The following is a 144,179-nucleotide window of genomic DNA, read 5'->3' as shown; positions in this document are numbered from 1 at the left end:
GAGGTATACAGATCTTTTATATCAAAGGTGACAAGTAAGGCCTCCTTGGGAATTTGTCCCAGATTTTGAATGAGGTCAAGAAAAGCACCTGTGTCCAATATAAAAGATTTTGCACATCTGATAAGTGGTGTTAGAATTTTCTCTAGGTATTTAGAGATAGGCGAGAAAATGGACTCAGTGGAAGCTACGATCGGTCTTCCGGGTGGATTCTCAAGGTTTTTATGAATTTTGGGGAGTATGTAAAAGACAGGGATAATTGGATGTTTTTTTGTTAGGTACTCACAGGTTTTTTTTATCAAGAACCCCTCTGTTGATGTATTTCATTAGTACCTCCTCAATTTGAATCTGAATTTCATTGGTGGGGTCTCCCTGTAGCGGTTGATATGTAGATGTGTCACCAAGTTGACGATATATTTCATTTTGGTACATGGATTTATCGAGGACCACCACTGCTCCCCCCTTGTCTGCTAGTTTGATAATTATGTCCTTATTATCTTGTAAATTTTTTAATGCTTGTTGATCTAATGAGGACATATTTCGAGGGAAGTGAACCCTACCTTTATTGATGTCATCCCTGAGATTCTGGAATGTACCATCAATGAAGGAAATAAATGTCTCTAGAGCATGTGAGCCAATAGGGGGCCTATAATGGCTCTTGTTCCTAAGGCCTAGGCTATCTGAGGATATAATTGGACTAGGTAAGGTGGACACAGACTCAAGATTACTCACATTCTCGGAGAAATGTAGTTTCAATCTTAGAGATCTATAAAATCGCTGTAAATCCATGTCCAAGTTAAATGTGTTGTATTTATAACTTGGACAGAAGGAAAGACCCTTCTGTAATAAATGGTGTTCCGCTATACTCAGACTTTTAGATGACAAATTAATTACAAGTGGGCTATTACCTGTGAATGAGTCACTCGATTGTAGTCTATGTTTCTCCGTGGGTCTTTTTCCTCTGCGGGTCCTCTTCTTCTGTTGAATCAACGTCTCTGTCCTAAAAAACTATTTCCAGGAGCTTGTCTCTCGTATTCTGATCCAGAAGTGGAAACATCGGTTGATGACCTGTAGTTGGAACGTGGAAAAGAGTTTATAGAATTGGAGGATTCCCGCCATTTATATACCCTGTTGAGATCGTAGTCCTCCGTGTCCCTGGCAAATTTGTTTCTTTCCTTCTGTCCAAGTTATAAATACAACACATTTAACTTGGACATGGATTTAAAGCGAATGTGAGTAATCTCGAGTCTGTGTCCACCTTACCAAGTCCAATTATATCCTCAGATAGCCTAGGCCTTAGGAACAAGAGCCATTATAGGCCCCCTATTGGCTCACATGCTCTAGAGACATTTATTTCCTTCATTGATGGTACATTCCAGAATCTCAGGGATGACATCAATAAAGGTAGGGTTCACTTCCCTCGAAATATGTCCTCATTAGATCAACAAGCATTAAAAAATTTACAAGATAATTAGGACATAATTATCAAACCAGCAGACAAGGGGGGAGCAGTGGTGGTCCTCGATAAATCCATGTACCAAAATGAAATATATCGTCAACTTGGTGACACATCTACATATCAACCGCTACAGGGAGACCCCACCAATGAAATTCAGATTCAAATTGAGGAGGTACTAATGAAATACATCAACAGAGGGGTTCTTGATAAAAAAACCTGTGAGTACCTAACAAAAAAACATCCAATTATCCCTGTCTTTTAAGTACTCCCCAAAATTCATAAAAACCTTGAGAATCCACCCGGAAGACCGATCGTAGCTTCCACTGAGTCCATTTTCTCGCCTATCTCTAAATACCTAGAGAAAATTCTAACACCACTTATCAGATGTGCAAAATCTTTTATATTGGACACAGGTGCTTTTCTTGACCTCATTCAAAATCTGGGACAAATTCCCAAGGACGCCTTACTTGTCACCTTTGATATAAAAGATCTGTATACCTCAATACCACACATAGAGGGTCTGAGATCCATGCGTAGACTATTGGAACTATCTGACTTTAACCCTGAACAAGTGAACCTCTGCTGTGACCTTCTCTGGATTGTACTTACAAAGAATTATTTTTTGTTTGAAGATACTTTCTATCTCCAAATCAAGGGCACAGCTATGGGGTCAAACACTGCACCCCCTATGCAAACTGCTATGTAGCGCATTATGAAGAAGACATCATCTATTTAGATGACCTCTTCCGCACACATGCTTTGGTATGGAAGAGATATATTGATGATGTCTTCTGTATTTGGGGTGGCACTTTAGACACATTGAACTGTTTCTTTTCTCGGCTGTGTTCCTCCTGGCCGGGTTTAGATTTTACGATATCACATAGTCATCATAAAATAAATTTTCTTGATACTAGAGTTGAGCGAAATGGGTCGAAAAAATTCAAAAGTCGCCGACTTTTGGCAAAGTCGGGTTTCATGAAACGAAACCCGACCCTAGGATGAGGTCGGCCACGAGGTCGGCGACTTACGCGCCAAAGTCGCGTTTCAAAAGTTTGTTTTGCGCTCTTTTTCAGCCAATCAGGATCCACGGACACTGTGGGCAACGTGATGACATAGGCACGGGTCACCACCATCTTTCAGAAGGGCATGCAAGTGATTGGCTTGCTTTGGTGGGTGTCACAGGGGGTATAAAAGGGCGTGCACGCCGACCGCCATCTTACTTCTGCCGATCTTAGTATAGGGAGAGGTTGCTGCTGATTCTGTAGGGAGAGCGTTAGGCAGGGAAGAAGACAAAAAAACTGCTTCTGCTGCTAGCGATTTGGCCTGCACAACACACAAGTCACTGTGTGTGCAGTGCAAGGGGAGGCTATATTGTGGTGTATCAGTGGTGTTGGTTGTTGGGCTGCCTTCTAAGGCTTCCTGACACGCTGGCATTGCTGTTTACCCACTGCTCCGCAAACTGCTTTTTTAAAAGCAATCCAATCTCCCTTATCCTCTCGTCACTTTGGTCACAGGCAGCTGTGCCATCGAGCGTGTCACATAGCGCTCAGATATCAGTGGGCCGCACACAATCCACAAGTGTCCACTGTCCACAAGTGTACGCAGAGATTCAAAATCTCCATTATCCTCTCGTCACTTTGGTCACAGGCAGCTGTGCCATCGAGCGTGTCACATAGCGCTCAGATATCAGTGGGCCGCACACAATCCACAAGTGTCCACTGTCCACAAGTGTATGCAGAGATTCAAAATCTCCATTATCCTCTCGTCACTTTGGTCACAGGCAGCTGTGCCATCGAGCGTGTCACATAGCGCTCAGATATCAGTGGGCCGCACACAATCCACAAGTGTCCACTGTCCACAAGTGTACGCAGAGATTCAAAATCTCCATTATCCTCTCGTCACTTTGGTCACAGGCAGCTGTGCCATCGAGCGTGTCACATAGCGCTCAGATATCAGTGGGGCGCACACAATCCACAAGTGTCCAAAAGTGTACGCAGAGATTCAAAATCTCCATTATCCTCTCGTCACTTTGGTCACAGGCAGCTGTGCCATCGAGCGTGTCACATAGCGCTCAGATATCAGTGGGCCGCACACAATCCACAAGTGTCCAGTGTCCAAAAGTGTACGCAGAGATTCAAAATCTCCATTATCCTCTCGTCACTTTGGTCACAGGCAGCTGTGCCATCGAGCGTGTCACATAGCGCTCAGATATCAGTGGGCCGCACACAATCCACAAGTGTCCAGTGTCCAAAAGTGTACGCAGAGATTCAAAATCTCCATTATCCTCTCGTCACTTTGGTCACAGGCAGCTGTGCCATCGAGCGTGTCACATAGCGCTCAGATATCAGTGGGCCGCACACAATCCACAAGTGTCCACTGTCCACAAGTGTACGCAGAGATTCAAAATCTCCATTATCCTCTCGTCACTTTGGTCACAGGCAGCTGTGCCATCGAGCGTGTCACATAGCGCTCAGATATCAGTGGGCCGCACACAATCCACAAGTGTCCACTGTCCACAAGTGTACGCAGAGATTCAAAATCTCCATTATCCTCTCGTCACTTTGGTCACAGGCAGCTGTGCCATCGAGCGTGTCACATAGCGCTCAGATATCAGTGGGCCGCACACAATCCACAAGTGTCCACTGTCCACAAGTGTACGCAGAGATTCAAAATCTCCATTATCCTCTCGTCACTTTGGTCACAGGCAGCTGTGCCATCGAGCGTGTCACATAGCGCTCAGATATCAGTGGGCCGCACACAATCCACAAGTGTCCACTGTCCACAAGTGTATGCAGAGATTCAAAATCTCCATTATCCTCTCGTCACTTTGGTCATAGGCAGCTGTGCCATCGAGCGTGTCACATAGCGCTCAGATATCAGTGGGCCCCACACAATCCACAAGTGTCCACTGTCCAAAAGTGTACGCAGAGATTCAAAATCTCCATTATCCTCTCGTCACTTTGGTCACAGGCAGCTGTGCCATCGAGCGTGTCACATAGCGCTCAGATATCAGTGGGCCGCACACAATCCACAAGTGTCCACTGTCCACAAGTGTACGCAGAGAATCAAAATCTCCATTATCCTCTCGTCACTTTGGTCACAGGCAGCTGTGCCATCGAGCGTGTCACATAGCGCTCAGATATCAGTGGGCCGCACACAATCCACAAGTGTCCACTGTCCACAAGTGTACGCAGAGATTCAAAATCTCCATTATCCTCTCGTCACTTTGGTCACAGGCAGCTGTGCCATCGAGCGTGTCACATAGCGCTCAGATATCAGTGGGCCGCACACAATCCACAAGTGTCCACTGTCCACAAGTGTACGCAGAGATTCAAAATCTCCATTATCCTCTCGTCACTTTGGTCACAGGCAGCTGTGCCATCGAGCGTGTCACATAGCGCTCAGATATCAGTGGGCCGCACACAATCCACAAGTGTCCACTGTCCACAAGTGTACGCAGAGATTCAAAATCTCCATTATCCTCTCGTCACTTTGGTCACAGGCAGCTGTGCCATCGAGCGTGTCACATAGCACTCAGATATCAGTGGGCCGCACACAATCCACAGGTGTCCAGTGTCCAAAAGTGTACGCAGAGATTCAAAATCTCCATTATCCTCTCGTCACTTTGGTCACAGGCAGCTGTGCCATCGAGCGTGTCACATAGCGCTCAGATATCAGTGGGCCGCACACAATCCACAAGTGTCCAGTGTCCAAAAGTGTACGCAGAGATTCAAAATCTCCATTATCCTCTCGTCACTTTGGTCACAGGCAGCTGTGCCATCGAGCGTGTCACATAGCGCTCAGATATCAGTGGGCCGCACACAATCCACAAGTGTCCAGTGTCCAAAAGTGTACGCAGAGATTCAAAATCTCCATTATCCTCTCGTCACTTTGGTCACAGGCAGCTGTGCCATCGAGCGTGTCACATAGCGCTCAGATATCAGTGGGCCGCACACAATCCACAAGTGTCCAGTGTCCAAAAGTGTACGCAGAGATTCAAAATCTCCATTATCCTCTCGTCACTTTGGTCACAGGCAGCTGTGCCATCGAGCGTGTCACATAGCGCTCAGATATCAGTGGGCCGCACACAATCCACAAGTGTCCACTGTCCACAAGTGTACGCAGAGATTCAAAATCTCCATTATCCTCTCGTCACTTTGGTCACAGGCAGCTGTGCCATCGAGCGTGTCACATAGCGCTCAGATATCAGTGGGCCGCACACAATCCACAAGTGTCCAGTGTCCAAAAGTGTAAGCAGAGATTCAAAATCTCCATTATCCTCTCGTCACTTTGGTCACAGGCAGCTGTGCCATCGAGCGTGTCACATAGCGCTCAGATATCTGTGGGCCGCACACAATCCACAAGTGTCCACTGTCCACAAGTGTGTGCAGAAATTCTAAAACTCCCCTGTCCTATAGACACCTTGTACCTTGTTTTACATTACTATATAGTTTGTTGGATTTTGTCTACATTTCTACCAAAAATGAGGAAGGCTGGTGGAAGAGGCCGTGGAATTGGGCGGGGGTTGGCAGCTGGTAATGATGGTGTTGGTGGTGGATCTGATGGTAGTGGCAAGAGGAAAATAGGACCAAATGCAGGAGGTGCTGACCCTGCGTCATCGTCTGTCTACATAAGGCCTCGAACGCTTAGTTTTCTAGGAGTTGGCAAACCGCTTTTAAAGGCAGAGCATCAGGAAAAAGTTTTGTCTTACATTGCTGACTCAGCCTCCAGCTCTATCGCCTCCTCTTCTTCAGTTGTAAAAAGTAAAAGCACTGAGTCGTCATTGGAGGCTGATGTTCATGAACCACACCTTTCCTTGTGTCCTTCACCCCAACCAAGATTGAAGGATGACGCAGGCCATACTACTGATTACTCCATGGAGCTGTTTTCACATACCATGCCTGGATTATCAAGTGAAATGGTGAATTACCCAGGCCAAGATGAATCTGACATGGAGTGCACTGATGCACAGCCGCTGATGGATGATTCTGCTGGTACATTCACTCAGAGCACTACATTGTCCTCGCAGTGTACAGAGCCAGATTTTGACCCTGATGAGACTCAGGTGCCCCTTCCCGCACACTATACCACCATACACGGTGACACAGAGAAAGGTGCACATGACATAGAAGAGGAGGTGATGGATGACCCAGTTGTTGACCCAGATTGGCATCCATTGGGGGAAGAGGGTGCTGCTTCCAATAGCTCAGATGAGGAGCATCCACAGCAGACATCGACATCGCAACAGCTGTTATCTGGCAGGCCCGGAGCACTCCAAAGACAGGTTCCAAACATCAAAAGAGTTGCTGGACAGCTTGTCCAGAGGGTCAAAAGATCACAGCGTGCTAGGCCGCAAAATGTCTGCCAAAGTAGGAAGAGTGCAGTGTGGCAGTTTTTTGAACAAAATCCTCATGATCAGGCCAAGGTTATCTGTAAGAAGTGCGCAAAGACCTTTAGCCGAGGGAAAAATCTGAAAAATTTGAATACCAGTTGCATGCTTAGACATTTAACCAGCATGCACTTGCAAGCGTGGACACAACACCAAACCTCAAGTGCCACATGTGCAACTGATCACAACGAAGGTAGTCAGCAACGCTACATTGTTTCCCCCACTGTAAGCACACCGGTTAGCACAGCAGCAAATGTTGAGGTGTCGTTGCAAGGCCACAGCAGTCAGGGAATCCCACTGTTATATCAACGAAAGACTGATTCTAGGCCATCAGAAAGAACACCAACTCCATCACCATCATCAACCCTCTCTCAGTCCGCCCTGTCCACCGCTACTTCCACCATATGCAGCTCTCAAGTCCAGCTCACCCTCCCAGACACTATGAGTAGGTCAAGAAAGTACTCAGTCTCTCATCCGCGTACACTGGGTTTGAACGCCCACATTGCCAAACTAATCTCGTTTGAGATGATGCCCTTTCAGTTGGTGGAAAGCACAGCTTTCCGCGAACTCATGGCCTATGCAGTACCACGCTATGACCTACCCAGTCGCCACTTCTTCTCTCGCAAAGCCATCCCAGCCCTCCACCATCATGTGAAAGACCGCATTGTCCATGCACTCAAGCAGTCAGTGAGCGGAAAGGTGCACCTCACAACTGATGCATGGTCCAGTCGGCATGGCCAGGGCCGTTACGTGTCCATCACTGCGCACTGGGTTAATGTGGTGGATGCAGGGTCCACAGGGGACAGCGGTGGTGGGACAGTGCTGCCTAGCCCACGGTATAGGAAACAGTTGGCTGTAGGCGTTCGACCCTCCTCCTCCTCCTCCAGAAGCGACAGCTCGTCCACAGAGCGCAGTCGTACGAGCACTCCATCTGCAGCTGCCACTGTTGCACACGATGTGTCCCCCTATCGAGCAGCTAGTGGAAAGCGTCAGCAGGCTGTGTTGCAGATGATGTGTTTGGGCGACAGACACACCGCCGAGGTGCTGGCCGAGTACTTGAAGCGACAAACTGAGTCATGGCTGGGCAATGTACATCTTGAGGCAGGCAAGGTAGTTAGTGATAACGGCCGTAATTTTGTGGCAGCCATAGCCCTTTCAAAACTCAGCCACATACCTTGCTTGGCTCACACCTTGAACCTGGTGGTGCAGTGCTTCCTCAAAAATTATCCGGAGTTAACAGCCCTGCTCCAGAAGGTGCGAAGACTGTGCGCGCACATCCGCCGGTCGCCTGTACACTCCGTTCGTATGCAGAAGCTGCAGCGATTGCTCCACCTTCCCAACCACCGCCTCATTATCGACATTGCAACAAGGTGGAACTCCACCCTGCACATGGTGGAGCGGCTGTGCGAGCAGAGGCAGGCCATAATGCATTTGTGGGAGGATACACGGCCAGGCACTTTGAGAGCAGACATGGAGTTGACAGGCGTGCAGTGGTCGAAGCTGAAAGACCTTTGTAAAGTCCTTCAGTGTTTTGAGAAATGCACACGGCTGGTAAGCGCAGACGTCGCCATCCTAAGCATGAGCATCCCACTTATGCGTCTGCTCATGCAAACTTTGACGCACCTTAAGGAGCAGGCGTCTGCAGCCAATGTTGATGAGGAGGAAGAGGAGGAGGGAATCCTTGATGACATTCAGCCATTGTCTGCTCAGGGACCTCTCCTGGACGAGGTGGAGGAAGAAGAGGAGGAGGAGGAGGATGATGGGGATGATTACTTAGGGGAGGAGGATGCATCTCGTGGGGCAAGTGAAAATGTTGGCGTGGCAAGGTCTGGTACAGGGTTTGTGCGTGACTGGAGGGATGTGGATTTGCCAGAAAGTGCTCCTCCACCCAGCACGCGCAGCGCATCATTGACACCGGGAACATTGGCCCACATGTCAGATTATGCCTTGCGGATCCTAAAAAGGGACCCCCGCATTGCCAAAATGATGAACGATGACGACTACTGGTTGGCCAGCATCCTGGATCCACGCTATAAAGGCAAATTACAAAACATCATGCCACAGGAGAACCTTGACCTAATATTGGCTAATAAACAAGCAACTCTGGTAAATCGGTTGCTTGAGGCATTCCCAGCACACAGCAGCGGTGATGGTTCTCACACGAGCCGTACGGGCCGGGGGCAGCTTGGCAGAGGTGTTCGTGGTGCACACAGCAGAAGTGGCGTTGGAGACAGGGGTTTCATGACAATGTTGTGGACTGATTTTTCAAATACCGCTCACACAACTGGTAATACTGCATCGATGGAAAGTGACAGGAGACAGCAGTTGTCAACTATGGTTACAAACTACTTTTCCTCCCATATCGATGTTCTCCCACACAGGTCATTCCCCTTTGACTATTGGGCCGCTAAACTGGACACCTGGCCTGAATTGGCCCAATATGCCTTACAGGAGCTCGCTTGCCCAGCTGCAAGTGTGCTATCGGAAAGAGTCTTCAGTGCAGCTGGATCAATCCTGACAGAAAAAAAGGACCCATCTGTCAACCCAAAATGTGGATGATCTAACCTTCATTAAAATGAACCACGCATGGGTTTCCAAGGATTTTGTCCCACCTTCCCCTGATGACACATAGGGTGACAGAAAAATGGCTTGCTTTGGTCCACCTCTTCCTGGTACTTCACCTATTTCGCCTTTTGCATCAGTTGAATGTCCAACATCAACATATGCCACTTTCTAAAACTCCCTAACTGTGCTGCCTCCCCCCCCATGGCCGGGGTCACCACCTAGCGCACGACACCGTGCGAGTGCCGTTGCCCTGGACAGGTGGGTAGGCCGACTCTTGGGCGCGGGCACTGGCACAGGGTCCCTCATAGTGCAATCAAGTGTCTCTGACGGTGGTGGTGCACACCCGCCGTCAGACACACCGCTGTACTATGAGGGGCCCAGTGCCAGTACCGACGCCCACGAGTGGGCCCCCCTTGCTTGGCCAGGGCCCCAGCATTTGCAATCTTTACCTCTCCCTGCTCCTCCGCTGTGTAATCTGGGCCGTCAAATCCATACTGTGCCTGACACCTTCTGAGCCTGCCTCCTGATGTATAGACATATATTTTGAATGTGTACGCTATCCATACATGTTATCCGGGGATACGTTACCCCTTCTAAACTTTGTGCAATTACGTGCAATCCATACTGGGCCTAACACCGTCTGAGCCTGCCTCATGCTGTATAGACATATATTTTGAATGTGTACGCTATCCATACATGTTATCCGGGGATACGGTACCCCTTCTAACCTTTGTGCAATGACGTGCAATCCATACTGGGCCTAACACCGTCTGAGCCTGCCTCATGCTGTATAGACATATATTTTGAATGTGTACGCTATCCATACATGTTATCCGGAGATACGGTACCCCTTCTAACCTTTGTGCAATGATGTGCAATCCATACTGGGCCTAACACCGTCTGAGCCTGCCTCATGCTGTATAGACATATATTTTGAATGTGTACGCTATCCATACATGTTATCCGGGGATACGGTACCCCTTCTAACCTTTGTGCAATGACGTGCAATCCATACTGGGCCTAACACCGTCTGAGCCTGCCTCATGCTGTATAGACATATATTTTGAATGTGTACGCTATCCATACATGTTATCCGGGGATACGGTACCCCTTCTAACCTTTGTGCAATGACGTGCAATCCATACTGGGCCTAACACCGTCTGAGCCTGCCTCATGCTGTATAGACATATATTTTGAATGTGTACGCTATCCATACATGTTATCCGGGGATACGGTACCCCTTCTAACCTTTGTGCAATGACGTGCAATCCATACTGGGCCTAACACCGTCTGAGCCTGCCTCATGCTGTATAGACATATATTTTGAATGTGTACGCTATCCATACATGTTATCCGGGGATACGGTACCCCTTCTAACCTTTGTGCAATGACGTGCAATCCATACTGGGCCTAACACCGTCTGAGCCTGCCTCATGCTGTATAGACATATATTTTGAATGTGTACGCTATCCATACATGTTATCCAGGGATACGGTACCCTTTCTAACCTTTGTGCAATGACGTGCAATCCATACTGGGCCTAACACCGTCTGAGCCTGCCTCATGCTGTATAGACATATATTTTGAATGTGTACGCTATCCATACATGTTATCCGGGGATACGGTACCCCTTCTAACCTTTGTGCAATGACGTGCAATCCATACTGGGCCTAACACCGTCTGAGCCTGCCTCATGCTGTATAGACATATATTTTGAATGTGTACGCTATCCATACATGTTATCCGGGGATACGGTACCCCTTCTAACCTTTGTGCAATGACGTGCAATCCATACTGGGCCTAACACCGTCTGAGCCTGCCTCATGCTGTATAGACATATATTTTGAATGTGTACGCTATCCATACATGTTATCCGTGGATACGGTACCCCTTCTAACCTTTGTGCAATGACGTGCAATCCATACTGGGCCTAACACCGTCTGAGCCTGCCTCATGCTGTATAGACATATATTTTGAATGTGTACGCTATCCATACATGTTATCCTGGGATACGGTACCCCTTCTAACCTTTGTGCAATGACGTGCAATCCATACTGGGCCTAACACCGTCTGAGCCTGCCTCATGCTGTATAGACATATATTTTGAATGTGTACGCTATCCATACATGTTATCCGGGGATACGGTACCCCTTCTAACCTTTGTGCAATGACGTGCAATCCATACTGGGCCTAACACCGTCTGAGCCTGCCTCATGCTGTATAGACATATATTTTGAATGTGTACGCTATCCATACATGTTATCCGGGGATACGGTACCCTTTCTAACCTTTGTGCAATGACGTGCAATCCATACTGGGTCTAACACCGTCTGAGCCTGCCTCATGCTGTATAGACATATATTTTGAATGTGTACGCTATCCATACATGTTATCCGGGGATACGGTACCCCTTCTAACCTTTGTGCAATGACGTGCAATCCATACTGGGCCTAACACCGTCTGAGCCTGCCTCATGCTGTATAGACATATATTTTGAATGTGTACGCTATCCATACATGTTATCCGGGGATACGGTACCCTTTCTAACCTTTGTGCAATGACGTGCAATCCATACTGGGCCTAACACCGTCTGAGCCTGCCTCATGCTGTATAGACATATATTTTGAATGTGTACGCTATCCATACATGTTATCCAGGGATACGGTACCCTTTCTAACCTTTGTGCAATGACGTGCAATCCATACTGGGCCTAACACCGTCTGAGCCTGCCTCATGCTGTATAGGCATATATTTTGAATGTGTACGCTATCCATACATGTTATCCGGGGATACGGTACCCCTTCTAACCTTTGTGCAATGACGTGCAATCCATACTGGGCCTAACACCGTCTGAGCCTGCCTCATGCTGTATAGACATATATTTTGAATGTGTACGCTATCCATACATGTTATCCAGGGATACGGTACCCCTTCTAACCTTTGTGCAATGACGTGCAATCCATACTGGGCCTAACACCGTCTGAGCCTGCCTCATGCTGTATAGACATATATTTTGAATGTGTACGCTATCCATACATGTTATCCGGGGATACGGTACCCCTTCTAACCTTTGTGCAATGACGTGCAATCCATACTGGGCCTAACACCGTCTGAGCCTGCCTCATGCTGTATAGACATATATTTTGAATGTGTACGCTATCCATACATGTTATCCGGGGATACGGTACCCCTTCTAACCTTTGTGTAATGACGTGCAATCCATACTGGGCCTAACACCGTCTGAGCCTGCCTCATGCTGTATAGACATATATTTTGAATGTGTACGCTATCCATACATGTTATCCGGGGATACGGTACCCCTTCTAACCTTTGTGCAATGACTTGCAATCCATACTGGGCCTAACACCGTCTGAGCCTGCCTCATGCTGTATAGACATATATTTTGAATGTGTACGCTATCCATACATGTTATCCAGGGATACGGTACCCTTTCTAACCTTTGTGCAATGACGTGCAATCCATACTGGGCCTAACACCGTCTGAGCCTGCCTCATGCTGTATAGACATATATTTTGAATGTGTACGCTATCCATACATGTTATCCAGGGATACGGTACCCTTTCTAACCTTTGTGCAATGACGTGCAATCCATACTGGGCCTAACACGGTCTGAGCCTGCCTCATGCTGTATAGACATATATTTTGAATGTGTACGCTATCCATACATGTTATCCGGGGATACGGTACCCCTTCTAACCTTTGTGCAATGACGTGCAATCCATACTGGGCCTAACACCGTCTGAGCCTGCCTCATGCTGTATAGACATATATTTTGAATGTGTACGCTATCCATGCATGTTATCCGGGGATACGGTACCCTTTCTAACCTTTGTGCAATGACGTGCAATCCATACTGGGCCTAACACCGTCTGAGCCTGCCTCATGCTGTATAGACATATATTTTGAATGTGTACGCTATCCATACATGTTATCCGGGGATACGGTACCCCTTCTAACCTTTGTGCAATGACGTGCAATCCATACTGGGCCTAACACCGTCTGAGCCTGCCTCATGCTGTATAGACATATATTTTGAATGTGTACGCTATCCATACATGTTATCCGGGGATACGGTACCCCTTCTAACCTTTGTGCAATGACGTGCAATCCATACTGGGCCTAACACAGTCTGAGCCTGCCTCATGCTGTATAGACATATATTTTGAATGTGTACGCTATCCATACATGTTATCCGTGGATACGGTACCCCTTCTAACCTTTGTGCAATGACGTGCAATCCATACTGGGCCTAACACCGTCTGAGCCTGCCTCATGCTGTATAGACATATATTTTGAATATGTACGCTATCCATACATGTTATCCAGGGATACGGTACCCTTTCTAACCTTTGTGCAATCACGTGCAATCCATACTGGGCGTGAGAACGGCTGGCGAGCTGTTAAGCAAGCTACAGCACCTGTCTAGACAAGTACAGGGATTCCCTAGCGAGGAGACTTATTTGATTGTTTTCTATGTTGGGACAGCAATTTTTGGGGAGCACTATACTCTGGAGAATGATAGATGGGGCCCACCATACACTGGAACATTCCAAAGGTGGACATCAGACACTGGAGCAGCATTTACAGGGCCCATTATACACTAGAGCATTAGAAATGGGGCCCATTATGTTTGGAGCATTATTTGGGCCCATAAGACAGTGGAGCTTCATCCATGGGGACCAACATATACTGTAGCATTATGTGGAGCTCATCATATATTGTTTCAAACATTATATGGGACCAATGATTTTGTATGGAGAAATAGATGGGCCTCGTCATGAGATGTAAAAAGTGAGGTATTTTTCATTGTACTATACCGCTATTTCTCTGCCGTATCGGAGCATGATGAGTTGTGGTATGTGTTAAAGGGGCGCTCTTTCGCCCAGGGCACATGAAAACCTGCAGCCAGCCCTCCCCCCCCACAAATTTAGCCAAATAACCCCCATTTTTCAGTGCGTAACTTGTATTATGAAGTTAATTAAGGTTGACAAGCTTAAGTAAGAAGAATTGATGCTTTTGGCATTCAAATGGGCACTGTAGGTGTGTTTCCTGTCCTCCTCTCACTGCCGACTTTTATTCCCCATTGACTTACATTGGGTTTCGTGTTTCGGGACGACCCCGACTTTTCCCTATAATCGGACGATCTTGCTCGACCCGACTTTTGGAAAAGTCGGGTTTCACGAAACGAAACGCGACCCTAAAAAAGCAAAAGTCGCTCAACTCTACTTGATACCATGGTCATCAAAGACGAGAATGGTATCCTTTCAACGGATTTGTATGTTAAACCCATGTATCGTAATAGTTTACTCCATTATGAGAGCTTTCATCCAACAAAAATGAAAAACGCTATTCCCAAATCCCAAATGAAAAGGGTTCAGAGAATAGTATCCAATCGGGACATTCGGGAGCCACGAATGGAGGAGATGGGCTTAAAGTTTATGGAGAGGGGGTACCCCAAAGAATTAATGGTGTTCTCTGAGGCTCCACCTAAACCAAAAATGGAAAATCGTATCCCTTTTGTCCATGACTATCATTCCTTAGCATATCGCCTCCATAACAATATACGTAAACATTGGCACATTCTAAGTGCGGCCTATCCTAATATCAAGGAATTCAAGGAACCATTTCTTCCCTGTTTTAGGCGTCCACGAAATATACGAGACCACCTAGTTACAGCTGATATTGGCTCCGCAGGTCCTCCTAAAAAACAACGGTTCTTGATGAATCCAAAATCAGGTACCTTCCCCTGCCTACAGTGCACCCAGTGCAATAATGTACTCAAATGTAATCATTTTTTCCATCCCTATACGGGTAAAAGGTATGAAATCAAGGATTTTTACACCTGCAACACATCTTTTGTGGTGTATTTGATAAAATGTCCATGTGGACTCCCAGGGGTGGATTAAGGGTAGCCAGGGCCCGGGGCAGTTCAGACTCTGTGGGCCCCCCTCGTCACGTGACGGGGGTCACGAATCGTAGAGCCACACTCTACATAGAGAATAATGGGGCCTCCAGCACCGACCTCCACCCGCAGAGCCGCACTCCACATAGAGAATAATGGAGCCTCCAGCACCGACCTCCACCTGCAGAGCCCCACTCCACATAGAGAATAATGGAGCCTCCAGCACCGACCTCCACCCGCAGAGCCGCACTCCACATAGAGAATAATGGAGCCTCCAGATCCGACCTCCACATAGAGAATAATGGAGCCTCCAGCACCTACCTCATCTTTCATCGTTTTTAAGAAATTTTAAGAAATCTCAAGATGGAAGAGGCCAGGAGCCATTTGGTGAGCTGCATTTCTTGCTACATGTTCACAGATTTACCAGTGGAAAAGCCAAACTTCACATGCCACAAATGCAAGCTTGTGTCCCTGTTGGAGGAAAAGTTGCAAAATCTCGAAGAGAGGTTAGCTACGTTGAAGATCATTAAGGAAGGTGAAGAGTTCTTGGACAGAGCAGAATTATCTCTACATGTTACAGAAAGAGAAGAAATTCGAAGTACACCTGAAGAAACAGAGGAATGGAGACATGTGACCCAGAGAAGCAGGAGGATCAGGAGGCAGTCAGCACCCATACTGCTCAGAAACCAGTACCAGGCTCTCACGCAGGAAAACGATGAAGAAATACATCAGGATAAGACTTTGCCAACAAACAGCAACCTTGTACGCCTTCAGAGTCCTCCTGGATGGAGAAAGAAAAATGTTGTGAAGAAGAAACGGAGAGTGGTGGTCATGGGGGATTCCCTGCTGAGAGGAACAGAGGCCGCTATCTGCAGACCGGATATAACTACAAGAGAAATGTGCTGTCTTCCAGGTGCAAAAATTAAAGATGTGTCTGACAGGATATCAGGACTCTTCAGACCTACAGATGACTACCCATTCCTGCTACTACATGTGGGGACAAATGACACCACAAGAAACGACCTGGAAATCATCTGCAGAGACTTTGAAGACTTAGGCAAGAAAGTGAAAGAACTGGGAGCGCAGGTGGTCTTCTCTTCCATCCTCCCAGTGGATGGCCATGGAACAAGGAGGTGGAATAAGATTCTGCAGGTGAACAACTGGCTACGTCGATGGTGCCGTCAGCAAGGATTTGGATTTCTGGATCACGGAGTGAACTACTTATACGATGGACTACTTGCTAGAGATGGGGTGCACCTTACGAAGACTGGAAAGCATGTATTTGGAAGTCGCCTTGCTACACTTGTATGGAGAGCTTTAAACTAGAACAACATGGGAAGGGAAGCAAAAGACCAGAAAAAGCCATACACCTGACAAATGCTATTGAGAACTCTGCTATTAGAAGTGGAAAGGAAGAACAAAGACGAAAGAATCTAATTAATAAAAATATTGGAGAAAGAGAAACCAATCACAAACTAAAATGTTTCTATACTAATGCACAAAGCATGGGCAACAAACAAGGAGAATTGGAACTACTAACACAGGAACAGAAATATGATGTAATTGGAATCACTGAAACTTGGTGGGACAATACACATGATTGGAATACAAGACTAGAAGGATACAACTTATTTGCAAGAAACAGACTTGATAAACGAGGAGGGGGTGTCGCATTGTATGTTCGAAATGCGTATATCTGCACAGAGATTGAAGCTTCAGAGACTGGGAGTTCTGTGGAAACTGTTTGGGTAAGAATACAAGGACAGAACAATGGAAAGGACACCATTGTAGGCATTTACTACAGGCCGCCTGTGCAAGCCGAATATATAGATGAACTCTTTATGCATCAGATGGCCAAGTTCTCCAAAAAATATGACATAGTTGTCATGGGAGATTTCAACTATCCAGACATTTGTTGGGAATCTCTCTCAGGCAAAACTAACAGGTCAAGGAAATTCTTATCCTCTCTTGCTGACAACTTTATCTTCCAAAAGGTAAGGGAGAAAACAAGGGGAATTGCTACCTTGGATCTAATCCTTATAAACAGGGAGGAAATGGTTGAGGAGGTAAAAGTGGCTGGGACCCTAGGAGGTAGCGACCATGCTATTTTAGAATTTTGGATTACTAGAGGTGGAAGACCTGTGAAGACTCAGACGTCAAGGTTAGATTTCAGAAAGGCAGATTTTAAGGGATTCAGAAAGAGAATTGGAGGGATCCAATGGCTGGATATCCTTAAAGACAAAAATGTCCAGGAAGGATGGGAAATCTTGAAAAATGAAATTCTCAAAGCACAGTTGTTAACAATTCCGAAAAGAGGGAAGAATAGGAAGCATTTAAGGAAACCAGGATGGATGAACACAGAACTTAAGCACATGCTAAAAAGGAAGAAAAAAATGTTTATAAAATGGAAAGAGGGAGGCATATCTAAAGAAGAATATAATGCTGTCTGCAGAACCTGCAGGGCACAAATCAGATTATCTAAAGCTGAAAATGAACTGAGGCTTGCAAGAGATGTCAAAAGCAATAATAAAGGATTTTGGGGATATGTCAAAAGTAAAAGAAAAGTCAAAGATGCTATAGGATTTTTACAGGATGAAAATGATGAAATGGTAAGACAGGATGTTGAGAAGGCTGAACTTTTAAATTCCTATTTTGCATCTGTTTTCTCTCAGAAAGGAAATGCAACATCAACTGTTATTCACTGTCCTATTAAGGGAATAGAAGAATCCAGGATATCTATAAACAGAAAGATAGTGAGGAAACACTTAGCTAACCTAAATGAATTCAAGTCTCCAGGTCCAGATGAATTACACCCCAGAGTACTGAAGGAGATAGCAGAAGAAATTTTTGAACCCCTCTCCATAATCTTTGAAAATTCTTGGAGAACAGGAGAAGTGCCAGAAGACTGGAGAAGAGCAAATGTTGTTCCTATCTTCAAAAAGGGGAAGAAGGTGGACCCAGGCAACTATAGGCCGGTGAGTCTGACTTCTATACCAGGAAAGATCTTTGAACAAATTATTAAACAACATGTATGTCAATACCTGGATAAGAATGAAGTGATTAAACAGAGTCAGCATGGGTTTCTAACTAATAAGTCATGTCAGACTAACTTAATTTCCTTCTATGACGGTATCACTGATTGGGTGGATCAAGGAAATGCTGTAGATATAGTATATCTTGACTTCAGCAAAGCATTTGACAAAGTCTCTCATACAATCCTTATTGAAAAAATGACTAAGTATGGAATGGACAAGGCAACTGTTAGGTGGATTCATAACTGGCTTAGTGATCGGACCCAAAGAGTGGTCGTAAATGGCTGTACATCCAGTTGGAAGAATGTCTCAAGTGGGGTACCACAGGGCTCTGTCCTGTGCCCTGTATTGTTCAACATCTTTATCAACGATTTAGATGAAGGAATTGAGGGTAAACTGATTAAATTTGCTGATGACACAAAGCTAGGAGGGATAGCTAATACTAGAGAAGAGAGAGAGAGGATTCAAAAAGATTTAAATAAACTGGAGAAGTGGGCAGCAACTAACAGAATGGTTTTTAACAGGGAGAAATGCAAAGTACTACATCTGGGCAATAAAAATGAAAAAAGCATATATAGAATGGGAGGACTAGGGCTAAGTGACAGCACATGTGAAAAAGACTTGGGTATACTAATAGATCACAGACTGAATATGAGTCAACAGTGTGATGCAGCAGCAAAAAAGGCAAATGCAATTCTTGGATGTATTAACAGAAGCATACAGTCTAGATCACGTGAAGTCATTATTTCCCTCTACTCCTCTTTGGTCAGACCTCATCTGGAATATTGTGTCCAGTTTTGGGCACCACATTTTAAAAAAGACATCAACAAACTGGAGCAAGTTCAGAAAAGAGCGACCAGAATGGTGACCGGTCTGCAAACCCTGTCTTATGAGGAAAGGTTGCAGGATTTGGGAATGTTTAGTTTGCAAACGAGAAGACTGAGAGGAGACTTAATAGCTGTCTACAAATATCTAAAGGGCTGTCACATTGTAGAAGGATCAACTTTATTCTCATTTGCACAAGGAAAGACTAGAAGCAATGGGATGAAACTGAATGGGAAGAGACACAGATTAGATATTAGAAAAAACTTTTTGACAGTTAGAGTGATCAATGAGTGGAACAGGCTGCCACGAGAAGTGGTGAGTTCTCCTTCAATGGAAGTCTTCAAACAGAGGCTGGACAGACATCTGACTGGGATGATTTAGCGAATCCTGCTTTGAGCAGGGGGTTGGACCAGATGGCCCAGGAGGTCCCTTCCAACTCTACGATTCTATGATTCTATGATTCCACCCGCAGAGCCACACTCCACATAGAGAATAATGGAGCCTCCAGCACCGACCTCCACCCGCAGAGCCACACTCCACATAGAGAATAATGGGGCCTCCAGCACCGACCTCCACCCGCAGAGCCGCACTCCACATAGAGAATAATGGAGCCTCCAGCACCGACCTCCACCTGCAGAGCCCCACTCCACATAGAGAATAATGGAGCCTCCAGCACCGACCTCCACCTGCAGAGCCCCACTCCACATAGAGAATAATGGAGCCTCCAGCACCGACCTCCACCCGCAGAGCCGCACTCCACATAGAGAATAATGGAGCCTCCAGATCCGACCTCCACATAGAGAATAATGGAGCCTCCAGCACCGACCTCCACCCGCAGAGCCGCACTCCACATAGAGAATAATGGGGCCTCCAGCACCGACCTCCACCCGCAGAGCCACACTCCACATAGAGAATAATGGAGCCTCCGGCACCGACCTCCACCCGCAGAGCCGCACTCCACATAGAGAATAATGGAGCCTCCAGATCCGACCTCCACATAGAGAATAATGGAGCCTCCTGATCCGACCTCCACATAGAGAATAATGGGGCCTCCAGCACCGACCTCCACCCGCAGAGCCACACTCCACATAGAGAATGGAGCCTCCAGCACCGACCTCCACCCGCAGAGCCGCACTCCACATAGAGAATAATGGGGCCTCCAGCACCGACCTCCACCCGCAGAGCCGCACTCCACATAGAGAATAATGGGGCCTCCAGCACCGACCTCCACCCGCAGAGCCGCACTCCACATAGAGAATAATGGGGCCTTCAGCACCGACCTCCTCCCGCAGAGCCGCACTCCACATAGAGAATAATGGAGCCTCCAGCACCGACCTCCACCCGCAGAGCCGCACACCACATAGAGAATAATGGAGCCTCCAGCACCGACCTCCACCCGCAGAGCCGCACTCCACATAGAGAATAATGGAGCCTCCAGCACTGACCTCCACCCGCAGAGCCGCACTCCACATAGAGAATAATGGAGCCTCCAGCACCGACCTCCACCCGCACTCCACATAGAGAATAATGGAGCCTCCAGCACCGACCTCCACCCGCAGAGCCGCACTCCACATAGAGAATAATGGAGCCTCCAGCACCGACCTCCACCCGCAGAGCCGCACTCCACATAGAGAATAATGGGGCCTCCAGCACCGACCTCCACCCGCAGAGCCGCACTCCACATAGAGAATAATGGGGCCTCCAGCACCGACCTCCACCCGCAGAGCCGCACTCCACATAGAGAATAATGGGACCTCCAGCACCGACCTCCACCCGCAGAGCCGCACTCCACATAGAGAATAATGGAGCCTCCAGCACTGACCTCCACCCGCAGAGCCGCACTCCACATAGAGAATAATGGAGCCTCCAGCACCGACCTCCACCCGCACTCCACATAGAGAATAATGGAGCCTCCAGCACCGACCTCCACCCGCAGAGCAGCACTCCACATAGAGAATAATGGAGCCTCCAGCACCGACCTCCACCCGCAGAGCCGCACTCCACATAGAGAATAATGGGGCCTCCAGCACCGACCTCCACCCGCAGAGCCGCACTCCACATAGAGAATAATGGGGCCTCCAGCACCGACCTCCACCCGCAGAGCCGCACTCCACATAGAGAATAATGGGACCTCCAGCACCGACCTCCACCCGCAGAGCCGCACTCCACATAGAGAATAATGGAGCCTCCAGCACCGACCTCCACCCGCAGAGCCGCACTCCACATAGAGAATAATGGAGCCTCCAGCACCGACCTCCACATAGAGAATAATGGAGCCTCCAGCACCGACCTCCACCCGCAGAGCCGCACTCCACATACATGGCTGCTCTCAGTGCTCTGTGCTGTGCGCACAGGACCTGTGATGAGGTCACAGGAGGGGAGGAGACAGGGGTCACATGATCGGGGGCCCTGACACCTTACCTCCTGTGAGCTCATCACAAGCCTTTGCACGCTACCAGCAGCATCGGCGTTCAGGCTACTTGTAGATGCTGCTGGTAGCAGAGCACATAATGCCGCCCCCACGGTCACTCGCTTTTAGGTGGGGAGAAGATGGAGTGCCATTGCAGCAGCCAGCAGGAATGTGGTGGGGGCCCCCTTAGAAGCTCTTGTGGTGGGGGCCCCGGGGCTGAAGCCCCGCCTGCCCTGCCTATAATCCGGCCCTGCGCGGTGGCGGATTATAATGGGGCAATTTACTGGCCTGGGCTGTGGGCCCCTTAACCCCACTGGGCCCAGGGCAACTGCCCAAATTGACCTCATTATAATCCGCCACTGTGGACTCCTATATGTGGGAGAAACCACACAACCCATAAAAGACAGGATTTCAAAGCACAAATCTACGATCAGGTGTAAAAATCTACTTCTTCCAATCCCATTACATTTTGTTACAGCGGGTGATAACATTGCCCAACTGAAATTTCAAATATTAGAGCAGGTACAGATACCACGCAGGGGAGGTAACCGTATTAATCTATTAAAAAGGAGAGAAGCATATTGGATTCATGAATTGAATTCATTGGCACCGAAGGGGCTAAATAAAGAATACGACTTGCAATCTTTTTTGACATCTTAAATATACTACTATTTACAGAATGGTTCTCCTGATGTGTCTCTTTCTCTCTCTATTTAATTGTCTCAGTGGTTTTTCAACATGCTTACCCATTTATATGCTATATTTTATGATAAGACTACTATTCTTATATAACTGACAATCTTAATCTCTATTTCAGAATGCCCGGAATTGAATGTTATGAAATACTATCTGTGAGCACGGACCAACACTGGGCACGTCACCCTATGCACTGCCTATCGCATATATGTCCGGTATATAGTGCTACACGTACCGAGCACCTTAGCGCTGTGATCATGATAACAATTCACCATGACTGACAGTGATGTTTCACGCCCCCCTCTCCTCCCATGCCCTTCCTGGCTGTGGAACGCAACATGGCGCCGATGACCCGCACGCTAGGGCACTTCCGCCCCCGTACTTCCGGTCGGCGGTATCAGCCTCCATGTATGTGGAACGCAGTGTGACACTGGTGAGCCGCACGCTAAGGGCACTTCCGCCCCTGAACTTCCTGAAGGGATGATAGCCTCTAGATATAAATATGGCACCAGCAATAAACGGGCGCACTTCATGCAGCACCGATGACCAGCGGTGGAAATCACGTCCATATGCCCTCACATCGCTCAAATCTTCTACCGGTAAGGCACAGAAGTCCTTAATCAGTAAAGTGCTCACTTATTCCCTCTTTAGGGTATCGCCACTAATCTTGAGCCTCTCTTAATTCACAGATAACCAGTCCATTATACCTAGTCACAGTTATCTGCGGTATGTAAAATGACTATATCACTACGGGCTCACTGGGATCCCAGGGGGATAATCAATTCAATGACTAAACAGCTACACCGTTCCTTTATAGTACAGATGTCCCTATTAAACATATACATTCAGTACAGTATATTGGTACGTGCTCTGTTATTTTGGTGTACTTCAGTGCAAATATGATTCCTATTTCTAATTATCCTGCTTGTTTGCTGTAATATTTGTATGGTGTGCAGCAAAAAACGCCATTTAAAACACTATTGTACCCAGCAATATTATGTTGTATATATTTTTGTTTATTTTTGTAACTTCTTTGTTTCAGTACAATGACAAAGGTCATTATTGACCGAACGTTTACTGTATGTACTGCACTTATTAAATATTCATTGTCACTTGCATCTCCACGTGTGTGTGCCAAGTTAATTTGCACTTGGACTCATTGCTGGCCACCTTAGAAGTCTCCAGTGCTTTCTCTCAGACCATTTTCTAGTGCTGTTTGAAGTGTGTTTTGGGTCATTGTCCTGCTGGAAGACCCATGACCTCTGAGGGAGACCCAGCTTTCTCACACTGGGCGCTACATTATGCTGCAAAATTTGTTGGTAGTCTTCAGACTTCATAATGCCATTCACACGGTCAAGCAGTCCAGTGCCAGAGGCAGCAAAGCAACCCCAAAACATCAGGGAACCTCCGCCATGTTTGACTGTAGGGACCGTGTTCTTTTCTTTGAATGCCTCTTTTTTTCTCCTGTAAACTCTATGTTGATGCCTTTGCCCAAAAAGCTCTACTTTTGTCTCATCTGACCAGAGAACATTCTTCCAAAACGTTTTAGGCTTTTTCAGGTAAGTTTTGGCAAACTCCAGCCTGGCTTTTTTATGTCTCGGGGTAAGAAGTGGGGTCTTCCTTGGTCTCCTACCATACAGTCCCTTTTCATTCAGATGCCGACGGATAGTACGGGTTGGCACTGTTGTACCCTCAGTCTGCAGGGCAGCTTGAACTTGTTTGGATGTTAGTCAAGGTTCTTTATCCAACATTCGCACAATCTTGCGTTGAAATCTCTTGTCAATTTTTCTTTTCCGTCCACATCTAGGGAGGTTAGCCACAGTGCCATGGGCTTTAAACTTCTTGATGACACTGCGCACGGTAGACACAGGAACATTCAGATGGACTTGTAGCCTTGAGATTGCTCATGCTTCCTCACAATTTGGTTTCTCAAGTCCTCAGACAGTTCTTTGGTCTTCTTTCTTTTCTCCATGCTCAATGTGGTACACACAAGGACACAGGACAGAGGTTGAGTCAACTTTAATCCATGTCAACTGGCTACAAGTGTGATTTAGTTATTGCCAACACCTGTTTGGTGCCACAGGTAAGTTACAGGTGCTGTTAATTACACAAATTAGAGAAGCATCACATGATTTTTCAAAGAGTGCCAATACTTTTGTCCACCCTCTTTTTTATGTTTGGTGTGGAATTATATCCAATTTGGCTTTAGGACAATTCTTTTTGTGTTTTTTCATTTAAGACAAATTAAATGAAGATAATACCAAATAATTTGTGTTTGCAATCATTTTCAGGAAGAAACTGAGTATTATCTGACAGAATTGCAGGGGTGTCAATACTTTTGGCCACAACTGTACATACATACTACATACAACATGCTACAGACATACAACATACATACATACTACATACAACATACATACATTCATACAATACATACATACTGCATACAATACATTCATACAATACATACATAGACATACAGTATATATAACATAGAGTACATACTCACCAATACTTGTCACATTGTTCCCCGAAGCCAGTGTCATCTAAGGAAAAATCTGAAAATAACAAACAAGCCATATACTCCCTGATCCGCAGAAATCCACGCGTGTCCCACGTCGATCTCCCGTGGAGAGCAGCAGCATCAGCTGATGCGACCGCTCTCTAGGGGCTCAAGGAATCCAGTGTTGGGAGGTATGTATCCTTCCGCACTGTATTCCTCCGCCACTGTAAAAAAATAGTCCCTAGTCTCACTTTTGGCATTGCTGTGTGAAAAAGTTCCCACACAGCATTTGCCATAATGTGAGACCAGGGACTATTTTTTTACAGTGGCTGAGGAATACAGTGCAGAAGGATACCTACCTCCTGACACTGGATTCCTGAGCCCTGTAGAGAGCGGTCGCATCAGCTGATGCTGCTGCTCTCCACGGGAGATCGGCGTGGGACACTCACTCGTGGATTTCTGCCGATCAGGGAGTATTTGGTGGTTTGTTATTTTCATATTTTTCCTTAGATGACACTGGCTTCGGGGATCAAAGTGACAAGTATTGGTGAGTATGTACTCTGTGTTATATGTACTGTATGTCTATATGTATGTATTGTATGAATGTATTGTATGCAGTATGTATGTTGTATGTCTGTAGAATGTTGTATGTATGTATGTAGTATATATGTATGTTGTATGAATGTAGCATACAGTGGGGCAAAAAAGTATTTAGTCAGTCAGCAATAGTGCAAGTTCCACCACTTAAAAAGATGAGAGGCGTCTGTAATTTACATCATAGGTAGACCTCAACTATGGGAGACAAACTGAGAAAAAAAAATCCAGAAAATCACATTGTCTGTTTTTTTTCATTTTATTTGCATATTATGGTGGAAAATAAGTATTTTGTCAGAAACAAAATTTCATCTCAATACTTTGTGATATATCCTTTGTTGGCAATGACAGAGGTCAAGCGTTTTCTGTAAGTCTTCACAAGGTTGCCACACACTGTTGTTGGTATGTTGGCCCATTCCTCCATGCAGATCTCCTCTAGAGCAGTGATGTTTTTGGCTTTTCACTTGGCAACACGGACTTTCAACTCCCTCCAAAGGTTTTCTATAGGGTTGAGATCTGGAGACTGGCTAGGCCACTCCAGGACCTTGAAATGCTTCTTACGAAGCCACTCCTTCGTTGCCCTGGCGGTGTGCTTTGGATCATTGTCATGTTGAAAGACCCAGCCACGTTTCATCATCAATGCCCTTGCTAATGGAAGGAGGTTTGCACTCAAAATCTCACGATACATGGCCCCATTCATTCTTTCATGTACCCGGATCAGTCGTCCTGGCCCCTTTGCAGAGAAACAGCCCCAAAGCATGATGTTTCCACCACCATGCTTTACAGTAGGTATGGTGTTTGATGGATGCAACTCAGTATTCTTTTTCCTCCAAACACGACAAGTTGTGTTTCTACCAAACAGTTCCAGTTTGGTTTCATCAGACCATAGGACATTCTCCCAAAACTCCTCTGGATCATCCAAATGCTCTCTAGCAAACTTCAGACGGGCCCGGACATGTACAGGCTTAAGCAGTGGGACACGTCTGGCACTGCAGGATCTGAGTCCATGATGGCGTAGTGTGTTACTTATGGTAGGCCTTGTTACATTGGTCCCAGCTCTCTGCAGTTCATTCACTAGGTCCCCCCGCGTGGTTCTGGGATTTTTGCTCACCGTTCTTGTGATCATTCTGGGATTTTGCGTGGAGCACCAGATCGAGGGAGATTATCAGTGGTCTTGTATGTCTTCCATTTTCTAATTATTGCTCCCACAGTTGATTTCTTCACTCCAAGCTGGTTGGCTATTGCAGATTCAGTCTTCCCAGCCTGGTGCAAGGCTACAATTTTGTTTCTGGTGTCCTTTGACAGCTCTTTGGTCTTCACCATAGTGGAGTTTGGAGTCAGACTGTTTGAGGGTGTGCACAGGTGTCTTTTTATACTGATAACAAGTTTAAACAGGTGCCATTACTACAGGTAATGAGTGGAGGAAAGAGGAGACTCTTAAAGAAGAAGTTACAGGTCTGTGAGAGCCAGAAATCTTGATTGCTTGTTTCTGACCAAATACTTATTTTCCACCATAATATGCAAATAAAAGGAAAAAAAAACAGACAATGTAATTTTCTGGATTTTTTTTTCTCAGTTTGTCTCCCATAGTTGAGGTCTACCTATGATGTAAATTACAGACGCCTCTCATCTTTTTAAGTGGTGGAACTTGCACTATTGCTGACTGACTAAATACTTTTTTGCCCCACTGTATATGTAGCATGTATGTAGTATATATGTATGTTGTATGAATGTAGTATATATGTAGTATGTATGTAGTATGTATGTACTATGTATGTATGTTGTATGTAGTATGTATGTTGTATGAATGTAGTATGTATGTTGTATGTAGTATATATGTAGTATGTAGTATATATGTATGTTATATGAATATAGTATATATGTAGCATGTATGTAGTATGTATGTACTATGTATGTATGTTGTATGTAGTATGTAAGTTGTATGAATGTAGTATATATGAAGCATGTATGTAGTATGTAGTATGTATGTATGTTGTATGAATGTAGTATGTATGTATGTTGTATATATGTATGTTGTATGAATGTAGTATATATTTAGCATGTATGTAGTATATATGTATGTTGTATGAATGTAGTATATAGGAAGCATGTATGTAGTATGTAGTATGTATGTATGTTGTATGTAGTATATATGTAGTATGTAGTATATATGTATGTTGTATGAATGTAGTATATATGAAGCATGTATGTAGTATGTAGTATGTATGTATGTTGTATGAATGTAGTATGTATGTATGTTGTATATATGTATGTTGTATGAATGTAGTATATATGTAGCATGTATGTTGTATGTAGTATATATGTATGTTGTATGAATGTAGTATATATGAAGCATGTATGTAGTATGTAGTATGTATGTATGTAGTATATATGTAGTATGTAGTATATACGTATGTTGTATGAATGTAGTATATATGTAGCATGTATGTAGTATGTAGTATATATGTATGTTGTATGTATGTAGCATGTATGTATGTATGTTGTATGAATGTTGTATATATGTAGTATGTAGTATGTATATATGTAGTATGTATGTAGTATGTATGTAGTATATATGTATGTTGTATGAATGTAGTATATATGTAGCATGTATGTAGTATGTATGTATGCTGTATGAATGTAGTATATATGTAGTATGTACGTAGTATGTATGTAGTATGTTTTTTTTCTTTTACATTCAACACATTAGCCGGATGATGGGACTACTACTGTCCCATCATTGGCTAATGTGTCAATCACTGTCATTGTAGCAGGCATCGCCCGATGGGACTTGTAGTCCCATCGGACAATGCCTGCACACACATAAGACCCCCGGCAGGCCCGTACAGACCACCGACAGCCAGCACAGGCCCCCGGCAGGCCGGCACAGGCCCCCAAGAGGCCCATACAGACCACCGGCAGCCGCACAGGCCCCCGACAGGCCGGCACAGGCCCCCGAGAGGCCCGTACAGCCCACCGAGAGGCCCGTAAAGACCCCGACTGCACACACAGACACGCACAGTGTCTGCCCACGCACCGCCCACACTCTTCCCCCCTCCCGGACAGGCTGTACAAGGCAACAAAGGGGTTTTTTCAATTCTGATATTTCTGTCCCATTGACTTGAAAGGGATTTCCGGGATCGGAATCGGCGATACCCGATACTTTTTTTAGATCGGCGGATCCATTCCGATCCGATATTTTTCAGTATCGGGTGGTATCGCTCAACACTAGTAATAATACAAGGAGAGAACAACGGAAAGGACACCATTGTAAGCATTTACTACAGGCTGCCTGTGCAAGCTGAAGATATAGATGAACTCTATGCATCAAAAGGCCAAGTTCTCCAAAAAATATGGCATAGTGGTCATGGGAGATTTCAACTATTTGTTGGGAATCTCAGGCAAAAGTAATGGATCCAGCAAATTCGTTTATTCTCTTGATGGCAACTTTATAATCCAAAAGGTAGAAGAGAGAACAAGGGCATCCACTAACTTGGATCTAATCCTCATAAACAGGGAGGAAATAGTTGAGGAGGTAAGAGTGGCTGGTATCCTTGGAGGCAGTGACGAATCAAACTTCAAGGTTGGATTTCAGAAAGGCATATTTTAAGTGACTCAGAAAAAGGATAGGAGGGATACAATGGCTGGATGTAATTAAGGACAGATATGTCCAGAAAGGGTGGGACATTTTGAAAAATTAGATTCTCAAAGCACAATCGTTAACAATTCCAAAAAGAGGGAAGAATACGAAGCATTTAAGGAAACCAGGATGGATGAACACAGAACTTAAACACAAGCTAAAAGGAAGAAAGAAATGTTCATCAAATTGAAAGAGGGAGGCATATCTAAGGAAGAATATAATGCTGTCTGCAGAACATGCAGGGCACGAATCAGATTATCTAAAGCTGATAACGAATTAAGGCTTGCAAGAGATGACAGAAGCAAATATTGTCCCTATCTTCAAAAAGGGGATGAAGGAATTTAATTTTTCTTCTATGACAAAATCACTGACTGGGTGGATCAGGGATACACAGTAGATATAGTATATCTTATCTTCAGCAAAGCATTTAACAAAGTATCTCACACAATCCTTATTGAAAAAATGACCAACTATGGAATGGACAAGGCAACTGATAGGTGAATTCATAACTGGCTTAATGATCAGACACAAAGAGTGGTCATAAATGGCTGCACATCCAGTTATAAGAATGCCTCAAGTGGGGTACCACAGGGTTCTGTCCTGGACCCTGTGTTGTTGAACATCATTACCAATGATTTAGATGAAAAAATTAAGGTTACATAAGCATACAGTCTAGATCACGTGAACTAATTATCCCCCTCTACTCCTCCTTTCACATTAGTTTGGATGTGCCAGTCAGTTTTTTTTGTCTCTCTACTCCTCCTCGGTCAGACCTCATCTAGGATACTGTGTCCAGTTCTGGACACCAAATTTTAAAAAAGACATGAACAAACTGGTGCAAGTACAGAGAAGAGCAACCAGGATGGTTACCAGTTTGCAAACAATGTCCTATGTGGATTGATTAGGCTACTTTCACATTTCTGGTTTTTATCATCTGCCACGATGCGGCAAAATTTTGTAAAACCGGATCCGGCACCGGTTGTCACCAGATCCGTTTTTTTTACCATAGACTTTCATTATTGCCGCATTGCACCGGATAGGCATGCATCGTGTCTGGCTTTTGCCGGATATGGCAAAAATTGCCTGTCCGGCGACTGCAAAAACCGTTCCCTGCAATGTTTTTTTGGAGCGCCGGACCGTTTTTTACAACAGCGCATGCCCGGAAGATGTGAATATTAACCCTAGAAGAGCATGCCCGGAAGATGTGAATAAAGAATCAATCTCTCTCTCTCACCCCCGCTCTCTCTCTCACCCCCGGATCCACGGTTTCTCATGCGATGTCGCTTTAAATGTCGGCTGCACCGTATCCGGTGACAAATGATGATCCGGTGTCTACGGCTGCTGCCGGATCCGGTTTCACAACTTTTCGCCGCAGCACGCCGGATGAGAAAAAGCGGAAATGTGAAAGTAGCCTAAGAGGATTTGGGAATGTTTATCTTGCAAAAGAATGACAGGAGACTTAATAGCTGTCTACAAATATCTGAAGGGCTGTCACATTGTAGAGGGTTCTTCCTTATTCTCATTTGCACAAAGAAATACTGGAAGCAATAAAGCTGAGTGGAAGAAGATACAGATTAGATATTAGAAAAAACTTTTTGACCGTGAGTGTGATCAAGGAGTGGAACAGGCTGCCACAAGAGGTGGTGAGTTCTCCTTCAATGGAAGTCTTCAAACAGAGGCTGGAAAGACATCTGTCTGAGATGGTTTAGTGAATCCTGCATTGAGCATGGGGTTGAAACAGAAGATCCTGTAGGTCCCTTCCAACTCTACCTTTCCATGTTTCTATGTTTCTAGATTGTCTCATATTTATCGGCTATTGGTGATATTTCCTTTTCGGACACAAACCGTAAGTGGATTAAGAGAAGGAGCATGAAGACTGGGAAGCCTTTCAAACCTGGAGTATAATAGTAAATTGAATCAGTTACTTATTTAGGCTCATCTAGCTACAATGTTATTTAACTGTAAAACTCTTTGAAAAAAATCATTTCTCATTAAATTTGGTTCTGCTACATCTGTATTGAATGTAATTACTTGTAAGATTTGTAACCAAATTACAATCGCACTAAATTCACCCCCCGCACTCCCCAGTATTAATACAAAACCCAGTGTCGTATCACCCTAATTTTATCACTTATTTTTTACCTAGATGCCGACATTCTGATCCCCTGTAGCTTTTTGACCCACATCTTCTCATTAAAATTCAGCTTTGGAATTACCTGCCTTCATGCCAAAAAAAAAAGAGAGAAAATAATCATAAGCGGAAGGCGGAAGCATTTCTATAATTAAAAATGAATTTACAAAGTAAATGATTTGAGGAGTCTAAAATGAATAATTTACTTTATCTTAAATGTGCGCTTTTCTAATTGGACTGCATACATGGACAGGTTATTTTAAAATTAATTATCACATGAATTAGATAAAATATCCAAATTAAGCAGTTCATTAACACGTAGAGGAACCCTAATAGGAGAAATGCAATTTAGACATTTTTCATAAATAATTGCAGAAAGATGTGTCTGATATATTTATAGTTTAGTATTAATGGCTTTTGCCATTAGAAGAGTATGTGTACATAGCTCCATGTTCTGTCGCCTTGGGCTACCTAAGGAGATCCTTACTGATCAAGAGACTCCTTTTATGCCCAAGGTGGTTTCCAAGGATGGAAGGGACTTGGACATGTTACTGCCCTACTTGATGTTTGCCATTCGTGAGGTACCGCAGTCTTCCACGGGATTTTCACCTTTTGAGCTACTGTATGGCAGGCATCCTAGGGGCCTGTTGGACGCAGCTAAAGAGGTGTGGGAGCAGGAAGCTACGTCACATAAGAGTATAATAGAGCATGTGGCCAGTTTCGAGGACCGGTTCGCAGCAGTCATGCCCATAGTAAAAGAGAATTTGGTGGATGCTCAGGCAGCTCAGAGCTGGACGTATTAATATTATTCATTTTTATAGCGCCATTTATTCCATGGCGGTTACAAGTGAAAAAGGGGCATACAAAGACAAGCACAATAAACATGAGCAATACAAGGCACACACAAGCACAAAAGGAGAGAGGATCCTGCCCGCGAGGACTCACAGTCTAGAGGGGATGGGTGAGGATTCACTAGGAAAGGGTAGAGCTGGTCATACAGTGGTTCAGTAGACTGAGTATCACTGCAGGTTGTAGGCTTTCTGGAAGAGGTCTTCAGGTTCTTTTTGAAGTATTGTGTGGTAGGCAAAAGTCTAATATTTTGGGGTAGAGAGTTACAGAGTATGGGGTAAGCACAGGTGAAGTCTTGTATGCGGTTGTGGGAAGAAGAGTGAAGAGGTGAGTAGAGAAGGATATCTTGAGAGGATCGAAGGTTGCGTGTAGGTAAATACAGGGAGGGCATGTCACAGATGTATGGAGGAGACAGGTTGTGGATGGCTTTCTATGTCATAGTTAGTGTTTTGAACTGGAGCCTCTGAACAATAGGAAGCCAGTGAAGGGCTTGCCAGAGAGGAGAGGCTGGGGAATAATGGGGAGACAGGTGGATTAGTCGGGCAGCAGAGTTTAGGAAAGATTGGAGTGGCTCAAGAGTGCTAGAGGGGAGGCCAGAGAGTGGGAGGTTGCAATAGTCAAGGCAGGAGATGATAAGGGCGTGCACTAGGGTTTTCGTAGTTTCTTGGTCAAGGAATGTACGATCCGAGTCGGCAGGAGGAGGCAAGGGCTTGGATATGTGGCTTGAAAGAGAGGGTAGAGTTGAGGATCACCCTGAGGCACCGAGCATGTGTAGGGAAGGTGACCTGATGGACGGACGGACCTGTCAGAATAGAGAAGGGAAGGTTTGCACAGTTTAGACAGGTGTCAGTTACTACAGTGGGGAAACAGCTGAGAAAGTGTAGTGGACGTGCAGTACCTTGCATTGACCATTAGAGGGCAGGGAGGAGTGTGAGCAAAGGACTTGACATCAGCTTAGGGCTTAGGAAACCGTTGGTCATGGGGGCGGAGTTACAGGGAACCAGGAAAGATATAAATTTGAAGGAGGGTTCCAGAAAGTTCCAGTCCCCAGAGGGAGCTCCAGTGACAGGAGGACTACGACAGTTTGTGCACTGTGAGGAAAACCAAACAAGGAGGACTGAGGAGAGAGAAAGTCAGGGGGGTGGTCCTGACAGGAAGAATCGCAGCATAGACTAGACACCGGGTGTAGGACACCGTATTTGCCACGACGTCTGACCAGTGAAACTACTGTTGGTGTACAGGCCTACGGCAGCCACAGTGACGGAGCTGACAGGAGCATCGAAGAGTGAAAAAGGTACAGGATGTACATATACGTCTTAGGTGAAAAGTACGGTGTGTGAAGCGGCCCTGAACACGGAGGGCCGTGAGGAAGGTACTGTGTCGCATTGTGAGGACCGTCAGTCGGACGGCGAGAGCACGAATAAAACTTGGACCTGTTGCACCCAGAACCTGCCTCAATCTTGTCTCTGTTTTGTCTCTGCGCGGTATACAGAGGGACCACCCCCCAGCTCGGCCCACCGACTCTACACTTGGCGTAGTCGGCAGGATTGCCGCCGCTAATACGTCATCTTCTGCGGCAGGCCTGCCCTAAAGAATGGAGAAAGACTTGGACTACACTGCTTGGATTACAAATACCTGTGGATTACAAATAACCCACCTGTGGATTACAATTTGGGAGCGCTGTGGCGTATCTGCCTCACCAGCAGAAGATCCGGGGAGGTACCAGGACTGGTGCAAGATGTCGGTGATGCTTCAGTGCAGAGGAAAGATTCAGGTGTTTGGTGTAGTTCTCAGTGGACTGGGGCCCCCTCCTACGTACCCCGGGGGCCAGCGCTATGTACCGGGAGGCCGATGCTCCCCCATACTGGACCCTGACAAGTGGGTGGAAAGGCCTGCCAATGCCCCACCCAGCAGAGGGAGTGGCACAGGGAAAAAGTTTGGCTGCGGCTGTCTGGCGCCATTTGAGTGCTGCCCATCGGACGATATGAGACGCTGTGGATGTCGGGGCATCGGGCGCCTGGAGTGGCGGTGGCGCCGGGAGGTCAAGACACGCCAAGAAACGTTCCTTCCAGAGTCACGAGCAGGCAGCAGGACGGTGAGCGGGAAAGCAGAGCCGGTGTGGAACCAGTGGGAGCGGCTACAGAAGTTGACAGCGGAGAGCCTCCCTGTGGAACCGATGAGCCCGGAGGTTAGCCCCACCGGACGGTGGGGTGAAGAGAGGAAACTGTGGAAGGAACCGCGTGATGACATAACGGAGGCCGCGGCGCCGGGGAAGGTGAGAGATCCTCCGGCCCCGACAGTGGCTCCGCAAGCGGCCCCCACCATTCGGCTGCAGCATGCGGCAGCCTGTGTACCCGAGAGACCGATCACAAGAGGTCCGCCCCTCTATGCTGAATTGAGCGGGACCCCCGCTCCGAGTCCTGCACCACCCCGCCCGAAGACACCATGCATGGTGCCGCCGGAGCGGAGCCTGATCCCAGAGGGAGCTGTTGCACTTCCCCTGCCGCTGGTGACCCCAGCTCTAAAATCGGTCACTACCCCGGGCCCGGCTGAAACATCAAGTGCGGCCTACCCGGCGGCCACGGTTATGCCGGTACTGGAACCGGCTGCATCCTATTTGGCTGACCCTGTGACCCAGCCTACCGAGAACACAGCTGTTCCCATCCGCCGTTCGGCTCCAGCAGCTGCTGGGCCTCAGAAACCATCGGCTGCCTCTGCCCTGCTCTCTTCTTCGGTGGAGCCCCGCCCATCGGACTCTAGAGCCTGCGCTGTACCCTCCGTTTGGGTTGCAGAGGTTATTAAGGGGAAGAAGGCACGGGAGCAAGAGATATGGAAACTGCTTCATCAAAAGGGAGAGGCAGGTATGGCGGCTAAGAGATCGAGGGGACGGCTGGTGTACACCAACATTGCAAAAGGTTACAGCTTCATCCGGGATGAGACTGGCCAAAAAGTCTATATAAATGTGACCTCCGTACGTCACGGCCGGGCTCTGCAAGAAGGAGACGTAGTATCTTATTACAAAGAATACTGCCCCCGCGGTTATTATGCGGTGGCTGTGATTGCTGAACCCGAAGGACACGAGCCCCCGTAAAGAGGACTGTTGCGGACACTCCTTACATCCCGGGAGCTCCACGGCCATGGGGCCCGTTGCTGCCGGCCACTAGGAAGTGGTTTGAACTTTCGAAATTTCGTTGCAATGTTCTGCAAATCACAAGGACAGTTTGCGCCCGAGTTAAAAAAAAAAGTTTAATATAGAAGTTTGGGTTTTTTTTCTTTTTGGTATTAAGCCTGGCAAAGCGGGATGTCAATAAGAGGGAGTGTCCTTGTCCAAGGAGGGGGGGGAAGGAGAACATGTGATGTTTTTATTGTTATATGTTGGTTTTAAAAGCAAAAGAAAATGAAAAAAAATCTAAAAAATGGGGTACTTGTGATATTATAAAGTTGTTTTGTTGTATAATATGCACAAGAAAAATGCAACAGGTCTGGGTAAGGGAAGGTCTGTGTGACCAAAGGAAAGTGTGAGATCCGAAAGGGGTCTATGTGTGTAGAAGGTCTGGGAGACCGAGACGCCGACCATGACATGTAACTGAAAGAAAGGTACAAGAGGTGGAAGATGTGAGAAAGACAGCCATCCTAGGTCAGGTCCCCGACACCACGGACACCCCTGAAGGAGAAAGATGGACACCGGCAATGATCTGGTAGGTGTGAGGCCTCGATCATGGCATACCGGACAGTGGAAGGTGACAGAAGGGGAGAGTAGGGGAAGGTATACGCCATAGAGAGAATATGGGTGTACCTAGCCCAATTTGAAAAATGTCATGTGGCATGCGCGCTGGTGAGTAGCAGTAGGTTGCTCAGAGCATGGTGCTCCCAGTATGGTTCGGCCCCCGCGGGTAGTGGGTTTGGCCCAACAACTGGTCCGACAACAGTGTGTAGGTGTAGCTTCAGAACAGCGAAGGCAGGGATTACGATTGTCAAGGACGACAATAGACAAAGGAAGGAGGAGTGTAGGGAAGGTGACCTGATGGACGGACGGACCTGTCAGAATAGAGAAAGGAAGGTTTGCACAGTTTAGACAGGTGTCAGTTACTACAGTGGGGAAACAGCTGAGAAAGTGTAGTGGACGTGCAGTACCTTGCATTGACCATTAGAGGGCAGGGAGGAGTGTGAGCAAAGGACTTGACATCAGCTTAGGGCTTAGGAAACCGTTGGTCATGGGGGGCGGAGTTACAGGGAACCAGGAAAGATATAAATTTGAAGGCGGGTTCCAGAAAGTTCCAGTCCCAAGAGGGAGCTCCAGTGACAGGAGGACTACGACAGTTTGTGCACTGTGAGGAAAACCAAACAAGGGGGACTGAGGAGAGGGAAAGTCAGGGGGGTTGTCCTGACAGGAAGAACCGCAGCATAGACGAGACACTGGGTGTAGGACACCGTATTTGGCACGACGTCTGACCAGTGAAACTACTGTTGGTGTACAGGCCTACGGCAGCCACAGTGACGGAGCTGACAGGAGCGTCGAAGAGTGAAAAAGGTACAGGACGTACATATACGTCTTAGGTGAAAAGTACGGTGTGTGAAGCAGCCCTGAACACGGAGGGCCGTGAGGACGGTACTGTGTTGCATTGTGAGGACCGTCAGTCGGACGGCGAGAGCATGAATAAAACTTGGACCTGTTGCACCCAGAACCTGCCTCCATCTTGTCTCTGTTTTGTCTCTGCGCGGTATACAGAGGGACCACCCCCCAGCTCGGCCCACCGACTCTACACATGCGGGACTGGGGAAAGTCAACAGCCATTGACGTTAATGGATAGGTCTGGTGGAGGGGTAGAGTGAAATGGGGGAAAGATGAATTCTGTTTTGTCCATGTTCAGCTTTAGAAAGCGATCAGAAAAGAAAAATGAAATAGCGGACAGACATTGTGGGATTTTGGTCAGTTAGGAGGTGATGTAAGGTCCAAATAGGTAGATCTGAGTGTCATTGGCATAGAGAGGATACTGCAAACCGTGTGATTCTATGAGCTGTCCCAGGCCGAAGGTGTAGATGGAGAAGAGTAGGGGTTCTAGAACTAAGCTTTGAGGAACACCAACAGACAGGGGGTGAGGTGCAGAGCTGGTGTGGGATAGGGAGACACTGAATGTCCGGTCTGTTAGATATGACGAGATCCAGGATAGGGCCAAATCTGTGATGCCAAGAGATGAGAGAATCTGTAACAAGAAGGAATGTTCTACAATTTCAAAGGCAGAAGACAGGTCCAGGAGGAGGAGGACAGAGTAGTGTCGTTTGTTCTTGGCGGTTAGTAGGTCATTGGTGACTTTAGTTAGGGCGGTTTCAGCTGAGTGATGCAGTCGGAAGCCAGATTGTAACCGATCAAAGAGGGAGCAGGAGGAGAGGTGGGAGGACAGTTCAAGATGGACATGTTGTTCCAGTAGTTTTGAGGCATAAGGGAGAAGTGATATTTGGCGATAGGTAGACACAGAGGAAGGGTCAAGGGAGGGATTTTTGAGGATAGCTGTAATTGAGGCATGTTTGATGGATGAGGGGAAGATACCATTTGTAAGTGAAAGGTTGAAGAGATGTGTTAGGGTTGGGATGAAGACTGTGGCAAGGTTAGGGATGAGGTGGGACGAGAGTGGGTCAAGTGTGCAAGTGGTGAGAAGTGATCTTGACAGAAGGGTGGAGAGCTGATCTTCTGTCATGGTGGAGAAGCTGGTTTTAGAAGAACAGGGCTGAGCAGTTAAGAGGAGGGGCAGTTAGCAGAAAGGCCACAGTACGGTCCTCTAAAGAAAGAGATCGGGTGTTATTCTTAGTACCCACTGCCAGAAGTAAGCTTACAGCCAAGTGGCAAGGGCTGTATGAAGTCCAGGAAAAGGTTGAGTAGGTGAACTACTGAGTATATCAGCCAGGGATAAAAAAAAACCCCGAACAGTTGTTTCATATAAATCTGCTAAAAGCGTGAAAAGACTGGGAGTGTATACTTACACATGCGACTGTGGTCGTATCATCTGGGGACCCTCCGATATCGGCTTGGTTGAAGGCCCAGAGAGAGGTAAAGATAGGCAACATTCTCTCTAAACAGCAGTGACTAGAGGCTCAGAAATTAGTGCAAGAGAATACGGCTGTGTACAGCCTGCCATTCTTTTGCAATCCAACATGACATTGTCGCCAAGCCTCAGGTAAAGTTACGAATGAAAGTGTAACGTGAGCCAGAAGCCTGGAGGCAAGCCATTGCGAGTGAGGTAAGACAAATGCTCCAGCTAGGAGTAATTGAGTCCGAGAGTGAGTGGGCTTGCCCCATTGTACTGATTCTGAAGCTGGACGCATCGTTAGTGTTCTGTAATGATTTCCGGAAATTGAATAAAATGTCGAAATTTGACCTTTATCCAATGTGGACGAGCTAATTTAGTGACTGGGGCAGGCCCAGTACTTTACCATGCTCTTTCTGACCAAGGGTTACTGGCAGGTGCCTCTTACAGAGTTGGCAAAAGAAAAGACCGCCTTTATAGCACCGGAGGGTCTGTATCACTATGTCGTCTTGCCTTTTGGACTACATGGGGCCCCAGCCACATTGCAGAGGCTGATGGACATAGTGTTAGAGCCCCATCAGACGTATGTGTCAGTATACTTAGATGATATCATCATCTTTAGTACTGACTGGCATATCCACTCGTCCCGGGTACAAGTGGTAGTGAATTCGCTCAGTGCCACGGGCTTGACAGCGAATCCAAAAAAATGTGCGATACTAGAGGAATGCTCGAGTCACCAGATGGTTCCTGTCACTGCAAAACTTTAGTTTCACAGTCGAACATCATACAGGGAAGGCACAGGGAAATGCAGATGCCCTGTCATGGGCACCCTGTATGGTGACAAGTGTTCAACCCCACAAGTTTGAACCAAGGGGGGATATGTGAGGTAGTGAGGGGAGTCATATACAAGGGTAGATATGTGTCCCCTCAGGATGCAGACAAAGTCTTATTAAACCCACTGGAGCACCTTGTGTTTATGGCAGAACTCCTGTGAATCTCAAGGCACAATAAAAGGAAGTATGGATTGGGTCCAAGTAGCTGATCCAGTCAGATTGTTAGGAAACCCGGACAAGGGCTTTCATTTTTAGAGGGATTTGCAAGTTTGGTAGTGGGGCGAATCCCTTTCTGGGTTTTGAGAATTGAAGAATAAAGATATCATCTTCTCATCACCTTATGCCTGGATCGTCATTGCTACAGCAGCGCAGGTAATAATATTCATATCTTTTTTTTCTCCAATTGATATTTTGGGTGGAGGAACTTAAGGGTCTTGGGTCTGCTATAAAATATTTGATATGGAATAGAAGAGGAATGGCCTTTAAAACTATAATATCAAGGCACTTGAAGACTTTTTGACATAATTTAAAGGGATCCCACCAGGATCCAGGTAATGTGTCCGTGATCATTTATTCCCCCATGTTTATGGGAGCATCTATGTGCTAGTTCACAAGGGAGATACAGCGGTTAGTCATGAGTCTAAGTAATTTAAAGACATTACAATTCTATTTAAATGCACAGTAGAATGGACATCTAATAGTGTGCGATGATGCAATTTTTGGTATAATATATTTTAAGGCATTGAGATACCTGACTAATGTTAATCTGTTATAGATTTTTAAATGGTAAATGTGTTACTTTGCTTTAAATTTACTCCATGGCTACTTTACATGCTAATCAGAACTCATGGAATCATTTTTGAACATGGCACTTACCCGGTGGCATAAATTATCTTAGACCCATTGTCCCTCGTTTTTCTGTTCCTAAACCTTTCTTGTTTTAACATGTAAATGGATGGATTAATAAAGATTTAGATTTATATTTTTATATCAAATATGTCTCACTCCCTTTTCTTCAAAAAAAACAAATGGGTAGTTTTTTGAAGCATGTGATTTTGTTATACAAATTGTTCAGAGTGGACTAACTTATCTGGGGTTGCTTAAGGACCGTTTTGTGTAATAATAATTTAAAGGGAATCTGTCAGTAGGATCAACTCTGCTAAGCCGTCTATATGGGCATGTAGGTCAAAGGAAGCTGAATAAAAATATGTGATCAAATGTACTGTTCAAGAGAAATACATGTTTTTCTTATATGTAACTAAGCTATTCCAGGTTATGGGCTGGACATAGATCTGCATGAGAATCTGCCTCAAAGGCATAGTTTACAAGAAGGGGGCGTTCATGATCCTACTCACAGATTCCATTATTATTATTATTATTATTATTTATTTTTCCCTTTAAACCAATGGTGGCCGTAACTACAAAGAGAACGAATAGAGCAGCTGCTAGAGGATAGAGTAACAAGGGGCCCAGTATTACTCCGATTCCACTGAAAGCATAACACTTGGTGATGACAAGGTGGGGTAGAAAATTGAATGCTGGCTCATGCAAAATTTTACTATACCGTGCCATGGTTAGTAATATGTGCATTATTCCTTTGCTGTGTCATTACTGGAATATGCTTTTATGCATTACTCCTGTTCTATGAAACATGGGGTGCATCATCCATTCATTTATGCTGTTACATCACAAAGATATTATTCCTGTTGTTAGACTCACCTGGTAAGGTGGATCCATGAAACCTCAGGTCTGGATCGGCTCATGGACCCGGGTGTCGGTGCAACAGGCAGGTAGGCACATGGGAAGCAAAGACTTGGCACACTCATTAATCTTGGGCATTTGACCTACACAGCTTCCAGGTACAATTACTGCCTTTGCACTCATAAAGGGCCACCATCACGGCATTACTGCCCTTACTGCTATATGGGGCCCAGTGAGCAGAAACAAAGAAGGGAGCCCAGACCCCTCTCTTTTGATTCTGCTCACAGAGCCCCCGAGTTATAATAATGAACTGTATGAATTGAAACTGAGAGTGGGGGACAGTAAATGATGATGATTTAAGACTGAGGGTTGGGGTGCTGCAAATGATTATGAATTGAGATTGGGGGGGCAGGGTACAGCAAATGATGATGAATTGAGGGTGGTGGAGAGCATAATTTAAAGAAAGGGGAGTCCTGTTACTGTGCAGTGTGGCACAATATTGTTTTTTTTCCTTCATCTGACATAGTGTAGAAGTGGGGGAAAAAGTGGGGAATGTGCTCTGGAAGCAGTGCTCTACATAACTGTGTGTTATTTTCTGCAGACACGAGTCCTGGCTGGAAGAATTGATGACGGTCTGCACTGGATGAAAAGTGAAGATGAAGGACTTTATTTAGAGACATCACTGGTGAGTCAGTGTGTTACATGTACATTTACACTATACACTGTATACTATATACAAAGCTCGTGTATAATGTCACCAGTGATAACTATATTACCTGTACACTATACACAGTGTTCCTGTGTATAATGTCACTGGTGATCACAGTATTACCTATACGCTGACACTATATACAAAGCTCCTGTGTATAATGTCACTGGTGATCCCTGTATTACTTGTACACTGACACTATATACAGAGCTCCTGTGTATAATGTCACTGGTGATCACTGCATTACCTGTACACTGACACTATATACAGAGCTCCTGTGTATAATGTCACTGGTGATCACTGTATTATCTGTACACTGACAATATATACAAAGCTTTAGAGTATCATGTCACTGCTGATCACTGTATTACCTGTACACTACATACAGAACTCCAGTGTATAATGTCACCAATGACAGCTATATTACCTGCACACTGACACTATGCACTATATACTATGTACAAAGCTCCTGTGTATAATGTCACTGGTGATACCTGTATTACCTGTACAATATATAGAGCTGCTATGTTTGATGTTTATGGTAATCGCTGCATTACCTGTACACTATTTACTAAATACAGAGCTCCTGTGTTTAATGTCACTGGTGAGTAAGTGTGTTACCTGTACAATGACGACGGCAGACGCCGAAACGCGCTTTGGCGAGGGCGCATCCAAAGGACACACTCCACATGCACCAGGTATCTATGTGAGGATTCACTTGCCATTTATTACCTTTATAGCATGTTTACACATTGCATTATTTGAAACATGTTCTCTCCATAAGTGATTTACACAGCTGCGGCTATTTAACCTCTGATATTTTTGGCACAGGCATTTTACTTAATTACCCTTGTCCTCCCTTACATACCAGCACATATTTACCATTCTTTACCGCTTTACCTTTGTAGCATCAAGATATTGCCTATACAAGTAAACTGATTGTCACAGGGTTACCACAACAGAGCAGAGCCAGAAGACCGCAGTGTCTGTTGGCTCCTGCTCCGCCACTGAGAAGAAGCACTTCTCCAGTATACTAAACGTGTTTCTTTCTTTCTGCAGAACAGGGGTTAATCGGCCATGTCGGAAATGCCTGCATTCAACTGTGTCAGTTAGCCACTCCTCTCCCCTATAAAAGCTAGGCTTGTTTACCAGGTCTTTGTCTGAGTTAGCATTTTCTACATAGATCTGGAGTGGGAGAAGCTGGTGTTTGGAGAGCTCGAGGAGTATATTTGTGACTGTTGCTTGGTTTGTATGCTTGGAACATCCTCATCCTTTCCCATCTTACTTTCTTACCCCTCCCTACACATCATGGTGAATACCTCTGTTATATGTGAGTGTATATTTTGTGTGTGTGGAGTTTTCTTTGTCCCCTTGTCTTTGCCTCCCTGTCTGTCAGGTTGGTGTACTGCGGTACACAGTAGTGCCTCTCTTCCTTGGGTGGGGGAAGGGGACAGATGTAGGTTTGTTGTAGGTGATAGGGCAAGGGCTGAGGCCCCGGCATCTTCGCCATCTGAAATATCCCGGGGAACAGGGCGAGCTAGGGAGCCTCCTAGTATGGGCCAGGAATGGTGCCCCCTGGTCCCAGGTCGCTTGTCAGTCAAATCATAACACTGATATTATTGTAAGAGGGGGCCAGGACAGTAGTCGTAGCCGAGGACACCGGGGCTCTGGTGTCCTGACCTCCTCCCACAGAAAAACCATCAACTTCTACCGGCGTACCTGTTTGAGGTGCTGGTCCACCGACAGGGATTCCACTGCGGTACGACCCAGGTCCTGCACTCTTGGTTCCAGTGCTCAGGGTTGAAATAATGGACACAGATACCAGTTCTGATGCCAAATCAAGGATTTTATTTTCTTCTTCAATGGTCCCGGATACATCAGTTACAGTACAGTTCACACAGCATTCCTCCTGCACTTTCCCTTGCTTACTTTCTGTATCCTCACGCACATTCTGGGGTAGTAGTGCCCTTGGCGGTACCGCAGCATCACTCCTGTGGGACCTCAAGATATAGGGGATCCCGTTCATCCGCTTCGCCTCAGACTTACAGGCTTCAGCCCCATTTAAGATCTGCCACATGGTGAATACTCTGCGCCCTGCATGACTTTCTTTTCGTTCCTGCTGCTGTCATAAACTGTAACTTCCCCGGGGGCTCCGTTCTTATACAGCACCAGTCTGACTGTGCTTGTGCTTTTCTGCTTTTCCACAATGTTGCGTAGCTTCTATGGCGTCCTGGGCTTAGAGCCCTTGTGGACTTGTCAGGCGTGCTTACCCTTCTGACTTATTCCTATGACCTACGCTTGCTTAACCCATAGCAGCTCCTTCTACAGTTATCCCTTATGTGAACTACCTGTCAACTGTACCTAACAAGGCCCACTGGTATGCCCCATCTTGTGGCCCCCAACAGAACTACGCTTACCTGGTCTATGGAACTATACACTAACAGTGCCCTCCACTATTGATCCCGAAGGATACACTGGCTTACCCTAATCTAAGCATCAATATACGGCATACAATGCAATATAATACAGTATATTACATCATGGTAACACATAATGTGGCAGTACTAATGAACAGGAGGTAATACACTGTAGTGTAGCCGTACCGAAACATCATAAGATCTGTACATGATTTACTATATATTACTATTAGAACTCCTTAAAGGGGAGGTGGCATTAAAGGGATATTCTGCTCAATCCCTTACATTATCAGGCCTCATCATTGCAATTTTGCAAATAGGCACTTTACTATGTATTTAATGTGTTACATTTATACCTTGCTACTCTTACATAATTTGCAATCTCTTTATTATTGTCCCATGTGGTTTGTACGTTTTCTTCCTGGTTTTTTGTCCCCTAGCCCTACCTAAGTTGTTTGTGTGCATAATATAAATAAAAGCAATTTCTTTCATACAATTTGGACTTTTGTATTCGGTTTTCTTCTCTGTTCTAACTGTTCATTTTGACGATATGTCCTATATCTTGTCCATTGGTACATGTGGCGTTGATGGTATATTGTTCTTAATAAACTGAGTAACATTATTTATGGCTGTTTATTTCATGTGTACTCTGCTTTTGAGGCATTCCATTAACCTAAAACTATACACTGTATACTATATACAGAGCTCCTGTGTATAATGTCACTGATGACCACTGTATTACCTGTACACTATATACAGAGCTCCTGTGTTTAATGTCACTGGTGAGTCATTGTGTTACCTGTACACTGACACTATACACTGTATACTATCTACAGAGCTCCTGCACATGTATCAAGCTCCAGTCGGCAACAACAGTTTTTAAGATAGATCCTCACATCCAGGGATTAGATAACACGAATGTAGCACATGTGCAAAGCTTCAGCTGATAACCACATATAGTACATTCCCAACAGGGTTTCTCTAAACATCTCTGTGGGTTCAGTGATGGGCACAGAAGCAGATCTGTATTCCACAAAAAGGAGCCACGGTTCCTTGGCCTGTTCCTGAAAAAGGTTTCTTTGCAGAGGGAGCCAGATACTTTTTTAACAAAATGTATGTGACACATTCCCTTGAATAAAAATAAATAAAAATATAACTAAAAAGAGTATTGGGTATGTTAAAAAATGTTTAATGGGTTAAAGTAGAGTAGTACCATACCAAAAGAGTCTACCTTGTCATGGTGATAGGCTTCAAAAATATTTTGACCAAGTCAAAAGCTGATGGCTATGTATGTGATCTGGTGTTAGATGGGAACTGTTAATATCTGATTGGAGATGACATGATGCAGGACAGGAGTTTTTCCAAGAGTGGGTGTGGGACTGTGGAATGTTCGAGGCGTAGAGGTGGAGCTCAGGTGAAGCTTGGGCAGAGTTTCAAGGGGGCCATACAAATTTTGCCAATATGGGGCCCTGAAATTCCCGGTGGCAGTCCTGCACTCATAATTGGTACACGCCTATGTGCCTTATTCCAACATATAAAGGGTAAGCCTTCTAAGTAATGAAAAACCAATATAAGTGGACAACTCTATACCAGTGCCTATAGCATTTAGAGAGATGTTTAACCAACACAAAGGATGCAAATATCACATATCCACCCTGGCAATGCAGTTTTATACTAATATTCTATTTCTATTTCATAGTCAGCAATCTAAACTGTGAAGTATTACGAGAAAACGATAGTATCGACTGTTCCATCTCCTGGAGCTGTTGTAATTACCTTGCATGTTCTCCAAGTATAAATAATATTCCAGAGCTCTATAAATGTATAATAATGATGATGGCACCAATTGTAAAGGAATATTGAGATAACTACCGGTCTATTCATATGCTTATCGTATTAACTCCAGAATGTATTGCTGAGAAACAGATCTAGATACCATGTAATTGTCTCCTCGCCACATTCCGTAAAGATAATCCCTACTTTATCCTCAGTCACCGTTGATATTCAATGCCGGGTCTTAATGGTCCGTGACATCGTTTTGCAAGTCAATCAGATCCAACATTAAACAAGTTCTTTTAAAGGCTTGAGCGCGGCGCGATCGATATTGTCCAGAAGAAGATGGTATTGATTGGAATTTGCTCAAACTGCTTGACTCATCACTCCCGGAGAGCCGAGAGAGAATGACGGATCCTATTCCAATCATCGGAATATAAGAACATGGAGATGTAACAGATTCATCTGCTCTGCTCCTCACATTTAGCTTCTGTTGAGTATTTTCCTTGGATGATTTAGTGCATGATCAATATCTATTCTTACCTTCATTAAGGACCATTTAGATTAAGGTGGGCTCCGAAAGGTCTTTGAATCGAAAAGTGTGCGGCATTGTACTTTGCAAAGATTAGCAATGCTTCGACCTGTTTAAAATGTCGTCTTTCTTACAATGCAAACAAGATCTGTTTAATAAAATAGAAACATCGTACATAGCAATAGTAAAAGCACCCACCTTCATATGTCAAAGCATCAGTTTGTGTTTCGGAGATTTTGAAGGCCAGTCTGTGGCCACCTAGTTATTTAACACATTGACCACTGACGTCATTATTTCCCGTGCATTAAGCATAAAAAGTAATTGACTGAAACTAAGAATGCTCCTAGGACGCCAACATTGTTCATATAATACCGTATAATTTTGATTCATTGGGGTACATATATATCGGTAGGCAACGCTGAAAGATTAAACTCAACTACTGATATATAAGTGGGCAGCGGCCAATATGTTAAAACTATACTCAAAAATACGCGTTTGGAATAGCGTGAAGCATTTAGACATCCCCGAAAAAGCAGTGGTAAACAAATACTTCAGCGGACCACCTTCCAAGTGCAGTGTAGGGGTCCTTGCACTCAAAATATTCATTATGGAGCAGGGTAGAGGCACACAATCGTTTTCTCTCCATCTGAGAACAATGGTCTGAGTATGCTAATGAGAGTTTGATTACAGTGTGATCCAATTTTCTCGGATGAGGAGATGATGGGAAAAAAAATTCTCCACCTTCTCCATTCAGGAAGTCCGTGAAAATCAGACCACACTTGGATGTCATTTGAGTACAGGCCAATGTGTTCCACCTACCCCTTGCATTGCCGATTTTGATCCGACACTCAGATCAAAATTGGAAATGTCAATGATTTTCTCCTCGAACCTCTCGGTCCAAGAAAAAAATTGGACATGCACCTGACTTTGTAGAATAACATAAAACCATGGATAGCATTTGTCCAATTTTTATTGTCGTGTGCACAATCCTTAAATTAGGGATCAGCACAACTTTACCGATTAACACAAATTTATGGTTGTGTGCATGAATCTAACATGTCTCTCTCATGGTCAGCGGTGTCCTGTCTCTCTCCTGCAGAGTATTGGTCAGTGGGGTCCTCTCTCTCCTGTAGAGTGTATGCTCTTATGGTCAGCGTGGTGCTCTCACTCTCTCCTGTAGAGTGTAAGCTCTTATGGTCAGCGGGGTCCTCTCTCCTGTAGAGTGTGAGCTCTTGTGGTCATTGAGGTCCTCTCTCTCCTGTAGAGTGTAGTGCTCATATGGTCAGCAGAGTCATGTCTCTCTCCTGTAGAGTGTTGGTCAGCGGGGTCCTCTTTCTCCTGTGGAGTTTAAAGTCTTATGGTCAACGGGGTCCACTCTCTCAAGTAGAGTGTAAGCTCTTATGGTCAGTGGATTCCTCTCTCTCTCTCCTGTAGAGTGCAGTGCTCATATGGTCAGTGGTGTCCTGTCTGTCTCCCCTGTAGAGTGTTGGTCAGTAGGGTCCTCTCTCTCTCCTGTATAGTGGAAGCTCTTATGGTCAGCGGGGTCCTCTCTCTCATGTATAGTGTAAGCTCTCAGTGGGGTCCTCTCTCTCATGTAGAGCGTAAGCTCTTATGGTCATTGGGGTCCTCACTCTCTTTCTCTCCTGTAGAGTGTAAGCTCTTATGGTCAGCTGTGTCCTTTCTCTCTTTCTCTTGCAGAGTGTAAGCACTTGTGCTAATCGAGGTCTTCTCTCTCTCCTGTAGAGTGTAAGCTCTTATGGTCAGTGGCATCCTCTATCTCTCTGCTGTAGAGTGCAGTGCTCATATGGTCAGCGGTAGTGTTGAGCGACTTTTATTTTTTAGGGTCGAGTTTCGTTTCATGAAACCCGACTTTTCCAAAGTCGAGCAAAATCGGCCGACTATAGGGAAAAGTCGGGGTCGTCCCGAAACACGAAACCCAATGTAAGTCAATGGAGAATTAAAGTCGGCAGTGAGAGGAGGACAGGAAACACACCAACAGTGCCCATTTGAATGCCAAAAGCATAAATTCTTGTTACTGAAGCTTGTCAACCTTAATTAACTTCATAATACTAGTTACACACTGAAAAATGGGGGTTATTTGGCTACAGTTGTGGGGGGGGGAGGGCTGGCTCCAGGTTTTCGTGGGCCCAGGGCCAAAGAGCGCCCCTTTAACACATACCACAACTCATCATGCTCCGATACGGCAGAGAAATAGCAGTATAGTACAATGAAAAATACTTCACTTCTTACATCTCATGACTGATATCCATTTTAAATTCTCCAATACCTCCAAAAACGGACAGTATATAACTCCATACAGTATTATGGCCAGCGCTTAGTGCGCTATACAGAGTAATGAGGCCCATATATTTCTCCATACGGAATCATTATTCCCATATAATATTTCAAACCGTATATGATGAGCTCCACATAATGCTACAGTATATGTTGGTCCCAATGGATGAAGCTCCACTGTCTTATGGGCCCAAATAATGCTCCATATATAATGGGCCCCATTTCTACTGCTCTAGTGTATAATGGGCCCTGTAAATGCTGCTCCAGTGTCTGATGTCCACCTTTGGAATGCTCCAGTGTATGGTGGGCCCCATATATAATTCACCAGAGTATAGTGCTCCCCAAAAATTGCTGTCCCAACATTGAAAACAATTACATAAGTCTCCTTGCTAGGGAATCCCTACACTACTCTGAACTCCTTGCCGTCCCCATCTTCCATTTCACTGCACTTGGCTGTTTAGGCCCTCCCACCGGCAGAGACACTTTTGCGTACTATGCGGTGCCCTGTGCCAGTGCCATCGCCCATGAGTATGCCCCCCCACCTGTTCAAGGAACCTGCACTTTCATCTGCACCTTCTTCTTTGTCACCGTGTAAGGTGGTATAGTATGCGGGAAGGGGAACCTGAGTTTCCTCTGGGTCAGATTCTGGCTGTGTAGAGTGCGAGGGGAATGTAGTGGTCTGGGTCAATGTACCAGCAGCATCATTCAGCAGTGGCTGGGCCTCAGTGCACTTGTGGCGTCCCCAAGAGTACGGTTGCCACTGTGGCATTGCCTTCCTCCTAGGGAGTGTGTTGTCAAGCTTGGGAGCAACGAAGGATCTCTCTAGCAGTGAAACCAACACACAACACATTTCCCACTCCAGGCCAGCAGCTAGACCTCTGAAACTGACTGCTGAGGAGCTGCTCTCTGTGGTCGGGAGGAGGTAAGTTAAGGCACTCTGTGCAGGGAAGGGGAAGTGTGTGGACGTGAGAAGGGGAGCTGGAGGATGAGCAGAGTTAAGGCTCACTCCTAGCTGGAGCGCATGGTCCGGATTCCGGTCTCCGAGTTTGTAGGGACACTGACGTTCCTGCAGCAGAAACCGGGGGAAGTAGCAGCTATAAATGCTCTGTACCCAACTAAGGCTCGGAGGCCCCAGCATCGACGTGTGCGAGGCAGAAGGAAAAGGCTACAGCTGTCTGCCATACAAGTAAAGTCTGAGGAACATCTGTTAGACAGGAGGCGTTTCAGTGAACCACGGTCCTGTGAGTGCTTCCCCCACAAGCGCTAGAAAGGAGACGTTCAGGAAGGTACATGTTGGCGGAGTGTTGGAAGGGAGCTTTCCATTCTGGTCCCGGAGGTTGGCAGAGGTCCTGACCCGGAGGACACAGCACGGAGGCAGGCATCTGTGTAACCTGCAGACTGTGAGTAAAGCTTTGGAACTGCACACTCTGGTGTCCTACAGTTATTCCAGCACCGCTACATCTGGGTACCAGCACCTACACCGCCTGTGCCTTTCCCCCATCACTACATCTACACTTCCCTGGGACTCCAGCTCCACCTGTGGGGAGCTTCACCATCTTTGCTGCACAACACCATCAGTCCCAGAGGATCTGCATGCCGCGTCGGCCTAACATCTATGTTGTCGAACACCACAGGTTGCGTCAAACTATCTATATAAACTCTTTACCATTATACCACGCCATTTACATGGGCGCCCAGGGCCACCGTCCGGGTCACCGCTGCTGTGACACATCCCACTGACACTGACCCGGTACCGAGTACCCCACAGCCCTGGGAGGGCGACCCATATGCTGACTGCTGATCGGGCGGCGTTGTTCCCACGAACCTCCAAACAGCATCCCTGAAGGCAAAGTTTTTGGTTTCTGGGGGCAGTATGATTGCAAAGCTGAACCTTAAAGGAATGTCCAAAAGGGCACCACCAGGAGTGGAGCCTGTGGCTTAATTGGACTGCACCCGGGAAACCACTACCATACAAGCTACAGAAAAGATGGACAGATTGCAAGCTTTGTCGATTCTGTGTGTGGTACGGTATGTCCGTTTGTAGTTGTGCTAGCGATTTCTCAGCTTTATTCCGTTAACGACCGAGACTCCGGCATGGCCCCGCGTTACGCGTCAAGCTTACTAGAGGGATACGCGAGGCTGTGGCACATGAGATCGAGCAATAACAGGTCTAGCATTCCAGTACATGTCCGGGGCTGCATGCACGCTACACTGAAAGGAACAGCTTTTGTCGCTTACAGGTGCAGATAACCTGCTGAACTCCGTTAGTGATGGGGATCTGGGATTCAGATTATTCCCCGCGAATGATGGTTTCCCAGTAAGTTCAGGTCAACCGCAATTCCGGAGTTAGGCCTAACCGTCATTCCTGAAAAAATTACGTGTCCAAACCACAGGTGTTGTAGCTTGCTTAACAGCTCGGCAGCCGTTCTCAGGCCCAGTATGGATTCAACAACATTGTAGAAAGTTGATAAAGGGTACAGTTTCACCGGATAACATGTATATATGTAGCCTAGTTTACACATTAAAAATATATGTCTATAGATCTGGAGGCAGACTCAGATGTTCTCAGGCCCAGTATGGATTTGACCAGATTGTACAAAGTTGAGATAGGGTACTTTATCACTGGATAGCAGGTATATATAGCATAGTTTAAACATGTAAAATCTCCGTGTTCTCAGTATGGATTATACAGCAATCTAAAAAGTGGATAAAAGGAAATGCATTTGAGGCGTACACAACTATATACTTTTGGTGTTATTTTTAAATCTTCATATATATTTCTGTCTCAGTAATACAGTCCAGCCTCTCCGCAATAGGAAATGAGATGCATACAATTAGTGACATAAAGGCTATTGATTGCAGAAATCTAGGAATTATTATTCACGGGAAAAACTTCCATCACAATTCTCATAGGCGATGCTGACCCTCAATTAATTTGTGTGTTGAGACAGTGAAAACATTTTTTTGTGAATAAAGTCTTGCTGTATCGCACTTCCGTTGATTCCATCACTGTTACTCATCTCAATCCAATTTTTATCACAGGGAGCGATGTAAACATGGTGCTCACTGGCTATCATGATCTGTCACGTAACTTTGGAGTGCAAAAGACAGAAGCCACAGGCCGTAGGCAATTCTATTTGATTGGCATGAGAGGGCACATTTTGAAATGTGCGCCGGAATGTCACACGTTAGTGAGTAGGAAAACTGTGAAAGCTGATGATAAACCACCACTGCATGTAATTGTGAGTCGACGTCCATAAGAAATGGAAGCCACTGATCATCTGGAGCTAGAGCCCGGCCAGCAGGACAGGGAATAGCTACATCTTAACCATCATCTTTCAGTTTAATCAATTAGTAGTGGCAGTCCCAATGAAGTTTTTTACAGCACAGACTACACAGTGGAGGAGCAGGGAGAGGTAAACAATGCAAATGCTGGGGCCCTGCCCAAGCAAGGGGGGCACACCTGTGGACATCGGTAATGGCACTGAGCCCCTCATAGTACGGCGGTGTGTCTGACGGCGGGTGTGCACCACCACTGTCAGAGACACTTGATTGCACTATGAGGGACCCTATGCTAGTGCCCGTGCCCAAAACTCAGCCTACCCACCTGTCCAGGGCAACGGCACTCGCATGGTTTTGTGCGCTAGGTGGTGACCCCGGCCATGGGGGGGGGCGCCCACTTAGGGAGGTTTACAAAGTGGCATATGTACGTGTGGGTCATTCAGCTGCTGCGAAAGGCGAAATAGGTCAAGTTCACGGAATAGGAGGAGGACCAAAGCAAGCCATTTTTCTGGCAACCTATGTGTCCTCAAGGGAAGGTGGGACAAAATCATTGGAAACCCATGCATGGTTCATTTTAATGAAGGTTAGATCATCCACATTTTGGGTTGACAGACGGGTCCTTTTTTCTGTCAGGATTGATCCAGCTGCACTGAAGACTCTTTCCGATAGCACACTTGCAGCTGGGCAAGCGAGCTACTGTAAGGCATATTGTGCCAATTCAGGCCAGGTGTCCAGTTTAGCGGCCCAATAGTCAAAGGGGAATGACCTGTGTGGGAGAACATCGATATGGGAGGAAAAGTAGTTGTTAACCATAGTTGACAACTGCTGTCTCCTGTCACTTTCCATCGATGCTGTATTAACAGTTGTGTGAGCGGTCCGTGAAAAATCAGTCCACAACATTGTCATGAAACCCCTGTCTCCAACGCCACTTCTGCTGTGTGCACCACGAACACCTCTGCCAAGCTGCCCCCGGCCCATACGGCTCGTGTGAGAACCATCACCGCTGCTGTGTGCTGGGAATGCCTCAACCAACCGGTTAACCAGAGTTGCTTGTTTAGTAGCCAATATTAGGTCAAGGTTCTCCTGTGGCATGATGTTTTGTAATTTGCCTTTATAGCGTGGATCCAGGATGCTGGCCAACCAGTAGTCGTCATCGTTCATCATTTTGGCAATGCGGGGGTCCCTTTTTAGGATCTGCAAGGCATAATCTGACATGTGGGCCAATGTTCCCGGTGTCAATGATGCACTGCAAGTGCTGGGTGGAGGAGCACTTTCTGGCAAATCCACATCCCTCCAGTCACGCACAAACCCTGTACCAGACCTTGCCACGCCAACATTTTCACTTGCCCCACGAGGTGCATCCTCCTCCCCTAAGTAATCATCCCCATCATCATCCTCCTCCACCTCTTCTTCCTCCACCTCATCCAGGAGAGGTCCCTGAGCAGACAATGGCTGAATGTCATCAAGGATTCCCTCCACCTTTTCCTCCTCGTCAACATTGGCTGCAGACGCCTGCTCCTTAAGGTGCGTCAAAGTTTGCATGAGCAGACACATAAGTGGGATGCTCATGCTTTGGATGGAGTCGTCTGCGCTTACCAGCCGTGTGCATTCCTCAAAACACTGAAGGACTTTACAGAGGTCTTTCAGCTTCGACCACTGCACACCTGTCAACTCCATGTCTGCTCTCAAAGTGCCTGGCCGTGTATCCTCCCACAAATGCATTATGGCCTGCCTCTGCTCGCACAGCCGCTCAACCATGTGCAGGGTGGAGTTCCACCTTGTTGCAATGTCGATAATGAGGCGGTGGTTGGGAAGGTGGAGCAATCGCTGCAGCTTCTGCATACGAATGGAGTGTTCAGGCGACTGGCGGATGTGCGCGCACAGTCTTCGCACCTTCTGGAGCTGGGCTGTTAACTCCGGATAATTATTGAGGAAGCACTGCACCACCAGGTTCAAGGTGTGAGCCAAGCAAGGTATGTGGCTGAGTTTTGAAAGGGCTATGGCTGCCACAAAATTACGGCCGTTATCACTAACTACCTTGCCTGCCTCAAGATGTACACTGCCCAGCCATGACTCAGTTTGTCGCTGAAAGTACTCGGCCAGCACCTCGGCGGTGTGTCTGTCGCCCAAACACATCATCTGCAACACAGCCTGCTGACGCTTTCCACTAGCTGCTCGATAGGGGGACACCTCATGTGCAACAGTGGCAGCTGCAGATGGAGTGCTCGTACAACTGCACTCTGTGGACGAGCTTTCGCTTCTGGAGGAGGAGGAGGAGGGTCGAACGCCTACAGCCAACTGTTTCCTATTCCATGGGCTAGGAAGCACTGTCCCACCACCGCTGTCCCCTGTGGACCCTGCATCCACCATATTAACCTAGTGCGCAGTGATGGACACGTAACGGCCATGGCCATGCTGACTGGACCATGCATCAGTTGTGAGGTGCACCTTTCCACTCACTGACTGCTTGAGTGCATGGACAATGCGGTCTTTCACATGATGGTGGAGGGCTGGGATGGCTTTGCGAGAGAAGAAGTGGCGACTGGGTAGGTCATAGCGTGGTACTGCATAGGCCATGAGTTCGTGGAAAGCTGCGCTTTCCACCAACCAATAGGGCATCATCTCTAACGAGATTAGTTTGGCAATGTGGGCGTTCAAACCCAGTGTACGCGGATGAGAGACTGAGTACTTTCTTGACCTACTCATAGTGTCTGGGAGGGTGAGCTGGACTTGAGAGCTGCATATGGTGGAAGTAGCGGTGGACAGGGCGGACTGAGAGAGGGTTGATGATGGTGATGGAGTTGGTGTTCTTTCTGATGGCCTAGATTCAGTCTTTTGTTGATATAACAGTGGGATTCCCTGACTGCTGTGGCCTTGCAATGACACCTCAACATTTGCTGCTGTGCTAACCTGTGGGCTTACAGTGGGGGAAACAATGTAGCGTTGCTGACTACCTTCTTTGTGATCAGTTGCACATGTGGTACTTGAGGTTTGGTGTTGTGTCCACGCTTGCAAGTGCATGCTGGTTAAATGTCTAAGCATGCAACTGGTATTCAAATTTTTCAGATTTTTCCCTCGGCTAAAGGTCTTTGCGCACTTCTTACAGATAACCTTGGCCTGATCATGAGGATTTTGTTCAAAAAAGTGCCACACTGCACTCTTCCTACTTTGGCAGACATTTTGCGGCCTAGCACGCTGTGATATTTTGACCCTCTGGACAAGCTGTCCAGCAACTCTTTTGATTTTTGGAACCTGTCTTTGGAGTGCTCCGGGCCTGCCAGATAACAGCTGTTGCGATGTCGATGTCTGCTGTGGATGCTCCTCCTCCTCATCTGAGCTATTGGAAGCAGCACCCTCTTCCCCCAATGGATGCCAATCTGGGTCAACAACTGGGTCATCCATCACCTCCTCTTCAATGTCATGTGCACCTTCCTCTGTGTCACCGTGTATGGTGGTATAGTGTGCGGGAAGGGGCACCTGAGTCTCATCAGGGTCAGAATCTGGCTCTGTACACTGCAAGGACAATGTAGTGCTCTGAGTGAATGTAACAGCAGAATCATCTATCAGTGGCTGTGCATCAGTGCACTCCATGTCAGATTCATCTTGGCCTGGGTAATTCACCATTTCACTTGATAATCCAGGCATGGTATGTGAAAACAGCTCCATGGAGTAATCAGTAGTATGGCCTGCGTCATCCTTCAATCTTGGTTGGGGTGAAGGACACAAGGAAAGGTGTGGTTCATGAACATAAGCCTCCAATGACGACTCAGTGCTTTTATTTTTTACAACTTCAGAAGGGGAGGCGATAGACCTGGAGGCTGAGTCAGCAATGTAAGAAAAAACTTTTTCCTGAATCTCTGGCTTTAAAAGCGGTTTGCCAACTCCTAGAAAACTAAGCCTTCGAGGCCTTGTGGAGCCAGACGATGACGCAGGCTCAACACCTCCTGCATTCGGTCCTATTTTGCTTTTGCCACTACCATCAGATCCACCACCAACACCATCATTACCAGCTGCCAACCCCTGCCAAATTCCACAGCCTCTTCCACCAGCCTTCCTCATTTTTGGTAGAAATGTAGACAAAATCCAACAAACTATATAGTAATGTAAAACAAGGTACAAAGTGTCTATAGGACAGAGGAGATTTTGAATTTCTGCACACACTTGTGGACACTGGACACTTTTGGATTGTGTGAGGCCCACTGAATATCACAGCGCTATGTGACAGGCTCGATGTCGCAGGTGTGAAAAATGTCACTAGAGGATAACGGAGATTTTGAATTTCTGCACACACTTGTGGACACTGGACACTTTTGGATTGTGTGAGGCCCACTGAATATCACAGCGCTATGTGACAGGCTCGATGTCGCAGGTGTGAAAAATGTCACTAGAGGATAACGGAGATTTTGAATTTCTGCACACACTTGTGGACACTGGACACTTTTGGATTGTGTGAGGCCCACTGAATATCACAGCGCTATGTGACAGGCTCGATGTCGCAGGTGTGAAAAATGTCACTAGAGGATAACGGAGATTTTGAATTTCTGCACACACTTGTGGACACTGGACACTTTTGGATTGTGTGAGGCCCACTGAATATCACAGCGCTATGTGACAGGCTCGATGTCGCAGGTGTGAAAAATGTCACTAGAGGATAACGGAGATTTTGAATTTCTGCACACACTTGTGGACACTGGACACTTTTGGATTGTGTGAGGCCCACTGAATATCACAGCGCTATGTCACAGGCTCGATGTCGCAGGTGTGAAAAATGTCACTAGAGGATAACGGAGATTTTGAATTTCTGCACACACTTGTGGACACTGGACACTTTTGGATTGTGTGAGGCCCACTGAATATCACAGCGCTATGTCACAGGCAGAAATTGGCTAGTGTATGACAAACTACAAGGTGTATATAGAATTGGGCAGAATAGGAATCTCCCTAGAGTGTAGGTCTGTAAGAACGGAACATGTCCTCGACTTATTCTTACAGAGTGACACACATATAGCTTCACTGTGGCCGTGATAACAGCCGTTACACAGTACTGAGAGAGGAGCGTGCATGTACACGGCTGTCCGGTGTCCGTAAAATTGTCAAGCTCGGTGTTTTTTAAGTATACGGACTGACACACGCTGTCTCTCTATAGTTTTGAATGTGATCAAACAGCAAATATATTTAACTGTTTGAAAACTAGACAACACTAGAAGGTGCAGGTCTGTAAGAGCGGAACATGTCCTCGACTTATTCTTACAGAGTGACACACAGATAGCTTCACTGTGGCTGTGATAACAGCCGTTACACGGTACTGTGTGAGGAGTGTGCACCGCTGTATGGTGTGAAAAAATGTACGCTCAGTACCTGACCAGGATAAAAAAAAAATTGGGATTGCTTTTAAAAAAGCAGTTTGCAGAGCAGTGGGTAAACAGCAATGCAGCCGTCAGGAAGCCTTAGATGGCAGCCTAACAACCAACACCGCTGATCCAGCAAAATATAGCCTACACTTGCACTGCACACACAGTGACTGGTGTGTTGTACAGGCAAAATCGCTAGCAGCAGAAGCAGTTTTTGGTGTCTTCTTCCCTGCCTAACGCTCTCCCTACAGAATCAGCAGCAGCTCTCCCTATTCTGAGATCAGCATGAGTAACATGGCGGTCGGCGTGCACGCCCTTTTATACCCCCTGTGACGCCCACCAAAGCAAGCCAATCACTTGCATGCCCTTCTGAAAGATGGTGGTTACCCCTGCCTATGTCATCACGTTGCCCACAGTGTCCGTGGATTCTGATTGGCTGAAAAAGAGCGCAAAACAAACTTTTGAAACGCGACTTTGGCGCTTAAGTCGCCGACCTCGTGGCCGACCTCATCCTAGGGTCGAGTTTCGTTTCATGAAACCCGACTTTGCCAAAAGTCGGCGACTTTTGAAATTTTTTGACCCGTTTCACTCAACTCTAGTCAGCGGTGTCCTGTCTCTCTCCTGTAGAGTGTTGGTGAGCAGGGTCCTCTCTCTCTCCTGTAGAGGGTAAGCTCTTATGGTCAGCAGGGTCCTCGATCTCTTTTGTAGAGTGTAAGCTCTTATGGACAGCAGTGTCCTCTCTCCTGTAGAGTGTAAGCTCTTATGGTCAGTGAGGTTCTCTCTCTCCTGTAAAGTGTAAGCTCTTATGGACAGCGTGGTTCTCTCTCCTGTAGAGTGTAAGCTCTTATGGACAGTGTGGTCCTCTCTCTCCTGTAGAGTGTAAGCTGCTATGATCAGTGGGGTCCTCACTCTCTTTCCTATATATCAGAGTTTAAGCTGTTATGGTCGGCTGTCTCCATTCTCTCTTTCTCCTGTAGAGTGTAAGCGCTTATAGTTTGCGGGGTCCTCTCTCTATCTCTCCTGTAGAGTGTAGAGCTCTTATGGTCAGTGGGGTCCTCTCTCTATCTCTCCTGTCTGTAGAGTGAAAGCTCTTATGGTCAGTTAGGTCATCTCTCTCTCCTGTAGAATGTAAGGTCTTATGGTCAGTGGGGTCCTCTCTCTCTCTACTGTAGAGTGTAAGCTCTTTTGGACAGTGGTGTCCTCTCTCTCTCTCCTGTAGAGAGTAAGCTCTTATGGTAAGTGGGGTCCTCTCTCTCTCTACTGTAGAGTGTAAGCTCTTTTGGACAGTGGTGTCCTCTCTCTCTCCTGTACAGTGTAAGCTCCTATGGTCAGCGGGGTCCTCTCTGTCTCTCCTCTAGAGTGCAATCTCTTATGGTCAGCGGGGTTGTCTCTCCTGTAAAGTGTAAGCTCTTATAGTCATCGGGGTTCTCACTCTCTCTCCTCTCTGCCACATGTATTTTTCCAGCATTTACAAGCTTTCTTTTTTGGTAAAATTCGACAAAGTCAGCAAATTAAAATTTTAAAAAATTTGCTCATTTCCTTCCTTGAGCACAAGTTAACATGGATATGATAAAATGATCATCAAGTCACATGGTGCAATTGGTTGCGCAGGATACCAATTCTTATTTGCCGGTAACCCCCTTGGTTTTATGGTGCTGATCTCCACAAGCGGACACAGCCCATGGACAGGAGGGATTCTGATTCTTGGAGAAAAAAACTTTTTTCATTTACTCTTGCACAATCTTTTCATAATCGTAAAGGAATTTGCGTTTGTGTAATAAAGAAGCTCAGCACAGATGGAACTTCAAAATAGCCTATAGATAGAAAAAAGTACACTTGATGTATAAAAGGAGTGAGAATATTTCAAGATGAAGGACGTCTTTCATAGGATGAAAATGTAGACTAGGAAAAAATGAAGATTTAATGAGACACCAAACTGTATGCGCCATCTGCTGTGTTAGGAATCCGTAATGATGTGCCCCTTCTGCTGTCATCATACACTTCCGTCATAACAGGAACTAAAAATGTTTTTTCCATGTGTCGTTCACTTTTAAGATGTTGGTAAATAAAATCAGGCAATATGTGTATTTATAATTGCCATTAAATCCAAACATAGCAGCATCAGATTTTGCAGAGATGACTCTTTATCTCATTGTCAATGATATAACTTGCTCTTGGTCTCCAGTGCAAAATCTCTGACTGCCCCCCATCTACTGTGTGCCGTTAAAGCTAATCAGTAGAGAAGAGTGAATTTGTTCTACTGATTCCAAATTTCTTTATGAAAACTCAGCAACATAGGGGCATTTTGACCCAGGAAAGGGTGGGAAAACAATATATTTTTGCTCACTTGTCCAACCCCCACAGCTCCCTGCCTGGTCATAAGCTCAGCTTCCTTTGGCTTCTTCATTACTTCCGCAAAGCATGCAAAAACAGAGGTCTGCTTGGCACTGGAAACTTGGGGCAGAGTAAAAATGGATGAAGATAATGTGGCATATGGTGCAGAGTAGAGATCGGCAGCCACATGGATGTCCAGGTCCAGTGGGGTCAACTGAACAGTTACCTGAAGCTGAACTCGGACCCCATTCACTTGAATGGGGGGCCAGAACATCCAGTGTTTGCCATGCTCGATGATGTCACTGCTAGTCACTGATGCTGTACTCGCAGCAACTCATTCACCAGTGGTTCTCAGCCTGGACGGTCGCATCTTGGCACCGTCCAGGCTTAGAACTGTTTATCCTCCAGACATGGATTACGATGTGAGACAGAACAACGGACAGGTGAGGATATGGTTGTTTTTTATTTTTGTTTTATTACAGGAGACGAGGGATTCAATGGAATGGGCATTAGGTGAGTATAACTGTGTTTTGTTATTTTTAAGTAACAAAGTAAAAGTGTGTTCTGTTTTATTTCTAATAAAAGACCTTATTCTGGCTGTGTCTTTATTTACCATACAACTATAAAATTAGTAAATGATAGGTTTCATATAGACCATTTCATTACTAAGCCATAAGCTTGATGTCATCTGACAATACAAAGGTGACATCAACCCCACAAATATGAACCCCACTTACCATGACTACAGGGCAAGTGGGAAGAGCTGGGCAAAGTGCCAGAATTGGCGCATCTAATAGATGTGCCTTTTCGGGGCAGCTACAGGCTGCTATTTTTAGCTGGGGGGTCAATACACATGGCCCCTTACCAACCTGAGAATACCAGCCCCCAGCTGTCTGCTTTAGTTTGGCTGGCTGTCAAAAATGGGGGGGCACAACGCCTTTTTTTTTAAATTATTTATTTAAATAATTAAAAAATATGGCTTGGGCACCCCTCTATTGTTGATAACCAGCCTTGCTGAAGCTGAAAGCTGAGGGTTGCAGCCCTCAGCTGTGACTTATGCCTAGATGGCTATCAAAAATACAGGGAAACTGATGCCATTTTTAAAGAAAAAATTATTTATTTATTAGTGTGGGCGCCATCTGCTTTCACTGTTATTAGCGGCAGCAGGCGTCAGCTAATGGTAGAAGTAGTCTCATCAGCTGACAACAATGACCAGAGGTAAACTTTATACCTTGGATCATAACGGCAAGAAGGAGGGTCCTATCGCGCCTTCTTGTCTTCGGTCTTCTCTGGGATTTTCTGGCAATGACATGATCACTTGCCATACGACACATGGCAAGTGCAGTAAGGTGCAAAAGTTCTAAGCAGGTGTAGAAAACATGCTGCAAATGAAGCTTTCTTTTTGAAATAGAAGTGTTCATAGCTTAATTTTATAATTTAACAAAATGCAAAGTGAATGAACAAAAAGAGAAATGTAAATTGCACGAATATTTAGTGACCACTCTTTGCCTTCAAAATGGCATCAATTCTTCCAGGTACATGCTTTTTTCCCCACAATTCTTCCATGAAGCCAGACTTTTCCAAAAACTAGATTGTTACAGCTGGTTAACGCTGGTTTCTGCCGGTTCTGAGCTGATTGCATTGCTAGACATTTTCCAATTTCACAAGGAAGGAAACATGATGTATGTTTCATCTGTTGCACTATCGTCCACAGCATTGACCATTTCTTGGTGCATCTTCAAAAGAGCTTGAAAAGCATATCTTCAATCCATAGTTTCTTTGAAATCATTGCCAGGGAGATACCTTAATGATGCAGTATAACTGCCTTGTGTCGGTTTGCAGTGCTTAATCTTGCCATGATATATGACCTGTGATATGAAGAAAGAACAAAGTCCTAAAACTGAGGCCCCCTGAGGAAGCGATAACACTTGAATGCAAAACGCGCGTCGGGGAACGTGGCCGAGTTCTTGGCAGGGCAAGTCACTATTATGTGTAATTGTTCCCTGTGTTATTAGTACAATGATTATTTATAAATGACATGCATCCAGAGCATTATAATTATCACTACATTGATGGCACTGTGTCTTTTGTAAAAATGTATGCCCTTTATGCTATCTCATTTTAATTTAAAGGCATATGCACTCAATATAGGGTAAAGAGATATACATATATATCTATATATATTACCTCCTCTTTTTCTTTGTTTGCAATTGCTTTAAACATCCTGACCTTGTCCTCGGCTGTTTTTCACACCCATGGATTTAGTCACATATTATATATGATGTAACCCATGCAATAATTTTCTGTATGCATTTTTTCTTTCCTGTTTTATGCATATGATTTTTGTCTATGTATATGATTTTTCTACTTATTTAATAAACTATTTGTATTTTTTGGCATTTTTTGACTCAGTTTTTTCCTTAATTTTCAAAGTTCTAAAACTGATGGCACCACGCTGGTAGAGCTCTAATCTTAACATCATTGAGTCTGTCTGGGATTACATGAAGACACAAAACTCTTACTGGGTGGTTTCAATTGAGCGATGGAAGTGGGTGCCTGGATCTGGCATGGTGAAGCCTGTCAATTTACTGAAACTGTCTTTCTCCCCACTTCACTATGTGACATGGAGAGCCGCTCGGCTGCATTGTTTTTAACCCCAGCAGTCAAGTTTGTATTGTTACCTGAAGATATGTAATAATTGAAAGTAAAGCAAAATTTTTGAGAGCCTTCTGAATGAAGGGCCTTTATGTTCAGGTGTTGACCCGCACCAGGCGCTGGCAGATTGCTCCGATTCTCTGCACACGTTAAATCATTATATTTCCATTTTCAGTACAAGCTGTGGAATATTTACCTCTCTAGTTCTTTCGCTTTATTGGCAGCCGGTTTGTGTCCTCGCTGCCAAATGCTATAATTACACTGAGAAGTATCTGATTCAAACTTTTAGGCAAAATGCATTTTTATGTTGCACAGTAAGACAGACCGCGAACCACTGCTGCAATATCAGGATGGAAAATTAGGGGGCCTCCATGCAGGAGAAGAAACCATCGATGTGCTACTGGTCTGCACAAATGAAAAACCTCCCCTTCTCTGACGTCACTTCCTCCTCTGCAGGTATTGGCTGACTTTGAATCCTAATTGTATCCTTACTGTTTTGTCTACCCCCTTGTATATTGTCCCTAATAATGGTCAATCTTAGAGGTCAAAGAGGTTATCCCAGCACAAGGTTCTTTCAAAGTATTTTATAAAAATAACAAGTACATCATACTCGTCATACTGCTGTCACTTTCTGGATCCAGTGCAGGTTGCTCCAAGGTCTGTTCTGGCACTGTAACTGATGACATCATTGTCTATCCATCCACGGTACTGAAGGGGCAGCTGATTGGCTGCAACAGTCAGGTGACTTGAAACACCTATCACTTGACATTTTTCTGATGGCACATGGTTCGCATGACTGCTGCAACCTATCACAAGCAGCGGCGGTCCCTTGGCTGGTTCAATGGCGAAGTCAATGAGTTCCCTATGCTGGATTCACAAGAGTGATAACAGGTGAATAAGATTTATTTTTTATTTTTATTTTTTTTTAAATAATCCAATCCACAGGGAGCAAGTAACTTTAGCCCGGACAACAGTGTTAATAATAAATACAAAGCCATTTCATCCCTGGAGCTATGCATCCCGAATCCTCACCGTAGGCCTCCTTTTTTTCACCTGTGAGCAACCCAACAAGCAACCCATATTCCTCACTTGACCAATGATGCTGGTCACAGAGTATATACGACACAAGACTGTTTACGCCAGCGACTGGTTGCAGCGGTCACAAGGGATATGTGGATTGTAATCTATACTGAAATGGGAAACCGAAAATCAACAAAGAGGACTCATTATTATTTTTCTGTGATGTAAAATCTGCAGTGTGGTAGCACATGCTGTATAGCTCAGTCCCATCAATCAGACTCTCTAAGACTGGTTTCACACTTGCGTTTTTTTGCGCTGCATTTTAGCACTAAAAAACGCATGCGCTTTTTTTCCCTATATTTTGCATGGGATGCGCTTATGTGCGCATACACATGCGTTTGTATGCGTTTTTACGCGCATGCGTTTTTTTGTGGTGTGCGCTCGGGCGCACAAAATGCATCCTGTTGCATTTTTTGGGCGTCCGACTTGCCTCAAAAAAACGCATGCGCGCGCAATGCGTTTTTTTTACAGCAAGACACCCATTATAAGTCTATGGGTGCGCATATGTGCGCATTGGCATGCTCATGTATGCGTTTTTTTGCACATGCGTTTTTTTGTTGACCATTGGTTAGGCTAGTTTCACACTTGCTTTTTTTTGCAGCGCGTTTTTCCCGCAAAAAAACGCATTGAAAAAACGCATACAAAAGCATACAACTGCTGCGTTTTTTTCAAGCATTTTTATGAGCATGCATGAAAAAAACGCAGCGTTTTTATGCGTTTGTATGCGTTTTTAGTGCGTTTTTACCGCGTTTGCGTTTTTTTCCAACATAAGGGTGGCCCCTCACACTAACCCAAACCATGACTTTACTAACCCTAACCCTGACCCTAACCCTAACCCTGACCCTAACCCTAACCCTAACCCTGACCCTAACCCTTAACCAAATCATACTTAACCCTAACCCAAACCCTAAACCCTAACTAACCCTAACCCTAACCCTGACCCTAACCCTAACCCTAACCCTGACCCTAACCCTTAACCTGACCCTAACCCTAACCCTAACCCTAACCCTTAACAAAACCCTAACCCTAACCCTAACCCTAACCCTAACCCTGACCCTAACCCTAACCCTAACCCTGACCCTAACCCTAACCCTAACCCTTAACAAAACCATACTTAACCCTGACCCTAACCCTAACCCTGACCCTAACCCTTAACCAAACCATACTTAACCCTAATCCTGACCCTAACCCTGACCCTAACCCTTAACAAAACCTAACCCTAACCCTAACCCTAACCCTGACCCTAACCCTGACCCTAACCCTTAACCAAACCATACTTAACCCTAATCCTGACCCTAACCCTGACCCTAACCCTTAACAAAACCATACTTAACCCTAACCCTGACCCTAACCCTAACCCTGACCCTAACCCTAACCCTAACCCTGACCCTAACCCTAACCCTGACCCTAACCCTTAACCAAACCATACTTAACCCTAATCCTGACCCTAACCCTGACCCTAACCCTTAACCAAACCATACTTAACCCTAACCCTGACCCAAACCCCAACCCTAACCATGACCCTGACCCTAACCCTAAACCCCCTTAACTAACCCTAACTCTAACCCAAACCCCTAAATTCCATGGTTAAAAAAAAAAAACGCATATGCAAAAAAACGCATACATGAGCATGCCAGTGCGCACATATGCGCATCCATAGGCTATAATGGCCATTTTTAGCGCAAAACGTGCGCATATGTGCGCATGCGCTTTTTTGCAGGGCCAAAAAATGCAACATGCTGCGTCTGGAAAATCCAAACGCACACCCCAAAGAAAACCCAGCGCATGAAAATCGCATACATGCGCTTACAAGCGCGCAGGTATGCGCACCCATGTTAAATATAGGGGAAAAAACGCATGCGCAGGTTAGCGTTTTTTTCCAGCGCTAAAAAACGCAAATGTGAAACCAGCCTTAGACAATGGAAATTAGGGGTTTGGGTTAGAGTTAGGGTTAGTTAAGGGGGTTTAGGGTTAGGGTTAGGGTTTGGGTTAGGGTTAGTATGGTTTGGTTAAGAGTTAGGGTTTATGGTTAGTTAGGGTTTAGGGTTAGGGTTAGGGTTTGGGTTAGGGTTAGTAGGGTTTGGTTAAGGGTTAGGGTTAGTATGGTTTGGTTAAGGGTTAGGGTTAGGGTCAGGGTTAGGGTTAGGGTTAGTATGGCTTGGTTAAGGGTTAGGGTTAGGGTTAGTAAAGCCATGGTTTGGGTTAGTGTGAGGGGCCAACTAATGTTGGAAAAAAACACAAACGCTGTAAAAACGCACTAAAAACGCATACAAACGCATAAAAACGCTGCGTTTTTTTCATGCATGCGCATAAAAATGCTTGAAAAATCGCAGCATTTGTATGTGTTTGTTTGCGTTTTTTCCATGCGTTTTTTTGCGGGAAAAACGCGCTGCAAGAAAAAGCAAGTGTGAAAGTAGCCTTATATGCAGGTACCAAAGTAATTTCTGCTATTGTTAAGGCCAGCTAATAAGAATCACTCTACTAAGAGCAATTTCTTCTCACTATCATTATCCATCCAATAACAATAGTAATAACAATAATTTTATTTCCATAGCTCCAGCATATTCTGCAGCACTTTACAAATAAGCAGGGACAAGTACAGACAATAAAGGCAGTACAAAGTAACACATACTGTGGGGAAAAAAGTGTTTAATCAGCCACCAATTGTGCAAGTTCTCCCACTTAAAAAGAAGAGAGAGACCTGTAATTGACATCATAGGTAGACCACAACTATGAGAGCCATAATGAGAAAACAAATCCAGAAAATCACCTTGTCTGATTTGGCAAGATTTATTTTGCAAATTATGGTGGAAAATAAGTATTTGGTCACCTAAAAACATGCAAGATTTCTGACTCTCACAGACCTGTAACTTCTTCTTTAAGAGGCTCCTCTGTCCTCCACTCATTACTTGTAGTAATGGCAGCTGTTTGAACATGTTATCAGTATATGTTGGCAGCGGATTATTCAGGATACTCTCCAAGTGTGTGACAACAGAGCCTCTTTATTCAGGAACAATCAGGAACAATATATGATAAGCCTAATTGATCAGGAATAAACCATTTGTGTGTCTCTATCTGTGCAGCATCTACAGCAGGCTGCTTCTCTCATACACAGACACAGGAAGCAGGAAATACAGTCACATGCACTCCCTGTGCGAGCCTCTGGGAGGTTTTTTTTGTTCTAACTTTAAGCACAGCATACAAATGTAGCAACTAAATACTCATAGACAGGAATGAAGTTGTTGCACCAAAGATATTCCAATAGTATAAAAGACACCTGTCCACAACCTCAAACAGTCACAGTCCAAACTCCACTATGGTGAAGACCAAAGAGCTGTTGAAAGGCACCAGAAACAAAATTGTAGCCCTGCACCAGGCTGGGAAGACTGAATCTGCAATAGGCAAGCAGCTTGGTGAGATGAGATCAATTGTGGGAGCAATAATAAGAAAATGGGAGACATACAAGGCCACTGATAATCTCCTTCCATCCGGGGCTCCACACAAGATCTCACCCCGTGGGGTCAAAATGATCACAAGAAAGGTGAGCAAAAATCCCAGAACCACATGGAGGACCTAGAACTGTTTGGTAGAAACAAAAGTCATAGAATCATAGAATCATAGAATCGTAGAGTTGGAAGGGACCTCCTGGCCATCTGGTCCAACCCCCTGCTCAAAGCAGGATTCGCTAAATCATCCCAGTCAGATGTCTGTCCGGCCTCTGTTTGAAGACGTCCATTGAAGGAGAACTCACCACTTCTCGTGGCAGCCTGTTCCACTCATTGATCACTCTAACTGTCAAAAAGTTTTTTCTAATATCTAATCTGTGTCTCCTCCCATTCAGTTTGATCACATTGCTTCTAGTCTTTCCTGGTGCAAATGAGAATAAAGTTGATCCTTCTACAATGTGACAGCCCTTTAGATATTTGTAGACAGCTATTAAGTCTCCTCTCAGTCTTCTCTTTTGCAAACTAAACATTCCCAAATCCCGCAACCTTTCCTCATAAGACAGGGTTTGCAGACCGGTCACCATTCTGGTCGCTCTTTTCTGAACTTGCTCCAGTTTGTTGATGTCTTTTTTAAAATGTGGTGCCAAAAACTGGACACAATATTCCAGATGAGGTCTGACCAAAGAGGAGTAGAGGGAAATTATGACTTCACGTGATCTAGACTGTATGCTTCTGTTAATACATCCTAGAATTGCATTTGCCTTTTTTGCTGCTGCATCACACTGTTGACTCATATTCAGTCTGTGATCTATTAGTATACCCAAGTCTTTTTCACATGTGCTGTCACGTAGCCCTATTCCTCCCATTCTATACAGTATATGCTTTTTTCATTTTTATTGCCCAGATGTAGTACTTTGCATTTCTCCCTGTTAAAAACCATTCTGTTAGTTGCTGCCCACTTCTCCAGTTTATTTATATCTTTTTGAATCCTCTCTCTCTCTTCTCTAGTATTAGCTATCCCTCCTAGCTTTGTGTCATCAGCAAATTTAATCAGTTTACCCTCAATGCCTTCATCTAAATCATTGATAAAGATGTTGAACAATACAGGGCCCAGGACAGAGCCCTGTGGTACCCCACTTGAGACATTCTTCCAACTGGATGTGCAGCCATTTACAACCACTATTTGGGTCCGATCACTAAGCCAGTTATGAATCCACCTAACAGTTGCCTTGTCCATTCCATACTTAGTCATTTTTTCAATAAGGATTGTATGAGAGACTTTGTCAAATGCTTTGCTGAAGTCAAGATATACTATATCTACAGCATTTCCTTGATCCACCCAATCAGTGATACCGTCATAGAAGGAAATTAAGTTAGTCTGACATGACTTATTAGTTACAAACCCATGCTGACTCTGTTTAATCACTTCATTCTTATCCAGGTATTGACATACATGTTGTTTAATAATTTGTTCAAAGATCTTTCCTGGTATAGAAGTCAGACTCACCGGCCTATAGTTGCCTGGGTCCACCTTCTTCCCCTTTTTGAAGATAGGAACAACATTTGCTCTTCTCCAGTCTTCTGGCACTTCTCCTGTTCTCCAAGAATTTTCAAAGATTATGGAGAGGGGTTCAAAAATTTCTTCTGCTATCTCCTTCAGTACTCTGGGGTGTAATTCATCTGGACCTGGAGACTTGAATTCATTTAGGTTAGCTAAGTGTTTCCTCACTATCTTTCTGTTTATAGATATCCTGGATTCTTCTATTCCCTTAATAGGACAGTGAATAACAGTTGATGTTACATTTCCTTTCTGAGAGAAAACAGATGCAAAATAGGAATTTAAAAGTTCAGCCTTCTCAACATCCTGTCTTACCATTTCATCATTTTCATCCTGTAAAAATCCTATAGCATCTTTGACTTTTCTTTTACTTTTGACATATCCTCAAAATCCTTTATTATTGCTTTTGACATCTCTTGCAAGCCTCAATTCATTTTCAGCTTTAGATAATCTGATTTGTGCCCTGCAGGTTCTGCAGACAGCATTATATTCTTCTTTAGATATGCCTCCCTCTTTCCATTTTATAAACATTTTTTTCTTCCTTTTTAGCATGTGCTTAAGTTCTGTGTTCATCCATCCTGGTTTCCTTAAATGCTTCCTATTCTTCCCTCTTTTCGGAATTGTTAACAACTGTGCTTTGAGAATTTCATTTTTCAAGATTTCCCATCATTCCTGGACATTTTTGTCTTTAAGGATATCCAGCCAATGGATCCCTCCAATTCTCTTTCTGAATCCCTTAAAATCTGCCTTTCTGAAATCTAACCTTGACGTCTGAGTCTTCACAGGTCTTCCTCCTCTAGTTATCCAAAATTCTAAAATAGCATGGTCGCTACCTCCTAGGGTCCCAGCCACTTTTACCTCTTCAACCATTTCCTCCCTGTTTATAAGGATTAGATCCAAGGTAGCAGTTCCCCTTGTTTTCTCCCTTACCTTTTGGAAGATAAAGTTGTCAGCAAGAGAGGATAAGAATTTCCTTGACCTGTTAGTTTTGCCTGAGAGAGATTCCCAACAAATGTCTGGATAGTTGAAATCTCCCATGACAACTATGTCATATTTTTTGGAGAACTTGGCCATTTGATGCATAAAGAGTTCATCCATATCTTCAGCTTGCACAGGCGGCCTGTAGTAAATGCCTACAATGGTGTCCTTTCCATTGTTCTGTCCTTGTATTCTTACCCAAACAGTTTCCACAGAACTCCCAGTCTCTGAAGCTTCAATCTCTGTGCAGATATACGCGTTTCTAACATACAATGCGACACCCCCTCCTCGTTTATCAAGTCTGTTTCTTGCAAATAAGTTGTATCCTTCTAGTCTTGTATTCCAATCATGTGTATCGTCCCACCAAGTTTCAGTGATTCCAATGACATCATATTTCTTTTCCTGTGTTAGTAGTTCCAATTCTCCTTGTTTGTTGCCCATGCTTTGTGCATTAGTATAGAAACATTTTAGTTTGTGATTGGTTTCTCTTTCTCCAATATTTTTATTAATTAGATTCTTTCGTCTTTGTTCTTCCTTTCCACTTCTAATAGCAGAGTTCTCAATAGCATTTGTCAGGTGTATGGCTTTTTCTGGTCTTTTGCTTCCCTTCCCATGTTGTTCTAGTTTAAAGCTCTCCTTACAAGTGTAGCAAGGCGACTTCCAAATACATGCTTTCCAGTCTTCGTAAGGTGCACCCCATCTCTAGCAAGTAGTCCATCGTATAAGTAGTTCACTCCGTGATCCAGAAATCCAAATTGTTGCTGACGGCACCATCGACGTAGCCAGTTGTTCACCTGCAGAATCTTATTCCACCTCCTCGTTCCATGGCCATCCACTGGGAGGATGGAAGAGAAGACCACCTGCGCTCCCAGTTCTTTCACTTTCTTGCCTAAGTCTTCAAAGTCTTCAAAGTCGCTGTGTTTGGAGGAGACAGAATGCTGAGTTGCATCCAAAGAACACCATACCTACTGTGAAGCATGGGAGTGGTAACATCATGCTTTGGGGTTGTTTCTCTGCAAATGGACCAGGACGACTGATCCGTGTACATGAAAGAATGAATGGGGCCATGTGTCGTGAGATTCTAAGTGCAAACCCCCTTCCATCAGCAAGGGCATTGAAGATGAAATGTGGATGGATCTTTCAGCATGATAATGATCCCAAGCTCACTGCCAGGGCAACGACGGAGTGGCTTCGTAAGAAGCATATGAAGGTCCAGGAGTGGCCTAGTCAGTCTCCAGATCTCAACCCCATAGAAAACCTTTGGAGGGATTTGAAAGTCTGCGTTGCCCAGCGACAGGCCCAAAACATCACTGCTCTAGAGGAGATCTGCATGGAGGAATGGGCCAACATACCACCAACAGTGTGTGCCAACCTTGTGAAGACTTACAGAAAACGTTTGACCTCTGTCATTGCCAACAAAGTATACATAACAGAATATTGAGATGAACTTTTGTTAATGACAAAATACTAATTTTCCACCATAATTTGCAAAATAAATCTTGCCAAATCAGACAAGGTGATTATCTGGATTTGTTTTCTCATTTTGACTCTCATAGTTGTGATCTACCTATGATGTCAATTGCAGGCCGCTCTCATCTTTTTAAGTGGGAGAACTTGCGCAATTGGTGGCTGACATGTTATATTGGAGCAGTCCCTTTAATTGCTCTGCCTGTTCATTAAGAATGGGAGTTATGGCTCTGTTATTTGTGGATTTTATGACCCTGTCTGTATGGCACTGCTATTAGTAGCACAAATAGAAGAAAAAATAGGCTAAAAAGCCCTAGCCAGCTCACCAACCACAGCCACAGCGCGGAACCTCGTCTGGACCCAACGATAGTTGATAGTAGACAGAAACATAAGGGGCGTTCCAGCTGATAAAATTTCTTGCTTTACTGAAAAATTAAAATAGTACAGCGGCTTACTCCTCAGGAGTGGATGGATGTGCTATGAGGCGCTGAGACAACAGCTACGCGTTTCGACCCTACATGGGTCTTTATCACAGCTGCAAATTACTAGCATAGTGCAAACCTTATACTTAGTGCTGACCAATGAGAACTGCAATGTAAATCACATGAACAAGCCAAAGGTCCTGTGAGCATTACTACCATGCCTATGTTCCATAGAGACCAATGACGATATCACCTTCTATCACATGTTCTAATAGAAAGGTCCTGTGTGCAAAACTCCACATTCTCTAGGTTTGCATAATAATACCACATAAAAACAAATTAATTGACATATATAAATACTTAAAATATAGCAATAGCCATCAATAGTGATACATGATCTCTGTTCTTTTGTTTAACCCATTTGGATATCTAGACCCCAGACAGAATATCCAAAAAGCCTCTCTTGTAAGAAGGCGTCTTTTTCCATCTGATTTTTGTAGCTGGGGGGCTTTCCCTCTCTGGTTGCGCCTTTACCGCGGGAGCCCACACAAATTTTTTTCAATGAATTAACCCCTTTATTTAACACCTACATGTCCCAAATTTTACACACAAACCCTAATCTAATTATTAGTCAAAGACATATAAAAAAAATAATTGAAATTAAATGATTTACGGTATGTAAGCCAGGTATCATTACATGTCAGGTTTTGGATTGATTTTACAGAAGCCAGCAATTGAATTAGCGGCTATTCTGCTATGTAGAACTCTAGGAAATATAGATATATATACATATATATATGTATATATATATATATGTGTGTGTGTCTCAATGACATGTACATACTGTATATATATATGTATATATACATATATGTATTCTATGTGTATATCTATTCTTTCGTTTGGGTTTTAACCTGTCATTGGGCTCCATTATTTGTCCATTTTGCAAGCCTGCGAGAAACTCTCGGCATATGGATGTCATACAGATGCTTACATGTGCAAAAAACGGAACCACACCTTGCCAACGGATGACATATGGATCACTGTTCAGGGAACATTTCTGCGTATTACGACCATAAAATACGGTCCGTATTTTTATACGTTGGGTCTGACCCCAGCCTTATTGTTCCGTTGTCGCAATATCAGCTATGTTCCCCCAGCCTGTATGGCAGTGAGTTGGTATAACTCCATATTACTGAGCCACATGGTCTCTGTGTGCTGCCATAAAGGCTGTGCTAGCTGGCGATTGTATGCAAATATTTCCCCTAAACTCAATGCTTCCTATTCATGGAGTAAGGACACGGCACATTTTTCTTTCCCTTGGTATAGCTCAGTATGAATTGGGGGCACAACGGAGATCTCAGGCATCTCTATACAAAACTAATACAGCTCCTTACAAAATTCTTAATATGTATTACTGCCTACTAATACCGTGGCGCCGGTCCTGCGGAGGACTGTAACCAGCGGGTGAGCTGCGGCTTCACTACCATTAAAATATAGTAAATAGTTTTACTCGGCGGTGGATGAATGAGCCACAGTGGCATGGAAATAATGTTATTACTCTACTGCTGGGTTCCCAAACCAGAAGAGAAATGCACGGAAAATAGAAAGATGCATCGTAATTGACTTCTCTACAGGACATTAACATAATATTATTGAGAGAATTTCTGATTAACATAAATATAAAAAGTAATAATAAGTTTATCTATCTATATGCAACGGCATGTAAAAGTTTGGGTGCAGGCTGGGACTGGCCCATAGGGTAACAGGGCAATCCCCCGGTGGGCCCCTGGGCAGATCTGGACCACCAACCTCACTGTATGGCAGAACTAGGCATAATTCACTTGATTCACTCTGTACAGAAAAATGCAGTATATCATCATCCATTAACCCAACTATACAGTGTATTATTATATAGAGATAGAGGTAAATTTCTGAACGAGGGTAGTGTAATATTTGTTTGCAGGTGAAAAGTGGCCCCCCAAAGTCAATGTTACAGGTGGGCCCTTGGCACCCCAGTCCGACACTGTTTGGGTGTCCCTACTCAAAATTACAGGTATTGAGAATGTGAACAGTTAAGCAAGATAAAGATGAAATGATCTCTAAAAGGGCTAAAGTTTAAGATGACACATTTCCTTGGTATTTTAGAAAAAAAAAGGAAATTTATTGTCATTTTTAAAAATTACAAAAAGGAAAATGGACCGATGCGATGTGTGCTCAGATAACTTTGACCAAGGTTTCAGACCTTAGGGTTATAGCATGTTCACCATCGTTAGGAAAGGCCAAGTGCTGAAAATTTCCCTGATTTATAAAAACTCAGCCTCCTGTGTCACGGTAAAGCGGAATGCACTTGGATGACATCTGAGTGCAGTCTGATCTTTCACACGCACCTATAGACTTGTAGTATGGGTGCATGTGATACGAATATTGGAGCCACTCACAGCATTCTGCCATTGTTTTATCATGCCGAATCACCTCATGACATTATCACCCATGAGACATTACTGTAAGTTACCTACGCGGCCTTGAGAACGCGACTGCATAAGTCACTCTTGATCATGTCACCGCTCATCATTCTAGCTCTCACCACTAGACCCGGCGGAGCACAGTGTGCGAAGCAGATGTGGCTGCTGCTCCAGACCTTGAAGGGGCTCCGTACACTGGAAGACAGAGACTGGGATCATCGTGGAACCTCCATTTGGACTACGGCAGACTGGTGTAAGGCTTTTTTTCATAAATGAGTGAAAAGGGAACTTGATGAGTTTTTTTTTTAAAATGAAGATTTTTTTTCTGTATGTTTTGTTTTACTTACTGGGTTAGTAATGGGGTGTCTGATAGACACCTCTCCATTACCAACCCATGGGTTTGATGCAAGCTGACATTACACAGCTCACATCAACCCCATAATCCCATTACCCCAATTGCCAAAACACCAGGGCAATTGGAAAGTGCCAAGGCTAAGCGCTAGAATTGGTGCATCTAATAGATGCGTTATTTCTGGGGCATCTGAGGTCTGGACTTATTAGGCTGGGAAGGGGTTAATATCCATGGCCCTACACAACCTATTAATATCAGCCCCCAGCTGTCGTCTTTGCTTTAGCTGTTTATTAAATATAGGAGGGACCTCACATCATTATTTTTGGGTCTCACCATTTTTAATAACCACCAAAGGCTGAACAGACAGCTCGGGGTTTACATTAATAGATCTGTAAGGTCCATGGATATTGGCCACTTCTGAGCATAATATGACCAGCTCACAGCTGTCTGCTTTCCCTTGGCTGGTTATTCAAAATTGGGAGACCCAATGTAATTTTTTTCATTTTTTTATGTATTAGCAAATATAGTAAGCTACACATGCAAGGCACTACTCCACTCAAACACTTGGACCTCTGTCTCCTGTTAAGATTATTTTTTATATTTTTTTATTCTTTGTTATTTTCAGTCATTATCCTATCCAAATTTCTTTGCATGGCAGCCCTCTAGCCCTTACTATGACCATTTTACAACCATTTTACTCCACCAAAATTCGGGTCACCATTGACTTATGTGAGTTTCAGGTTCGGTGTCAAGTTCTGGTACCCGAACCAAACTTTGGACTCAAGTTCGGCGGAACCTGAAGAACTCGAACTTCCATAGGTCCGCTCATCCCTACTGTGCACATGTTCTAGATTTTGTTACTTTATCTAACTGCTTCAGGCTACATTCCCACGAACTGGAATGAGAATCACTTTGGAAGCTGCTTTCAAAACGCTGCCTTGCATTGACCGCAGGTAAATCCGCATGTGTTCACTGAACCATGTGGATTTATCATGTTCAACACATTCTATTGATTACATTTCTGTTATGGAGACAAGTCTCCGCTGGAAAAATTGACATGCTGCAGTCCTAAAAGATACGCCACATGTCAGTTTCCGCGGGTGATCTGCAGGTGCACATAGATGCATAGTGGACATGGGATTTCTAGAAATCCCATACACTATGCTGTAGCAATTCCTGAACATGGGCACATACCCTCAGGGTTCTGAAACTGTGCAGTGGTTAAAAGAAGAAGCATTTGCATTCTTCAGGAAGCCACTCGCAAGTTATAGATTGAACTGTCGAAAAAAGGGAAAAAAAAAGCCAGCTCACCAATACAACGATATGTCCTCCGGAGCCCGGAATATAGTCATTGCCATGGACATCAATTGATTAAGGAGAATATAAAGGAGATCCAGCTCAAGACAAGTTAAAAATTCTATGTTCCCCATGATTAATAGTGTTATATACCCCAGAAACATGTGGGCACTACGTACTGATTGGTATATTTTTTTCGATGTTATCGCTATTTTAATTCATTTCAATAAAGCCTAGAATTTTTTAATCCACCTTGAGCTGGATCTCCTGCATATCCTTAACCTTTGTGGGGATTCACGCTTTTAGGTAGGCACTAGGTGGCACTGGATTTCTTGTGTCAAAACAATGGGACATTTATTTCCATAGGCTGCACAGCACCAAAAATCAAAACCATATCCAGGCAATAAGTAAACAAAATAGACCCTGGCTACTCATACATGGCTGAGCTTGTCCCAGTTCGGTCAAGCAAAATGTTTATTTGTACTGATACTTGCAATTTGGTGGACATGGCATGTGCAGTAGGGTGACCGGATCTCATATGGGGGGGAAAAAATGTCAGAATCTTGTTGGTCTGGACCCCACAAAACGATTCCCCTTTCCAGATATTGAGAGAGCCAAAATTTGAGCTCGATCAAACGACGTTAACCCGTGCCACTCGTCGCTCAAAGTTTGAAAAAATCCAAATTGAGGTATTTTAAGATTTAGGTATTTTGCATAGTCTGTTAGACTATAAAGAATGTGACAACAACATTGCAGAAATAGCCCTGACCAAATTTTCGAACCATTTGTGGTATTTGAATGCAGAGTTGGTGGGATTATCGTTTTTTGATCCCACCATTACAGACAATGAAAAGTTGTTAATGGCTTATAAATTGCTCAGTAGCACAGATGAACCATCAGAGCACGCTAACCTACATGAGTTGATAATTTTACATAGTTATCTAATCTATTCTAGAGCTTTTGTTAAAGTAGTTTTTGAAACGTCAGAATATAATGCTCGGCATTTGCTTACAACTTGCAGGACATATTACTTTTGTTCTTCATCTTTTGTCAGAAGGTCGTTAAAGTCGGTTACTTCCTACCTCTTTTAATTTTTCTTTCCTAACTTTTGGATTTACAACCCTAGCGTGCTCTGATGGTTCATCTGTGCTACTGAGCAATTTATTAGCCATTAACAACTTTTCATTGTCTGTAATGGTGGGATCAAAAAACGATAATCCCACCAACTCTGCATTCAAATACCACAAATGGTTCGAAAATTTGGTCAGGGCTATTTCTGCAATGTTGTTGTCACATTCTTTATAGTCTAACAGACTATGCAAAATACCTAAATCTTAAAATACCTCAATTTGGATTTTTTCAAACTTTGAGCGATGAGCGGCACGGGTTAACGTCGTTTGATCGAGCTCAAATTTTGGCTATCTCAATATCTGGAAAGGGGAATCGTTTTGTGGGGTCCAGACGGACAAAATTCCGACATCGATTTTTTGCGGTCACCCTAATGTGCAGTCTCCTCTCAGAGGGGGATTCTGGTTTGTCTCTCTCTCCAATGCAATCCACTCTGGTCAGCTTCCCCCAGCTGACTCACGAAAGTGAACACCTAGACTGGTTATATGCAGAGCCAGCCAGGTGCACTTAATCAGAGGCTGTAGAGCCATCATTTATCCCTAGCCTACCTGGCTTTGCTACACCATAGGGAAAAAAGATACATGTGGCAGGAAAAAGACCATAGACTTTTAAAGATATAGTAACTTTTAAAAATGTCGTATGTCATAACGCAAGGATAAAAAAAGCCAAAAAAGGCTCCTTATATGAACATCCATATAGATTTCCCAAATTACTAGAAAGAGTTCTCTAAACAGGTTATAAGTAGTGTTGAGCATTCCGATACCGCAAGTATCGGGTATCGGCCGATACTTGCTGTATCGGAATTCCGATACCGACTTCCGATATTTTTTCAATATCGGAATTCGGCATCGGAATCGGAAGTTCAAAGTTGATTGACAGCCTGACGTCATCATGATGCGCGGTGTGTGTGCATCATGATGCGCCGTCATTTCGGGCCTTCCAGGGGGTCTCTGCCGGCCTGCCGGGGGGCTGTGTGGACTGCCCGGGGTCTGTACCGGCCTGCCGGTGGTCTGTGCACCCTGTGGGGGTCTGTACCGGCCTGCCGGGGGGCTGTGCCGGCCTGCCGGTGGTCTGTGCACCCTGTGGGGGTCTGTACCGGCCTGCCGGGGGGCTGTGCCGGCCTGCCGGGGGGCTGTGCTGATGTCCGGGGGTCTGTGCAAGCATCGTCCGATGGGACTACAAGTCCCATCGGGCGATGCCTGCTACCATGACAGTGATTGACACATTAGCCAATGATGGGACAGTAGTAGTCCCATCATCCGGCTAATGTGTTAAATGTTAAAAAAAAAAAAAAAAAAAAATACTACATACATACTACATGCATGCTACATACATACTACATGCTACATACATACTACATGCTACATACATACTACATATATACTACATACATACTACATACATGCTACATACTGCATGCTACATACATGCTACATACTGCATGCTACATACATACTACATGCATGCTACATACATACTACATGCATGCTACATGCATGCTACATACATACATGCTACATACATACCACATACATACTACATGCTACATACATACTACATATATACTACATGCATGCTACATACATACTACATACATACTACATGCATGCTACATGCATGCTACATACATACTACATGCTACATACATACCACATACATACTACATGCTACATACTACATATATACTACATGCATGCTACATACATACTACATGCTACATACATACCACATACATACCACATACATACTACATACATGCTACATGCTACATACATACTACATACATACTACATATATACTACATGCATGCTACATATATACTACATGCATGCTACATACATACTGCATGCTACATGCATGCTACATATATACTACATACATACTACATACATGCTACATACATGCTACATACTGCATGCTACATACATACTACATACATACTACATACATACTACATGCATGCTACATGCATGCTACATACATACTGCATGCTACATACCACATACATACTACATGCTACATACATACTACATATATACTACATGCATGCTACATACATACTACATGCTACATACATACTACATGCTACATATATACTACATATATACTACATACATACTACATGCTACATACATGCTACATACATACCACATACATACTACATGCTACATACATACTACATATATACTACATACATGCTACATACATACTACATACATACTACATGCATGCTACATGCATGCTACATACATACTACATGCTACATACATACCACATACATACTACATGCTACATACTACATATATACTACATGCATGCTACATACATACTACATGCTACATACATACCACATACATACCACATACATACTACATACATGCTACATGCTACATACATACTACATACATACTACATATATACTACATGCATGCTACATATATACTACATGCATGCTACATACATACTGCATGCTACATGCATGCTACATATATACTACATACATACTACATACATGCTACATACATGCTACATACTGCATGCTACATACATACTACATACATACTACATACATACTACATACATACTACATGCATGCTACATGCATGCTACATACATACTGCATGCTACATACCACATACATACTACATGCTACATACATACTACATATATACTACATGCATGCTACATACATACTACATGCTACATACATACTACATGCTACATATATACTACATATATACTACATGCATGCTACATACATACTACATGCATGCTACATGCATGCTACATGCATGCTACATACATACTACATGCATGCTACATGCATGCTACATACATACTACATGCTACATACATACTACATACATACTACATGCATGCTACATGCATGCTACATACATACTACATGCATGCTACATGCATGCTACATACATACTACATGCTACATACATACTACATATATACTACATGCATGCTACATACATACTACATACATGCATGCTACATACATACTACATGCTACATACATACCACATACATGCTACATACATACTACATATATACTACATGCATGCTACATACATACTGCATGCTACATGCATGCTACATACATACTGCATGCTACATGCATGCTACATACATACTACATACATGCTACATGCATGCTACATACATACTACATACATGCTACATACATGCTACATACATGCTACATACTGCATGCTACATACTGCATGCTACATACTGCATGCTACATACTGCATGCTACATACATGCTACATGCATGCTACATGCATGCTACATGCTACATACATACTACATATATACTACATGCATGCTACATACATACTACATATATACTACATGCATGCTACATACATACTACATGCTACATACATACCACATACATGCTACATACATACTACATATATACTACATGCATGCTACATACATACTGCATGCTACATGCATGCTACATACATACTGCATGCTACATGCATGCTACATACATACTACATACATACTACATGCTACATACATACCACATATATACTACATACATACAGTACATATAACATAGAGTAACATACTTACCAATACTTGTCACATTGTTCCCCGAAGCCATTGTCTTTTCCGGAATAAATATTAACATAACAAACCACAAAAATACTCACCCACGATCCGAAGCAGTCCACGAGTGTGTCCCACGACGATCTTGGGTAGAGAACTGCAGCATCAGATGATGCTGCCGTTCTCTACAGGCTGCAGGAATCCAATGACGGAAGGTAGGTATCCTTCCGCACTGTATTCCTCCGCCACTTAAAAAAAAAAAAGTCCCTAGTCTCACTTTATGCCATTGCTGCGTGGGAAATTCCCACACAGCAATGGCATAAAGTGAGACTAGGGACTTTTTTTTAGTATTGGTAAGTATGTTACTCTATGTTATATGTACTGTATGTCTATGTATGTATTGTATGTATGTAGTATATATGTGGTATGTATGTAGCATGTAGTATGTATGTAGTATGCATGTAGCATGCAGTATGTTTGTAGCATGTATGTAGTATGTATGTGTTATGTATGTGGTATGTATGTAGCATGTAGTATGTATGTAGCATGTAGTATGTATGTAGCATGCATGTAGTATATATGTAGTATGTATGTAGCATGCATGTAGTATATATGTGTTATGTATGTAGCATGTAGTATGTATGTAGCATGCATGTAGTATATATGTAGTATGTATGTAGCATGTAGTATGTATGTAGTATGTATGTAGCATGCATGTAGTATGTATGTGGTATGTATGTAGCATGTAGTATGTATGTAGCATGCATGTAGTATATATGTTATGTATGTAGCATGTAGTATGTATGTAGCATGCATGTAGTATGTATGTAGCATGTAGCATGCATGTAGCATGCATGTAGTATGTATGTAGTATGTATGTAGTATGTATGTGGTATGTATGTAGCATGCATGTAGTATGTATGTAGTATGTATGTAGTATGTATGTAGTATATATGTGGTATGTATGTAGCATGTAGTATGTATGTAGCATGCAGTATGTATGTAGCATGCATGTAGTATATATGTAGTATGTATGTAGTATATATGTAGTATGTATGTTGCATGTAGTATTTATGTAGCATGTAGTATTTATGTAGTATGTATGTAGTATGAATGTAGCATGTATGTAGTATGCATGTTGTATGTATGTAGCATGTATGTAGCATGTAATTTTTTTTTTTTTTTTTTACATTCAACACATTAGCCGGATGATGGGACTACTACTGTCCCATCATTGGCTAATGTGTCAATCACTGTCATGGTAGCAGGCATCGCCCGATGGGACTTGTAGTCCCATCGGACGATGCCTGCACAGACCCCCGAAGCCTGCACAGCCCCCCGGCAGGCCGGCACAGCCCCCCGGCAGGCCGGCACAGCCCCCCGGCAGGCCGGCACTGCCCCCCGGCAGGCCGGCACAGACCACCGGAGCCTGCACAGCCCCCCGAAAGGCCCGTACAGACCCCAGAGAGGCTGTACAAGGCAAAAACAGGGTTTTTCTTATTCCGATACCGGAAGTCCCATAGACTTGAATGGGACTTCCGGTATCGGAATCGGCGATACCGATACTTTTTTTAAAGAGCGGCCGATCCATTCCGATCCGATACTTTGAAGTATCGGACGGTATCGCTCAACTCTAGTTATAAGTTATTTTTTTGCTGAGGATTTTAGAGCAGATCTGTTAAAAAAAAACTCTTTGAAAAGTTTGGTGTGAAAATAGTCTATCAATAATCTTGCCTGGATATTATCAGAAGACATTTATTTAATTGGTTTAATCAGAGATAATTGTTTACATGTTGTTTTTCTTTCTTTTGATCATTGCTTAAAAGCATTTGATTTAATCCACCGGGATTAGAAAACATTGGAAAGTCTAAGGTCGTACAGTAAATCCTTTCACGGACTAATTAAAATCTTTTATTTTTGATACAGCACAAAACATTGCGGAAATACATTTGCCGCAGAAGTGCAAAATCCCTTACTTGAGACCTTTTTGATCCCGACTCCTTATTTTCTGGAACCGGAGCGGCACGGCTACGTATTCACACAGCTTATAAATGTGTCTTTTTTTTATTTAAGATTCTGGAAATCTCTCCAGCATTTCTATTTTGGAGTGTGCACGGTGATTAGACGGGCTTATCTGAACGCACGCTATGTAGAATATGAATACAGGGTAAGCACAGCTGGACAGCCAGGCTTCCCATTTTAGATGCTAGATGATATTTGTTGCTTGCCAGGCTGCAGGTGGGCGTCAGGTGCATTGTGAAATAGATAGATAGCTATGTGCTGGATAATTACTACGCTGGCAAAGAATTTGGATATTTTTTTTATTTATTTTTTTTGCCGGTTTAGAAAAACAGATTACATTCAATAGCCGGGAAGTGTGTCAAAAAATGCTGCCGAGGTAGATTGAAGAGTCCATGCTGCATTTCATTGTATATATCCAGATGCCCAATTAATTAATTTAATAACAAGCCTGACAATTTTTGTAGGCAACATAAATTTTCACAATTGGCTTTAATCACTTTAAATTACGCACTTTCAACGCTATGAATATAAATTGAGACATGGTGATATTGTTTTTTCTGTTTATATTCCGGTACGGGTGTAATATATTTACTCTCTAGGTTGTTAGGCTATGTGCACACGCTGCGGTTTTTGCTGCAGTTCCGCTGCGGTTTTGGCCCTGCGGAACCACAGCAGTTCCGCAGACATGGTACAGTACCATGTAACCCTATGGGTTTTCAAAACCGCAGTGCTCACGCTGCGGTTTTTTCCGAGCGGTTTTGCTGCGGTTTATAAACCGCAGCATGTCAATTGTTTCTGCGGATTCCACTGCGGTTTCACACTTTTAACATAGTAGAGGTGTTAAACCGCAGGGCAAAACCACAGGCCAAACCGAAGGAAAACCGCAGGTCACTTTACCTGCGGTTTTACCTGCGGTTCCACAGGGAAAAACCCGCAGGTGATTCCGCAGTGGGTGCACATAGCCTTAGATGGCTTTTGTATAGTTTCTGGGATTGAAACTGACATTGGGTGGCTTATCCTATAAATAATAAAGATTTCATGCAAACATTTTTTTTCTTTACTCAGATGGATTTAAATGATCCCAATCATTTCAACAGATGTAAAAATGAAAAGTAGAAACGAATGTAAGAACCTTTGAAATATATCTTATACCAGAGAAATACTGTATGCTTCTTTCTCCACTTATGTGTCACCTCTTCACCTTCATCCTGACTCCTAAGCCCATCACTTTCTGTGCAATTGCAACTCGCACTCCTGGCTGCAGCTGTAAAACATCACATGCCCTTGTGATGATGCTGTCTCCCTCAGCAATATAGCGCGTCTTGGTGTCACAATCCATGTTTGGATCTGTGGCAGATCTGGACTCATATATAACCTTTTTTTTCTTTCAAGCCTCTGGCTTAATGTTAGTTTTTGCCCCCGGTGGCCGCCGGTGTTTTTACAACCTTAGTTGCTCAGCTCATAGGGTTTTGCCCCGGTGGCCGCTGGGGTTACTACACATTTAAATTAGCCAGCAGGTGTTACTACCCCCGCCTTCCTATAAAAGGTTGTCAAGTGCTCTGGATCACTGTTGGTGATACTGGTCATTTCCTAACCAACCTTGGAGGAGAGAGGTGCTACTTAGGAGCAGTGCTGTGCAGCTCATCTGAAATCCTTGGTGTTTTAGCTGAAGCTGTGTCCAGGTGCCGTACTCTGTTGCCTCAGGAGCATTGGCAACAGAGAAAGCTTGTGCAGGGACACAGCCTCAGGAGAGTGCAGGAGGTGTCCACGTCCCTGTTCCCTATTGAGAGGCCCACCATTGTAATTGTGTCCCTGGTGTCCCCTTATTTGTCTTGTTGTTTTAGTTACCGACCGGCTGGTCGCGTCACACAAGGCAAGTCACTTCGTGACATTATCACCAACCAACCCATTTTTTCCTGGTGAGCCATGGAGCTAATGCAGACCTTTGCCCAATTTCTGCAGATCCTCACTGAGGAGTGTGGGGTGCTGCGTGGTGTGGGGGAGCAGCAGCTGCAGCAGTGGGAGGGGTACGAGGCCTCAGCTCAGATGCCGGCTCAACCAGAGCCCAAGTTATCTCCCCCAGACAGGAGGCCTGCAAGCTACACTTCAGGCTCTGCCCTCGTTCACTGGGAAGTGTGGAACGGCAGGTGGAATTCATTATAGCCCACCTTGAAGGTGATCTCCTATCCTGGGCCTTCACCCTGCCGGCCGATTCACCATCTCTACGGTCGGTGGACGAGTTTTTTGTGGCTTTGGCGAATATGCCCCCTGTGGTCCTTGCTAGGGAGGAGGACACACAGGTGCAGGTGGACGAGCCCAGGCAGGTGGGAGGAGTTGGTTCCCCAGCGGTGTTGCCTGCGGTTCGTCATGATGCGGGGGCATGTTTTAGCTGTGGGAAGACTGGTCACGTTGTCAGGGTCTGCCCAGCATGCACCAAATCTTCTGTACCATCTAAGAAGCTGCACCCCCCTGGTTGTGTGGAGGGAGGAGACCAGGGTGTGTATATTTCCTCCATTTTGCCATCTCAGTGTACTATGTCAGCAGAAGTGGTGGTTGGTGGGGTACCTGAGGGTATACCGGTGTTTGTGGACAGTGGAGCGGGAGTCAATCTGGTGGATGCTCACTTTTTCCAGACTCATGGCCTGAAGTGTAGGACGCTGGCCAAACCTCTAAGCGTCTGTGGCGCCCCTGAGGCTCAGTCGCCACAGTGGTACTGCACCTTCTCCTAAGGTGTAGTGCCCCACCACCTAGGTAAGTTGGGGAACTCCTTTCCGCACTCCAACGCCTGCATCCCACACACAGGATAGTTCAGCACTGACCACATTGCGGTTCATGCTTAGAGGGTAGCAGAGCACCTTTCGTGATTCCTTGTTTCATAACACGAGATGTGCTGGGAGGTGGGTGGAGTTGAGATCCATATAAAAGAGTGGGAAAGTTTAGAATTACAGTTCAGTCTGTAGGTCAGTCAGTCAGGAGAGTCTGAGGATGGATCCCTGGAAGAGGGATGGAGGAAGGAGTGCTGCAGCTGCCTCAGTGATGTGAGCCAGCTGGCACAGGGAAGGAACAGAAGAAGCAAGATGTAGAACTGCAACCTAAGCTTCCATAAGAGAAAGAAGGAACAGCACGGAAAGTAGGAGTAGGAGAGCAGAGAGGAGTTGTGGGTTGGAAGAGGAACCTTGCCTATAGGTTCTCAGCGCAAGGCCGGGGCCTGGTCCCCGAGGTTGTATGGACACTTATGGTTCTGCAGCAGACACCGGTGGAGTAGTTGGCTGTAAATGCACTACTCCCATCTAAGACTTGGGACACAACAGCAACATGGCTAGAGAGCCGGGATCCAGGAGGTCCCCGATCAGGCTACAGCTGTCTGTCATACAAGTAGAGTTGTTAGGAACATCTGACACAAGGAACTTCAGAGAACCACGGTACTGGAGTTCTTCACACTAAAAGGCGCAATAGAGGAGTCATTCAGGAAAGGCACATGTTGGCGGAGTGTTGGAGAGGAGAATCCTGACTTGCCCGGGAGGTTGATTGAGTCTCTGCCCCGGAGGACACGGCACGGAGGCAAGCAACAGTGTGTACCACGAACTGTGAGTAAAGCTTTGGAACTACAAGCCTTGGTGTCTTCCATTCAATTGTACGCCAACACCGCCAGCACTGCTACATCTGGGTACCAACACTCCTCACACCGCCTGCGCCTATACACTGCCCTGGGGTTACGGCTTCACCTGTGGGGAGCTACACCATCTGTGCTGCAACACACCATTAGCCCCAGGGGATCTGCACGGGGTGTTGGCTGACACCTCGCTTGCCGAACACCACAGGTGGCGTCACAAACTATTCATATAAACTACATTAAACACCACCATTATTTGGGTGCCCAGGGCCACGGACCGGGTCACCACTGCTGTGACACATCCCCCTGACACCGGCCCGGTACCGAGTACCCTGGAGGACGAGATTATCCAGCTAACGCGCTGCCTGTGACTGAGGCGAGAAGTGCTTTGGACATTGAACTTGAACCAGGAGGGGCGTACACCTACGGTACCCGCGACACCGGTACCCGCCGCTGCTGCACTGGATCTTTTCCTGGCAGACCTTGCGGAGCTTGGAGCCGCTGCCATGCCATCGGCAGCGTATACTGTCCCCTCTTTGCTGCTGATACCGGAGGAGTTGTACACAGCCCAGGGAGCTGAAGCGGAGGAAGTGAGGCGCCTGCCCAGATCTGGCGCCGCTGCGCAGGTCCCGCCAGTGACCCCCGCGAAATTGGAGCTGCCATGGGCTCCACCGCCGCTCCCAGTGTCTCACCGGACAGCGCCCGCTACCACCATGCCTGCACCGGAGCAGAGACCGCACCGCCGGGAACTCCCAGTTATATACCCTGGCCTTCTTAATGGTTTGATGGGGAGGAGGAGGAGGACCCTGCTGCTAGGGGTACGGTTGGAGCCGGCATGCCCGATCCGACATCTACAGGACAGAGGGGGGTCTGAATCGTTTTGGGACAGTGATCTTGGGATTCCTTCGCTGCCAAGTCCCCAGGTAGTTGCCTGCCAGCGTCGACAAGTGTATTGCCAACTGTTCAGCAATAAGGTTCGGATATGGCTTTAAAGAAGGCTACTACTTGGATATAACACAAATTTATTATACAATGATTATAAAACACCAAATTAATGGAATGTATGCTAATGATATCGAAATAGAAAATAGTATGATATTGCGTATACTTATATATTCAAATGACAAAGGTTTTGGTACATGTACTTACATCAGAAAGAAGAAAAGAAAAGAATCTTCACTAGGGGCATTTACGTCTGTCCTGAAAATACTGCAGCTGGAGGAGTGGTCAGCGAAGACAGAAATGCGCCCTAGGACCCACACTGTGAAGAGTGTCCTCTCACACAGGTCCACAAGCTCCTGCCTTCAGTGACTGCTTCACCAGCTTTTATATGCTTTAAACAAAAGGTTTACACAATATAATATTGTGTAAACATGAAAATACATAAGTTAGTTGTCTGATGTTCCAATCACATAATAGTGGCCACCTATCATGAATAAATAACATCAAACAAATCTTGTGTCTTCGGACTATTTACTCTTGTCCTGATATTTACATATGATAAGGACAAAGTTTCCAACAACTTCAATATACTTGCACCATTCACTGATCTTAAAATTCAAGTAAGTCAACAGCGTACACAAAGGTTAATCCTTTCCAGTAATCCAGATTAAACATACTGTTTCAACAAGCATTGTCTTTCAGTATACTCAGCACACAGACTGCATTTCAATAGCCATTGCAGGTCTGACCTCATGAACTATGGTACTGGATATGGGGCCTTCTAATGCTGACATTACAGGTTAATTTCAATATGGACTAATCAATATATTACAATATGTAGGCTATAAGATATCCATATATTTATTAGCACCACAATCCACCCTTGGATATCTTATAGCCACACATTATTTATCCAACAACAACAAACCAATGCATGCATAATACAAATTACTCCTGAAAAGTTAACCTAGAGCTAACAACTAACCCACTAGTTACATTAGTTGGACTATAACAAAAAGTGATATTTCCAAAGGAAAACATCCCACCTCTAGGCAATCTTACATGTTCTGCAAATGATGGAGAGATCACTATACTGTTACACGTTATATTTGTCCACCCTCATACTTTTGCACTTTTTATCTGAACTGGAGCCACATATAATAGCCCTCTCCCCATCCCCAGTCTGATTCATCATATTTAAATGTTTACCACAAGTCCACTGACAGCATGGATCAGCAGGCATCATTCTTGGAATCCTTCTGTTAATCATTTCTCCCATTAGACATTTTCTTCAGTACAGTTCACATCTTGGGTCACATCTTCTTGGTCTTTGCCCTTCAAAAATGGCTAGTGTTCCTCACTGAGCCAAGTAAAGCCATAGATTCTGTTTGGTTTTCAGAAATCCACATTTTCCAAAGCTGGCATCTGTCTGAAGATTGCTTGGCTCTTGAAAGCAGTCTCACAAGATGAAAGCATAATGCAACACTTACAGATCAGATTTTGATCTAAAGGGAAACCAGAAAACATTATTATCTGAGATCACATTGACTGCTACTTCAGAAATGACCTGAGCAGATTCTGGACACCCAATTGATTCCAACAAATTTTAGAAATCCACTGGCTGAGCTATTCTAGCTTCTCTCTGTGATATTGACATGTCACTTTACTCAATATTCATGCATTTCTGCTGGGTAAATCTGCTCTATCACATTACCTCCATTCATTGAAATATCAAACATAACTGTTCAAGGTGCAACATACAAACGGATTACAAACCTATTATGTTCCTAATTGAAAATAAAGATTAAAAACATACATAAAACTAAACCACAACTTTTAGCTAAATACTGTCCGATTCATCACAATGGGATGATTACTTATTTAATTGTTTGCAAACAATTATTTTAACCTTTACCTTTGAGCTCATTAGTCTACCCCCATGTCTTATATATAGCTAAATACATTGAATCCGATTCCTCTGAAAAACTGGTTTGTCCAGTCTGAAAGAAAAAACACAGAAAGGTTAAAATACCTACAAGTCAAATACTGCACTTTATCCTTATCCTATCAGATCAAAAACAAACAAACAACCTCACTGGACACTGTCTTAAAAGGATAACACAGGAATGATGACTGGTGACCCATGTAAAATGATCCAGCCCCATAGACAGAACACAGGAATAGTAGCACCTTCTTTTTGGGGTCTACAATATGACAAGTTCTGCTCTTTCCCAGTCTCACTTATCCACCGTTGGGATCTGCATTTCTTGTGACTTTTGTGCAGTTGTAGAAAAGTCGGCTTTTTTACAGGAGTCTGTAAATTCAGTATCGTAGATGGCAGGTTCTTCCTTATTCTCAATACTATCAATATTCTGGTGCAATGAATGGCTCTCTGGTCTGGTATTACAGTAACGTTTAATGTGGCCCATCTTCCCACATTTAAAGCAATACCTAGGCCTGTAAACAGCAGACACATTCTCTGATACTTCATCCTGCTCTTTTGACTTAAGACACCACTCGTTTAATAGTTTTACAAATCTTTCATATGAACTGGTATTCCTTAGAGACACTCTTGTGGCATAATCTACATTACAATGATTTGCCATTGAAAATAGAAAACTAGGATCATTCTGAGACATATCTGGATGATTGCAAACATTTCTGTACAATGCCAAATAATTAGTACAGAACAACATGAGATCATCAGATCGCCTGAATCTGAACATTGCCGGGGCCTTGCCACCCCTAGTATTTCTTCTACTTAATGTAGATTGCAACTCAGATCTATTAGACACACTGCAATCTTCTACCTCATTCTGGTTTTGCTTCCCTGCAGCTGTCTCTACAACCAGGATCTCGCAAATACGATGAGCTTTTAATGGGTTAAGAAGAGGATCCATTTCTTCCATCTCCCCATCAAAATGATCATCCCCCTGTTCTGGGATGGTGACAGTTTCAGAGTCAGTTGACTCCTGTGCATCACCATCCCACTGATCTGGGTTCCTCTCCATCTCTGCTCTAGCCATGGCCAAAGCTTCATTCCTGTTCACCTTCTCCCTCTTCTTTCTGCACTTATACTGTGTTACACATACAGCAGCCTGTCCTGCATCATGCTGAGTTCCAACACATTTGTCCATTAATAACTTATTCTGACCCTGTGCTGCCACCAATGCATTCTGGACCTCACATGGCTGTATTTCCAATTCCTGCACTTTAGTTAACATTCTTTGCTTTTCCTCATGCTGTTTTCTATATGCAGATAGCAGGATCCAGCCACACCTACCAAGAGTACATAATTCTTCCCCTTTTTCTACTTTTACTTTCTGCAAGCATTATGCTACATCAACAGGCTCTGCATCTTGCCCATATTTGTCCCAATGTTCACTTGAACCAACACTGTGCGACCACATAGTCGCCAACATATCATATGGGGTTTGGGTTTCCTCCCACCCTGGAGTCTCTACAGACTCACTTACAGCCTCTTTTTGTTCCATTTCTGACAACTTTCTTTGCATATGGGTGTTTTGCTCATGTATATCTCAGTATACACTGAGTAAAATCCACATACGCCGTCCTAAAGACTCTACATCACCCCTGAGTACTTCAACAACATCAGGGGTTAACTGCATCACCTGCCTTTGCAGAGAAAGCCTCGAGTAACTCACCAACATCGAGGGGCTAACCACATCACCTGCCTTAGCAGGGATCCCCATGAGTAAACCAACAACATCAGGGGTTAACTGCATCACCTGCTTTTGCAGGGAAAGCCTCGAGTAACTCACCAACATCGAGGGATTAACCACATCACCTGCCTTAGCAGGGATCCCTATGAGTAAACCAACAACATCATGGGTTAATTGCATCACCTGCCTTTGCAGGGAAAGCCTCGAGTAACTCACCAACATCGAGGGATTAACCACATCACCTGCCTTAGCAGGGATCCCTATGAGTAAACCAACAACATCATGGGGCTCTGAGCCCTTGAGCTTATTCTCCCAGGGATCTGCCAATCCACAACAACGCATTTCTTGCGCTATAATATTGTATGGAGCCCTGGTCCAGCCAGGGATCTCTGCACAACCATCCTCTTTCTTCTTAAAGAGAGACATTTTGTACGCAATATTACACAATTTTTCTGGACTATCGGAAGTTTAACAAAAAAATTCAATTCTAAGCCTTCTGCGTATCCTGCCGACTACGCCAATTTATGTATTGCCAACTGTCCTGCCTTCAGTGACTGCTTCACCAGCTTTTATATGCTTTAAACAAAAGTTTTACACAATATAATATTGTGTAAACATGAAAATACACAAGTTAGTTGTCTGATGTTCCAATCACATGATAGGTGGCCACTATTATGTGATTGGAACATCAGACAACTAACTTGTGTATTTTCATGTTTACATAATATTATATTGTGTAAACCTTTTGTTTAAAGCATATAAAAGCTGGTGAAGCAGTCACTGAAGGCAGGAGCTTATGGACCTGTGTGAGAGGACGCTCTTCACAGTGTGGGTCCTAGGGCGCATTTCTGTCTTCACTGACCACTTCTCCAGCTGCAGTATTTTCCAGACAGACGTAAATGCCCCTAGTGAAGATTCTTTTCTTTTCTTCTTTCTGATGTAAGTATATGTACCAAAACCTTTTGTAATTTGAATATATAAGTATACGCAATATCATACTATTTTCTATTTCGATATCATTAGCATACATTCCATTAATTTGGTGTTTTATAATCATTGTATAATAAATTTGTATTATATCCAAGTAGTAGCCTTCTTTAAAGCCGTATCCGAACCTTATTGCTGAACAGTTGGCAATACAACAAGATGCAGAAGCCCTAGGAGCTAGACCTCGTACCAGGACAGTGGAACCACCTAGCGAGGAAGAGCAGTTGATGGGTATTGAGATACATCATGGGTTCCATTTGCCACAGCTTCAAGGTCCTTTAGTGAGAAACCAGAATCAGGATGAGGACAGTTCCAGTTCGGCTTCCAGAACCCCGGGAGGGGAACACAAGTAAAGAACTTTCAAATCTCGTTACCCAGGAGGGTTTGTTGCACCAGTTGTGCCTTTTTTGTTGTTATCATGTTTTTCTGGTAACACTTTTGTTGCCCCTTTGATTGGCAACGTTCTTCAATTTTGAACTGAGGAGATCATGGACGCTGTATGATCCAAAACTTTTATTGTAAATAGTTTGCACCTCTTTGGGTGCTCTTTCTTGGTTTTACTTAAGAGACACTTTGGGAAGATAATGTTTTTGCATGGACACTTTTCGAAGATCATGTCTGCCTCAAAGGACACTGCAAGAGATCCCGGCTGGCAGCAGTGTCCAGCATTTACAAGAATAACTGTTGAATGTTTTACTGTAAAGTATTTGATAATGTGTTTTATAAGGGTATTAGTAACTGAGAAATGGCTTTTTTAGAAGAATTAGGAATGTCTGATCTAGAGATGAGTGATGTGAATAAAGAATTGAAAGTAGACTGGTGACGGACCAGGTATTTGCAGTCAGCGTCTTGCGTCTAGAGAAAGAGAGAAAATGAGAAAAAATGTGTCACAGAGAATAGCACTTTGAATTGAGAATTGCACTTAAAATTAAAAATTTTAGAATTTAAGATAGAATTGTTTGTAACGTTCAAGATGAGTACCTCCTATACTAGGAAGATTAGTATAAGAAAAGTTTGTTATGCATTACAAAATTTTTGTATGTTTCTTTGCTGTCTACTTTGTTATCTTGCAGCCCGCGGACATGCTGTGCTTAATGGGGGGGTATGTGGCGCCCCTGATGCTCAGCCGCCACAGAGGTACTGCACCTTCTCCTAAGGTGTAGTGCCCCACCACCTAGGTAAGTTGGGGAACTCCTTTCCGCACTCCAACACCTGCATCCCACACACAGGATAGTTTAGCACTGACCACATTGCGGTTCATGCTTAGGAGGAGACAGGAGAAAGACGTAGAACTGCAACCTAAGCTTCCATAAGAGAGAGAAGGAACAGCGCGGAACGAAGGAGTAGGAGAACAGACAGGAGTTGTGGGTTGGAAGAGGAACCCTGCCTATAGGTTCTCAGCACAAGGCCGGGGCCCGGTCCCCGGGGTTGTATGGACACTTATCGTTCCGCAGCAGACACCGGTGGAGTAGTTGGCTGTAAATGCACTACCCCCATCTAAGACTTGGGACACAACAGCAACACGGATAGAGAGCCAGGATCCAGGAGGTCCCCGATCAGGCTACAGCTGTCTGTCATACAAGTAGAGTTGTTAATAACATCTGACAGGAGGAACTTCAGAGAACCACGGTACTGGAGTTCTTCACACTAAAAGGCGCAATAGAGGAGTCATTCAGGAAAGGCACATGTTGGCAGAGTGTTGGACAGGAGAATCCTGACTTGCCCGGGAGGTTGATTGAGTCTCTGCCCCGGAGGACACGGCATGGAGGCAGGCACCAGTGTGTACCACGAATTGTGAGTAAAGCTTTGGAACTACAAGCCCTGGTGTCTTCCATTCAATTGTGCGCCAACACCGCCAGCACTGCTACATCTGGGTACCAATACTCCTCACACCGCCTGCGCCTATACACTGCCCTGGGGTTATGGCTTCACCTGTGGGGAGCTACACCATCTGGGCTGCAACACACCATCAGCCCCAGGGGATCTGCACGGGGCGTTGGCTGTCACCTCGTTTGCCGAACACCACAGGTGGTGTCACAAACTATTCATATAAACTACATTAAACACCACCATTATTTGGGCGCCCAGGGCCATGAACCAGGTCACCGCTGCTGTGACACATCCCCCTGACACGGCCCGGTACCGAGTACCCCGCTACCCTGGGTGTGAGGGCGACTCACGTCCAGGCCATTGACTCTGTCCCACTGAGCCAGAGGAGGTTGACCCAAGTCGTAGAGAATATACATCTGCGTATAGGAACTCATGTAGAGTCCCTGTCGTGCTATGTCTTGGGGGGAATGCCATCACCTATCGTTTTAGGCCTCCCTTGGTTGGAGAAACACAACCCGGTCATAGATTGGCAGTCTAGAGAAGTGGTCAGCTGGGATCAGTCGTGTGAGGGCTGCTGCCTGGGGGCTACTGTCTCTGCCGTATTTATACAGCCATCCCCTTCCTCTCCTGTGGGGGCAGCATAGGTGCTGCCAGGGAGTAGGGGCAAGTCTCGACCCTCACTATTAGCCAACCCTGAGAGGCGGAGGCCTCGTAGGAGGAGGGGTCGGAGGAGGGTGGTGGTTCCCTCTATGAATTGCGGGGGTGTAAGTGTGGTGACACAGGGGGATGCCTCTGTTGTCAGTCCCGTAAAGAGTTCACCGTCTTGTGGCAAACATGTGTGTGGCAATAAACATTCAGGTCCGAACCTGTGTGTGAACGAGTATGTATGGGTGGTCACCAAAAACATCCAGTGGAAGTGTGTTGCTGGGGTCTGGAGTTCTTGGGTGATCGGACCATATCGGGTGTCGGCCATCCTCGGCACGGGGGCTTACCAGCTGGAGTTATCCCCAAATATGCCCATACACAACTCGTTCCCCAGGTCAGCGATCCGGAGATTTGTGGTGCCTCCAGAGCATACATTGCCACTTCCATCTGCCCACGTTTGCCATAAACCTGAAAGTCAGGTAGTTGCAGAAGTGAACTCTGGTGGATCTGGGCATCCTCACTGCTGGTGGTTTTCCAGTGAGGTGCGGTGTTGAGGGTCCAGAGGCCCCTCATTGAAGGGGGGGTACTGTCACGACCCATGTTTGGATTTGTGGCAGATCTGGGCTCATATATAACCTTTTTTTTCTTTCAAGCCTCTGGCTTCATGTTAGTTTTTGCCCCTGGTGGCCGCCGGTGTTATTACAACCTTAGTTGCTCAGCTGATGGGGTTTTGCCCCCGGTGGCCGCTGGGGTTACTACACGTTTAAATTAGCCAGCAGGTGTTAACACCCCTGCCTTCCTATGAAAGGTTGTCAGGTGCTCTGGATCACTGTTGGTGATACTGGTCATTTCCTAACCAACCTTAGAGGAGAGAGGTGCTACTTAGGAGCACTGCTGTGCAGCTCATCTGAGAGCCTTGGTGTTTCAGCTGAAGCTGTGTCCAGGTGCCGTACTCTGTTGCCTCAGGAGCATTGGCAACAGAGAAAGCTAAGTTGTTTGCTTTTCCCTGTTCGTTATTTTTCCTGGTGTTATATTAGTACAGCGGTGGGACCAGTGTCTGCACTAGCCAGTTCCCTAGTAAGGGATAGGTGCAGGGCTAGTGAGGGACTAGATATCCTGGTCGGCGACATGTTGAAAGAACCTGTATAGGGAACGTGAGGAGTCTGCAGGGACACAGTCTCAGGAGAGTGCAGGAAGTGTCCTCGTCCCCATTCCCTATTGTAGGGCCCACCGTTGCAATTGTGTCCCCGGTGTCCCCTTGCTTGTCTTGTTGTTTTTGTTACCGACCGGCTGGTTGCGTCACACAAGGCAAGTCACTTAGTGACACTTGGGCTTTGGAACACCTCCTGACTCCTGAGTATTCAGAGAGTTGAGGTTCCTGTCACTATACTATATTAGTGCTGCAAACAATGACTCTGCTATCCTGGTAAATGTTGTGTCTGCACTTCTACATCAGTCTCCACTGTTCCATTGTTCCAGCACTGTTACACAAGTTTTTCATGCTTTTCACCTCCCTAGTTACATGTTTCCAGTACTGTTTCATGAGTTACCGCTGTACAGTTCACTGTTCCTTGGTTCAAGTACTGTTAAATCAGTCCCTGCTGCTATTCCTTAGTTCCAGTCCTGTTACATCAATCTTCACTGTTCAGCTCAGCTGTTCCAAGTTTCCAGTACAGTTACATCAGTCTCTGCTGTTCCATGATCTCGGTAGTGTTACATCAGTCTCCACTAGTGTTAAGCAATACCACCCGATATTGAAAAATATCGGATCGGATTGGATCGGCCGATCTAAAAAAAATATCGGGTATCACCGATTCCGATCCCGGAAGTCCCATTCAAGTCAATGGAACAGAAATATCGGAATTGAAAAAAAACCTTTCTTTCCTTGTAGGTTAATTCTACATGAAGAAAAACAACTAATAATGTAGAATGTATTGGGGGAGGTGGAGGAGACATTAAAGCCATAGAGGTTTAGCCCAATGAAATGGAATAGCAGGAATAATTTTTTTTATTTTTAAGACGTTTGGAGTTACAAAGATATTGACTATGTTAACCTCTTTTATATTTTGTCAGATATGTATGTTTCACTACTTCCATGCTCTTCACCTTTTTTACTTCTCCAACACTTTCTCCTTCATCATCCTCAGCAGCAGCAGCAGCATCTTTTTCATCAACTTCTTCTTCACCTTATTCATCTTCTTCTTCACCTTCTTCCTATTATTCTTTTCTTTACATTCTTCAGATTCTTCTTATTCAACTATTATTATTCTTCATATTCAACTTTTTCATCTTCTTCCTATTCTTCTTCTTCTTCATCATATTCTTATTTGTGACAGGCATTCCTGTAGTTGTTATCTATAAAAGTTTGAAGATTACACCTTCCGGTCTGCCTGTCACAAAAGAATTACAACAGGATTTGTCCGCGTTCAGTTTGGCCTGCAGCAGCAGGCATTTTCCAGCGTCACCAATGTAACGTCCGTCTGCAAGTCTGGGCTGCAGTAAGACAGCACCCCGAGCAACCCCGATACCCTTTACCCCTATACAGGGATCTGGATTTACAGCAGAGCCCAGGAGGTAGCTGTCTGAATATGAGCAGCGGCCAGAGCAGGACGGTTGCCAGAGAGGGGTTAAAAAACGAGACCAAAAGCGTAGTCAAGAATCCGAGTCTAAAGCAGGCGGACAGCAGAAGTACAAAAATGGCAGACAATAGCAGAGTCAAATTCAGGCCAAGGTCAGAGTCGTAAACCAGGAGGGCGGCAGAGGTACAGAATCGTTAGGCAGTAGCAGAGTCAGAATATCCAGGCCAAGGTCACAAACCAGGAAAATAGCAGAAGTACAGAATCGTCAGGCAATAGAGGGGTCAGAAATCCAGGCTGAGGTCAGAGTCAAACAATAGTCAATCACACAGTAGCACATAGGGGAACCAAGAATATATCCTGCTGCCTGCAAGACCAGACCCAAAGTATTTGAGGGATCAGGTCATCCCTCACAGGCTCCCGAACTGCTGATGTCATCCGGACCGCCCCCAGGACCAGGTCGGATGGTGATGCACAGCCCCTTCATGACTGACCGAGGAGCGGAGCCTGCGTCCAGCGGATGCCTGCGCAAGAGCCTCATCTCTATTGCCGCCATTACTCGGGGGTGAAGCACAGCGCCTCCCAGTGACCGAGGCAGGAACAGCAGGCCATGAGTCAGCCGGTGATGGGACAGTCCGGCGCCTCCTAGTGGCCGAGGCCGGGATAGCAGACCCTGAGTCAGACCGTGATGTGACAGTCCGGCGTCTCCTAGTGGCCAAGGCCGAGACAGCAGGTCCTGAGTCTGACGGCGACGTGACAACCACGAGGAGGAACGGACTCACCCCTATACACTGCTTAGTCTTCTTCTGCTTATAATTTAGACAATATCATTTGCTCTTATTTTTAGTCTTATGCTTAATGTTCTTCTGCTTTTGGTTTTTCTGCTTCTTGGTCTTCTGTCTCTTGTTGTTCTGCATCTTGTTGGTTGTCTTCATGTTCTTTGACCTCTTGGTCATCTTCTTGAGGATCATCTTTTTGGTCTTCTTCGGTGTGGTCTTCAGGGTCATCGTCTTCAGGGTCATCGTCAGGGAGATCCAGAGTGAGAATCAAAAAACAATGACACAAGCTTGAACTTGGAAAAGTAGCAGAAGGTACAAGAAGGCTGAGGAACTCCCAAGAACCAGCTGATGGTACTGGAACCCGGATGTGTAGCAGAAGGAACAATAGAAAATGGAACTAGAGAGGACCAGCTGACGATGCTGGAACCCGGATGGGCAGCAGAAGGAACAAGAGCCAATGGCACGACCGTGGACCAGCTGACGGTGCTGGTACACGGTTACTAAGCAGGAGGTACCTGTGCTCCAAAGCACTACCAAGGACCAGCAGACATTGCTGGAACTAGGATACCAAGAAGGAGGCACCTAGGCCAAAGGCACTGCCGAGAACCAGCTGATGGTGCTGGAACCCGGATGGGTAGCAGAAGCTGCAAGAGCAAGTGAAAGTAGCGAGGACCAGCTGACGGTGCTGGAACCCGGAGGGGCAGCAGAAGGAACAAGAGCCAATGGCACAACCGTGGACCAGCTGACGGTGCTGGAACATGGTTACTAAGCAGGAGGTACCTGTGCTACAAAGCACTACCAAGGACCAGCAGATGTTGCTGGAACTCGGATACCAAGAAGGAGGCACCTAGGCCAAAGGCACTGCCGAGAACCAGCTGACGGTGCTGGAACACGGATGGGTAGCAGAGGCTGCAAGAGCAAATGAAAGTAGCGAGGACCAGCTGACGGTGCTGGAACCCGGAAGGGCGGCAGAAGGAACAAGAGCCAATGGCACAACCGTGGACCAGCTGACGGTGCTGGAACACGGTTACTAAGCAGGAGGTACCTGTGCTACAAAGCACTACCAAGGACCAGCAGACGTTGCTGGAACTCGGATACCAAGAAGGAGGCACCTAGGCCAAAGGCACTGCCGAGAACCAGCTGATGGTGCTGGAACCTGGATGGGTAGCAGAAGCTGCAAGAGCAAATGAAAGTAGCGAGGACCAGCTGACGGTGCTGGAACCCGGAGGGGCAGAAGAAGGAACAAGAGCCAATGGCACAACCGTGGACCAGCTGACGGTGCTGGAACATGGTTACTAAGCAGGAGGTACCTGTGCTACAAAGCACTACCAAGGACCAGCAGACGTTGCTGGAACTCGGATACCAAGAAGGAGGCACCTAGGCCAAAGGCACTGCCGAGAACCAGCTGATGGTGCTGGGACCCGGATGGGTAGCAGAAGCTGCAAGAGCAAATGAAAGTAGCGAGGACCAGCTGACGGTGCTGGAACCCGGAGGGGCAGAAGAAGGAACAAGAGCCAATGGCACAACCGTGGACCAGCTGACGGTGCTGGAACATGGTTACTAAGCAGGAGGTACCTGTGCTACAAAGCACTACCAAGGACCAGCAGACGTTGCTGGAACTCGGATACCAAGAAGGAGGCACCTAGGCCAAAGGCACTGCGGAGAACCAGCTGACGGTGCTGGAACCCGGATGGGTGGCAGAAGGTACCCATAATTAACAAAGTTGCAAGGCCGCGAACAGGACGCAGTTACCGAATCCCACAGTCCAACAGGGGGTGTTTGTCCTATTGGCACTACGGAACCAGCCTTTATTACCAGAACCCGCAGCCCACATAGGAAGCACTGAAACTGCAGGCACCATAGACTCGGCTAACCCGACTGCAACACGACAGGACAACGTATTGGTGGCAAAGTGACGTTGACACTACCCGGAAACAGCAGGCGTGCTGGAACCAGGCTGGTCAGGAGGGAGTGCCCGTGCCAAAGACACTTCCGAGAAGCAGCTGACGGTGCTGGAACCTGGATGGGTAGCACAAGGTACCCATAATCAACAAAGTTGCAAGGCCGCGAGCAGGACACAGTTACCGAAACCCACAGTCCAACAGGGGGTGCTTGTCCTATTGGCACTACAGAACCAGCCTTTATTACCAGAACCCGCAGCCCACATAGGAAGCACCGAAACTGCAGGCACCATAGACTCGGCTAACCCGACCGCAACACGACAGGACAACGTATGAGTGGCAAAGTGACGTTGGCACTACCCAGAAACAGCAGGCGTGCTGGAACCAGGCTGGGCAGGAGGGAGTGCCCGTGCCAAAGACACTTCCGAGAACCAGCTGATGGTGCTGGAACCCGGATGGGTAGCAGAAGCTGCAAGAGCAAATGAAAGTAGTGAGGACCAGCTGACGGTGCTGGAACACGGAGGGGCAGCAGAAGGAACAAGAGCCAATGGCACAACCGTGGACCAGCTGACGGTGCTGGAACATGGTTACTAAGCAGGAGGTACCTGTGCTACAAAGCACTACCAAGGACAAGCAGATGTTGCTGGAACTTGGATACCGAGAAGGAGGCACCTAGGCCAAAGGCTCTGCCGAGAACCAGCTGACGGTGCTGGAACCTGGATGGGTAGCACAAGGTACCCATAATCAACAAAGTTGCAAGGCCGCGAGCAGGACGCAGTTACCGAAACCCACAGTCCAACAGGGGGTGCTTGTCCTATTGGCACTACGGAACCAGCCTTTATTACCAGAACCCGCAGCCCACATAGGAAGCAACGAAACTGCAGGCACCATAGACTCGGCTAACCCGACCGCAACACGACAGGACAACGTATTGGTGGCAAAGTGACGTTGACACTACCCGGAAACAGCAGGCGTGCTGGAACCAGGCTGGGCAGGAGGGAGTGCCCGTGCCAAAGACTCTGCTGAGCAGCAACTGGCGATGTTGGAGCCCTGGATCAATCACGGAGCAGGCTGAGGCCTACTTGGAGCAAGTTTTATATCGGTTGTACACTACTACTGATTGTAACCGTGCTCCACTTAGGCCTCTGGCTCTACTGTCACCAGTATTTCCCCTGGCCTCCAACGCCGCCAGTTGCTGCTCTGAAGTGGCGTCTGCACAATCCACACTTGTTCCTGGGTTACAGGGGCTCTGTCACGTCAGTGGATCCCCTGATGTGTGTCCGGCAAGGTCTCCTGCTCTGTCCACATTCCCACTACTAGTAATGGGAATGTGGACAGAGCTTGAGACCTTGCCGGACACACATCAGGGGATCCACTGACATGACAGAGCCCCCGTAATCCAGGAACAAGTGTGGATTATGCAGACGTCACTTCAGAGCAGCAGCTGGCGTGGTTGGAGGCCAGGGGAAATACTAGAGACAGTGGAGCCAGAGGCATAAGTGGAGCATGGTTAAAAATCAGTAGTAGTGTGACTGTGTAGGCAGCAGGAGACTTTGCCATCCACACAGCAGGGGAGCAGCTGGCGTTACTGAACCCCACTGACACAGGAGTGAGTGTTTCTATCTGTGCGGATGGCACTTCCAAGCAACAACTGGCTGTGTTGAAGCCCAGGATCAATCACGGAGCAGGCTGAGGCCTACTTGGAGCAAGTAGAAAATAAGATGTAGTGTGATTTGGGAGGCAGCAGGAGACTTTGCCATCCACACAGCAGGGGAGCAGCTGGCGTTACTGAACCCCACTGACACAGGAGCGAGTGTTTCTATCTGTGTGGATGGCACTTCCAAGCAACAACTGGCTGTGTTGAAGCCCAGGATCAATCACGGAGCAGGCTGAGGCCTACTTGAAGCAAGTTTTATATCGGTTGTACACCACTACTGATTGTAACCGTGCTCCACTTAAGCCTCTGGCTCCACTATCTCCAGGATTTCCCCTGGCCTCCAATCCCGCCAGTTGCTGCTCTGAAGTGGTATCTGCACAATCCACACTTGTTCCTGGATTACAGGGGCTCTGTCATGTCAGTGGATCCCCTGATGTGTCCGGCAAGGTCTCCTGCTCTGTCCACATTCCCACTACTAGTAATGGGAATGTGGACAGAGCTTGAGACCTTGCCAGACACACATCAGGGGATCCACTGACGTGACAGAGCCCCTGTAACCCAGGAACAAGTGTGGATTGTGCAGATGCCACTTCAGAGCAGCAGCTGGCGGGGTTGGAGGCCAGGGGAAATACTAGAGACACTGGAGCCAGAGGCATAAGTGGAGCATGGTTAAAAATCAGTAGTAGTGTGACTGTGTAGGCAGCAGGAGACTTTGGCATCCACACAGCAGGGGAACAGCTGACGTTACTGAACCCCACTAACACAGGAGCTAGTGTGTTTTTCTCTGTGAGGACGGCACTTCTGAACACCAACTGGCGTTGTTGGAGCCCAGGATGAAGCATGGAGCAGGCTGAAGCCTGAAGTTTTTGGCATGTGGAGGCAGCAGGAGACATTGCCGTCTACACAGCAGGGGAACAGCTGACGTTACTGAACCCCACTAACACAGGAGCTAGTGTGTTTTTCTCTGTGAGGACGGCACTTTTGAACACCAACTGGCGTTGTTGGAGCCCAAGATGAAGCATGGAGCAGGCTGAGGCCTGATGTTTTTGGCATGTGGAGGCAGCAGGAGACATTGCCGTCCACACAGCAGGGGAACAGCTGACTTTACTGAACCCCACTAACACAGGAGCTAGTGTGTTTTTCTCTGTGAGGACGGCACTTCTGAACATCAACTGGCGTTGTTGGAGCCCAGGATGAAGCATGGAGCAGGCTGAGGCCTGATGTTTCTGGCATGTGGAGGCAGCAGGAGACATTGCCGTCTACACAGCAGAGGAACAGCTGACGTTACTGAACCCCACTAACACAGGAGCAAGTGTGGATTGTGCAGACGCCACTTCAGAGCAGCAACTGGCGGGGTTGGAGGCCAGGGGAAAATCTAGAGACAGTGGAGCCACAGGCCTAAGTGGAACACGGTTAAAAATCAGTAGTAGTTTGAATGTGGATGGAGCAGGAGACTTTGCCATCCACACAGCAGGGGAGCAGCTGGTGTTACTGAACCCCAATAACACAGGAGCTTGTGTGTTTTTCTCTGTGAAGATGGCACTTCTGAACACCAACTGGCGTTGTTAGAGCCCAGGACGAAGCATGGAGCAGGCTGAAGCCTGATATTTTTGGCATGTGGAGGCAGCAGGAGACATTGCCGTTTACACAGCAGGGGAACAGCTGACGTTACTGAACCCACTAACACAGGAGCTAGTGTGTTTTTCTCTGTGAGGACGGCACTTCTGAACACCAACTGGCGTTGTTGGAGCCCAGGATGAAGCATGGAGCAGGCTGAGGCCTGATGTTTTTGGCATATGGAGGCAGCAGGAGACATTGCCGTCCACACAGCAGGGAAACAGCTGACTTTACTGAACCCCACTAACACAGGAGCTAGTGTGTTTTTCTCTGTGAGGATGGCACTTCTGAACACCAACTGGCGTTGTTGGAGCCCAGGATGAAGCATGGAGTAGGCTGAGGCCTGATGTTTCTGGCATGTGGAGGCAGCAGGAGACATTGCCGTCCACACAGCAGGGGAACAGCTGACTTTACTGAACCCCACTAACACAGGAGCTAGTGTGTTTTTCTCTGTGAGGATGGCACTTCTGAACACCAACTGGCGTTGTTGGAGCCCAGGATGAAGCATGGAGTAGGCTGAGGCCTGATGTTTCTGGCATGTGGAGGCAGCAGGAGACATTGCCGTCTACACAGCAGAGGAACAGCTGATGTTACTGAACCCCACTAACACAGGAGCAAGTGTGTTTTTCTCTGTGAAGACGGCACTTCTGAACACCAACTGGCGTTGTTGGAGCACAGGATCAATCATGCAGCAGGCGGAGGCGAACTTGCCGCAGGTTTTATATAGGTTGTAGACTACTACTGATTGTAACCGTGCTCCACTATGGCCTCTGGCTCCACTTTCTCTAGTATTTCCCCAGGCCTCCAGCCCCACCAGTTACATCTCTGAAGTGGTGTCTGCACAATCCACACTTGTTCCTGTGTAACTGGGGCTCTGTCACGTCAGTTGATCCGCTGATGTGTGTCCGGCAAGGTCTCCTGCTCTGTCTTCATTCACACTACTAGTAATGGGAATGTGGACAGAGCAGGAGACATTGCCGGACACACATCAGGGGATCAACTGACGTGACTGAGCCCCAGTAACACAGCAACAAGTGTGGATTGTGCAGACGCCACTTCAGAGCAGCAACTGGCGGGGTTGGAGGCCAGGGGAAAAACTAGAGACAGTGGAGCCACAGGTCTAAGTGGAGCACGGATAAAAATCAGTAGTAATTTGAATGTGGATGGAGCAGGGGACTTTGCCGTCCACACAGCAGTGGAGTAGCTGGCGTTACTGAACCCCACTAACACAGGAGCTAGTGTTTTTCTCTGTGCAGACAACACTTCTGAGCGACAACTGGCTGTGTTGAAGCCCAGGGATTATAGTTCAGGTGGTATAAACATGAACACAACAGGAGACCTGGATACTGTTGCCAACCAATTATTTATTCGGGAAGAGGACTGGCAAATTCTGGCAAGATCCAGGCCTGTTCATTTTCAAAAAAGTAAGACGGTCAACGTTATCGGAAGAAAGTCGCGTGCGACGGTCTGTTAGTACACCACCTGCGGCACTAAAGATGCGTTTCGATAATACACTGGCAGCAGGGCAAGCCAGTACCTCCAATGCATACTGGCTAAGCTCTGGCCATGTATCCAGCTTAGAGACCCAAAACTTGAAGGGGGAAGAGCCATCTGGGAGTACACTGACAGGGCAAGACATGTAGTCTGTCACCACCTGACGAAAACGTTGCCTCCTGCTGACTGGAGCCGTCTGTGATGGTGTAGACAATTGTGGCGGACACACAAAACTTTGCCACATTTGGGCCATAGTGGTCTTGCCTTGTGCTGAGGCGCTGTCTCTGCTCCCTCTATTTGCCGAGTTTCCTCCACTGCCTCGACGCACAGAGCTGCTTTGTAAAGCACTAGCATCACTGCTGTCGGGTGGAATGGAAAGCATGATGGACTGCACCAGTGTGTCTTGGTAGTCCCGCAGTTTACGCTCCCGGTTCAACGGTGGTATGAGGCTTTGTAAGTTGTCCCGGTAGCGAGGATCTAGGAGGGTGTACACCCAATAATCAGTCATGTTGAGAATGTGGGTGATGCGGCGGTCGTTTCTCAGGCATTGCAGCATGAAATCAACCATATGCTGCAGACTCCCAACTGTCAAAGAAACGCTGTCCCCTGCTTGAGGCGTCATCTCTGCCTGCTCTGCATCACCCCACCCTCGCTGTACATACTGACTTGAGGATTGTGTACCTCCCTCCTCTGGAGAGATGTCTTCCTCCTCCATCGACTCCTCATCATCCTCCTCACAAAGTGTTCCCTGCCTAGGCCTTTGTGAGGAACCACTTAGCGCAGACTGTCCAGAAGCAGATGGCTTGGGACTCCTCATCCTCCACCTCTTCCAAAACCTCCTCCCTTACTGCTTGCAGTGTTTTTTGAAGCAGGCAGATAAGGGGGACAGTCATGCTGACTAGTGCATCATCTGCACTCGCAATCCGCGTGGAATCATCGAAGGCACGCAAAACTAGGCAGATGTCCTTCATAGAGGCCCACTCAGTGGTGCTGAAGTGTGACCGGCGCACAGTGCGACTTGTTTGCGCCTGATGCAGCTGGTACTCCATGACTGCTGCCTGCTGCTCACACAACCGCTCCAACATATGTAACGTTGAATTCCACCTGGTGGGTAGGTTACTTATGATGCGATGTTCCGGAAGGCGTAATCGGCGCTGCAGAGCAGCAAGGCGCGATCTTGCCGTGCTGGAACGCCGCAAATGAGCGCACTCTATGCGGACCTTGTGCAGCAGTGCATCAAGATCCGGATAGTCCCTCAGAAAGCTCTGCACGACCAAGTTCAGCACATGTGCCAGACATGGGATGTGAGTGAGGTTGCCTAGGCCAAGAGCTGCCACCAGATTTCGGCCATTGTCACACACTACCAAGCCCGGCTGTAGATTCGCTGGCAGAAACCACACTTCGCTCTCCTGCTTGATGACATTCCAGAGCTCCTGCGCTGTGTGGCTTCGATTCCCCAAAGAAATTAATTTGAGTATGGCCTGTTGACGTTTGGCCATGGCTGTGCTCATATCGGTCGTAACAGGCTCCTGCTGCGCTGTTTCTGAGGAACTTGAGTAGGAGGAAGAGTCAATGTGTACAGACTTGATTCCAGCAATCCGTGGAGTTGGCAGAACACGTACAGCGCCACTCTCCAGATCTGTACCCGGCTCCACAACATTGACCCAATGGGCAGTGAGGGAAAAGTATCGTCCCTGTCCATGGTTACTGGTCCACGCATCGGTGGTCAGGTGGACCTTGCTACTGACGGCATTTAGTAGCGCATGTTGTATTTTTCCCTCCACATGTTTTTACAGGGCAGGGACGGCTCTCCTGCTGAAATAAAAGCGGCTCGGCACAGTGTATTGTGGGACTGCCAATGCCATCAAGTCCCGGAAGGTGTCAGTTTCCACCAGCTTGAATGACTGACATCATTTCAAGTGCCAGTAGCTTGGCAATGCCAGCATTCAGAGCCTGTGCTCGGGGATGGTTTGCCGAGTATGGCCGCCTTTTATCCCATGCCTGTGCTACCGAAGGCTGTAGAGTGGCCTGGAAGTGTGAGGAGGACTGGGAACGTGGTGCTGTGGGTGGAAGTTCACTGGGTCTCCGGACAACAGTGCCAGTGGTTCTTCCTTGGCGATCCTGTGAGGAAGCCGAACCTGCTGTGTGTGAGCTGGAGGAAGAGGCCCCAACACGAGCGTGGTAGGTGGTGCTGTATGTTGGCCTACATCTTCAGTGTGTCAGTGTAACTCCACCTCGTGCTTGGTCCACACATGTTTCCACATATTTGTGGTATTAAGGTTGCTGACATTTTTCCCTCTTTTGACTTTCTGATGACACAGCTTGCATTTGACAAAGCAAATGTCATCTGCAACTGTGTCAAAAAAGGACCACGCACTGCAAGTCTTGGGAGCGCCCATTTTGCCTTTTGAAAGTGGAATGCTCCTACCAGTTGCCGAAGTGGAGGCTACAGGCAACCAAGTCTGCCCCCTCCCTCTCCCTCCTGTTTTGGCCATTCGGGGAATCTCTTCCTCAGAGCTGCTCCCACCACCTTCCTGTTCCTCACGCCATGATGGGTCAAGGACCTCATCATCTACACTCCCCTCTTCAAACAATGGCTAATAAATTGCTCAGTAGCACAGATGAACCATCAGAGCACGCTAACCTACATGAGTTGATAATTTTACATAGTTATCTAATCTATTCTAGAGCTTTTGTTAAAGTAGTTTTTGAAACGTCAGAATATAATGCTCAGCATTTGCTTACAACTTGCAGGACATATTGCTTTTGTTCTTCATCTTTAGTCAGAAGGTCGTTAAAGTCGGTTACTTCCTACCTCTTTTAATTTTTCTTTCCTAACTTTTGGATTTACAACCCTAGCGTGCTCTGATGGTTCATCTGTGCTACTGAGCAATTTATTAGCCATTAACAACTTTTCACTGTCTGTAATGGTGGGATCAAAAAACGATAATCCCACCAACTCTGCATTCAAATACCACAAATGGTTCGAAAATTTGGTCAGGGCTATTTCTGCAATGTTGTTGTCACATTCTTTATAGTCTGACAGACTATGCAAAATACCTAAATCTTAAAATACCTCAATTTGGATTTTTTCAAACTTTGAGCGACGAGCGGCACGGGTTAACGTCGTTTGATCAAGCTCAAATTTTGGCTATCTCAATATCTGGAAAGGGGAATCGTTTTGTGGGGTCCAGACGGACAAAATTCCGACATCGATTTTTTGCGGTCACCCTAATGCACACTAATAGGAGAAAAAAAAAGGAGCTGCAATAAAAGAAAAATGTGTGAGGCAGTGATGCACGCTGAGTGGCCTACCACCAGACGTAGCTGCAGGACACACTACTCAGTGTGAGCTGCACTCACACACAGTCAGAGACCTCTCAGACAGCCGTGAACAGTGCAGACAAGTGGGCACTAGCACTGAAAGGCTGCAGAAAGGCTCCTCTGTGTACTCCTATAGTGTTTACAACCACCGTATATGGATACGGATGGATGCACACTAATAGAATAAAAAATTAGCTGCTAGTAAAGAAAAATATGTGTGCAGCAGTGATGCATGCTGAGCGGCCTACAACCAGACGTAGCTGCAGGACACACTACTCAGCGTGAGCTGCACTCACACACAGTCAGAGACCTCTCAGACAGCCGTGAACAGTGCAGAGAAGTGGGCACTAGCACTGAAAGGCTGCAGAAAGGCTCTGCTGTCTACTACTAGTGTTTGCAACCAATGTATATGGATATGGATGGAAGCACACTAGATAGAATTTATGAAAAATAAGCAGCTAGAAAAGAAAAATATGTATGAGGCAGCAGTGACGCACGCTGGGCGACCTACAACCAGACGTGGCTGAAGGACCCACTACACAGCTTGAGCTGCACTCACACAGCCCTTGCAGACAGCTGTGAACACTGCTGCTAGGCAAAAGAAAGCTACAGTGGTGGTTTATGTAGCCTGGGTAAAGCACAATAGTTTTTTGAGAATCGCTATTTCTAACTGTCCCTCACAGTCTTCAACAGCAGCCTGTCCCTAACTGAATTCACAGCAGAGTGAACAGAAATGGCGGTAGCGGCGGCTTTTATAGTGCATCATGACATCATTTCAGCAGTCAATCACAGCCATGCCAATAGTTAACATGCCTACATGCCTAACAGGATGTGCCCACACTTCTGAGGATTCCCATTGGCTGAATCAAATCGAGCGGGCTCCTAGCATTATGGGAACTTCTGATTTCGGTATTCAATATGAAAAAAGTATCGGAACTAAGTATCGGAATTCCGATACAGCTAATATCGGCCGATACCCGATACTTGCGGTATCGGAATGCTAAACACTAGTCTCCACTGTTCCATAGTTCCAGTACTAATACATCAGTTTGCGCTATTCAGCTCTAATGTTCCATGGTTCCAGTACTGTTACATCAGTCTCTGCTGTTCCATGATTTCTATATTGTCACATCTGTCTCCACTATTCAGCTCTGCTGTGCCATGGTTCCAGTACTGTTACATCAGTCTCCACTGTTCCATAGTTCCAGTACTATTACATCAGTCTCCACTATTCAGTTCCACTGTGCCATTGTTCCAGTACTGTTATATCAGTCTCTACTGTTCAGCTCCACTTTTCTATGGTTCCAGTACTGTTAAATCAGTTTCCACTGTTCCATGGTTTCAGTACTGTTACTCACAGTAAACTGTGGTGAACTCACTGAGCTCAGCGCTGCACCATTAGACTTAATCACTGCAGTTCAGGGGCTCGGATCATAGCAAAGTGAGCTGGGATTGCAGCCTCAGTGACCTGGAGTAACCTGGATGACATCACTGTTAGTCAATGATGCTATACTCGTAGTAGCTCACTCTCCCATGGTTTTCAGCATGCTTGTTGCATATTTGTATCATCCAGGTTGAAACCCATTTATCGCAGACATGGATAACGGCATGAGATATTATGTTGAACAGGTGAGGGATATTGTTGTTTTTTATTTATTCATTTTTTTACAGGAGACCAGAACTTCAATGAAATGGGAGTTAAGTGAGTCTTATTTATTATTTTCAGTTTTTTTCAGGGGACGAGGACTTCAATAAAATGGGTGTAAGGTGATTATAACTTTGCTTTTTATTTTTTAATAAAAAAGTAAAACAGTGTGTATTTTTATTTCAAATAAAGCACTTTATTCTGGCTGTGTGTTAATTTGCAATCTGGCTATGGGGCTAGTAATGGATTGGATGCCTCTTATAGAGCCTTTTTGTTGCTAATTTGTGGCTATAAAACAGATGTTTCTTACCACAAATATTAACTACACTTGCCACCACCACAGGGCAAATGGGAACAGCCAGGCAAAGCACCAGAATTGGAACATCTAATAAGTGTGCCTTTTATGTCTGCTTTAGCTTGGCTGGATGTCAAAAATGGGGGGTGCACAGTAGGTTGTAACATCCCTGCTAGCATAATGGCATGGCTTCCCATCCCCCACAAGGCATATATACTAACTTACGCACTACTCCTGGCCTTGCAGTGAGTTCTGTTCTCTGATTGCTGTGAGCTCCATGCTCTTTGCTTGTTGTGTGTATAATTCCTGGCTGTATTCTTAGGGTGGCCACGCCTGCCCTTCTTGATTCTTAAAGAGACAGTGTGCGCACTCCTAATGTGTCCCCAGCCTATTGCTAAGAGGCAATTGGTACTTAAGGCACCTCCACCAATGGAAAGGTGCCTGAGCAACATACTCGTTCAGTCTGTGTGCAACTACTGAGTTGCCAGGTCCTGTCCTGTTTCTGTTCTTGCTTGTGCCACCCTAGGGGCTATATACCCACGCCTGTACCCTGAGTCTGTACCTGTATCTGACCTTTTCTGTTTCCGTCATCCTGAAGGCTGAGTACCCAGGTGTGAATCCTGAATCCTGAACCTGCACCTGTGTCTTTCCTTGTCTGAATTAGTACCTATTCCTGAACCTGTTTGTATCCAAGTCTGGATCTTTCCCTTCCCTGCATTGTCTGTCCCTGTTCTTACAACTTAAATCTGCAGTGTCTGAATCTGTTTCTATCTCTAAAGACCTGCAGTATCTGTACTGACACTTATCTAAAAAAATCTGCAGTATCTGAACCAGCATTGATCTCTATTCTGTTGACTCTGCACAACGTTAGTGATCTTTGTGTACACTTGCAACTTCATTGTAAGTACCTGTGTGAATCTAGTCCTGTCTGTCCTGCTCATACCTGTCCTGGTATTTATCTAGTGTGAATTCTATCCTGTATGTTCTGGGTCTACTTGTCCTCGTTATTGTCCTATGCTTGATTATGTCTGTGGCTTCATGCCTGTACCACACCTGCCACTCTGCATCTGTACCACACCTGCAACTCTGCATCTGTACCACACCTGCCACTCTGCATCTGTACCACACCTGCAACTCTGCATCTGTACCACACCTGCCACTCTGCATCTGTACCACACCTGCAACTCTGCATCTATTCCACACCTGCGGCCCTGCATCGGTACCGCACCTGCAGCTTTGCATCTGTTACACATCTGCGGGGCTTTTCATCTGTTCGCAGCTTTGCATTTGTACCTCACCTAAGTCTCTGCATCTGTACCGCACCTGCGACTCCTTGTCTGTCCAGTTTGAAAGGGTCGTATCTGTTCTCATATTTGAGTCGTATATGTCTGTGTCCCAGTCCTTCCAGAAACAGTTCCTAGTCTAAACCTGTCCCTGTATTCCGGTCATAACTGTCTGTGTCCCAGTCCTTCGTGATACTGTTCCTGTATGTCCAGTCTGAACTGGGTCCTACCCATCCCTGTATCACATTCGTACCTGCCCGTATCCCAGTCCTTCATGAAACTGTTCCTGTCCTTCCACTTTGAACTAAGCCTGCCTGCCTGCTAGAGTGTCAGCCGTGCCCGCCTCCAACAATCTGTCTGTATACCAACCATGTCCGCCTGTGCATCACCCATATCCACCAGTTCTTGCCTGTCTACATATCAGCTGAGCCAGACAGTATATTTACAGTACTTGCCTGCACGTGCAGTTACAGTGTCCAGTCCCCTTGCAGATCAGCTGCTACTGCCAGATGCCGCCCATACAGTGGTACCTGGCAGCTACCTACCGCACAAGCCTGACCTCACCACTAGAGGTTCCAGCAAACACCAAGGTAGCTGCTTAGTCATATCCCTCGGGGGCAGGTCTGGTTTGTGGCACAGTGGGGCCACAATCCTCGCTTGCCCCAACCATTCTGTGCGTGAGCGTTACATGGGTGTTCAGTACGGGCCCCAAACTTTACTGTTTGGGTTTGTCCATCTCTAATTGGTTCCACATCACTGTGTCAACTCATTACTCTAGTTCAGCTAATCTACTTGCTTTTTGTTCAGCTCTGAAATAGTTGTTTATCATCCTACTGCACAAGAGTCAGTTGCTCAAGCTGTATAAGCATTGCTTATGTGGAGCTAGGTCTCTGAGGATCCACCTCTACAGTTGAGACATAACTAATAAAATGCTAAAAAAAAAAAGCTAAAGTCTGTCCTGTTTAAAAGAAGAAAGAATAGCAGCTCAATGAGGTGTCAAATTACAGCTGACAATTAAAGTCTATGGAATGGCTGTTGTGGATGAAAGGGCAGGAGCAAAGCACAAACTGTGCTGCTTTCTAGCAAGTGTTGTATTTCACCTCTGTGCTGGATTCATAGCTACACTGCTTAGTATTTTTGTGCAAGGCAATAAACCATCTCACCCTCCACCCTCTAAACCTTCAAAAAGAAATGTTGTTACATTATTAGTTACATTACATTCTTTCTTGTTTTTATTTTTCATTTTTATTCATAGGTAATTTTTTTTTGGCTAGTCTAGAATGTCTCCCCCCCCTTTTCTTTCTCTTTCCTGAATGCTACACACCTGTTTTCTAATAAACCTGATGGATATATAAGGTTCCTCCCATGGTTTAGTGTTAATTCACACCAAGTCTAAAAAGAGTCACAGAGGTGACTTGTAGGACTCCTTAGAGCCACTCTGCTCACCATGAGGTTTTCCCCTTTTGTCTGGCAGTCCTGTTGAGCCTGCTTCATGCAGCACTGCTTCACCTGCATGTGGCTTCGATCTGGCTTTTGGGGGCATGGTCGGTCTCTGCAGGAATTTAACCCTACTGTGTCCTGCAGAGATTAGGTTGCTCAGCCTATCGCATGTAAGTGGGTCGTCCCCACCCAGGGCAGTGGGGTACTCGGTACCGGGCCCGTGGAGTTCAATGGGAGTTGTCACAGTGGCAGTGACCCGGTCCGTGGCCCTGGGCATCCATTGTAAAAGGGGAATAGAGTGGATGATGTTGATTAAAGTTTCTAAGTGGATGATTCGTGACGCCACCTGTGGTGTTCGGCAATGAAGGTGTTAAGCCGACGCTGCAGACAGATCCTCTGGGACAGATGGTGTGGTGCAGCAATGATGGTGTGGCCCTCCACAGGCAGGGCTGTAGTGCCAGGGCAGTGTAGATGAAGCGATAGTGAGGAGAGCGTAATGGTGCAGTGTTAAGCACAGAGATGCAGCAGTGCTGAGTGGGTTGGCACAGGAATAAGTGGAGGACACCAGAGCATGTAGTTCCAAAGCTTTACTCACAGTCTGTTGTGCATACAGGTGCCCGCATCCGTGCCGTGTCCTCCAGGTCAGGGGCTCAGCCAACCTCCAGGCAAGATGAAGTACTCCATTCCAACACTTCGCCAACATTTGTGCCTTTTCTGAACGTCTCCCTTCTAGTGCCTTTTTGAAATACTCACAGTACTGAGTTACACTGGAGTTCCTCCTTTCAGATGTTCTTTGAACTCTACTTGTACGGCAGACAGCTGTAGCCTGCTTCGGGGACTCCTTGCTACTAAGTCACGGCTCTCTCACGTTGCTGTTGTGCCCCCAAGTCTTGTGTGGGAATAAAGTGGTGACAACTTCTATTCCTACGGTGTCTGCTGCAGGACTATCAGTATCCATACAACCTCGGGGACCGGACCCCGACCATGCGATGAGAACTTGAGGAAGGGCTCTGCTCTAACCCTAATCCTTAGTTCTCCTCTTCTCCTTACGTTCCGTACAAAACTATCTTTCTTGTGGAGAATTAGGCTTTCTGAATATCTCTTTCCTGTGCCAGCAGACCAAGGTCACTGAGGTCTGCTGCAGCACTTCCTTCAATCCATCCAACTCAGGGAATCTTCTCTCTCAGACTCACCTAGTCAGACTGACCCAGTCCTAATGAGCTCCTGCTCTCTTGTGCAGACTAAGCTCCACCCGCCTCCCAGCACTCTTCGTGTTCCAAGCAGGGAGCCACCAAAGGTGCTTTGCTACACTACTATATTGTGTGGGATTCAGGTGTTGGAGTGTGGTCAGGTGTCTCCACCTTACCTGAATGGTGGGGTACCACACCTCAGGAGGAGGTGCAGTACCTCTGTGGCGACTGAACCCTCAGGGGCGCCACATAAGCAGGCTCTATATTAGGCAACTCCGCATACCACTTTCTGATCAAATGTTGGTTCCTATGCTGCTAGCACCAGTTCATGAGTTCATCCTTGCTCTGCTTACTGTTTCTTACCATTTCTACTGTACTAGCTTACCCGTCCTGTCTGACCCCCCTGCTCCTAATCTCTGCTATGGATATTAACCCTGTGCTGCCTATCCTGACCTTGGACCATCTAATCACATCTTCTCTTTACTCTCTGGTACCATGTAACCTTGTTTCTGACCCTGCGGTAAGCTGCTGCATTCACGGGAACTACCATGGAGTGGTACCTGGCGTCTGTATGAGGCCAAGCCAATCCTCACCACCGGAGGCTCTAGTGAAAACCAGGTAGTCAATTAGTCTAAACACAGCCCTCCACCCTCCAGGACACAACAGATAAAAAAAAAAAATGATAGAAACAAAACACAGCCCTCCATGGTGTGGGGACCTCCCGCACACTGTTAGGGGAACCCACTCCCAGTCCTTACTTCTGTGGGAAATACTGCTTCTCCCCACAGCACCACCGGCAGACTGAACCACAGGTCTAGGTAAATATCAGATGGCTGGTCACGTGAATGTGACATCACTGCAGGTCCTCAAACACCTGCAGGTCCTGCAGGGAAGAAGGATACGGTGAGCACCCTCCCAACCGCACTGCGAATGCTCACATAAAACCGGACCATTAAAACTCTGTACATGGCTTCTCAGCACATAGTGTGCTGGAAGCACAAAAACACTCCGGTTTCATATCACTGACCGCTGCACTTACACAACTGCTGTGTCTGAATCAGTACTAAACCTGCAGTGTCTGAGTCTGTGCCTATCTCTAAAACCTGCTGCATCTGAATCAGTACCAGCAGTGTCTGAATCCGTATCTACTCCCAGGGGTGGATTAAGGGTAGACAGGGCCCGGAGCAGTTCAGACTCTGTGGGCCCCCCTCGTCACGTGACGGGGGTCACGAATCGTAGAGCCACACTCTACATAGAGAATAATGGGGCCTCCAGCACCAACCTCCACCCGCAGAGCCGCACTCCACATAGAGAATAATGGAGCCTCCAGCACCGACCTCCACCCGCAGAGCCGCACTCCACATAGAGAATAATGGAGCCTCCAGATCCGACCTCCACATAGAGAATAATGGAGCCTCCAGCACCTACCTCCACCCGCAGAGCCACACTCCACATAGAGAATAATGGGGCCTCCAGCACCGACCTCCACCCGCAGAGCCGCACTCCACATAGAGAATAATGGAGCCTCCAGCACCGACCTCCACCTGCAGAGCCCCACTCCACATAGAGAATAATGGAGCCTCCAGCACCGACCTCCACCTGCAGAGCCCCACTCCACATAGAGAATAATGGAGCCTCCAGATCCGACCTCCACATAGAGAATAATGGAGCCTCCAGCACCGACCTCCACCCGCAGAGCCGCACTCCACATAGAGAATAATGGGGCCTCCAGCACCGACCTCCACCCGCAGAGCCACACTCCACATAGAGAATAATGGAGCCTCCAGCACCGACCTCCACCTGCAGAGCCCCACTCCACATAGAGAATAATGGAGCCTCCAGCACCGACCTCCACCCGCAGAGCCGCACTCCACATAGAGAATAATGGAGCCTCCAGATCCGACCTCCACATAGAGAATAATGGAGCCTCCAGCACCTACCTCCACCCGCAGAGCCACACTCCACATAGAGAATAATGGAGCCTCCAGCACCGACCTCCACCCGCAGAGCCACACTCCACATAGAGAATAATGGGGCCTCCAGCACCGACCTCCACCCGCAGAGCCGCACTCCACATAGAGAATAATGGAGCCTCCAGCACCGACCTCCACCTGCAGAGCCCCACTCCACATAGAGAATAATGGAGCCTCCAGCACCGACCTCCACCCGCAGAGCCGCACTCCACATAGAGAATAATGGAGCCTCCAGATCCGACCTCCACATAGAGAATAATGGAGCCTCCAGCACCGACCTCCACCCGCAGAGCCGCACTCCACATAGAGAATAATGGGGCCTCCAGCACCGACCTCCACCCGCAGAGCCACACTCCACATAGAGAATAATGGAGCCTCCGGCACCGACCTCCACCCGCAGAGCCGCACTCCACATAGAGAATAATGGAGCCTCCAGATCCGACCTCCACATAGAGAATAATGGAGCCTCCTGATCCGACCTCCACATAGAGAATAATGGGGCCTCCAGCACCGACCTCCACCCGCAGAGCCACACTCCACATAGAGAATGGAGCCTCCAGCACCGACCTCCACCCGCAGAGCCGCACTCCACATAGAGAATAATGGGGCCTCCAGCACCGACCTCCACCCGCAGAGCCGCACTCCACATAGAGAATAATGGGGCCTCCAGCACCGACCTCCACCCGCAGAGCCACACTCCACATAGAGAATAATGGAGCCTCCAGCACTGACCTCCACCCGCAGAGCCGCACTCCACATAGAGAATAATGGGGCCTCCAGCACCGACCTCCACCCGCAGAGCCGCACTCCACATAGAGAATAATGGGGCCTCCAGCACCGACCTCCACCCGCAGAGCCGCACTCCACATAGAGAATAATGGGGCCTTCAGCACCGACCTCCTCCCGCAGAGCCGCACTCCACATAGAGAATAATGGGGCCTCCAGCACCGACCTCCACCCGCAGAGCCACACTCCACATAGAGAATAATGGAGCCTCCAGCACTGACCTCCACCCGCAGAGCCGCACTCCACATAGAGAATAATGGGGCCTCCAGCACCGACCTCCACCCGCAGAGCCACACTCCACATAGAGAATAATGGAGCCTCCAGCACTGACCTCCACCCGCAGAGCCGCACTCCACATAGAGAATAATGGGGCCTCCAGCACCGACCTCCACCCGCAGAGCCGCACTCCACATAGAGAATAATGGAGCCTCCAGCACCGACCTCCACCCGCAGAGCCGCACACCACATAGAGAATAATGGAGCCTCCAGCACCGACCTCCACCCGCAGAGCCGCACTCCACATAGAGAATAATGGGGCCTCCAGCACCGACCTCCACCTGCACTCCACATAGAGAATAATGGAGCCTCCAGCACCTACCTCCACCCGCAGAGCCGCACTCCACATAGAGAATAATGGAGCCTCCAGCACCGACCTCCACCCGCACTCCACATAGAGAATAATGGAGCCTCCAGCACCTACCTCCACCCGCAGAGCCGCACTCCACATAGAGAATAATGGAGCCTCCAGCACCGACCTCCACCCGCACTCCACATAGAGAATAATGGAGCCTCCAGCACCGACCTCCACCCGCAGAGCCACACTCCACATAGAGAATAATGGAGCCTCCAGCACCGACCTCCACCCGCAGAGCCGCACTCCACATAGAGAATAATGGGGCCTCCAGCACCTACCTCCACCCGCAGAGCCGCACTCCACATACATGGCTGCTCTCAGTGCTCTGTGCTGTGCGCACAGGACCTGTGATGAGGTCACAGGAGGGGAGCAGACAGGGGTCACATGATCGGGGGCCCTGACACCTTACCTCCTGTGATCTCATCACAAGCCTTTGCACGCTACCAGCAGCATCGGCGTTCAGGCTACTTGTAGATGCTGCTGGTAGCAGAGCACATAATGCCGCCCCCACGGTCACTCGCTTTTAGGTGGGGAGAAGATGGAGTGCCATTGCAGCAGCCAGCAGGAATGTGGTGGGGGCCCCCTTAGAAGCTCTTGTGGTGGGGGCCCCCGGGCTGAAGCCCCGCCTGCCCTGCCTATAATCCGGCCCTGCGCGGTGGCGGATTATAATGGGGCAATTTACTGGCCTGGGCTGTGGGCCCCTTAACCCCACTGGGCCCGGGGCAACTGCCCAAATTGACCTCATTATAATCCGCCACTGTCTACTCCTACACCTGCTGTTTCTGAGTCAGGGCTAAACTAAACTATTACTCAGCACAGAAAGTATTAGCAGAGAGTAAAGGAATACGGGGAAAAGGACATCGCCTGCTTTGAACATCAGAAGAGACCAGAGCCAGAGGTATTTGGACCAGGCAGGGGAGAAGGGTGGTGAGTGTACAAGTTTTCCATTTTTTTCTTTCTTTCCGAAACTCTTCAATCCAGCAAAATTCTATCTAGCTGTCTTTCTGCTATATTTGCTTGGAGAAAATTACAAAAATTCAGAATCTGGAAAACTGAAATTAAAATTAAAGGAGAATATGTTTAGCCTCAAAATGATTATCTCATTTCGGTTAACATGGTATGTGTAAGGGTTTTTCAAAACTAGACAACCCCTTTAACTATTGAGCCAAGCACTAATGGGCAATTGCAAAAGTCATGCACCCGAGTGCCTTATCCTAGCATTAATGGCTGTGTCCTCGACACTATGAAGTGACTGTACACATACTTATTACCTTTGCGCGTTAATGTTGGATTAAACTTCAGATGTAATTTATCATTTTACCATTATGTTCTCTTTCTTTGCTGCTTTTGTCTCTTTTCATAACATACAAGCAATTGAAAATGAGAACATAGAAAAATCCTGCAAAATTACCACACACTTCATCTTTTTGTAAGAATAATAATGTTTCATTATCCATTTTCCTTCATAACATCTTCTTTAAAAATCTTCTATAAAAGGCAGTCCAGGAAACAAGTTTAATTATTTCTGAAGATTCAAGTTATCAGGATTAAATTACTAAAATTTAAAAAGTTTCTTAAGGCTTTATGCCCACGTAGCGTTTTATTCCGGACACTAAAAACCGGACTCCTTCCCAGAAATCACGTGGTTTTTTCCCCGCGTGGTTTTACCGTGATTTTCGAGTGCTATATTCAAGCACTTTCCAAGCGATTTGAAGCATCGCTTGGAAAGTGATTGACAGGTTGGTCACACTCGTCAAGCATAGTGTTTGACAAGTGTGACCAGGTTTTTACTATTGAGGCCGCCTATGCGGCGTCAATAGTAAAAGATAGAATGTTAAAATGCTAAAAAAATAAAAAAATCGGTGTATATTTACCTTCCGGCGTCCCGCATTGCCATCCCGGCCTCAGCGTTCCCAGTAATGCCTTGCGAGACCTGTGATGACGTTGGTCTCGCGTTACTATAGCGATCTCGCGAGACTACTAGAGTCACGCGAGACTACGTCATCACAGGACCTTGCCGCAAGGCATTACTGGGAACGCTTAGGCCGGGGAATGCAGCGCGTGACGCCGGAAGGTAAATATACCCCGATTTTTTATTCTTTTTTTTACAGGGGTATGGTACCCAGGGCCTGGAGGACAGTCTCCTCTCCTCCACAATGTGGGTACCAACCGCACATGAGACGCTTAACTTCCCGCATGGTGGACATAACCACATGCGGGAAGTAAGCGGTTCTCATGCATTCCTATGGGTGCGGAATCGCGGCAATTCTTTGCGATTCCGCACAAAAGAATGAGCATGCTGCGATTTTTTCCGCGATGCGATTCCGCCGCGGAAAAAAGCGCAGCATTAGCACAGCATGTGCGGAATGCCATAAGAATGCATGGGGCGCGTTCTGTACACAATTTTTAAACGTTTTTGCAGTGTTTTCGCGCCGAAAATCGCGGCAAAAACGCTTAAAAATCACTATGTGGGCACACAGCCTTACTGTGAAGAGATTGAGGTTGAGTTAACACGTGGTGTATTTTTCGCGATTCCGCGGCGGTTTTAACTGCGCGATTTTGCCACGAAAAATAAGCATCCCGTGCATTCCTATGGGATTCCGCAATGCTGTGCTAATGCTGCGGTTTTTACAGCGGCGGAATCGCTTCGCGGAAAAAAACGCAGCATGCTTATTAATTTTGCGGAATCGCGGCGATCCCGCACCCATAGGAATGCATTGTTCTGATTACTTTCCGCATGTGGCTGTGCACACCATGCGAAAAGTAAGCAGAACATTTGCGGATGGTACCCACGGTCCGGAGGAGAGGAGACTGTCCTCCAGGCTTTGGGTACCATATCCCTGTAAAAAATAGAATTTAAAATAAAAAAATATTGTTATTCTCACCTTCTGACGTCCCGCACAGCCTTCCCGCCTCTCTCCATGCTCCGGGCTCCAGTAAGCCTTTGCGAGCGATGACGTCCGTTCTCGCGGGATCGCAAAGTCTCGCGGTCATTCGCGCGACGTCATCGCGAATGACCGCGAGACGTTGCGATCCCGCGAGAACAGACGTCATCGCGGTAATTGTCGCAAAGGATTACTGGGACCGGGAGCGTGGAGAGAGGCGGGAAGGCTGCGCGGGATGTCGGAAGGTGAGAATAACAATATTTTTTTTTTTATTATTTTTTACATTCTATCTTTTACTATTGAGGCCACATAGGCGGCCTCAATAGTAAAAAGTTGGTCACACTCATCAAACACTATGTTTGATGAGTGTGACCAACCTGTCAATCAGTTCTCCAAGCGATGCTCCAGATCGCTTGGAAAACGCTAGCAATTCTGCAAGCTAATTACGCTTGCAAAATGCTAGTTTTTCCACGGGAAAATTGCGGGAATTTAAAATGCGATTTTCCCGCGGAATGGAATTCCGGAATTGTAAGCCTGGGTTCACACGTAGCGGAACTCTCGTGGAAATTACCGCGAGAGTTCCGCTACGTGTGAACCCAGCCTTACAATTCACTTTATAGAGAGAAAAGTTTAAATTGTTTTCTGATTAAGATGATCTATTTTAAAATACCTAATGGATACATTTTGGACTAATAGAGGGGTTTCCATTCATCAGCTATAAAGAGTGAATCCATCTTTGGAGGACCTGATATGTACGAGCACTCTACGAATTAAATATGCTCACTATATGGGCAAAAGTACTTGGTCCACCACACATTAAACTTAAAGGTACTTTTGTGACCTTGCATTCTACATCCATAAACATTAACGCCTATAATAACATCCAATCTCCTGGGAAGGATTTTTACAAGGTTTTGGAGGTGGGAATTTTTGCTCCTTCAACCAGAAAACCATTTGTGAGGTCAGACCATGATGTTAGGAAGAGGCCAGGCTCACAATCTCCATTATAGTCGATCCCAAAAGTGTTGAATGGTGTAGAGATCCAGGCTCTGTGCAGCCGGTCATGTTCTTCCTCTCTCCTCCTACTTTCTCCTCCCGCCATTCATCTTTATGGGCACCAATAGTCATCTCCTATCTCAGTAATGGGAAAGTCTTTATTCATTAAAGAGAGATTTTGCAGAATTTACCTCTTAATTGAGAATAAATGATCAGTTCAGAAGTAGAAAGAAGCAGATTTCTCTGATAAGATATATTACAAAGTTGCTTAGAGTATTTGGGATCATCCTACCGAATGCCCATTCTCCTTTTATCTTGGGCGCAACACTACTCGGACAACACAGCGTGAAGGTAAAACAGTGTGACAATACTTTATTGAACCACAAAACGAGCAAATAACACATAGAACAGTCCCAGCACAGTACCCAATATGGTGAAAATTACAGAGTTTCATCCTTCCGTTGACTTGCCAGGATAAGAGGAGCTGTTACTTCATAGCTAACAGGGCCGACTGCCCAACTTCTGGCACGCACACAGAGAGGAGGTAATGACAAGCATAGGACGATGACAGTCCATTGAGGTACAAGGCCAGTTGACCAGAGGGTCACAACCTGGCTTCTACGAACATGTCCATGGAGCCAGATGACTGGTGGGTCCCATTCCTGGTTTTCACAAATGTATCCATGGGGCTCTGGTGACTGGTAGGTCCAAATCCTGACTACCCCAAACGTATCCATAGTTCAATGATGGTCAATGGAGCAGATATGTGTTCCTTTCAGCCTGGTCCCCTTAGCTGACATCCAGTAGAATGACAAATCTGATGTCTTGGCTGCCGTCTTGTAAAGAGTCTCTGTTGTTTGGATGTTTGTATGTCTGGATGTCTCTATGCATATCTGTCTCATGCTACAGAGGCATATATGCCCTTTTTATAGTTCACAACTGTTCTTCAAGCCATCCTTCACATTCAAAGGGGAAGAATGTTGACGAGATCAACTCACATTGTTTGATTATGTAATCTATTTTTACTCCTTTGGCATCAGTGCTGGAAGTCCAGGCTCATTGTGAAATGCCTGGAGATTTCAATGTAAGCTGTGGGGGATGTTATCAAACAAGGAACATGCTATCGAATGCAATAAGATGCTATTGATCAAATGGATGATGGTGAATGTAGGGGCTGGAGTGGTGAGTAGAGTTGAGCGACTTTTGGTTTTTTAGGGTCGCGTTTCGTTTCGTGAAACCCGACTTTTCCAAAAGTCGGGTCGAGCAAGATCGTCCGATTATAGGGAAAAGTCGGGGTCGTCCCGAAACACGAAACCCAATGTAAGTCAATGGGGAATAAAAGTCGGCAGTGAGAGGAGGACAGGAAACACACCTACAGTGCCCATTTGAATGCCAAAAGCATCAATTCTTCTTACTTAAGCTTGTCAACCTTAATTAACTTCATAATACAAGTTACGCACTGAAAAATGGGGGTTATTTGGCTAAAGTTGTGGGGGGGGAGGGCTGGCTGCAGGCTTTCATGTGCCCTGGGCGAAAGAGCGCCCCTTTAACACATACCACAACTCATCATGCTCCGATACGGCAGATAAATAGCGGTATAGTACAATGAAAAATACCTCACTTTTTACATCTCATGACGAGGCCCATCTATTTCTCCATACAGAATCATTGGTCCCATATAATGTTTGAAACAGTATATGATGAGCTCCACATAATGCTACAGTATATGTTGGTCCCCATGGATGAAGCTCCACTGTCTTATGGGCCCAAATAATGCTCCAAACATAATGGGCCCCATTTCTAATGCTCTAGTGTATAATGGGCCCTGTAAATGCTGCTCCAGTGTCTGATGTCCACCTTTGGAATGTTCCAGTGTATGGTGGGCCCCATCTATCATTCTCCAGAGTATAGTGCTCCCCAAAAATTGCTGTCCCAACATTGAAAACAATCAAATAAGTCTCCTCGCTAGGGAATCCCTGTACTTGTCTGGACAGGTGCTGTAGCTTGCTTAACAGCTCGCCAGCCGTTCTCACGCCCAGTATGGATTGCACGTGATTGCACAAAGGTTAGAAAGGGTACCGTATCCCTGGACAACATGTATGGATAGCGTACACATTCAAAATATATGTCTCAGGAGGCAGGCTCAGACGGTGTCAGGCACAGTATGGATTGCACGTGATTGCACAAAGGTTAGAAAGGGTACCGTATCCCCGGATAACATGTATGGATAGCGCACACATTCAAAATATATGTCTCAGGAGGCAGGCTCAGACGGTGTTAGGCCCAGTATGGATTGCACGTGATTGCACAAAGGTTAGAAAGGGTACCGTATCCCCGGATAACATGTATGGATAGCGTACACATTCAAAATATATGTCTCAGGAGGCAGGCTCAGACGGTGTTAGGCCCAGTATGGATTGCACGTGATTGCACAAAGGTTAGAAAGGGTACCGTATCCCTGGATAACATGTATGGATAGCGTACACATTCAAAATATATGTCTCAGGAGGCAGGCTCAGACGGCGTCAGGCCCAGTATGGATTGCACGTGATTGCACAAAGGTTAGAAAGGGTACCGTATCCCTGGATAACATGTATGGATAGCGTACACATTCAAAATATATGTCTCAGGAGGCAGGCTCAGACGGTGTCAGGCCCAGTATGGATTGCACGTGATTGCACAAAGGTTAGAAAGGGTACCGTATCCCCGGATAACATGTATGGATAGCGTACACATTCAAAATATATGTCTCAGGAGGCAGGCTCAGACGGTGTCAGGCACAGTATGGATTACACGTGATTGCACAAAGGTTAGAAAGGGTACCGTATCCCCGGATAACATGTATGGATAGCGTACACATTCAAAATATATGTCTCAGGAGGCAGGCTCAGACGGTGTTAGGCCCAGTATGGATTGCACGTGATTGCACAAAGGTTAGAAAGGGTACTGTATCCCCGGATAACATGTATGGATAGCGTACACATTCAAAATATATGTCTCAGGAGGCAGGCTCAGACGGTGTTAGGCCCAGTATGGATTGCACGTGATTGCACAAAGGTTAGAAAGGGTACCGTATCCCTGGATAACATGTATGGATAGCGTACACATTCAAAATATATGTCTCAGGAGGCAGGCTCAGACGGTGTCAGGCACAGTATGGATTGCACGTGATTGCACAAAGGTTAGAAAGGGTACCGTATCCCCGGATAACATGTATGGATAGCGTACACATTCAAAATATATGTCTCAGGAGGCAGGCTCAGACGGTGTTAGGCCCAGTATGGATTGCACGTGATTGCACAAAGGTTAGAAAGGGTACCGTTTCCCCGGATAACATGTATGGATAGCGTACACATTCAAAATATATGTCTCAGGAGGCAGGCTCAGACGGTGTTAGGCCCAGTATGGATTGCACGTGATTGCACAAAGGTTAGAAAGGGTACCGTATCCCTGGATAACATGTATGGATAGCGTACACATTCAAAATATATGTCTCAGGAGGCAGGCTCAGACGGTGTCAGGCCCAGTATGGATTGCACGTGATTGCACAAAGGTTAGAAAGGGTACCGTATCCCTGGATAACATGTATGGATAGCGTACACATTCAAAATATATGTCTCAGGAGGCAAGCTCAGACGGTGTCAGGCCCAGTATGGATTGCACGTGATTGCACAAAGGTTAGAAAGGGTACCGTATCCCTGGATAACATGTATGGATAGCGTACACATTCAAAATATATGTCTCAGGAGGCAGGCTCAGACGGTGTCAGGCACAGTATGGATTGCACGTGATTGCACAAAGGTTAGAAAGGGTACCGTATCCCCGGATAACATGTATGGATAGCGTACACATTCAAAATATATGTCTCAGGAGGCAGGCTCATACGGTGTTAGGCCCAGTATGGATTGCACGTGATTGCACAAAGGTTAGAAAGGGTACCGTATCCCCGGATAACATGTATGGATAGCGTACACATTCAAAATATATGTCTCAGGAGGCAGGCTCAGACGGTGTTAGGCCCAGTATGGATTGCACGTGATTGCACAAAGGTTAGAAAGGGTACCGTATCCCTGGATAACATGTATGGATAGCGTACACATTCAAAATATATGTCTCAGGAGGCAGGCTCAGACGGTGTCAGGCACAGTATGGATTGCACGTGATTGCACAAAGGTTAGAAAGGGTACCGTATCCCCGGATAACATGTATGGATAGCGTACACATTCAAAATATATGTCTCAGGAGGCAGGCTCAGACGGTGTTAGGCCCAGTATGGATTGCACGTGATTGCACAAAGGTTAGAAAGGGTACCGTTTCCCCAGATAACATGTATGGATAGCGTACACATTCAAAATATATGTCTCAGGAGGCAGGCTCAGACGGTGTTAGGCCCAGTATGGATTGCACGTGATTGCACAAAGGTTAGAAAGGGTACCGTATCCCTGGATAACATGTATGGATAGCGTACACATTCAAAATATATGTCTCAGGAGGCAGGCTCAGACGGTGTCAGGCCCAGTATGGATTGCACGTGATTGCACAAAGGTTAGAAAGGGTACCGTATCCCTGGATAACATGTATGGATAGCGTACACATTCAAAATATATGTCTCAGGAGGCAAGCTCAGACGGTGTCAGGCCCAGTATGGATTGCACGTGATTGCACAAAGGTTAGAAAGGGTACCGTATCCCTGGATAACATGTATGGATAGCGTACACATTCAAAATATATGTCTCAGGAGGCAGGCTCAGACGGTGTCAGGCACAGTATGGATTGCACGTGATTGCACAAAGGTTAGAAAGGGTACCGTATCCCCGGATAACATGTATGGATAGCGTACACATTCAAAATATATGTCTCAGGAGGCAGGCTCATACGGTGTTAGGCCCAGTATGGATTGCACGTGATTGCACAAAGGTTAGAAAGGGTACCGTATCCCCGGATAACATGTATGGATAGCGTACACATTCAAAATATATGTCTCAGGAGGCAGGCTCAGACGGTGTTAGGCCCAGTATGGATTGCACGTGATTGCACAAAGGTTAGAAAGGGTACCGTATCCCTGGATAACATGTATGGATAGCGTACACATTCAAAATATATGTCTCAGGAGGCAGGCTCAGACGGTGTCAGGCACAGTATGGATTGCACGTGATTGCACAAAGGTTAGAAAGGGTACCGTATCCCCGGATAACATGTATGGATAGCGTACACATTCAAAATATATGTCTCAGGAGGCAGGCTCCGACGGTGTCAGGCACAGTATGGATTTGACGGCCCAGATTACACAGCGGAGGAGCAGGGAGAGGTAAAGATTGCAAATGCTGGGGCCCTGCCCAAGCAAGGGGGGCCCACTCGTGGGCGTCGGTACTGGCACTGGGCCCCTCATAGTACAGCGGTGTGTCTGACGGCGGGTGTGCACCACCACCGTCAGAGACCCTTGATTGCACTATGAGGGACCCTGTGCCAGTGCCCGCGCCCAAGAGTCGGCCTACCCACCTGTCCAGGGCAACGGCACTCGCACGGTGTCGTGCGGTAGGTGGTGACCCCGGCCATGGGGGGGGAGGCAGCACAGTTAGGGAGTTTTAGAAAGTGGCATATGTTGATGTTGGACATTCAGCTGATGCAAAAGGCGAAATAGGTGAAGTACCAGGAAGAGGTGGACCAAAGCAAGCCATTTTTCTGTCACCCTATGTGTCATCAGGGGAAGGTGGGACAAAATCCTTGAAACCCATGCGTGGTTCATTTTAATGAAGGTTAGATCATCCACATTTTGGGTTGACAGACGGGTCCTTTTTTCTGTCAGGATTGATCCAGCTGCACTGAAGACTCTTTCCGATAGCACACTTGCAGCTGGGCAAGCGAGCTCCTGTAAGGCATATTGGGCCAATTCAGGCCAGGTGTCCAGTTTAGCGGCACAATAGTCAAAGGGGAATGACCTGTGTGGGAGAACATCGATATGGGAGGAAAAGTAGTTTGTAACCATAGTTGACAACTGCTGTCTCCTGTCACTTTCCATCGATGCAGTATTACCAGTTGTGTGAGCGGTATTTGAAAAATCAGTCCACAACATTGTCATGAAACCCCTGTCTCCAACGCCACTTCTGCTGTGTGCACCACGAACTCCTCTGCCAAGCTGCCCCCGGCCCGTACGGTTCGTGTGAGAACCATCACCGCTGCTGTGTGCTGGGAATGCCTCAAGCAACCGATTTACCAGAGTTGCTTGTTTATTAGCCAATATTAGGTCAAGGTTCTCCTGTGGCATGATGTTTTGTAATTTGCCTTTATAGCGTGGATCCAGGATGCTGGCCAACCAGTAGTCGTCATCGTTCATCATTTTGGCAATGCGGGGGTCCCTTTTTAGGATCCGCAAGGCATAATCTGACATGTGGGCCAATGTTCCCGGTGTCAATGATGCACTGCGAGTGCTGGGTGGAGGAGCACTTTCTGGCAAATCCACATCCCTCCTGTCACGCACAAACCCTGTACCAGACCTTGCCACGCCAACATTTTCACTTGCCCCACGAGATGCATCCTCCTCCCCTAAGTAATCATCCCCATCATCCTCCTCCTCCTCCTCTTCTTCCTCCACCTCGTCCAGGAGAGGTCCCTGAGCAGACAATGGCTGAATGTCATCAAGGATTCCCTCCTCCTCTTCCTCCTCATCAACATTGGCTGCAGACGCCTGCTCCTTAAGGTGCGTCAAAGTTTGCATGAGCAGACGCATAAGTGGGATGCTCATGCTTAGGATGGCGTCGTCTGCGCTTACCAGCCGTGTGCATTCCTCAAAACCCTGAAGGACTTTACAAAGGTCTTTCAGCTTCGACCACTGCACGCCTGTCAACTCCATGTCTGCTCTCAAAGTGCCTGGCCGTTTATCCTCCCACAAATGCATTATGGCCTGCCTCTGCTCGCACAGCCGCTCCACCATGTGCAGGGTGGAGTTCCACCTTGTTGCAATGTCGATAATGAGGCGGTGGTTGGGAAGGTGGAGCAATCGCTGCAGCTTCTGCATACGAACGGAGTGTACAGGCGACCGGCGGATGTGCGCGCACAGTCTTTGCACCTTCTGGAGCAGGGCTGTTAACTCCGGATAATTTTTGAGGAAGCACTGCACCACCAGGTTCAAGGTGTGAGCCAAGCAAGGTATGTGGCTGAGTTTTGAAAGGGCTATGGCTGCCACAAAATTACGGCCGTTATCACTAACTACCTTGCCTGCCTCAAGATGTACACTGCCCAGCCATGACTCAGTTTGTCGCTTCAAGTACTCGGCCAGCACCTTGGCGGTGTGTCTGTCGCCCAAACACATCATCTGCAACACAGCCTGCTGACGCTTTCCACTAGCTGCTCGATAGGGGGACACATCGTGTGCAACAGTGGCAGCTGCAGATGGAGTGCTCGTACGACTGCGCTCTGTGGACGAGCTTTCGCTTCTGGAGGAGGAGGAGGAGGGTCGAACGCCTACAGCCAACTGTTTCCTATACCGTGGGCTAGGCAGCACTGTCCCACCACCGCTGTCCCCTGTGGACCCTGCATCCACCACATTAACCCAGTGCGCAGTGATGGACACGTAACGGCCCTGGCCATGCCGACTGGACCATGCATCAGTTGTGAGGTGCACCTTTCCGCTCACTGACTGCTTGAGTGCATGGACAATGCGGTCTTTCACATGATGGTGGAGGGCTGGGATGGCTTTGCGAGAGAAGAAGTGGCGACTGGGTAGGTCATAGCATGGTACTGCATAGGCCATAAGTTCGCGGAAAGCTGTGCTTTCCACCAACCGAAAGGGCATCATCTCAAACGAGATTAGTTTGGCAATGTGGGCGTTCAAACCCAGTGTACGCGGATGAGAGACTGAGTACTTTCTTGACCTACTCATAGTGTCTGGGAGGGTGAGCTGGAATTGAGAGCTGCATATGGTGGAAGTAGCGGTGGACAGGGCAGACTGAGAGAGGGTTGATGATGGTGATGGAGTTGGTGTTCTTTCTGATGTCCTAGAATCAGTCTTTCGTTGATATAACAGTGGGATTCCCTGACTGCTGTGGTCTTGCAACGACACCTCAACATTTGCTGCTGTGCTAACCGGTGGGCTTACAGTGGGGGAAACAATGTAGCGTTGCTGACTACCTTCGTTGTGATCAGTTGCACATGTGGCACTTTAGGTTTGGTGTTGTGTCCACGCTTGCAAGTGCATGCTGGTTAAATGTCTAAGCATGCAACTGGTATTCAAATTTTTCAGATTTTTCCCTCGGCTAAAGGTCTTTGCGCACTTCTTACAGATAACCTTGGCCTGATCATGAGGATTTTGTTCAAAAAAGTGCCACACTGCACTCTTCCTACTTTGGCAGACATTTTGCGGCCTAGCACGCTGTGATCTTTTGACCCTCTGGACAAGCTGTCCAGCAACTCTTTTGATGTTTGGAACCTGTCTTTGGAGTGCTCCGGGCCTGCCAGATAACAGCTGTTGCGATGTCGATGTCTGCTGTGGATGCTCCTCATCTGAGCTATTGGAAGCAGCACCCTCTTCCCCCAATGGATGCCAATCTGGGTCAACAACTGGGTCATCCATCACCTCCTCTTCTATGTCATGTGCACCTTTCTCTGTGTCACCGTGTATGGTGGTATAGTGTGCGGGAAGGGGCACCTGAGTCTCATCAGGGTCAAAATCTGGCTCTGTACACTGCGAGGACAATGTAGTGCTCTGAGTGAATGTACCAGCAGAATCATCCATCAGCGGCTGTACATCAGTGCACTCCATGTCAGATTCATCTTGGCCTGGGTAATTCACCATTTCACTTGATAATCCAGGCATGGTATGTGAAAACAGCTCCATGGAGTAATCAGTAGTATGGCCTGCGTCATCCTTCAATCTTGGTTGGGGTGAAGGACACAAGGAAAGGTGTGGTTCATGAACATGAGCCTCCAATGACGACTCAGTGCTTTTACTTTTTACAACTGAAGAAGAGGAGGCGATAGAGCTGGAGGCTGAGTCAGCAATGTAAGACAAAACTTTTTCCTGATGCTCTGCCTTTAAAAGCGGTTTGCCAACTCCTAGAAAACTAAGCGTTCGAGGCCTTATGTAGCCAGACGATGACGCAGGGTCAGCACCTCCTGCATTCGGTCCTATTTTGCTCTTGCCACTACCATCAGATCCAACACCAACACCATCATTACCAGCTGCCAACCCCCGCCCAATTCCACGGCCTCTTCCACCAGCCTTCCTCATTTTTGGTAGAAATGTAGACAAAATCCAACAAACTATATAGTAATGTAAAACAAGGTACAAGGTGTCTATAGGACAGGGGAGATTTAGAATTTCTGCACACACTTGTGGACAGTGGACACTTTTGGATTGTGTGAGGCCCACTGATATCTGAGCGCTATGTGACAGGCTCGATGGCACAGCTACCTGTGACCAAAGTGACGAGAGGATAATGGAGATTTTGAATCTCTGCGCACACTTTTGGACACTGGACACTTGTGGATTGTGTGAGGCCCACTGATATCTGAGCACTATGTGACAGGCTCGATGGCACAGCTGCCTTTGACCAAAGTGACGAGAGGATAATGGAGATTTTGAATCTCTGCGCACACTTTTGGACATTGGACACTTGTGGATTGTGTGAGGCCCACTGATATCTGAGCGCTATGTGACACGCTCGATGGCACAGCTGCCTGTGACCAAAGTGACGAGAGGATAATGGAGATTTTGAATCTCTGCGCACACTTTTGGACACTGGACACTTGTGGATTGTGTGAGGCCCACTGATATCTGAGCGCTATGTGACACGCTCGATGGCACAGCTGCCTGTGACCAAAGTGACGAGAGGATAATGGAGATTTTGAATCTCTGCGCACACTTTTGGACACTGGACACTTGTGGATTGTGTGAGGCCCACTGATATCTCAGCGCTATGTGACACGCTCGATGGCACAGCTGCCTGTGACCAAAGTGACGAGAGGATAATGGAGATTTTGAATCTCTGCGCACACTTTTGGACACTGGACACTTGTGGATTGTGTGAGGCCCACTGATATCTGAGCGCTATGTGACAGGCTCGATGGCACAGCTGCCTGTGACCAAAGTGACGAGAGGATAATGGAGATTTTGAATCTCTGCGCACACTTTTGGACACTGGACACTTGTGGATTGTGTGAGGCCCACTGATATCTGAGCGCTATGTGACACGCTCGATGGCACAGCTGCCTGTGACCAAAGTGACGAGAGGATAATGGAGATTTTGAATCTCTGCGCACACTTTTGGACACTGGACACTTGTGGATTGTGTGAGGCCCACTGATATCTGAGCGCTATGTGACACGCTCGATGGCACAGCTGCCTGTGACCAAAGTGACGAGAGGATAATGGAGATTTTGAATCTCTGCGCACACTTTTGGACACTGGACACTTGTGGATTGTGTGAGGCCCACTGATATCTGAGCGCTATGTGACACGCTCGATGGCACAGCTGCCTTTGACCAAAGTGACGAGAGGATAATGGAGATTTTGAATCTCTGCGCACACTTTTGGACACTGGACACTTGTGGATTGTGTGAGGCCCACTGATATCTGAGCGCTATGTGACAGGCTCGATGGCACAGCTGTGACAAAAGTGACTAGAGGATAAGGGAGATTGGATTGCTTTTAAAAAAGCAGTTTGCGGAGCAGTGGGTAAACAGCAATGCCAGCGTGTCAGGAAGCCTTAAAAGGCAGCCCAACAACCAACACCACTGATACACCACAATATAAGCCTCCCCTTGCACTGCACACACAGTGACTTGTGTGTTGTGCAGGCCAAATCGCTAGCAGCAGAAGCAGTTTTTTTGTCTTCTTCCCTGCCTAACGCTCTCCCTACAGAATCAGCAGCAACCTCTCCCTATACTAAGATCGGCAGAAGTAAGATGGCGGTCGGCGTGCACGCCCTTTTATACCCCCTGTGACGCCCACCAAAGCAAGCCAATCACTTGCATGCCCTTCTGAAAGATGGTGGTGACCCGTGCCTAGGTCATCACGTTGCCCACAGTGTCCGTGGATCCTGATTGGCTGAAAAAGAGCGCAAAACAAACTTTTGAAACGCGACTTTGGCGCGTAAGTCGCCGACCTCGTGGCCGACCTCATCCTAGGGTCGGGTTTTGTTTCATGAAACCCGACTTTGCCAAAAGTCGGCGACTTTTGAATTTTTTCGACCCGTTTCGCTCAACTCTAGTGGTGAGTGGCGAGGTGAGTACAAGGATTTCTTTTTTAATTTAAATTTTTATTTACATATTACATTTCTTGTATTTTGGGAGACCCCTGAGCATAATAAGGGACATCAAATTCTTGAATTCCCCAGCAAAAACCACATCAACTAGGGAATTTAAATTTTGCCTGATCTGCTCATCTCTACTGCCTGCAGATGTCATAATCTAATTAGGGCTATAATGTGGAGATGGAAATACTGTAGAATAAAGAGCCCAGCATTTTACTAGCCACTCCTCCTCACAATGCCCAAAGGGTGAAATGCGCGTCGAGGTGATGGGGATCCCCTGCTGCCTTGATCCCTGATAATGATCTTATTCACACTATGGCACAAGGTATTGACCATTATTACTAATCATTTACTTTTGATACTATTTGCACTCTACATCTGTTTAAGATCCCTAAAGCATAGGGCATGCTAATATCTTTAGTATTATCAGTTATATTTGTACTTCTCAGCTCATTGCTCTATGTTATCTATGGCTTGATCTTTTTGAATGCAGATATTGTAGATATTGACATATATATTGTACTAATTATAAAATACACCTGCATTTCTAAGATTGATTTTCCAACTGCCTTAGGATAAACCTGCAATATTGTAAGTGACATTGTAGGTCTCAACACGGCACAGTGTCCTGTATTCTCATTGTATTTTAGCTGATCATCATGCACTTAAAATGTACTTTTAATGATTAATAAGGTTACCATTTTCAAACCACAAACATATCTCGATTTTTCGGTTCTTTTTATCCATCTTTGGGTTTGATGTTCTGCAGATAATTCTCCACGTGGTACCGTTATTATGAGATCGATCGTTCGGTTTTGGTCAATAATATCAGTATTTTCATTTGCAGTGCCATGCCTGGCCACAGGGAGCACTGTTAAAAGACATTCATAAGCCAGACGAAGTACAATGCACTTTTTGTTAGCTTGCTCAGATGAGAAATTTGGGTCTGTCCAGGAAAAATGTAAGTTATTGTATACATCAGTTATATACTCTACCTTTACAATGTATATACTTCTCTGACATAGCATTTACCGAGAGGTGTCTGCCACCATTAATCTCCAAGAAAACAGTGATAGCTTATGAAGTACAAAGACATCACATGAAATCGAGAATGAATGTACAGTAATTGAAGCTTAAGACTTGTCACTAGGGATGTTCGTCAGACAATTTATCAGCTGTGGCAGAAACGTTCCGCTCTCTCCAAGGAGCTCGGACTTCCCATTGTAGGGAAGGGATGGGCTGCAACTTGCATGACGGATTTGACTTCATTTTTTGCTTTTTTAATGTGGTATAGCGTAAGAGACCATTAAATATAAAAAAAGTAATTAAAATAAATGCATCCTAGAAGAGAAGACACTGAGAGCAGCTTGTAAGTGACTCAAAATATCTTGGTTAACCATAAGTTTAACTGTTAATGCCAGATCCCATTGAAAAAAATGAACATAGGGTTTCCGTACATTCACTCCGCTCTGCAAATTGAGGTAGACTCGCCAGTTTATGGGGGGTAAACATTCTCTAACTCTTCTAGGGCAAGTGCTGGGGTCCTGAGCAGGCGGGGAGCCACTCACCATTGGAGACACCAGCATGCTTTGATGGCCCGCTAACAAGTGCTCATGAGTGGGCCCCCCCCTTGCTCAGGGCGCTGGTAGTTGCAATACTTACCTCTCCCAGTTCTGCTGCGTCTTCCACATCTTCTGACTCTGTGACATTTCAGGTCAGAGGGCGCGATGACGTCACTACAGCACGCTCTTTGCTCTGAGACGGCGACGCTGATGAGTCCCAACTTGTGGCCAGCGATGAGAGGTGAGTATTTCATTTTTATTTATTTTTTTCTGTTTGGAGCAATATATGTAGCCCATTCTGTATGGAGCATTATATGGGTTCCATCTTATACTGTATGGAGCATTATATGTGGCCCATCACATAATGTATGGAGCATTATATGGGGCCCATCATATGCTGCATCATTACATGGAGCCCATCATATGCTGGAGCATTATATGGGATCCCATTCTGTATTAAGTATTATATGGAGCCTATTATACTGTTTAGAGCATTATATTAGGCTCATTATACTGTATAAGGAGCATTATATCAGGCCAATTATACTGTATAGAGAAATATACTGTATGGGGCTCATTATACTGAATGGAACAATAAATTATCCTACAAAAAAATGGAGAACTCTATTTAAAATGATAATTTACAAATCTTTATTATACACAACAACAATTTATTTGCGTAAAAACATAAGTGTTCTAATGTAGCACATTATAAGACAACACGTCGTACATTTAGGTAAAGAATTGGTATAAATTCATACAGTAGCAGAGATTTTTTTAGTGCATCACATAAACAAATAATAAAAATTGTGTCTTTAGATCATATAGATCATATATATGGAACTTCTGATAATATCCACAGACAAAAATTTTTTTTTAGCAATATTTCTTAAAAAATTGTAGACCTGATTATACCAACAAGAAATAGGGGAGAAAAAAAGAGGAGTGTAAGTTCATATATCTCAATTAGTGAGATCGGTTTGAATGCGTCAATTATGCTCAGAAATATATTTAATGTTGCATGTATATTTATTGAACCACCATCTAGTGATAATTAAAGGAATGGAATCCTATCAAGAGCAATTTCCACTCATATCTCCACTGACGTTCCCTGTATGTGTGTTGTGGGGGGCACCAGGCACTGTTAGTAGGTATAAATAACCATAATTAGATCACAGTAAGGTGCATCACAAAACAAATTAATTTAAAGTGCAAATAGTGTATTGTAAAGAGGCTCAAATAGTGCAGGGCAGCCCTTACCACAAGACGCATGGAAACTTTAACCCCTTATAGACCCTGCCCATTTTCATTTTTGCGTTTCTGTTTTTTACATCCCTTCTTCCCAGAGCGATAACATTTTTATTTTTTACTTCAATATGGCCATGTGATTGCTTGTTTATTTGCGGGTTGAGTTGTACTTTCGAACGACATCATTGGTTTTACCATGTCGTCTACTCAAAAACGGGGAAAAATTCCAAGTGCGGTGAAATGGCAAAAAAAGTGCAATTCCACAACTTTTTTTAAATTTTAGTTTACCATGTTCACCAAATGCTAAAACTGACCTGTCATTATGATTCTGCAGGTCATTACGAGTTCATAGACGCCAAACATGTCTAGGTTCTTTTTTATTTAAGGGATGAAAAAAAAATCCAAAGTTTGTTAGAAAAAAAAAGTGTTCCCTTTATTTTTTTGAGCAGTGTATATATACATAGATCTATACACCCATCTATAGACTTTTCAGTGTTTTCTTGTTATATGTTCAATAAGTGAAGAGCCATACTCCTAGTGGTGGCTCTAAATGGTATTGCATCCCAGTCCCATACACTTCAAAGGGAATCTGTCAGCACGTTTTGCTTTTTAGTTTGAGAATATGATAATGTAGAGGCAGAGAGCCTGATTACAGCGATGTGTCACTTGCTGTAGTTTCAATACACGCAGCATTATATCAGCAGGAGATTATCACTGCCGGACTAATTGTTGAGTGCAAGAGAGTCAGGCTAATCTGTGTAACCCCGCCAGGACCCCCCCGCCGGACCAGCCGCTGCCCTCCCACCCACCTCCATCACAGCCGGCAGGAAAGACCGCGGCTTGTGGCCTGTGCACAGGCCGCAAGCCGCGGTCTTTCCTGCCGGCTGGCCATTGCCAGGACCCCCCCACCGCTGGACCTGCCGCCGCTGAACCCCCCCACCGTCGCCTGAACTCACATGCACACACACGTATTCACATACACACACACGTACTCACATACATACACACACACACGTACTCACATACATACACACACATATTCACATACACACACACGTACTCATACAACACACACATACTCACATACACACACACATACTCATACAACACACACATATTCACATACACACACACGTACTCATACAACACACACATACTCACATACACACACACATACTCATACAACACACACATATTCACATACACACACACACACACGTATTTACATACACACATGTACTCACACACACACTCACACACACGTACTCACATGCACACATGTACACACACACACGTACTCACATACACACGTACACACACACACACACGTACACACACACTTCCCTCCCGATGCAATAGCAGCGGGCACACCTCTAGTACATATATATACAGTATATATATACATGTCATTGAGACACACATATATATATACAGTATATTTCATACAGTTCTACATAGCAGAATAGCTGCAAAATCAATTGCCGACTTCTGTAAAATCAATACAAAACCCGACATGAAATGACATATGATTTACATACAGTAAACCATTTAATTTCATTTAGTTTGTTATATGTCTTTGACTAATAATTAGATTAGGGTTTTTGTGTAAAATTTGGGAGGTGTAGGTGTTAATTTAAGGGGTTAATTCGCTGAAAAAACTGCATGGGCTCCCACGGTAATTTCTCAACCAGAGAGGGAAAGCCAGTGAGTGATGGCATATTTTACTAGCCTAGAGAGGGACCACTGTATTTGCCCTCCCATCTAAAAAAAACCTGCCCCCAGCCACCCCAGAAAAGGCGCATTTATAAGATGCGCCTTTTCTGGCACTTAGCCTCTCTATTCCCATTGTCCTGTAGTGGTGGCGAATGGGTTAATAATAATAGGTTAATGTCACCTTACTATTGGAAGGTGACATTAAGCTGGGTTAATAATGGAGAGGTGTCCATTCGCACCGATAGCCTTGCATTGGCGAGTCAGGGCCGATAATCGGGGACAATCGCAGCGTGCTGCGATTTTCTCAGCCCGATTAAAACGGGCGAGAAAAAATCGGATGCTGTGAGCTGCCCCATAGATTAACATTTGGACAAGTGCATTGCACTCGTCCGATTTTCTCGCTAGTGTGACTCCGGCCTAATAGGACAAATCTTTAGTAGCTTTTGTAAACTACTAAACCTTACAAATTGGAACCTGACAGCTCACTTTACCCATATTGGTTCTCTGTAATGGACTGAGATAATCTTTGTGTTTAAATAACACTCCCAAAGAAATAAGCACATCCAAAGTTTATGTATCACCGAGACTTAATAGACAAAATGGGTAACATATGGCAAACATTAGGAGGCTGCAAACAATCCTGTTAATGGCGTGGAGGGTGATTGCTAATCGTACTGATCTATGAGGACATACGATACATAGGACTACTGTTTATTACATTTACTATCCTAGAAAGGCTTCTAAAAATAAAGGGTCTGATTTTTTGTATTATTTTCTCATCAAGACTCTTTACAAACACAATTAATTCACTTCTCGATTATGGAAATGTGTCAGTAAATAAATACTCAGGCCTGCGGTCACACCGAGGAATAATGCGACAGCGGCCAGCCACATAACTACTGTAGCTCATGAACTTTTGGCTTCCATACAGGAAGCAGAGAGGCGCTCTTTATATTTTGTTAAGTAACGACTCTAAAAATTATAACTACTATAATTGCTAATGGGGATTTTTTTCATTTGCACTTTGCCCTAAAGAGGATTGCTATAAAGTTAACCCCCTTTATATCTTAGGTATGTCCTAACCTGACAGCAAAACTTTATAGATGACATGGACTGGTCATTGAAGCAAAAATAATCCGTTGTTGCTCTTGTTTTAGTCTCACTTTTTTTCTGAGTATACTGTTTTTTGTTTTATGAAAATCCGCCATACGGCTTCAGAGATATAGAATTTTTTATTCAGTGTTACTTTTTATGGTCTTTAACAAGGGGGTGGTGCTCACAGGGTATTAATGCCTATAGACATGCCCCAGAGGATCCTGTGAGTTCAAAAACTGGTCATTTTTGACCTGGAAACAGGTCCTCTTTAAAGCAGATTGCCAGTTAGTCAATTAAGAGTGGAATGAGAAGAAACCGAAGGAATGGTCACTTCTACCGATCGTCCGCTGCTCCTGTTCTGATGCTCTGTAGGTCCCTAGCGGTCTCTGCTTCTTGGCCGCTCTTAACACTCAGAAAATGATTGCTCAGCCAAACACTCGTTAAAAGTGGGTCATTACTGTGCTAGCGATTGGTTTAGTAGAAATTGCATTACACATCTTGTTTGTCAAGATGGAACATGGATGCAGAGAGGAGCATGAACCCCCAAAGCTTTGGAAGAGGAGCTTTGAGTAATCAATAGAGGTGAGTAGAGTTGAGCAACTTTTGTTTTTTTAGGGTCGCGTTTCGTTTCGTGAAACCCGACTTTTCCAAAAGTCGGGTCGAGCAAGATCGTCCGATTAAAGGGAAAAGTCGGGGTCGTCCCGAAACACGAAACCCAATGTAAGTCAATGGGGAATAAAAGTCGGCAGTGAGAGGAGGACAGGAAACACACCTACAGTGCCCATTTGAATGCCAAAAGCATCAATTCTTCTTTCTTAAGCTTGTCAACCTTAATTAACTTCATAATACAAGTTACGCACTGAAAAATGGGGGTTATTTGGCTACAAACTGTGGGGGGGGGAGGGCTGGCTCCAGGTTTTCATGTGCCCTGGGCGAAAGAGCGCCCCTTTAACACATACCACAACTCATCATGCTCCGATACGGCAGAGAAATAGCGGTATAGTACAATATAAAATACCTCACTTTTTACATCTCATGACGAGGCCCATCTATTTCTCCATACAGAATCATTGGTCCCATATAATGTTTGAAACAGTATATGATGAGCTCCACATAATGCTACAGTATATGTTGGTCCCCATGGATGAAGCTCCACTGTCTTATGGGCCCAAATAATGCTCCAAACATAATGGGCCCCATTTCTAATGCTCTAGTGTATAATGGGCCCTGTAAATGCTGCTCCAGTGTCTGATGTCCACCTTTGGAATGTTCCAGTGTATGGTGGGCCCCATCTATCATTCTCCAGAGTATAGTGCTCCCCAAAAATTGCTGTCCCAACATTGAAAACAATCAAATAAGTCTCCTCGCTAGGGAATCCCTGTACTTGTCTGGACAGGTGCTGTAGCTTGCTTAACAGCTCGCCAGCCGTTCTCACGCCCAGTATGGATTACACGTGATTGCACAAAGGTGAGAAAGGGTACCGTATCCCCAGATAACATGTATGGATAGCGTACACATTCAAAATATATGTCTCAGGAGGCAGGCTCAGACGGTGTTAGGCCCAGTATGGATTGCACGTGATTGCACAAAGGTTAGAAAGGGTACCGTATCCCCGGATAACATGTATGGATAGCGTACACATTCAAAATATATGTCTATACAGCATGAGGCAGGCTCAGACGGTGTTAGGCCCAGTATGGATTGCACGTGATTGCACAAAGGTTAGAAAGGGTACCGTATCCCTGGATAACATGTATGGATAGCGTACACATTCAAAATATATGTCTATACAGCATGAGGCAGGCTCAGACGGTGTTAGGCCCAGTATGGATTGCACGTGATTGCACAAAGGTTAGAAAGGGTACCGTATCCCTGGATAACATGTATGGATAGCGTACACATTCAAAATATATGTCTATACAGCATGAGGCAGGCTCAGACGGTGTTAGGCCCAGTATGGATTGCACGTGATTGCACAAAGGTTAGAAAGGGTACCGTATCCCTGGATAACATGTATGGATAGCGTACACATTCAAAATATATGTCTCAGGAGGCAGGCTCAGACGGTGTTAGGCCCAGTATGGATTGCACGTGATTGCACAAAGGTTAGAAAGGGTACCGTATCCCCGGATAACATGTATGGATAGCGTACACATTCAAAATATATGTCTATACAGCATGAGGCAGGCTCAGACGGTGTTAGGCCCAGTATGGATTGCACGTGATTGCACAAAGGTTAGAAAGGGTACCGTATCCCTGGATAACATGTATGGATAGCGTACACATTCAAAATATATGTCTATACAGCATGAGGCAGGCTCAGACAGTGTTAGGCCCAGTATGGATTGCACGTGATTGCACAAAGGTTAGAAAGGGTACCGTATCCCTGGATAACATGTATGGATAGCGTACACATTCAAAATATATGTCTCAGGAGCCAGGCTCAGACGGTGTTAGGCCCAGTATGGATCGCACGTGATTGCACAAAGGTTAGAAAGGGTACCGTATCCCTGGATAACAAGTATGGATAGCGTACACATTCAAAATATATGTCTCAGGAGGCAGGCTCAGACGGTGTTAGGCCCAGTATGGATTGCACGTGATTGCACAAAGGTTAGAAAGGGTACCGTATCCCCGGATAACATGTATGGATAGCGTACACATTCAAAATATATGTCTCAGGAGGCAGGCTCAGACGGTGTTAGGCCCAGTATGGATTGCACGTGATTGCACAAATGTTAGAAAGGGTACCGTATCCCTGGATAACATGTATGGATAGCGTACACATTCAAAATATATGTCTATACAGCATGAGGCAGGCTCAGACGGTGTTAGGCCCAGTATGGATTGCACGTGATTGCACAAAGGTTAGAAAGGGTACCGTATCCCTGGATAACATGTATGGATAGCGTACACATTCAAAATATATGTCTATACAGCATGAGGCAGGCTCAGACGGTGTTAGGCCCAGTATGGATTGCACGTGATTGCACAAAGGTTAGAAAGGGTACCGTATCCCTGGATAACATGTATGGATAGCGTACACATTCAAAATATATGTCTCAGGAGGCAGGCACAGTATGGATTTGACGGCCCAGATTACACAGCGGAGGAGCAGGGAGAGGTAAAGATTGCAAATGCTGGGGCCCTGCCCAAGCAAGGGGGGCCCACTCGTGGGCGTCGGTACTGGCACTGGACCCCTCATAGTACAGCGGTGTGTCTGACGGCGGGTGTGCACCACCACCGTCAGAGACACTTGATTGCACTATGAGGGACCCTGTGCCAGTGCCCGCGCCCAAGAGTCGGCCTACCCACCTGTCCAGGGCAACGGCACTCGCACGGTGTCATGCGGTAGGTGGTGACCCCGGCCATGGGGGGGGAGGCAGCACAGTTAGGGAGTTTTAGAAAGTGGCATATGTTGATGTTGGACATTCAGCTGATGCAAAAGGCGAAATAGGTGAAGTACCAGGAAGAGGTGGACCAAAGCAAGCCATTTTTCTGTCACCCTATGTGTCATCAGGGGAAGGTGGGACAAAATCCTTGGAAACCCATGCGTGGTTCATTTTAATGAAGGTTAGATCATCCACATTTTGGGTTGACAGACGGGTCCTTTTTTCTGTCAGGATTGATCCAGCTGCACTGAAGACTCTTTCCGATAGCACACTTGCAGCTGGGCAAGCGAGCTCCTGTAAGGCATATTGTGCCAATTCAGGCCAGGTGTCCAGTTTAGCGGCCCAATAGTCAAAGGGGAATGACTTATGTGGGAGAACATCGATATGGGAGGAAAAGTAGTTTGTTACCATAGTTGACAACTGCTGTCTCCTGTCACTTTCCATCGATGCAGTATTACCAGTTGTGTGAGCGGTATTTGAAAAATCAGTCCACAACATTGTCATGAAACCCCTGTCTCCAACGCCACTTCTGCTGTGTGCACCACGAACACCTCTGCCAAGCTGCCCCCGGCCCGTACGGCTCGTGTGAGAACCATCACCGCTGCTGTGTGCTGGGAATGCCTCAAGCAACCGATTTACCAGAGTTGCTTGTTTATTAGCCAATATTAGGTCAAGGTTCTCCTGTGGCATGATGTTTTGTAATTTGCCTTTATAGCGTGGATCCAGGATGCTGGCCAACCAGTAGTCGTCATCGTTCATCATTTTGGCAATGCGGGGGTCCCTTTTTAGGATCTGCAAGGCATAATCTGACATGTGGGCCAATGTTCCCGGTGTCAATGATGCACTGCGAGTGCTGGTTGGAGGAGCACTTTCTGGCAAATCCACATCCCTCCAGTCATGCACAAACCCTGTACCAGACCTTGCCACGCCAACATTTTCACTTTCCCCACGAGATGCATCCTCCTCCCCTAAGTAATCATCCCCATCATCCTCCTCCTCCTCCTCTTCTTCCTCCACCTCGTCCAGGAGAGGTCCCTGAGCAGACAATGGCTGAATGTCATCAAGGATTCCCTCCTCCTCTTCCTCCTCATCAACATTGGCTGCAGACGCCTGCTCCTTAAGGTGCGTCAAAGTTTGCATGAGCAGACGCATAAGTGGGATGCTCATGCTTAGGATGGCGTCGTCTGCGCTTACCAGCCGTGTGCATTCCTCAAAACACTGAAGGACTTTACAAAGGTCTTTCAGCTTCGACCACTGCACACCTGTCAACTCCATGTCTGCTCTCAAAGTGCCTGGCCGTGTATCCTCCCACAAATGCATTATGGCCTGCCTCTGCTCGCACAGCCGCTCCACCATGTGCAGGGTAGAGTTCCTCCTTGTTGCAATGTCGATAATGAGGCGGTGGTTGGGAAGGTGGAGCAATCGCTGCAGCTTCTGCATACGAACGGAGTGTACAGGCGACCGGCGGATGTGCGCGCACAGTCTTCGCACCTTCTGGAGCAGGGCTGTTAACTCCGGATAATTTTTGAGGAAGCACTGCACCACCAGGTTCAAGGTATGAGCCAAGCAAGGTATGTGGCTGAGTTTTGAAAGGGCTATGGCTGCCACAAAATTACGGCCGTTATCACTAACTACCTTGCCTGCCTCAAGATGTACACTGCCCAGCCATGACTCAGTTTGTCGCTTCAAGTACTCGGCCAGCACCTCGGCGGTGTGTCTGTCGCCCAAACACATCATCTGCAACACAGCCTGCTGACGCTTTCCACTAGCTGCTCGATAGGGGGACACATCGTGTGCAACAGTGGCAGCTGCAGGTGGAGTGCTCGTACGACTGCGCTCTGTGGACGAGCTTTCGCTTCTGGAGGAGGTGGAGGAGGAGGAGGGTCGAACGCCTACAGCCAACTGTTTCCTATACCGTGGGCTAGGCAGCACTGTCCCACCACCACTGTCCCCTGTGGACCCTGCATCCACCACATTAACCCAGTGCGCAGTGATGGACACGTAACGGCCCTGGCCATGCCGACTGGACCATGCATCAGTTGTGAGGTGCACCTTTCCGCTCACTGACTGCTTGAGTGCATGGACAATGCGGTCTTTCACATGATGGTGGAGGGCTGGGATGGCTTTGCGAGAGAAGAAGTGGCAACTGGGTAGGTCATAGCGTGGTACTGCATAGGCCATGAGTTTGCGGAAAGCTGTGCTTTCCACCAACCGAAAGGGCATCATCTCAAACGAGATTAGTTTGGCAATGTGGGCGTTCAAACCCAGTGTACGCGGATGAGAGACTGAGTACTTTCTTGACCTACTCATAGTGTCTGGGAGGGTGAGCTGGACTTGAGAGCTGCATATGGTGGAAGTAGCGGTGGACAGGGCGAACTGAGAGAGGGTTGATGATGGTGATGGAGTTGGTGTTCTTTCTGATGGCCTAGAATCAGTCTTTCGTTGATATAACAGTGGGATTCCCTGACTGCTGTGGCCTTGCAACGACACCTCAACATTTGCTGCTGTGCTAACCGGTGGGCTTACAGTGGGGGAAACAATGTAGCGTTGCTGACTACCTTCGTTGTGATCAGTTGCACATGTGGCACTTGAGGTTTGGTGTTGTGTCCACGCTTGCAAGTGCATGCTGGTTAAATGTCTAAGCATGCAACTGGTATTCAAATTTTTCAGATTTTTCCCTCGGCTAAAGGTCTTTGCGCACTTCTTACAGATAACCTTGGCCTGATCATGAGGATTTTGTTAAAAAAACTGCCACACTGCACTCTTCCTACTTTGGCAGACATTTTGCGGCCTAGCACGCTGTGATCTTTTGACCCTCTGGACAAGCTGTCCAGCAACTCTTTTGATGTTTGGAACCTGTCTTTGGAGTGCTCCGGGCCTGCCAGATAACAGCTGTTGCGATGTCGATGTCTGCTGTGGATGCTCCTCATCTGAGCTATTGGAAGCAGCACCCTCTTCCCCCAATGGATGCCAATCTGGGTCAACAACTGGGTCATCCATCACCTTCCCTTCTATGTCATGTGCACCTTCCTCTGTGTCACCGTGTATGGTGGTATAGTGTGCGGGAAGTGGCACCTGAGTCTCATCAGGGTCAGAATCTGGCTCTGTACACTGCGAGGACAATGTAGTGCTCTGAGTGAATGTACCAGCAGAATCATCCATCAGCGGCTGTGCATCAGTGCACTCCATGTCAGATTCATCTTGGCCTGGGTAATTCACCATTTCACTTGATAATCCAGGCATGGTATCTGAAAACAGCTCCATGGAGTAATCAGTAGTATGGCCTGCATCATCCTTCAATCTTGGTTGGGGTGAAGGACACAAGGAAAGGTGTGGTTCATGAACATGAGCCTCCAATGACGACTCAGTGCTTTTACTTTTTACAACTGAAGAAGAGGAGGCGATAGAGCTGGAGGCTGAGTCAGCAATGTAAGACAAAACTTTTTCCTGATGCTCTGGTTTTAAAAGCGGTTTGCCAACTCCTAGAAAACTAAGCATTCGAGGCCTTATGTAGCCAGACGATGACGCAGGCTCAACACCTCCTGCATTCGGTCCTATTTTGCTCTTGCCACTACCATCAGATCCACCACCAACACCATCATTACCAGCTGCCAACCCCCGCCCAATTCCACGGCCTCTTCCACCAGCCTTCCTCATTTTTGGTAGAAATGTAGACAAAATCCAACAAACTATATAGTATGTAAAACAAGGTGTCTATAGGACAGGGGAGATTTTGAATTTCTGCACACACTTTTGGACACTGGACACTTTTGGATTGTGTGAGGCCCACTGATATCTGAGCGCTATGTGACAGGCTCGATGGCACAGCTGTGACCTAAGTGACTAGAGAATAAGTGAGATTTTGAATCTCTGCACACACTTTTGGACACTGGACACTTTTGGATTGTGTGAGGCCCACTGATATCTGAGCGCTATGTGACAGGCTCGATGGCACAGCTGTGACCTAAGTGACTAGAGAATAAGTGAGGTTTTGAATCTCTGCACACACTTTTGGACACTGGACACTTTTGGATTGTGTGAGG

At 45.9% G+C, this 144,179-nt stretch overlaps 1 long non-coding RNA gene across 1 annotated transcript; it reads right to left on the bottom strand.

Annotated features, from left to right (window-relative positions):
- Nucleotides 1-60,371: 60,371 nt before the first annotated feature.
- LOC141084473 (uncharacterized) lies at nucleotides 60,372-116,447 on the bottom strand. The gene is made up of 3 exons (XR_012231004.1): nucleotides 116,275-116,447; nucleotides 70,774-70,872; nucleotides 60,372-61,131 (listed from the first exon to the last, which is right to left on the bottom strand). It is a non-coding gene; the product is annotated as an uncharacterized lncRNA (long non-coding RNA).
- Nucleotides 116,448-144,179: the final 27,732 nt, after the last annotated feature.

This window comes from Dendrobates tinctorius, unplaced genomic scaffold, assembly GCF_039654945.1.
Source record: "Dendrobates tinctorius isolate UK_male_01 unplaced genomic scaffold, ASM3965494v1 ptg000023l, whole genome shotgun sequence".
Classification (NCBI taxonomy): Eukaryota; Metazoa; Chordata; class Amphibia; order Anura; family Dendrobatidae; genus Dendrobates; species Dendrobates tinctorius.
Note: the sequence above shows the minus strand (reverse complement) of the source record. Positions and strands in the feature narration are given on the sequence as shown.